Source organism: Patella vulgata, chromosome 1 (genome assembly GCF_932274485.2).
Source record: "Patella vulgata chromosome 1, xgPatVulg1.2, whole genome shotgun sequence".
NCBI classification, from domain to species: domain Eukaryota; kingdom Metazoa; phylum Mollusca; class Gastropoda; family Patellidae; genus Patella; species Patella vulgata.
In genome coordinates this window covers 37,801,185-37,945,363 of record NC_065879.2, presented here as the reverse complement: position 1 = coordinate 37,945,363, position 144,179 = coordinate 37,801,185, and the positions used below count along the sequence as shown (strand labels likewise).

Genomic DNA, 144,179 nt, shown 5'->3' with positions numbered 1-144,179 from the left:
AGGAATATTTCCATCTTAAAAGACAATATTTATGTAATAGTCTAGATAAAAGCGGAACTGGGTTGGACTTTTATATCTTTGAACATGCCACCCAAGCCATTCATGTAACGTTGTTTTTGTTTTTTGACACCAATACGTTGAAGGTCTGTAGTCATATCATATCCAGTACAACGCAGAGTTAACATATTACATGAAAGTAGTCTCGCCTTGCTTCGTAGTGGCAGTTCTTGGATATGTTTTTCCCTGGTAAAACTTCTATAATGGAATCAACGATCAGAAATAAACGACATACTGATTATTTAGGAGTGGGGTGTTGTGGGGTTAACGCCCTATAGTTCTGCTCCACTCGCTCTAATGAAGGCAGAAATGCAATGTGCTACGGCTTAGTATGTTTTTTCGAATACCAACTGTCAAGAGTGTTTTTACGATGTCTATGTTTTCGTCTCACCAGAACAATCAGAGACCTTCCTTGTCAGGTTCGTTTCAGAAAATTCCGAGGTACTTTAATGGTCAACACCGGGATCGAACCACGGACCTCTAGGTTTGCAACCCTGGTACTCCAGGTTAGCGAACCAGAGGCTTACTCAGTGAGCCACCAATGTCCGAAATTGCCACACGGGCTAGAAGTAGGAATAGGTAACTCTGACCCTAGTCCTAACCCATTATACCCAACAAATGAATTTTCTATATTTTGCTATTACCTACCCAACCGGTCTGAAAATAGACATATTCTTCTGTACAGTCTTCTTTAGCAGTGAAATTTTTAGATTTATCCCCATTCCACAGGCAAGGTTTCGCCATAAAAACTCGATAAAATATTTTTAAAAACCCGCTTCTAACACGACTGAGAAATGAAGACGTTATCAGACAAAACCCTGGGACATTGCTATCACGTTTTATCCTTTTAAGATATATTCTTTAAATAAGCCCAGACTGACACTTATAAAGAAACGTAATAGGATCTGAATAATTTCATTAAAGTATTACAAGCGTAAAGCATAATCTCGTCACGTTAACTTAATGGTATTAATGGACGCTTTTGGACTTTTCGACCTGATAAAGAAAAAAATATCAAAGGGGGATAATCGAAAAAGATAAATTTATGGTGAATGTTTTTTTCGGAAACCTGTGATTTGGACACAGATCATCAAATATTCCTACGCCGTCACCCACGAAACAAGGGCCAAAGATATTTTTTATTCTTCCTCTCCCTTTTCCTTTTCCCCCTTTTGCATGGCGATTTTTGTTGACTTTTTGGTGTAGAATTGAGGAAAAGGGTTTGAAAATACATTTTCTGCCAGGTTTTGGTGAATATTCATAATTTTGATGCGGAAGGATACAAGAGTTGAGAGGTTGGTTACGTTGAAATGTAGGGCCTGAAATTGTTTTTCATGAAGAACCTCATACGTGCTTTTGGGCAAGTGGTTGCCACATGTTGCTCCATCTGTGGTAGAAAGCGTTCTACCCAACGAAAATTTGGGAAAAAGTTAGAGCCGGTCTAAGATACGAGAATTAACATTGGAGTCAATGGGGAAATCTTTAGTGATCTGTGTCCATTTAAGAATGATAAACCTATACATGTTCGTAACAAAATTTCTCTCGGTTCTAGACTGTAACATTTAGACATTTCAAATTTATTAAATCATTAATTTGCCATTTACTTTTGAACGTACTGTGGGACGATTTTGATGAATAATATGGTTTTAAGCTTGATGATGGTCATCATATGTTTGTTAGAAAGCCTGCACCTCAATCATTTGTTGTCACGCAAACATCTATTTGATAAGAACAACTCGACCACCTAATAGTGTCATTGCTCGTTTTGGATAACTGGTTATGGGAAATAACTCCATTCTTTCGGTAAAGGTACTAGGATGAAGACTACTAATTATTTCCCGTTTAACTTATTGATAAACAATATCAGTACCTATCATTTTATGGAGAACATTTGGCTTAGTCCATGGTCTAATCTTTAGAGTGTGTACATACTCATTCTAGAACATCCGCCAGTACTCCTCATTTGAGGAGTTAATATCGTTAACACATTGTTTTGTACTTATGCTTATATGGTGTATAGTGATATTTAAATTATTGTCAAGTATGTTCTGGTTAATTATCTTTCCCTTGAATCCGGTATCAACGTAGAAATGCTTTCTCTGGGAACAATTACATACACGTAGCTACGGCCTGATATATTAGAAATGAATTGAAATTGGGTTGAACGTCCTACTGTTCTGCTCCGACTGAGCTAATGAAGACGCATTGATTTTGGTCTCGAGATACTAACCCACAATTTTTCTGCTACTGTTGTTCGGACCCGAATTACGAAGTGAATACACCAGAAGATACATGTATGTCAACTATCAAGCGAACAATGAAAATAAGCTATATAATCATTTGCTATCCATAGCTAAATTTGGCGTTGGTTAATAAACTGATCATAAATATTGCCCCGATACTATAATCCCGGGTTTGAAATATACCGAAATGTTTTCTGGGTATACACGAGATTCAAATCTAAACCACATTCTCCTTATATATGCAAATATACCAAGTGATAATACAATATAAATGTTAATAAATACATTTTAATAAATGAATTTTAATAAATACATTTTAATAAATACATTTTAATAAATAAATTTTAATAGATAAATTTTAATAGATAAAATTTTAATAAAAAATATAAAATCAAATAATTGTAAATAATAAACAAATTGCAATATCTTTAATAATATCCTTATGCCATGTTGACCGGTCAATTGGTGTCATCAAATCCCTAAAAGTCAATACTGGTATTTCATCCCACCCATTATAAGACCATGTAGTCCATATCTACAAGTCTATGTACAAATATATACATTATTAACATTCTTTGGTAACTACGTCGGACTGGATGATTGCGTGGTCTTACGTGTACGCTTCACATCTTAGGGTCTGTCATTGAGCGCGTGGCGTGGTTTCGATCTCATACTTGAATGGTGTTTCATATTGTCATATGTATCTATTGTCACCAGGTGTCACTATTGTAACTGATCGTTGTTTCACGGGGTTGAAAAGACATTACATAATTATTCAGTCTTTGTTTGATTTGACAAAAGTGCTGGTTCAGTATTCTGAATCTTGGTTTGAAAATTACTGAAATGTAATTGTTCTATTCTAAAGACATTCCAGTAAAAGCCAGGTATGCGCAAACCATTCTTTTCAAAATGTTAACGGAGTTTGGGTTTCTACAATATCGTGCACTGGTTACTGGGTGTGTTGTTTCGTATCACAGATGTTAATGCATTATTTAAAAGACGGCGAACGTTCTTCTCCACATCCGGCGAACACTCAACGTAACACGAAGCACCTAATGCTTGTGCCATTTCTTCACCATCCTGCTGACTTATCACCTTTTGTCCACTTTCACTGAGATCGTTTAAAACCACGTCTGCCTGACGTAAATCCGCCATTGTCCCCACTAAAATGAACGGTATGGAAGGCGCCATCTTTTTTATGTGTGGTAACCAATGCTGTCTGACGTGGGTCAACGATTCCGGTTGTACCACCGAAAAGCATACAAGAAAAATATCAGTGTCCACGAGGCTTTTATGACGTAATTCCGAACAGCATTCCTGGAAATATAAAGAATTTTATAAGCATTGAACTTCAGAAGGTTTTATTTCTGTTTCATTTTCTTAAATGTGTATAATTAGAATGTTTGGCTACATACTTTATAAAGAGTTTATAAAACATGAAAACAACAGTGACAATCAAAAACGTACAACTGAACATGGATGATTGAGGAATATCGTCTCACAAACCCTTTAATTTTGTCATAGGATCAACATAATGAAAGGGTACAATGAGGTATAAAACATCGAAAATCTGTCATCCATAGGAAGAGGGGGGGGGGGTGGATGGCCGAATGGTTAGCACGTGCGCGCTGTATCATAAAGCCTGTCATTGAGTCAACTGGCGTGGTTTCGAATCCCCGGTTGTACGTGACAAGGAGTAGGGTCGCCTGTCCAACCTCGTGGGTTTTCTCCGGGTCCTCCGGTTTCCTCCCACTGCTAAAGACCCCTACGCACAAGCGAATTATTGAAATAAAATTAAACCATATGTTAGTCCCGAAATGACCTAGTTTGTGTCGAGTGGACGTTAAACCCCATTTCTCTCTCTTTCCATGGGAAGAAAAATGAGATTTAACGTTCAGTCAACATTAAAATGGTAATATCGTATGTTTGTGTTACAGAAAACGCGAGTGCATGGGCGAAACCATGACAGATATGGACAACAGCTTTGATTATATATAGTACTCGAGTTTGACTCTATCATCCAGACTAAACGATTTAATATTAAATGGGCGCAGATGATGTCAAGAACTTGATCGACATTCATTCAACATAGATATCAAACACATCACCTATACGTACCTGCTGCAAAGTATCCATAATATTCAAATTTATTTTTCGTCCACCTATTTTCAAACTTCCTGAAAATAATCAAAGTAAATTAATAAACAATATTTGATGTTTGACAGAAAAATATGTGTACACGCCGTCATCGTCACATAAGGTGGTTGAATGACTTTGTAGCTTATCATTTTATATATCTGTAACATTTTTTAAATATCTGTAAAACTTTTTTGTTTGGACATTTTAGAGTGTATAATAGGGTTATTTATTGATGGTCTGTGTTAGGTTAGGTTAAGTCAATAAAACGTGTTTTCACTTGTATGTAGTCTATCATTCAAGTACATTAAACTATATGCCAAATTGTACATAATGGAAATTGAAATACACGAGTAAAAGTAAACGCCCATGGTGGTATGTACTGCTCGATGCGCAGGCCGAAATGTGTTTAAGATCAACTAAAGGAACTGTCTAATAATCATTTTATTCTCCGGATATTTTTAATGAAACCGTTAAATTAGACTTAAGGCAACAGGAAGTGCTAATATCAATGAACATTCATTTATTTTATGTGATTAGATCTGAATTCAACAAATTGTCTTGGCTTAAGAAACTTCCAAAAGATGAGAAATCGCTAGATTTGTTCATATCTAAGTTCTTTTCACGTAATACAATATCTTGTTGAATCATTAATGTGGTTACTCACTCAAGCATGGTGGGTAAGGGCACCATCGTGAGGGGTAAAGGCACCATCATGGCGGGTAAGAGCAGCACCATGGAACACTCACCTGCATAGTTATCGAAGGCTGGAGGTACATGTTTAGTTGGATATCTGTTTGTAGCATAGCCCAATAACATACTGGTTTTCCCAACCCAATCATCACCAACCACAACACATTTAATTTTATCATCATATACCATTTTATACACGTTGTAAAATGATGGAAACTATAGGCTTGATGTACACAAACCTGAAAGCGTAATGTCTATTATTGTAGAACACATATATATATATATATATATATATTAGATATTGTCTGGTAATGATGGCACACTTCTAAATCCCTTTATACTTTCAAACATCATGTTATATAATACATCAGTTTATGATTTAAAGTTTAATGCAGAAAAAATCCCGGGAACATGTCTTTAACAAGTCTACTGAGTCTTATTTTGACAGCTATATTCAATGATTCATTTAATAACTTTTATTTTTAACAACTGTAAGAGAACGTCATGTTTATTTATAATATTTTGATAAAATTCGATAATTGCATAATGTATGGCTTAAAATCAAATATCTAAAAGTAGTCATTACGCTTAGATAGTTGTTATATTTTAATTTAATGATAAACGTCTCAATTACATCGTATGATTATATTTGCGAAATTATCATCTTACTACATTAAATAAATGATGTCCGCAGATGAATCACTGATCTGGATCGATTGGTTTAGACACGGACTTCCGCTTACTGATCACTAATGAAAAAATTAAGTATGTTGGTTTCACTTTTACCTACCATTAATCCAAATATCAAACCAGATCAAATATTACATTATGACAACTATCGAACACTATTTTAAGTACTATGGTAGAACCGTTGAGAATGTGTTAATCACTGTACCCTAAAAGGTATCATACAGGTAAAAACAAAATTTCTTCAGATCCTAAGATCTCTAATTTCACTTTAAAATTCTTTAGTGGCATGAGCTAAGCAATCATAATTAGAACCAAATGATGTAAGTTATGGGGATACCAGTAAAGACATAGTGTAATTCATATTATATTTCTTAACATTTTCGTTAATAAAACAAATTGATTAGAACTAAATGATGTAAGTTATTGGGATATTAGTAAGGGTTCCGTTAAAGACACAGTGTAATTCTTAATTCGTTAATAATACAAATTGATTATAGTCCTTATTATTTGCATCGAACGTTAACAGTAATGTTATATAAGCATACATTATTTTATACTTACGTAAATTAAATGTCCTTATTCGATCCTTTCATAAAGTAATTCTCTTACCAAACTGTCGTGAAATCATTTATCATGTTTAACAATAGCTAAATATAGTGATTATTTAAAGTTATCAGCTTAGATATAGTGTTGTCGAGTGGGTGTTTCGGCTGATATAAGTCTGTCGTCTGCTACAGTGCGCGTGTTGATACTCACGTGTGGGCAGATATTTCGGGAACGGCTCCGTCATTCATTGATATAGAAGCTGTGAATCACACTATAAGCCAGTCGTTTAATACGAAACGGGTATGTATATAGTAATTGGTATACCTGACGACATCAGCGTATATATTTTCATCACACATACTACAACAACATCCATGGGGATATGTCGGTGCAATGTGACATCATACCTATATTTCCGTTTCAAAAATACCGGTTACTCACTATTTTTTATACAAATAATATGGGAAATTTGATTGAGGTAGGTGGCTAAGTGATGATAAGTATTGCTCCATAGTTTTATTGGGTTCACCAAGGTTCGTCACTAAACCCAGATTCTTTGACTTCGTATTACGATGACTCGAAATGAGTTAAACATTTTCACTTGCTACAAATTTAATTGCATAGCGTTCGTACAAAACGTTTCATAAGTTTTTATATTAAACAATTCGTAATTTATAATTCAACAATTTATCTGAGGTTCATGGTTGAACTATTAGGATTTCGGTATTACTTACTTATCTTAACCGCCAAATATATCCTGGTGAAGACTACCGCAGACCCCAATCAAACTTCGCGTGGTTAACAAATAAAAACTAAACGTTCTCACTCAATCCTTAAATCCAGTGATTCTTAATTTGATTATTTTATTCTGAAATCCAGACTTAACCTTAAATTTAGATAGTTCATTGGAAATTATAAAGTTTTAACTTTATAATAAACTATATTTAAAAATACACGACTATGTACCCCAACCTAAATTAATTAAGTTTTAATAACCCAAAGCCCCCTACCTAAATATGTCACCGTAGTTTAAAATTACCAGATCAACGATTACGGGAAAATAATTGTGCGAGTTCAAGGAGTTTTATAATAAAAGCTTGTTTGATTATGGTTATTTGCTATTTATAGGAGACATACGGGTATTATGAAATAACCTATAAGACCCCGTTAAACAGTTTTTTATAAGCATTAAATTCACCTATATTCTCCATGATGACAAGTTGTTGATACGTATTTTCTCTCGAATAAAATACTTGTTAAACCTTTTATATTAACATGAAAACTGGATTTATATGTATAATACTTCCTCTTAGCAGCATAATGAATATAATATTTGAACGCTTGGAAGCCGAGTATGAACAAAAAGTAAAATCATAATATAAGGGAAGTAACTCAGTTGTGCATGTCAGACGTTAATGGACACAGCTCACCAAATATTTCTACGCCGTCCCAAATTTGTGAATATTGTGTATTCTGTGACCCTTTTGTAAGAGGGGAGTGATCATAGACTAAATATTGCATTTTTTCATTCATCAAGACCTATTTTTAACCATAATTCATATTTAATTTATATATTTTAGTTTATATGTACATATGTTAGTCGGGAGCCACGGTGGCTAGTTGGTTAAAACGCTGGCTCGCTAGCCTGGAGGTCGGGTGTTCGATCCCTGCATAGGCCGAGAAAGTTCATAAGAATTTTCCGACGTGGTTTCCCCTTGTCAGTGGTGCAGAACGGAGGGCCTGACAAGGACAGCTGTCTAGTCCTTCGGATGATACGAAAAACCGAGGTCCCGTGTATAATTGGAATGCACGTAAAAGATCCTCTGGCAATTGGAATTCGATATAAGACTAGGCGATAGTGCCGCTGTCCGGGCAAAATTTCCCTCATAGTACTCTGTATGGCGTATGCCCGTCTTCATTAGCCCAGTATAGGAGCAGAACAGTAGGACGTTACACCTCATTTCATTTCATTTCATTTCATTTACATATGTTAGTCAGGGGTGGTAAAACATATCTATGGAAGACCAAACAGCCCTTTATTCAGTGTTCTTAGTCTTTATTTCTTAATTCATAGTTCTTAATTCTTATTTCTTCATTTGTTGTCGTATTTCGACATTTGTATACTAAAATTAACATTTGTATCTTAAAATCAATATTTGTTTTACAAATCAGACATTTTTCATATCAAATTTGTAAAATTGTATGAGAAATACAACGAAAAACAAATCTGGAACAACAAATTTCTAAATACAAATCTCCAAATACAAATCTTGCAAAGCATTTCTCCAAAAACATTTCTTCAATAACATTTATCCAAAAACATTTCTCGAAATCCATCGAACCGGAATATTATGAAGACGTAAGCGGAAATCAACGTTGCATACAATAAGTCACCATATAATAATGGAGAATCGAGCAAGCATATATACAATCAGAAAAATCGCTCGATGATCGCGACTCTAGTGAAACCACGTGGGTAGTATGGCTAATCGGACAGGGCTTTCGAGAAGTAAAATAAATTGAAAGTAGTCTATTATCAGAACTGAGGTTTTGTCTGATAGCGTCATATTTTTTTGCTCCAACCAAAGGGTGTTTTATCTCTTCTAAATCATGTAATCATGAATGTAAAGAGGGATGAAGAAATAAATACTTTCCACTCATGCAATACACTATAACCTGTATTTTAACTTTTAAATACCCCCACCCCCACTAACTTAATAGTATTTAGCGTCACTTAACTGCCCCCCCCCCCCCACACCCCACACACCACTAACTTAAAGATACATTATTGGAGATAAGATAACGAGATGGCAGTTCTCGCTATAATAGTTAAAAACTAGATAGTGTAAAGCTAATTTGCTGAAAATTTCAGTCAAATTGATCCCCTATGAGCCGAGAAAGAAGCGGGTGAAATTTTGGCATAGTCTCGGTCATCATTACTAAAATCATTATTATAAACAACTTATTCTCGATTATCCACTTTTATTGATTTAATTATCAACGTCCGTTAGCGGCATTTAGGAATCTAATCTAGCCAACATCGAAGGCTAGCCTTGACATCGAGAGTTTATTATGGTCTGGATAAGTTAATTAATGTCTAATTGATAATTTAGATAACATTTCAGGCCTAAAGAAAGACTTGTAATAAGCAGATTTTGCTCTTGCATAATGCATGTTTAAGTTATATTTATAGCACGGCTTTCATGAGTTAACAGGTTTAACCAGAGGCCGACGGGGTGAAGCGTGCTATAAATGACTTGTAACATTGACAACTGCTCAACATGCATATTATTGTTATTGCACGGAAAACCCACCCCACTTCTCTATATGATTTCTACTAAAACTAGTGTAAACAATCTGCTTATTCAACGAAAAGAACAAAGGAAGATTTCCAGTCCATATTACAATAGTATTTAGCTTCACCCAACTGTAATACCTTTTTCAATCTATGTAAATTTAAATGTGCCAGAATATAATGTGCCCCTCCCAATCAATTAATAGAGTTTAATAGCGTACAACTTTTCAAGTTATTTTCTGGCACATTTATATTTCCATACCTTGAAAAAAGATCAAAGTTCCACGGTACTAAACTTTATTAAGTGGGGGGAGGGGAGGGATATTTAAAGTCAAAAAACGATCTTAATAAGACATTTTCGATATCTTTTCATATACTGCTGGAAAGTATGTTTATTGTTTGCTACAAAATGTAAATTATTTTCTTGCACATTTGTATGTAGACTTGCTCAACCTATTGTTCACTGGAAGATCGTAATCCGCTGGAACTCAATTCGGAACTGTATTGCTAAGGGAATATTACAACCATACAACTTGCTCATCAGATGCGGATGCAAGAGTGACACTCCACGTAGTACGGTTGCTTGTAGCTGCACTAGGGGGTGGTTTAGAATTTACAGTATTTTGCCCCTGTGTTGGCGCAGGTTGCAGCCACAATGCACGACTAAAGGATTAAACTGAATATTATCTAGTTTTGTGGCGGTTATTTTCGTGTTTGCGGGTAGAAATTGTTTTTTAAATATTTTGAATATTCAAAAAATAGCTCGTTCCCCTCTCCTCGCCCCTTTTAGGTGCGGTCCATGTGGCCCCGAAGGCCCCGATAGGCATGTATATGGAGTTATCGTATCACTCATATGATCCTATGTTCGAAATACATAGTTTGTCTCTAGATATAGTTGGGTTTGGTGAAATAATCGTCCATAACTGCCGCTAACGAGTTATAGGACCGTACTGTCTAGCATTTTGGATTTTACTATCATCCCACAACATAATGAACGATTTTAGTGTATTCCGTGGCTCCATAATCATACGATAAGACACCAAAATTATCATCCTAGACTGAATACCAAGGAAGTTATAGGGGATTATGTGAAATAGCGGTCTTCTTGGACGCCATCTTGAATTTCTAAAAATGCTCAAGGGTGACCGAGGTTCACCCGCCTGATTCTTAAAGAGGACACCTTAGACTACTATAATCAATCATGAAAAAACTTTGTATACAATTTAAAGGTTCACTCGAAATATTGGATTTGGCGACCGGACTTAAAATAGACCATTGTTCCGAAAATTTATTTTACATTATAAGTAATCTTTTTTTTCATACAAAACAACGAATTATGGGATTACAATACATGTGTATATGATATGTACATTTCGATACGATCACATATCATATTTCCCTCGTATATCCCTAGCTTAGCTCAAAAACAAATCACATCAATTGGCCATAACTAAAACTTGGAAAGAATTCTCGGACGTATCCAAACCCGTAAAACACAAGACAGGAGATTAATTCATACACTGTCACTATTTTATCAAAAAGTTGGAAATGTCCTAATTTGGTGAAGTATTCCAGCCCTGAATTCAGAAGACACAAGCATAACGTACATGTAACGTTATCTATATCTGTTAGTCACCGCGAAGTTAAGTATTCTAATGAGGATTTGTCACATGGCCTCATCTTGCACATCAGCATGATAAATATAAGAGACAATAGACACATCAACATGATAAACATTTGATCCCTAATTTTACACAGACAAATAAGTATCACAGCACCCGAATGTTTATGCACCCTAGGTAAATGTATTACGAAAATAAATATATGCGAAAGTGAAAATACACTTTTGACGTATTATGTCCTTCATTTGTACAGGTGAAAGCTGCCAGTGCAGCCCGTAACAGATCTACTGTGCAATAAAAGTATGGACCACTTGCGTCATTGAAAGCATGTTTGGGATATCAGCCATTGTACTGACGAAAGTTCCATAGGACCGCTGTCTGTATTTCACAATTGGCCCTCAACAACTAAATACAGCGAAAATAAATTGTTGGCATGAGGAATGCCTGGAATGCTACAATTCGTCGATTATTGTGAAAACATCAATAGAATAATGACGAAAAGGACCGGATTTGTTCTGGTAGACCTCGCAGTACATCTGCAAGAGAGAACGCAGCTCCGTTGAGACTTGTGCGACGACATCCTGATGCGCATCCTTTTGTACTATGTTGAAAAGGGAATTATTATCCCAACGCCCTTATCCTACAGAACCGTTTCTTCATCATCTCAAATCGGCTGGATATGGCGCTCAAAGACCATAAGGTCATCATAAGGCTAAACGACTAGCATGGTGCAGAGCATTCCACCATTGGAACATGGCGTCATGGCGAAATATTTACTGGTCGGATGAGAGTCGCGTTAGTTCATGGCGGATGCTAGAGCACGTGTATGAAATACGTACAGAGGAACATCCTGGAGCAGGTTCCATTCGGCGTGGGCTCTATCATGAGATGTGATTGCCTTTCATTTGTATGTACTCGTCCACTGGTTACAGATAGAGGTAATCTCAATCGCCAACGAGAAAAAGAGATCGTGGACAGGGTTGTAGAGTCACACTTCTCACAATGTGCGCGTGTCGTAGTTACTTTTCTGCGTTAGGGGGCAGTTTGTTCACTGCCTTGCCTAGCTAGAAGCTTTAATCTGAATTCACATGAGCACATTAAGACATCTTTGGGCGTAAAAATTGGACCAGACATTCACCAGGAATGGACCCGGCTAACGCAGGCTCCGGTTCTGAGTTCACAAAGCATTTCCAGGCTTAAGTTAAGAATTTACTTATTTAACTAAATATAGCCCTTTATAAAACTGTTGTTGTTTTAATGTATCAAATATTATGTGTAAGGTTTTGTGTTTTTGGATCAAAGATATTTCTCAAAGATATTTCAAGTCTGAGAATGCACTGTTAACTCGTTACGTAAAATAGCTAATATCATCTGATCAAACATTAGCGCTTTATTCAAATAGGGTGTTGCGATACTTTTTTCTTTGTGTATATAGATATACAAATATAAATCATAATTGGCTGATTTATGGATGGTTGAAAAACTGTTTGAAATACTTCAATCTGATAAAAACACAGATCCAAATATAGATCTGGGTCCGTATTCAAAGGAAATCTAGATTTCATTAAATATACGTAACCTCGTGTAAGTTGAGGGTAAATGGTGTTCAAAGGCAATGTTAAGTATCAACTTTTCCTTTAAAGTTAAGTTGCCTTAACTTTAAGTATGGTATTCAAAGGTGAAATTTATCCACTTAACTTTAAGTAACCTATGGGAGGTACCTGTAAAGTTCTGTGGGATTATAATGACTTTTTTAACCGGAGTACACAATGATGCAGCAGGCCCTTAAGGACGATATTAAAAACATGAGGATTGAGATTGAAACAAAGAAATATTGACTCAGTTTTTTTGTGTTTTTTATCACCATCAGCTTTAATGTTGTAGTGCCGTAATAATAATAGTGTATAAGGTTACTACCACCGAGATGGTCACGGTTATATTTTTATACGCCCACATTTTAATGTGGACGTACATTGTCGTCGCCCCTGTTTGTCCGTGCGTCCGTCCGTCCGTGGACACTCTACAGGTCACAATTTTTATCCGATTTTAACGAAACTTGAAATATAGCTTTATCTCCCTACGATCTCGGTTCCTTTCGATATTGGCATGCATCGGACAGTAAGATCATGGATTATGGTCCCTGATTGTACGAAAAATCGCATTTTTAGCTTGTGGACACTCTAGAGGTCACAATTTTTATCCGATTTTGATGAAACTTGAAATGTAAGTTTATAACCCATATCGGACTGTAACTTCCTGAATTATGGCCCCTGATTGTACGAAAAATCGCGTTTTTAGCTTGTGCACCCTATAGAGGTCATAATTATTATACGATTTAAAACAAAATGTTCAAATATATCACTGTTACACCGTAATTTTGGTTGACTTCGAATTTCGTGAAAATCGGACCAAAACTGCCGGACAAAATGGCCACCCCTCGTACGCAATTAGCGTTAAAATATGGTATATCAATGTTTTGGACCCTCTAGAGGTCACAAGTTTCTTCTGATTTTGATGAAACTTGAAATGTAAGTTTATAACCCAAAGATCTTGGTTCTTTTTAATATCTGCGCATATCGGTTCGTAACTTCCTGAATTATGGCCCTTGATTGAACAAAAAAATCACGTTTTTAGCTTGTGGTCCCTGTAGAGGTCACAATTTTTGTCTGATTTAATAACAAAATGTGTGAATATATCACCATTACACACTACGATCTTGGATCCATTTGATAATCACGGATACCCGAACTTAACTTCCTGGATTATGACCCCTGTTTGTTCGAAAAATGGCATTTTTAGCTTGCGGATTCTCTAGAGGTCACAATTATTGTTTTTCCGATTTTAAAAACCGTTTAAATATTTCACCATTCCACCTTAATGAAGGTTGAATTCGAATTTCGGGAAAATCGAAATGAAACTGCCCAACAAAATGGCCGCTCTTTGTACGCAAATTGTGTAAAAGTATGCAATACGAAGGTTGTGGCCCCTCTAGAGGTCACAATTTTTATCCGATTTTGATAAAACTTAAAACATATCTTTATATCCCAAAGATCTCAGTCCCTGTTGATATTTGCGCATTTCAGACCATAACTTTCTGGATTATTGCCCCTGATTGTACAAAAAATCCCGTTTGTTTTTGGCTTCTTCTCTATCCATGTCTTGCAAAATGTAGGCGTATCCTGCCTGGCAGCCGCTGGTTTTCCGATCATTTTCGTATTGCTTAATCATGTTTCAACAGCTGTCAAATAATAAAGTTTCATACGTTAAATTCGTTGAAAACAAATGACTTTATGATGGCATTTCATTGTAGATTTCAGCAAAATTATACTACCGGGAGAAGCAAGGTAAGATTTGGCTTTTAAAAATCATTCCCATATACATATTTGATGTTAGCTGCAGCTTAGCAGTAGTATTGTTTGTCTTCTTATGTGTATAAACTTATACAAATATATGATAGTGACTACTGACTGAAGCGTGACACATGTTTAACAATTGATATATTTTCTTACTTATGGCTTTTTAAATATTTAAAAAAAAAACTACCAGTACAACAGTTCCTGCAAATGATGCGTACTATCATTTATAGTCATAATGTTTTAATGTGTTACAATATAATATTTCGACAACCATTTCATATCAGTGAAAACTAAGATTTTAATAGATTAGTGGTTGGGGACTTAATAACTTGCCTTCGAAGTTAGAAAATCATGATTTTTGGCAGTGGAGGGTTAAGTTAAGTGTACAGTTAAGTTTTTTAGATTGCCAAGAATATGTAAAATACAGCCTTTGAAAACCGATTTATTTATTTTCACTTAACTTTAAGAAAACCTTTGAATACGGACCCTTATTTTTAATTAGATTGGGTATACACTAAGGTGAACTTTCAATTTATAAAGCAATAACCCGGTAACGATTATTTAGTCTGGCAATTATTAATCCCGCGTTCCCATCGTTCCCATGCATACTGTTCGAGAAGGCCATTAAATCGTCAACCCGCGATCATAATAAGGATGAAGAACATAACAATAACATTAAAACAGCGATGATGGTATAACGAACACGGTTAAATTCCAATAGTTATTTCTGTGAGCACTGTTTTCGGTTGATAGAGTTTAAAGTGACCATGATGTAGCCTCCATGATTTTCGAATGGCAAGTTACAATAAAATCAACAGAACAAAACATTCTATTCGGGTTAAACTAACACAAAGGGCACAATAAATCTCGTTTTCCTTATATGTTTTTAAATATTAAATATCAACAGTACGGAATTATAACCAACACTTTATAACATTAAGAAGGTAACAAAAACGTATAGGCTAGGGTATAACGCTAAATTATTAGGTTATGAAATTGAGTAAAATTAATAAAACATTCGCAGATCCAGTATACTACAATTCTTCATAAAATAAACATAATTAACTGATAAATAGAATTAGTAATAACACCACTATATATCTGTGGAAGTAGGTGTTTAAATGTTGCTTACTGGCTGTACTTTGGCCTGGAATATAAAAAAAACAGGTAATTTATTCTGTTCCATCATATACCTAATTGGTTATTTGGCTGTATTTCTGCCTAGAATATAAATGACCCAGGTAATTATTTAGTTCATAAATCTAATCTCAATTTCTTTAATGACATTTCCCTAGGTTTTCAGAAACGTCTTGCAAAAATGGCAAAGAGAAATTCCTATTTCTTTATGTAAAAATACAAGGTACCAAGACAAACCGAGTACGAAGCATATGGTTAAAGTTACAATTTCATATTTTCTAAGAAAGTCAAAACATAATTATTTCTATGTCTTTTGCTCAATAGGTTGTCAACTCACTATTATACGATCATAGGTGTCATTGTCACACTTAAAACTCATTTACACCGGAAATAATAACACAATTACCTCCCTTGTTTTCTATTCTCCACCATGGAATAGTTATCTTCAAACGTTGGAATTTGAAGATGAAAATGATATTTTTGCCAATTTCTCAACTGGCAATAGTGAATTATAGGATTAATAGGATTATTCTTTAACAAGGTAAGACTGTTTATAGATACCATCTATTCTAAGGCTTTATTTTAATTAATTTTAAAAATATAACTTAAAAATATGAAATTGCAACTTTAATATTATATGAAAACAATATCAAAGGTCTCTAAATCTTTGATACAAATTTTAAAAAACCCAACAATTCCATTTCATCATTCCCAAATTTTTCACATGTACTTTTACAATTTTATCCTTCAAGATGGCCATTAACCATAAACTTATATTATGTATTGCCTAAATATGGAAAGAATATAACAATCGAGTTCATTTTATTTTCTTGACAATTATATATTATGTACTTACAATGCGATATGTAAGAATCTCTATTGAAATCGATTTCTTCTTTTAACTGGTCACTTCGGCTGGATATAACGATGTTGTCTTGGCATTCGTCTATGAGATTTGTATAGCAGGCTATAGCCCGACCCATGGCGCTAAACAATATTATGAAAAACAAATTTAGTATGCGTAAAAGATTGAGTAATTGAGTTTCATTACATAACCATATAAGGATGTTGTTTTGGCATTCGTCTATGAGATTTGTATAGCAGACTTTAGCTCGACCCATGGCGTTAAACCATATTATGAAAAAGAAATTAGTATGCATAAATGATTGAGTAATTGAGATGCATTACATGACAATTATGTTACCGTCTTCATTAGCCCGACCGGTGCTGAAAGGTAGAATGTTAAAACCCTTTTCATTTGATTTCATAATTGTAGTGTCTGTTTCGAAAGATAAAGCTATATGGTTCAATAAACCAACAAATAATAGTTCTTATGAAATGCCAAGAGAATATATGATAACGAAATAAACCCAGAAATCGTCCGATAAGGAAGCTTTGCGTGAAAGGAAACACTGGGACCCATTTTTAACATCATGGCTATTTTAGAATGATAGATCCCAATGGTAGCTGTATATACTGATTTAATTAAATGTCCGTCTTTATTAGCTCAGTCGGTGCAAAACAGTAGGACGTTAAACCCCATTGCATTTCATTTTCATTAAATGTAGCAATCCATATAAACGGGATATTGACCGTCGTCTGCAACCCAGACCAAACCGGATGTTCAAATTAGACACTCACTACATCAAGCAAATTATTCAAACACGAGGTTACAATGAAGATGCCCTACCTCGCCTGCGGAGCCGCGATACGTCTTCATTAAACTCTATTTCATTTCAATACATCACATGCATTACGTGCTGAGAAACTGAATTAAAAGAATATCTACAACCTCGGATCAACTTAACGTTTGGTGATATTTAACGGCTGCTTACACTTAGAATGATATCACATGTAAACTGAAATATGTTTCTTTTCGTCATTGATTATTTGCAGACATGACGTGATTAGCGGAATAATGTATCTTTCTATACTAATGTCCAAAAGAAAGTATACACACTAAAAATATGACTAAGATTTATTTAGATTAAAAAAACATTTGATAAAACATTACTGAGTTTGTCTCTTGCGTCAAAACTCAACATTTCTAAGCAAAATATAAAAGCGAAACAAATTGACATTGTACCCAAATGCCGCATACGACGGAAAACGACTTTGGTTGATGCAGCACGAAATGCACAGTGTATACTTTCTTTTGGACATTAGTATATATAAACCTTGATTTTGAATATTAGCAGAAGTAGACGAGGATTTTCTAATGTAGTTATATAACTGAATACTTACGGACAGTGTTCGGTTTTATCTTTTTCATCTGCATTTAAGAATTCCTCGATTATTTTAGAACAGTTTTTTAACTCCAAAACAAATATATCTAAAGGTGGACAATCACACCAAACTAACTGTAGACCTGAAACATAAAACTGAATAATCAAACTTCTTACTGCTTTTGGGCACAGGAAATATAAGTTTTCTTTTAAAACCAGTCTGATATTTCATATAAATATCAATTTGGTCAAATGCTTCCGAGACTGATCCTGTAATACCATTTAGATTTTTGGTTTTATTCTTGCGCTATCAGATCAAAACGGGTCTTTTATTGACATTTTTAAACCAGGAACTTCTTGGGGTGTTGACCTTTAATTCCCATACGATCGGCATGAAACTTGGCATGATTTTTCCTTCGACAATTTCCCATCGAAATGATGTCACAGTTAATTTCTTTTTCAAGAGCACGTGGAATATTTCTTTAATAGAACCAATAGGTTATATGGCATTAAACCAGACAAACTGATACGCAGTAAATATTAGCTTGGCCGCTAATATCACCGATAGGGGCGAATTAACTAGCTCTCGATATTTTTTTTCTTCTACAAATTTTTCAAAATTCTAAAACAATTTTTTAAATTATTAGGGAAAAGTTGAAGATGTTTGAAATATATCTAGTTATAAAATATATTCATATTTAGTGTAAATGGGTACATAAAATAGTGCACGGGGGCGTAAAATAAGCACAGAGCCCAATTCTACCTGGGCCAGTTTGTATTACTACTACCGATGTAAACAACGCACGTGTTATCGACGCCATATGATGTGACGCCACAGAACTATACTTGACGCGATCTTAAATGTCGGTCACCTTGTACAGTGGCAAAAGAAGGCTTTTCCATTACCGCTATGAAACAGTTTGTAAACCAGAAATCAAAAGAGACTGGACATATGGTTGATGGTGGGACAAAAATCTTGCCGTCTTCTACGTGCAATACAGTAATGCCATATTTTGATGGATGGTAACTGTCTGTTTATGGTGAATGTTGTTAATTATCAGAAAAATCAGACACAGGTGCCTTCAAGAAAAAGTAGCAGCTGCTTTTTCTGATCATTTCCGACGGGTGCCTATTTTTAACACTAAGAAGAAAAACCGTTGGATTTCCCTTATTGTTCAATATGAACACGGTATTCGAGTAGGCAAGTAAGATTGAAGTCGAAACCATGTCGCTTAACTGGCATTGTTAGACTCCATATGAATTGTCTTGAATAGATGTTGGTTGTGGATTATATAATGTTGAACTTGATCTGCCAGAAACAGCATTCTACATTTATAGATCAATTGTTCCAAGAACTGCGGAGGCGAGGGGTGGGTGTGTTATAATAACGTGAACTCTATCCAATGTAATTAAGCTGGATTTTGTCGGTTCTTTGACTTTGGTTGCTTTAAAAGATTATATATTCTTCTAACCACCAAAGAAAATACATTTATTGCGCAACACCAGACGTTGATTTTACAATCAAAATCACTATTGCCTAATGGGCGCAAAATCGGGTGTATTCGGACACAAATGTCTTGTCCCTTTAATATTAATTTGAATTAAGTTTAATTCTGATTAAAGAGCGTAATTCAATAGTATCCGGAGTCTTTTACATTACAAACACAAATTATTGGTCTATTCCAATCAATATTGTCATTTTACCAGAACACAGTGAATAATTGTAAAATCAGTACGCACCGTACTAAACGTCAGTGCGTAATAAGTGACATAGGGAAACGTGACACCATTAATTCCTACGCTGGTGCCAAAGTTATTTATAGTCCTTCTGGGAGACACGGTGGCTAAGAGAGTAAGTTTTAAAGATCCTAAAATGGTCGAATTGGATTATAAAATAGCCTACAATATCCAAATTACATAAAATTGGTAAAACTGATGATGATTTGTGTCCTATATGTAAGGATGAGATTGCAGATTTGCAGCATTTATTTATTGAATGTTTAGATTTGCGTTATCTTAAGTCAAGAATTAAAGAATTTATTAATGATTTATTACCATATAAGTTATGTGATCCTGATTTTAACACTTGTTTATTACTGGGGGGGGGGGAATCACGGTGGCTAAGTGGGTAAGGCGCTGGCTCGCTAGCCTGGAGGTCGGGTGTTCGATCCCTGCATTGGCCGAGAAAGTTCATCCCGATTTTCCGGCGTGGTCCCCCCTTGTCAGTGATGCAGGACGGAGGGCCTGACAAGGACAGCTGTCTAGTCATTCGGATGAAACGAAAAACCGAGGTACCGTGTACACATTGGCGTGCACGTAAAAGATCCCTTGACAGTTGGAATTCGATATAAGAGTAGGCCGTAGTGCCGCTGTCCGGGCAAAATTTCCCTCATTAGCCCAGTTCGGAACAAAACAGTAGGACGTTAAACCCCATTTCATTTCATTTCATTTATTACTGGGACTTCAGTCTAACAACAAGTCCAATCCTAATGACTTTTGTAATTTGATTGTGCTAGCTTTTCTATCTATAAACGTAGAATGAAGTCCCTAGATAATAATATAGAGTTTGATAATGTTAAATTATTCAAGAGTGTATTTAAACATACTTTAACTATAGTAAGTAAATACTGCGATAACAATTGGATAAATTTTACTCAAACTTTCAATTCACCATCTCTATGTATATGCTATGAATTGGAGGGCCCTATAACGACTGACTTGTAAATGTATAATATAAACTGTTATCTACTAATTAATGGTCCTACGCATGGGTAATAGTGGCTTTTAGAAAAGGGAGATAATCAGGATTAAATGTTATGCATAGTACTTTTTGGAACATCTAATTACACGTATCTCGGAACTATCAAGCCTTTCGCCCTTGGAGAGCAGGTTTACTCCGACCGCACATAGTCGATTAGACTTTCTTTAAATAGCTTTTTATTACTTCCCTTCTGGGAGTAATGCACTTTACAAAATTTACTTCGAGTTTCAATTTGAATTACGATAAACACCTTGTTTTAATTTCTAAATATTTAAGAATTACTTTTAATTTTCCTTATTTTTTGTACCATTCGCTGCCTGTAAAATGTTGATAATTGTAATGTATTATATTTCCTGTTGGCCCAGAAAGTTTTGTAGACTCGAAGAAAAAGGTTTGAATATACATTTTCTGCCAAGTTTTGATGAATATTCAAGATTTGGAGGCGGAAGGATAAGATATGTTACACAATTGACATGATTCAGGAACATGTCACTTAACACCTTATCAGATTATGACTCACAGATGGTCGACACTATAACTGGTCTGACACGACCAACGGCCACGTAGATGTGATTAGTTACTACCCCTGGTCTGAGTTATGATGCAGTTTAGGCACCTGCATAATCTCTTCCGCCATCTAGAAAGTGATTATAAGCAGAATCAAACTGAGATTATTGGGACTAGGCGAGGGTGTCTATAGGTTAACGTGGGACCAGGCAGGTCTCGACTTAAGAACGGACAGCGGCCATGTAAGTTAGTTGGGAGTTGGCACCCAGGGGTGTCAAGCCAAGTTATTACCATGGCTCCCTCAACACAAGCTAATTACGGACATGGGCGTAGATCCCTAAGGAATAACTGAGATTTTGTTTTTATCTGGTATACTGGATGATCAATCACCTTACTAAAGGATTTAGTTTGTATATCAGGGGAACCCTTCATTGCTAGATTTGCTGCCATACTAAATAAACGTATTTTTAAAGACTGGTTTCTATCTCTCTCTGTGGAATATAAGCAATTAAATCTAAAATTTAAGACTCGAACCCGCTATTTTTTGGAGTACAGTAAGCTGAGCCAAGAACAGGGGCGGATCCAGAAATTTTTGCAGGATAGGATTTGCCCGGTTCCTGAGAAAATGTATCCCCCCCCCCCCCACGGTTTGAAATTTTTTGAGAAATACATGGTCTCTATCGTCATTTTGGCGTATATACATACACATTGATCTCCAACAGAGAAGTCCAACAGCACATTGATCTCCAACAGAGAAATCCAACAACCTGTTTGACGTCAATTTTTATTATGAATTAATACGATGACATTGTGATTCAATTTTATTGATGCAAAGCATTAATTGTGATATCACAATTGTCTATATCACTTTTTCGCGCTTTGAGTGCCCATCCTGCCGCACCATCTGACGATAAAGGATAAAGCACAATTATGACACTTTTCTCATAAAAAAAATTGGTTTACAAAAAAAAAATTTATGTAGCTGAGCAGGGGGGGGGGAGTGATTTAGGAATTTAGGAAATTTAGAAATTTAAGAAATTTATCGGAAAAGACATTTTTTAAAACCTGTCCTGGGCCGTCCAGAAAGAAGGGAAAAGAAACGAGTTGAGTGGATATAAGTGTACTGTTCTTTAGTTTTAAATATATTAAACACTTTATTGAATGGGTTTTTTTTTCGATTAAAAAATTGCTTTTCTCTGAACTATTTTGTTATTGGTAAAAACTCCTCAGAATCGCAGCTCACGCCAGCGGCGTTCGGTTATATAGTCGGTCCTTTTGTTTCACAAACGAACCCGCCCACCTTGCTTCCAGCCTATACGGGCCCGACTCTGTATGAACACTTATAAATTGATGCTGAAAATACCCACAGAGTGCGTTTTATAGCGTCTAGTTTACAAAAAATTTAGGGGGAGGACCCCGAACACCCATCTTTACCAATATTCCACCACGCATGGACTGTCCCCACCACTAATTTTTGGCGATCTGCGCCCCTGATTACGGAGTCTTAAGTTTTGTACATGATATGTTTGAAGAAGAATAAAAGTATCATATTAAGTTAAACCAGTGTTGTCACAGATAGTCAAGAAGTAGGTTACGTTGAAATGTAGGGCGGACAGTTGCATGTTTACGTATACTACTTCCAGTTTGTGTATCTCAAGATTTTTATGGTGAACCTCTTACATGCTTTCGAGCAAGAGGTTGCAACATGTTGTTCCATCTGTGGTAGAAAGTGTTCAGAAACCCACGAAAATGTTAGAAAAAAGTTAGAGTTGGTCAATGAGACGAAAATTAACATAATCGGAAATTAATTGTGCTTTTTTACCCATTTTCGTTCATTTTAGTATAGGCCCCAAAGAATAGATTTAGCGCCTTTAATATTCTTTTTCGTAAAGGCTGTATTTGCGACAGCCAGTGTATTAACAAGGTTTAGTCGCAAATGGGCATAGACCCTACAGCTAATGTCAGAAATACACCTTACAGCAAATTTAAAAGAATTCATAAAAATTGACAAAATTATGGATACAGTAATTGAAATTTGGACAAAAACGGTCTTATTAATCACCGACAGATTTTGCAATACATCGGCTCTTGTCGATCATTGTCGGTGAGTAATGTAAACAATAATTTAGGACGGACAGGTGACATCAATACACGACTACAATAACATATGGGGATAAAAAATAGAATAGACACCGTGCCACTTTAAGTGTTATTCAGTAGACTGTCTATCCTCGTCGATATATGATTTAACGTAATAAGAAGTGTACATGTAGGCCTAGATGTCTACCCACAAATAATCACTATAGTAGATATATTGATAAGAATGTTTCAGCCTTGGGCTATGAATATTGACATTTAGAAGACAAGTTATTATTATATGTGTTGAATGTGTTTATTGCCTACTGTCTGCAGTTTATATTAACTAAAATTACTATTGATATAAAACCAGTGGTGTTTAATGTCACAAATGTGTGTGTTTCCTATATAGGATCTTCAAGATGATCCTATATAGGTATGTAAAATAACGTCAATTTGTCGTGATACCACCATGTAGGCGTAGGGGCCAAACCAATCCCAAAGTCCCAAATTCAAAACTTAAACTAAATCTGGATTATTTTGTCCGTTAAGAAAAGGTATAGATATCTGCCGAAATTTTCAAACAGAACGAATTTAATTTTTGTAAACATTAAAATGCTTTAGTGGAAAAGGTTAAGAAAAGGTATAGATATCTGCCGAAATTTTCAAACAGAACGAATTTAATTTTTGTAAACATTAAAATGCTTTAGTGGAAAAGGTTCCCTTATCTGCTAAACTAAACTTAATTGGCAACTCTCAGGAGACAATGTGGAATTTTAGAAGAGAGAGAGAGAAATGGGGTTTAACGTCCACTCGACACAAACTAGGTAATTTCGGGACTAACATATGGTTTAATTTTATTTACATAATTCGCTTGCGTTTAGGGGTCTTTAGCAGTGGGAGGAAACCGGAGAACCCGGAGAAAACCCACGAGGTTGGACAGGCGACCCTACTCCTTGCCACGTACAACAGGGGATTCGAAACCACGCCAGTCGACTCAATGACAGACTTAATGATACAGCGCGCGCACGCTAACCATTCAGCCATCCAACCCCCCGAATTTTAGAAGACATCCTCCTATATGAGCAAAACATAATTAACGAAAACAAAAATTTTAAAGCAAATAGCTGTCATTATAAGATTATTGTCGCGATGATTTGTCAGTAAAAATTGTTTTATTGTACTTTTGTCTTTAGGTCTCGTGTATACATTAGCGTGCACGTAAAATACCCCTTAGCAGTTGGAATTTAATATAAGAGTAGGCCATAGTGCCGCTACCCGGGCAAATTTTCCCTCATAGCACACTGTATGGCGTATGTGCGTCTTCATTAGCCCAGTCGGAGCGAAACAGTAAGACGTTAAACCCCATTTCATTTAATTTCATTTCGTTTTTATTTTATTGGACTATTATAATGACGTCATATGAAAGACACTCATCATCAGTCAAAAGGTCCGCAACAAAGTCAAACTGATCAGCAGTAAATATTCGCTTGGCCGCTACTGTCACTGAAAGGGAAGCCATCGGAACGAGTTAATTAGCTCTCTATAATAACCTCTTTTCTTCTGCATATTTTTTTTTTAATTTTTCTTAAAAATTAAACTAAATGTGTTGGTTGGAAGGTTATCTGGATAAAATATATAAATATATTTTCTATTTAGTGTACATAAAATAGTACGAGAAGCCCTAAAATGAGTAAAAGGCGCCAATTCTACCCGGATCAGTTTGTATTACTACGTCCGTTTTTAAACAACGTACGTGCTATCGTGGCCATAGAAATATATATTTCTATGTTCGAGGCCGTATGATGTGACGTCACGTGTATGCACGTGAACTTAAAGATCAGCCATCTTCTACAGAGAGAAAAGTGGACTTTCGCATTGACGCCGAGTATACTATTATGTCAAAATCATGCCGGTTGGTCAAAAATCGATCTATTTGTTGGATATCGGAAACAAGAAAATAAAACACCTGCTATTCTTATTAACAGTAACCTCTGGCTAAACTTATAACATTTACAAACCTTTACTTGATCAGGCATAACCTAATAGCGTGGGATTGTTTACCGAGTTTACATGTCAAAATTCAAACATTTTAAAATTTAAGATAAACAAACGTAGAGTTTTGTATTTCGACATTACAATAAAAACAAAGTTTCTGTTGTCTTGAAAAGGAAACGAAGGTAGGTTGAATTAAGTGAACATCTTGTAAATACAATATTTCGATCTGTACTACGTGAAATGAAATAAAATGAAATGAAATCGGGTTTAACGTCCTACTGTTCTGCCCCGACTGGGCCATTGAAGACGGGCATGCGCCATACAGTGTGCTATGAGGGAAATTTGCCTTCACTTTTCTGAACTAATTAATGGTTTATTCTGAGTGCCAATTATAATACAATTTTTCGCACCACATCTGGACTTTGATTGAAGAGGAATTTCATCATAGCCGTAAGCAAAATGAACACTGTTATCAAGTCTTATGTGGATTCTTGTGAAGATTATTTAAAACCTGATATTTTAATGGCCTTATTAGAAGAAACATTTACAAAAGTATGCCAAAAACAAGATTTCTTATGACCTCATTCTAGCGTTTTGGTGCCACTTCGTCAGTAGTATGTAAGCCCCAAAATCAAGATCTACCAATTCGAAAAAGAGTAGATTATATATGCTCATATAAATGTTTTCTCCAATGATTACTAAAGATACATTAGTTAAAATTTTAATAAAGAGTTGGCCATTCTTGATATAACAGTTCAAAAATAGATTATAGAAAAAGAAAATATTGAAAATTTCAGTCAAATTACTTTATTCTGAAAGAAATTATCAATGTTGGAAGTTTGGACTAGAAGTAGGCATCAACTGTCTCTGCACCGTCTCCGAGAATTGCCGATCGTTTGATTGACAGACGATAACTCCGCCTACATATTCTAAATTATCAAGTAATATTCTCAATGCCTACGGTACCCTCGATTATCATCCTTTCATCGGCAATCTATTGTAGTGACGTCAGTGATTAACGGTTACTGTTGGCTTGGTCAGCCATTTAATGATTTCATTATTCAATAAACGACTGTTTAAGTCCAATCTGTATTCACGCCATCCGAAGGTCTACAGAGTTGAATTTGGCCTTGTTATGTAAATATAGGTCTCATTAATAATTGTGCCCCCCCCCCTTTCCCCGCCCCGCTCAGCTACAATTTTTCTTTTAAAACAGCAGTTTTATAAGAAAAGTGTCACGGTCGTGTGCTTCATCCTTTATCGTCAGATAGTGGAAAAGCGCGATATAATGACACTGACATGTGATATCGCAATAATGTTTTTCATCAATGAAATTGAATCGCAATATGATCCTATTAATTCACAATAACAGGGTGTTGGATTTCTCTCTCAGTGTGTATGTATGCCTACGTAATTTGGAGAAGATGATGACATCATACATTGTCAACTGACAACCTGATAAACCCCCTCTTGCAAAAATTCCTGGATCCGCCCCTGATATTTAGCTCTTAACTAATGTATTTTTAAAAAAGGGGAAAACTTTTCACTAAACAAACCCACTTCAAATGGAAAGATTCCCAATTCATATTGTAATATACAGGAGCAAGTTTCGGTTCTTCTTGGTCTTCATACTGCACGCAGCGACCCATCTACGTCATACTTCCCAGAATGTGACACTGCCCTGGTTAGCCGCCATTTAAAACGCACACGTGATCATTTTGGGGCGGGACTTATCGACGAGACACCGTTTTGTTTAGACAACAGAGTAAAAATAACCCACGCACGTGTGTTTTATGTAAACACGCCATGTCGCTGACACTCGCGTAAAAGCGATATATAATATGTGCTATGGGTAATATTGCAATAAATTCTTTACCACTGTAAACTGTCTTTAGAGTTTCAATCTGTTTATCTTTCAAAACAAGGTTAGATACTCCTAAATTTGTTTTCGCAAACAAAACCGCCTCTGTGAAATTATCTGTCATAGGCGCCGCCATATTGAATAATTAGGGAACTTTTTTGTGATTCGGCTCTGATTAGTTTGACATCTTTCATACACACAACGGCTAAATAAACATATTTAAAGTAGCTAAGTCCGTAACTCAATATCATCCAAAATCTTCGACATTGAAAACACGAATTTTTTCGCAATTTAAATCAGCATTGGTATTGTTGTCTTACCTGGAAAAGATGGGCTTCTGATATCCAATATTTAAGACAAAATAAACATTTTACCATAGGTACACGAATCGTGTACCATAATGCGCTTCAGCGCCATTTGTAACAAGGTGCTCAAAGAATGAGGCTAGACATATTCCACAAGTCGTGTCAAACGGTGATGCCATATTCTTATTTCCAGAGCATGCGCAATATATACTATCGGTGTTGACAATGTTGATTTAAATTGACAAATAATTCGTGTTTTCAATGTCGAAGACTTTGGATGATATTGAGTTAGAGACTTAGCTACTTTAATGTCAGCTATTACGCCTGTCATAGTTAAAACATTAAAATGTTTAATAGTTTCTAGAGACTTATAAGGCACACAAACATAGTCCATTATTGCTGCTTTACCCTTCGTCGAAATTGATTAAAGTCTTGTGCCCATACCCTTCCATTCAACATAACAAAATTTGTGACGACCAGAAATTCCAAAAATAATTTACCATGATGGTTCCTGTTAACGTCCAATACCGTCCACCCATTCGACAATATTTGAGTCGTCATCACAACGCGCATTCAAGTCTCCGAAAATTTCAATAGATCCCAACTGTTGATATTCATAAATTTGATTCGTTAGATTTTCATAAAAAGCCTCTGCTTCATTTTACGTGTTGATCCTTCTGGGGGGAGGTAGCAGATAGCAATTTGACAGGTCAATGCCAATACCAGTGTTGTGTAGCCACAATATATCTTCTATCGATGTATCTAATACTTTAATATTAAAAACTGTTCCGATCCGATCAATTTTAATTAAAAACCCGACCCCTCCATTACCACGCTTTGAACGCCTTCGTATTTGTTTTCTATTATTTCCAAATCATTTATATCCGGGCATATCTAAAACATTATTGTAACATGCTTAAGGGTAAATCTTGCGTTTTGATTGGTCAATTAGACACTGTCTATTGGACAATAACACCCCTCTGTTTTAGTAAAGTCTTTTAAAATCCTAAAATAGCATGTTACAATGTCGATAAACACTTCCTGTTTCACATTAAAAGGGGTGCTAACGCGCTTTGGGTCCTAAATGCGAAACAGGAAGTGTTTATCTCCTAATTAGAAACAAGAAAGGTTTCGCACAAACATATAACGTCGCAGTTAACGAAAATTCATTAAATGTTTTCTAAATTCGCTATTTTCATTGTGTTTCGTGGGAAAGCCACGGCAATGCCAGGACCGAACCCGAACGCACTCGTAATGTTCACCATTATGAAATGCGAAATGCGAATGCTAAAACTAAATATGACAGACGTTAGAATATGAATGATAAATGTAATAAAGGAAATTACCTGTAAACATAATGAGAACGATAGTTTTCTCCATACTACACTATATACGTCTATACATCTATATTCCGGGTAGTGCTTTAATATATTGACGTTAGTCAAAGACAGTCCAGTTTGTCTGCTTCATAACAAACAATCGATTTACGGAAACCAATAAGAATTCGGTTTACTTTACGGAAAAATTCTCGTCGATAAATTAATGGTATTTTCATGAGCCTAGTTGGTGCCACAAAGTAGGACATATGCCATTGCTCATATATTTATATTGATGAAACTATATCAGTTTTTATACATTTACAAGGGCAGTCACATATATATTATAGTAATTATTTTAACTCGTTAATTATGGGCGAAAGACTTTTAGAAACCTTAATCATATTCTAGTTCAACAATTATCTGAAGCTCCGTGGTACTTGATTTGAAGGGATACTGACATTTCCAGTGCCCGTGCGATGTCAACAATTCCATTCTGTCTCCGAGCATCTGGATATCACTTTGTACATACTGAAATGATCAACTTTTACTGGCAAGGTTAGGGGCCCCAAGGGTCAAATTAGGATATAAATATACAGCGGTACATTAAGGCCTATATTCAGACATTGTCAATATTTTTGGAAGTCTACCATGTGGATTTTAAACAAATTTTACACTTTCCGTTGCTTTGGTAGTACGTGTTCTGATTTGTTCAAATTCACTAACTTGCCCAATCCCTTAGGGATGGGTGGGTGCAGAGTCTGAGTTGGGGGAACGCATTGGCGAGCTTTGCGTCATGGTTTTGAGTTTTTGTGCCCCCTCGCAAATGGCAAAAAATCATATGGTTTCAATGCGGTTTCCAACATTATAACCATAATCATAATGCTTAACGTAAACACACACCGCGGGTGATATGCTACAACTCGACTCTAGCATGTTCCACACAGCCCAATATTACCCGGCGGCACTGGGAGGGACTCCCCCCGCACACACATAAATATTGTTTTTGGGGGCCCGGGCGGGAATTTGTTCCTCATGCAAAATCACGGGTCACCACGCCCTTGGTGGGTGTACCTTGCATGGTCATAAAATGGTAGATATGTTTATTGAGTGGTGATTATTCATATTAGAATGAAGTTCACCAGCCCTTATATTCACCTAAACTACTTGCTTTGGCAGTACTTATTCAAATTTGATAGTCACTTGACCCCATGTAGTTTAGGATTGGAGGTTTAATAATATAACGTAAATGTGCCTATATAACTTCCCAATAAGACAATCATAGTGAAAATTCATAAATAGAGCAAAACAGATGTGTCATCATACTGAACATTACTTGGTTTATACCAATTTTAAAGATAAATATCCAGCCATCTTTTAAGATATATATGTTTTATAATAATCATAAGGTTTGGAATGTCGAAGTTAAATTTATAAGCAGCGGTGTTTTGATGCTTCGACCTAAATAATGATAATAATATATGTTAACAAAATTATATACAATTAGTACATATTGTTTAGATCTGGCTTGCATCCCAAATTTATTTTTACCAAGTTGTAAAATAAGCATACTCCTCGCAGTGTTTCGTTTGATTAAAACTAATCCCACTCAAAAGAGTCAAACACTGTTGTAATGAAAGCAAATTTCTGTTCCAAATTATGACTGGTCATAACTGCGTAACAATATCATTCGGGTTTATACAGATCTCCAGATATGTTTACATAACGTTACGTCATGACTCACGAAATTTATTACGCCCAATTAACCATTAACCAGTGCATAGCAGAATATTGCAGAAAAACTAATTGCGTGACAAATGAGGCCATCAAAACGACTACAATGTAAACAATACTGCTTGGAGACGAACAAAACTTTCGCCGTTTTTAATACCTTAAATCACTGTCCAAATTTTCGAGAAGACCCCAGATTAAACGAAGGACTGGCATGTTGCTGTATTTAGGACAGATTTGATTGGACGGGAAGAATAGATACACTCACTCAAAAGATGAAGTATCAGAAGTCAATCCAGCAATGACCAGGGAGGGATTTCTCGGCCCATTGCTCCATGAATATTTAAAATAAGTAGCTATGACTGTGTTTTTGGTATATTTGTCATGGTCCAAGATAAGATGATCGCCACGTCACTACTGTGATCAAAACAGTGTCTGTTTAATTTTCTTCACCTAGATATTATATGCTACCCACACTACCCCACCCACCAACAGCCACGCGCGCGCGCACACACACAAACACACACACAAACACACGCACACACACTCACCCAACCCCAACATAGCCTACCTTTTGACATAGATTGACACTGTTCAACCCCATAGAAAAGCATCTTACGGTATTCGTACGGTATGTATCTTATATTAGTCTTTAAATTACTCTTAGCTAATTATTTAGTCAATATACACCAGTCTGCTTCTAAAGTACTTGTGGTGTATTCCTACTCCCTGATGGAACCAATGAGTGACAGTCATCAAAAAGAAATGAAGTAATTACTTTAATCGAGAATATCGATTTTGCTTCCCAGTGTAGGGAAAGTGTGGGAATTATTATTATATACTATATAATACGCACTTATCACCGATTTTGTCTTTAAAAATGACTTTATTTTTCTTTTCCAAACATTTTCATGACTGTACAAATGTGCTGCTTTTATTTCCAATACCTTTGATCTGACTTTCTTTCAATATTTTCAATCGGGTTTTATTCTGTAAATGAATGTTATGGTTTATACCAATTTTAAAGACAAAATTTGTCATCATGCTGAACTTTACTTGGTTTTTACCAATTTTAAAGATAAATATCCAGCCACCTTTAAAGATGTATATGTTTTGTAATAATCATAAGGTTTGGAATGTCGAAGTTAAATTTATGCACAGCTGTGTTTTGATGCTTTGACCCAAATAATAATAAATGATGACAAACGTCTATGTAGTAAATTAACATATTTGTTCTTAATATATGCGATCTGGTTTGCAACCCAAATTTAGTTTACTAAGTTAAACAATAAATAGTACTGTTACGAATGTCACCTTGAAATCGAGTGTAAAGTTTTTAGCTATTCATATGATTTTTATCTTTAGGTTGGTGTAGAAAGACCTCCAAAAGGGGGGGGGGGGGGTAGTGGTTTGACGCGTACACGTGAAATCACAAGATCTGTCATTAGATTCCCCGCTTGTACGTGGCAAGGAGTAGGGTCGCCTGTTTTCTCCGAGATCCCTGTTTTCCTCTCACTGCTAAAGCCCCCTACGCCCAAGCGAGTTATTAAATTAAAACTGAACAATAATAATATGTTAGTTCCAAAATGACCTAGTTTGTGTCGAGCGGATTTTAAATCCTATTTCTGTTTCGACCAATAAAGTTTCAGTGTTAGGGTCAAGTATATTGATTGGGTACTAGGGTTTAGGGAGTTTTAACTGTTTTGCTTGCGGTTCAGTTGTGTGAGCCGAAAACATTGATCTATAGATAGAGCCTTCGTGTAATAATGTTTATTCCGATGTCGAAGTGTACTGTAGCTCAATATATAGTCCTCATCTTTCCACATAAAAATGTCTCAAATTAAAACTGCTAGGATTCGTGAAAGAATTCTCTCAAGAATTACAATTACATATCACGGCGCCAAGACGTCATTCAGTCTTTCAGTCATGGCATTATAATCCTGGCCAGTTAGTTTTGTTGATTTTTTAAAAAGCGCGACAGATAGTTTGTAAATAGAGATTCTAACATTTTGATGTAATAATTTTGGGATTTATGTTACTTTCCACGGGAGTAAGCATACGAATAAAGGAAATTATCAAGCTATATTAATTCATTGTACCCGAGAACTACTATTAACATGGTTTATGCCCAACTGAGTTGTACATTCAGACTGCAATATTTTCATTTATACAATTTATTGATTCGCATATTGGGGAACGTAATTTGGGAGACGGCGCTCATTGTAATTGTATAGAACTTTACGTGACTATGTATATTCTTAATTCTTCCTATTTAGCATTTGGTCTTGGTCTTGGTGGATTTTGCCCACATGGTTGAGAACGAAAGTGCAATGTTAGTGGAACATCTTTTGATATGATTCTTGATAATTGCTTACGTGCCACGCTTTACCATGGCGAATATATTTTATCTTTTTGTGATTGTTTATCGCCGATCCTACTTTGTATGTGGAAACATATTTCACTGGAAACTCCTAAAAATGAACTGTAAAATGAAATTGAAAAAGGGTGTACTGTTCCGCACCAACCGTGGCTATGCGACGTGCATACGACATGCGCCACTGAAACCACGCTGAAAAAATCCCGAGGACATTTTTCGGCAATACCTGGTTAGAGAACCAGCGCCTTACTCACTGAGCCACTATGCTCCCTTTATAATGAAATATGTGAGACCATGGATATAAAATAATCTCCAACGTGAACAAATACAGAGAATATTAATTGAAGGTTTGTAATGGATGTCTATACATTTTATTCCCAAGACATTACATAACGAAATTAATAATAATATCCATAATACTTATGTCCCCGTCAAATTTATAAGTTATGGCTGCTATTATAGATAACAAATAAACTATATACTGTTAGAATAAGTTTAATTTCTTTAAAAGAATAACATGATATTAGCAATCAAAGATACACATGTTATGGATATATTTTCTGTAAATCCCTCGTTGGTTTAACTATCTGATGGTATTCCCTCCTTCAATAGGTATTGAGGTGCCATTTATATTACAAGCTGATTCGGAACATAAAAACAATGATAATGCAGCAACCTGAGAAGACAAGATAATAATACTAATACCAATTGTTACTAAATAGGTTTCAAGCAGAACATTAGTATTGGGTTAGTTTAATACGAAGCAAGTTGACCGGTTGTAATATTCTCAAGTTGGTATCCTTCTCCCAGCAATACTGTTCCAGATCAAGTTCCGGTGGATTCCGATCTTCCAGTGAACGCCACACAATAGCTTGGTTATGAGCTATTTTTACGTTCATTCGTTGAGCAAGATTACATGGTTTGGGTGGGGAATAATGACGATACATTTCCAGTTTTAGATGTCCACACCCTCCACCGTGTTTCAGACATAGATTTCTAGAACTCTGTCCATAAGAAGCTGACATAAATACAGTGGCCTGTGTAACTGTGTAAGTAATGATTCTATTGGAGTGCCTATTACTCCGAGAGTGAGAGAGAATATAATCAAGCTCTAACCACTTTCAAAGCTGTTACTTTCCCCACGACGTAGCCGCATGTAACCGTGTCATATCGAGTAAGAGTATGAGCTGGCAGGATTTCAATGATAATTGACATGTGTTTCTAGTTTGACCAATGTCAACGGTTGTTCTTTCCTCGATTGGCGATCCCACTGTAAGCTTGTTATGAACCGGGCTCTTGCAAATCGATGACTGAAACACTCTGGGGGTATAGGCATCCAAACCTGGAAATGTATCGTCATCATTCCCACCTAAACCATGTAGTCTAGCTCCATAGTCCATCGAATGATGCATTTGTAGCGAACGTAAAAATATGTCATCGCAAAGCTATTGAGTGGCGTTCACTGGACGATCGGAATCCGCCAGAACTGTATTGCTGGCAGAAGGACACTAAATTGAAAACATTACAACCAGTAAACTTGCTCTGCAGCCTGCCATGTAACTCATCGGGTCGATTCCCCATTATTGTATGGTGGCTTATTGTATGCCAGGTTGATTTCCGTTCATGTTGTCATAATATTCCGGTTCGATGGATTTCGAGAAATGTTTTTGGATAAATGTTATTGAAGAAATGTTTTGTAAGATTTGTATTGGGAGATTTGTATTTAGAAATGTGTTGTTCCAGATTTGTTTTTCGTTGTATTTCTCTGATGAAATGTAAATGTAGTCTAATTTTTGATTTTCTAAAATAGATTTTATCTTTATATTAAAATACAATTAAAATACATTCTACAAATCTGATATGACAAATGTCTGATTTGTAAAACAAATATCGTTAATGTTAAATTTAGTTTACAAATGTCGAAATGCGACAACAAATGTCGAAATACGACAACAAATGAAGAAATAAGAATTAAGGACTATGAATTAAGAAATAAGGACTAAGAACACCGAATAAAGAGCTGTTTGGTCTTCCATATTGGTTGGGGTGGAATCTTTGCTTATGAGGAATGTTTTTATAGATGAAGCATTGTTTGTGATAAATGTATGGTGGGTGAAATATTTATTGGGAGAGGAAATATGTTGGTTTTGGGAAAAAGGAAAGTGTAAAGATCATGTTGGCGTTTGTTGTAATGTTAACGAAGTTGTTGTTGTGGTGGTGGGGACGCGTAACCGTAACCGAGGCCAAGAACCTCGCATATTGTCTTAAGTATAATGATCATCGAATTATCCACCCTTGACCCTGAAGGGTTATCGTGCGAAGACACATTTGGTCCGAAGACACCGAAGAAGTGCCTTTTGGCAGCCGTTTGCTTGCCGAGATCGCTTTTGGTTTGAGAGGTTTGCTTTTTAACGCCCTTGCTTTGTAGGCTTCCCCCTCGGTCCCATCCATCTCGCCTCAACCATCTTTCACATTGTCTCTCAGATCATACATCTACAGGGCAAGTGTGGATAATTAGAAAGAGAAGTATAGCCTACTATTGGAAAAGTTAGAGATATATTTTCAAAGTAACAATTACAAATAACGAATGCAATTACTGGTAAATATACTTTTGTATCTGCATAGCGATAGATAAGGTATTATCTTAAGTTTCAGGTTACCCTAAAGGAATAGAATAATTTGTCCTCGACCGCATTTACCAAATATTATATCTAAATACGTATAACACTACACTAATAATTAATAAATTAATTGCTTCTTTATTTACCTCTTGCACTGTAACAACCTTATTTGTCGGCATATTCTGTAAAAACTTAAGCTGCAAAATGAAACAGACAGAAGGATAAGCTTTAAACTAATATGATTAATTTATAGCAGAAAGTTAAACAAAACACTAAACTTAAAGCAGAAAGGAAAGACAATATTACTGAGCCACGAAAAATAACCCAGATATTTGTAATGAAACAAAATTACAGGAATAATCATGTACAAGTATACGATGTTGCTAAATAAAAAAATCAATTTATCAAAACTGTTATTACTTTTATTTAAATATAGACTGTAATATATAAGGTTCCTGTATATTCACGTTTGAGATAAATGTAAAGACAGGAAATAAGCCTAATCTAGGTTATCAGCAGTTTTTTTTAAAAAAAAAAACATTTTAGGACTACCTTTTCTTCTTCATAGGTAGTTCCATTAACTTCTGCTAACCGAGCAATGGAAACGTATGCCACTGAAAGCAAATATATCGCACATTGTCAAAACCTCTGTCCTATTTGTTATCTGGAATATCTTGAGTCATTTGGGTGTTTAATTCGAAATTTATATCGGTATGTTTCTCTCTATAAATTCGTATTCGTATTTATCTATATAATATCATAAGTGTGTTTTAATTCAATTATCAAGCCCAATACTTACTTGGTGCGTCCACATAGCCTGGACAAATGGCATTACAGGTAATACCAAGTGGTGCCCCCTCCAACGCTACACACTGGATTGCAAGTAAAAAGTATAAAATTCGAATTGTGAGACCATTGTAATATTCATTTTAATAATGATTACTGTAATACAATACAAAATGTGGATAGATTGCCCGGGGACTAACATTTCTTTCTACACTACCGATATATTAACATTCCTTTCGTCAATGTAATCATGTGCATTTCTGAGTATCTGAAAACCAAACCTATTCGTTCCCATTTCTGGAAACAGTAGCCAATGGAAGCTCTTTTTTTAACTGCAGTGGGATTATCAAATCATGAACCTGTATGCCACGTTAGTACAAGACAGTACAAAGATTATATTTAGTTGGATTACATATTATTTACAGAGAGAGAGAAATGGGGTTTAACGTCCAATCGACACAAACTAGGTCATTTCAGGACTAACATATGGTTTAATTTTTATTTCAATAATTCGCTTGCGCGTAGGGGTCTTTAGCAGTAGGAGGAAACCAAGGTTGGACAGCCGACCCTACTCCTTGGCACGTACAACGGGGGATTCGAAACCACGCCAGTTGACTCAATGACAGACCTTATGATACAGCGCCTACGTGCTAACCATTCGGCCATCCCCCCCCCCACTCCCATAGTATTTACATTCCTAGGACAAAAACAATAACAATTTCGTATTCCTCCCTTAGAGTTAGTAAGTGGCGCAAATTTAATCTCAAATCTTATTCAGATTTACCTTTGTAAGTCCTATAATGCCATGTTTAACAGTAGAGTATGCACATTTACCTGGTGCACTTATTAAACCTTGTTGTGATGACATATTGATAATTCTTCCCCAGCCTGTAATGTAAACAAACGGAAATGCTTAGTGATGTTTGCGTTTTACATTATTCGTTCGAGACCAGGGTCATCTTCCGTAGACAAGGGTTTAAACTTCTTATTCGATCAATGGTTAGGTTTGAATGTCTTGTTGTTCTTATTAGAAAAATGGGTAAGACATATGGGAAATTGAAGGGGGTTGTGGGGATGGAGAGAGTACAAGACTCTGGAGAGAACGCCGCTACATTAGGAGTATGTTCTAATTACTTGCTTAACCGTTTTCAGATTTGAATGGAATGCGGGTTAAACATGTATCTCCGTTTTATTACCGCAACACGTACAATACGGGCGGAATCTCTCCGAGGCACCAATAAAATTTACCTTTAGTTTTCATTTTAGGTATAAATGATTTGATGAGTTGAAATGATGCAGTTAAAGTTATGGCGAGGGTGTCATTCCATATATCATCTGGGTATTCTTCGACTGGAGCCATTAGTTGGATTCCTGAAAAATATTACAAAAATTAAAAGAAAAACATAGATGAGGTCTGCTGTGTCCCCTAATATGCTCCCCGACAGCAAGCTCTAAAATCCATGTCAACGATTCTATCAGAACACTGTCCCGAAATAGAAAAGACAATGTCTGAAGAAAGATAACTCCACGAAGAGCAATGAAAAATGTCAAGTTTTGACAAACTTAAGAACTCTGTTCTGTATCGTGTTAACTAAATTCTAAAGAACTGGTCGTACACGTCTAAAAAATAAAATTCTGTCCAAGCTTTTATAAATTGCATTGAAAACTTTTGTTCTGTATTGCGTTCACATGTTTTGAAAATCTAGGTGTCCGGAATGATAACTCAACAAAAGGCGTTTTAATTCACGACTAGAAAGATTTAATATTCGATAAGGTTCCGATACCCACCGAGTTTTAAAACTTATACTAGGACGATACCTCTGAGGTTTACTTTTGAAACATTTTGGACTTGGATAAGGTTTTTCCTAAAGTATACTGTCTCTAAATTGAGCGACCGACGCATGCAGATGCAGACCATATCTGGAATTTCCGTAATATACCCGCAAAGTTTTTTTTTTAAAAAACTAAACTAAGTTTTTAGAATAAAACGTGCACAATTGATTGTATGGAATACAACATACTTAAGAAATATCACAGCACAGGAATTTGAACAGTCATCGTGTAAAAGGAAAGAATAAAAATGTAATCACAAAACATCAATACATATTTATCTTAATCTATTTTGTTTTCTTAATAAGATGTATTTTTACCAGCATTGTTAACTAAAATATCAATTCCGTCTGGGTGTAGTTTATTTACCGACTCACAAAAACTCTTTACAGATGATACATCTCTCAGATCAGCAGCTATATAATTAGTTTTTACTGTGGGATAGTTTCTACAATACAAATACAATATTAAAATTCATTTTTATATCATCTTTTGGGTTTTTTTTTTTAAATATTAATTTAATACCTATGGATAAGAAAATACAGATTCATTCTAGTTTCAAGTCATTTAAAGGACAATATTGGTGTCAGTCATTATCACATATATGTGATAGAACTGGTTTAACACGTTCCAAATATAATTTCAACACAGAGATCATTGCTACGATAGATGCGTAATCAAGGTTTCAACAAACGGAAGTGACAAACACAAAAGGAAAACACTAGATATCCTTCTATATAACTGACTGAAGTGAGGAGTGATAACAGATACACGGGCTAATTTCTGCTCACTAATATTTCCTTCGAAGACCAAAAGTTGTTGTATGAAACCGTGAGCGAATATCTGACAATTCAAAACAGAAATTGACTGTCACTAGAAAAGAGAAAACGAAAAAATATAGAAAACGTCCGTGCATTAAAATGGAAATATACGGACTATTTCTATTTTTCTCGTTGCTGTATTCACGGGGTGGAATAGCAGTAAAGCGCGTTTGCTGCCGTCAATTTTTCCAAAATTTTCGGGGGGGGGGGGGGGCCTACACGGGAAGCCACGCTCCTCCGCTCTCGCAGGAAGCCGTCTGTAACACGTACATTTTTTGGTCATTTCAGGTGCTGCCTCCCTAAATGTCACCGAGCCCGTACGCCTATGTCAACGTAGGTTGTTTTTTTTTTTTTTTTTAAAAAAACATGACCCGGACAGCGGTTGTCTCAACCAATCTGGACAGTTTTTCTTAAGACTTCAATTGAAGAAGCAAAACAAAATATCGTACGTTCTAAATTCACTAACGATAGAATCTATGGCGGATTGTTCTCCAAGGCCAGTTATAACAACTGAGCATTCTTCTCGTGCCAAATACCGGGCTATTTCCAAACCAATTCCAGACGTGGATCCGGTTATTACAGCAACTTTACCCGCATGTGACATTTTCTGAAAATATAATTTAAAATGTAATCCCCCTAAAGGCGTCTGGATAATCTTGGCAGGTGTTTGTATAATATATAAATTGATGTATGCTATACAAATAATTATCAGTATATTGGTTCTAAGATACAACTTGTGAATCAGTAAGGGATAAATATCAACGCTACATAGATGGGCCACTATTAAGCTATAGTATCACAGCCTGTTCGAAGAAAGCAGAATGCTGGCCCAATCTAAAGACCCCGACCATATTTAACAGTAAGCCTATCCTAGGCGTATGACTGGACAATCTGGGGCTACGTAACAATATGAACAATCTGGAAAAAAATTGCTATTATCAAATCTAAATTTGTTGATTTAAGGTTTATGTGCCTTATCCATCAGGGTTGTCGGAAGGGGGTGGGTGGCGTGGGGGGGGGGGGCAAATACTTTGCAAATATGTACTAATAATATTAAATTTTGTCACGAAACCCTATTTAGCTCGTCACGCTGACAACACCCGCCCCCTCCCCGCCAATTATGTAAGTAAATTGTATATCGTTAAGAAAGTTTGCGTTTGTTGGCTGAAGAGGTGGTGTAACCTTGCGGGTTACTTTCATCGATTAAGGTCGAGAGTCTCTAGCCTCTCTTGCAAGGGACTAGATATGGATGTATCTCAACCCCTAAAGGCCGCCCGTTGTGAAAACGGTCTAAAATCACTGGTTCTTCTGGCTAGATCGTGTGTCTAGTGGTTAGGACTATCTTGTTTATTTCTTTCGTTGGGTCGTTTCTGGCTCCGCGGAATAATTTCACAAAGTCCACGTTTTGTTTTAATAAATTTATAATTCCTTCAGACACATACAGTTATACGAGGTTTTGGTACGGTCCACGCTTCTGAAAGAGTTCTATAATAAATTTGTACTTAACAATTCGTACGTCGTTGTTTACAGCAGCTTATTTCACGTCAGATAAATTCTTAACTAACAATTATCGTATACTAGTTCAGTAGAGCTGTATCTTGACCTGCTGTACATATATCGGATTTCTATCTAATTGTAGACCAAAATCTAAGACAATAATTGAGAATTTATTATATACCTTATCGTCAATTTTGTGAGGAATGACCTGAAAGATCCGAACAACTCGATTTCAAGCCTGGATGTCTTTTTTATAAGAATTATAGACTCTGTCAAATGTACGATCCCGTTAATCTATGAAATACATTTTCCTACGTGATAATTCATTTAATAATCTTGTTCCTTGTTTAGGCTGAAAGCAAATTAATAATTACTGATGTATTGAATATATATATATATATAAATATTTGAAATGAAAAAGGTTTATAATTTTATATCAATCAAAACATGAACAAGATGACACTGGTGTTATCGATATGTTCGTTCGTACGTAATATTTTCCTGGCGATGGAATGTGATTCGAAAGTCAGTGGTAAAAACGGAAGTTTACAACATGGTGGGTGGTACGTAGGCTATTAACAATACTCTTACATAACTACTGAAAATTGTACGATGTAGCCCATATTTGTCGCTTCATCTGTCAAAACATCACATTGAGACCTACCTCCATACACTCACAACCCAATACTATATATACAGAATATGAAGATAATTGTTATCATGTTTATCATACAACACAAGATAACATGAATGATAGGTAATTACTTATCTGTGTATTCATATTACCTAGCTGGTTCAATTTATCACTATTTCAACAAAGTGGCGTCACCAAAATTACTAGTTTGTCCCTTTTGTTAGCTTATTCAGACAATCATCTATACGCCTTCTCCTAGCTACGAGAACGTGGCTAAAAACGTTGAGATATACTGAAACACGGAGGGTTGAGAGATGAGATTTGTTATCTAGCCTTCTCCCAGTTGTAGTGTGGCTTAAAACGTCCATTTCATCCTTTTCACCTTCCCACTAGACATAAATAACCGACGGCAAACATACGAATGTTTGATTCAGTTCAAGGAAAAACCAAGGTCCCGTGTACACACGTTGGCTTGTACGTAAAAGAATTTGACGGAGAGTAGGCTGGTAAACAGCTCATGGGGTAAATTTTATTCGTAGCACACTGTATGGGGCTGCACGGTCTCTAAGTGGGTAAGACGCTGGCTCGTTAGCCTGGAGGTCGGGTGTTCCGATCCCTGCATTGGCCGAAAAAGTTCATCCAAATTTCCCTGCGTGGTCCCCCCTTGTCAGTGATGCAGGACGGAGGGTCTGACAAGGACAGCTGTGTCTAGTCGTTCTGATGGGACGGAAAACAGAGGTCCCGTGTAGCCCTACACATTGGCGTGCACGTTTAAAGGATCCCTTGACAATTGGAGTTCGATATAAGAGTAGGCCGTAGTGCCGGTGTCCGGGCAAAATTTCCCTCATAGCACACTGTACTGGCGTATGTCCGTCTTCATTAGCTCAGTTCTGACCAAAATAGTAAGACGTTAACACCCCCCCCCCCCCATTTCACTTCTTCAGAAGTTAAGTCTGGACCGCCAAGGCTTAATCTATATTCAAGAGAAGATAACTCTGAAGATTACATTATTCAAGAGCAGAGCAGACTGAACCAAGTGAAGTGAAGATGTCTAATTCTACAGTGATACCTGCGTTTTTAGTATCTTGGCTACAAATTATTGCACCCCAGCCTTGCTATGATGAGTTATTCGTAAATTTCAACTTCTTTCACGGTAAATAAGACATAAAATAATGCTGTAGATCTTCATAGGTAACATAAAAAGCAGTGACATTCATTCATGATACGGTAATAAATAATATTTGTGTTCAGCCGAACTGGCAAGTGCTAGGCTATAGCCTAGACATAGTCTTTACTTTATGATTTAGGCAGTATGTATGATTATGTGACAGTTGTTCTCTATAGAAATGTTTAGTAATAATAATAAGATCATGATCATTGATTGAATCATGGTCATCATTTGAGTGAGTGTGAAACTCGGTGAAAGTCTACATACATAGACTGAAGTGAAAGGGATAATTTATCTTCAAAAGACCCCAGAAAAGCATAATCATCACCCAGAATCTGAATCTAACCTAAAATCTACCCTAGAAAAAACTGGGTCTCATAAATTTGTTTGTTTTGTGGGTGGCGATCAATAAGTAAATAAGTAAATCTGATAATAGTCAATACCTTACCGCACTGGACTATGATTATGATAATAAGATTGAGAAAATCAATTAAAATTTCCCATTTTAACTACTCTAAAAATTTTATTGCCACATCATTATAATAGCCCTAGTTTATTTAGCTGCTTTGGCACAGGTGGTCTAGCTATAATGTGTAATGGAAAAATTATTTATTATAATACGCATGGATGAACCATATGAAGTACCAGTAATGATAGTAATATTTTTACGATACCGACCGTAATTAAAATTAGCTAATGAATTTGTTTTAGACAATTGAATAAAATCCAATAAGTGCATCCAAAGTAATAATATAATAGAAAAGGTGATCCAAACTCATGCTACAGAGATAAGCAAAATTTGCATTCCATACTTTTTTGCTTACCGGTAGGCCTACTGAATAAACCACCAGGTTTAATTTTGTTCATGAACAATTATGCCTTCCTCATCTTGTTAGAGCCAACCTGTCCATCAAAAATTACAGAGAAAGACAAGCCATCAGCTTGTTATGTGTAAGAATTTCTGTTACCCTCAAAGTTTTGTCAGACAATAGCTTGTCCTTCATTATAAAGCACAGGCTGGCAAGAACATACAGGAGTGCTATACTGCGTAAGGGATAATCACTAGTAAGGTAAGCTCATGGCATGTCACGTCACAGGCTTATTTGACCCATAGTTTTGTTGTATAGGGCTGAACATCTTTTTAATTAGACCACATAATTTTACATCATAATTTTGGGAGATAATAAGCAAAATGATTGCAGGTTAGAATTAAACTCCATGAACATGAGTTGTAACTAAAATCGAGCACATATGATTGTTTCAACGATTTAAGATGGCTAAGGAAAGGTGTGTTGAAAAAATTACCTGTACTGGTATAAACTTTATATAATTTTTTATCTTGTCTTTTTCAGTTGCCTGTCTGAAAGTGATTATAAGTAAATGTCTAGGTTTTGCACTCATAGCAGGATCATGTATAGGTTTGTTGTAAAAAAATTTATTAATATGTTAATAGCCCATTTGACATCACATAAGTTTTGGTTCTCAGCAGTTTAGAGCTCTGTAAAGTAAATACATGTAGGTCTACATTAGAATATCTGTTTCCTGCCAGTTTTGAAAAATATAATTATCAGAACTTTAAACGGCTGGTTTTTCAACAATTGACTGATGAACCATGAATTGATAATTGCAAATATAATTTGAAAGAATATTCATTCTATTTCACAATTCAGCAGCAGATTTAATTTATTTACGTGTCTATAGCAAAATATACCATCAAGTAGGTTACATGGGTTGGTCACTTAAGTTACACATGTGAATTAAAAGCTTTACAAAATTTTCTAAAAATAATCAATTTGTTGATTCTCTGATATTCTTTTAGTTTGGTTATAGGAACTTCATATTATGTTCTAAAATGTCCTTCTACTATTTCTTTTACTCATTGGAGTATTTAAATAAGCTCTGCCAAAATATAATCTTAATTTTTTTCAGTTTTTCTATGCCCACTCACATTGAAACGTGTGTGCTTAAAGGGTTAAACCCCACCACTCTCTCTCTGCTTTGGATTAGGGTATATAATGTTAAAATTAAAAACTTGTGTTTTTTCAGTAAAACTACCTCAAGTTATAAAGATTATATCAGCAAAAAGTGCGGAAGGGATCAGTATGCCCGCTGTTACCCTAGAAATAGTAGCAATAACTTCAAGTCTTGCTTATGGATATGCTAATGGTTTCCCATTTAGGTGAGATAAATATCAAATAAATGTTGATCACAGTTGGAATTTGGGAGACTATAGAAGAAGAGTTTTGAGACCTATCTGAATAGGCATCTGGATTTCTATGAGTTATCCTAGAAAATGCCATATTACACAAGTCTGAAGGGAGTTGCACCGACTACCAGTCACTCACCAAAATTGTTTAAAACTCTTGTGTATTGCCCACAGGCACAAATAATTAATTGGAACATTCCCAGCAGAATGTCTTGGCTCAAAGTTTTTAGATTTATCCCCCAAAGCCTCTGATGATACTAAGTTATAGACATACATCTTTTGGATTTTAATGTTTTTTCCACATTGTGTCAACAATATGGAACCATGTTACCATGAGCATACTGTTTTGATGAAATGCCATATTAAAGTATTATCATAATAATTTATGCAACAGTCAACATATGTTATCAAAGTTTAGAAACAAACCACTAAAATAACATTAATAGTACATTTTTTGGGTAGTACATTGCTTTTTCTATTGTAGTGCATATGGTGAAGCTGTTTTTCTAGCCATACAAACTGGTTTGATAGCATTCTTTGTTCTACTGTTTGCTGGTAAGTCGATGCAAGCTGTAACTTATATAGCTGTCTATGGAGGATGTGTAGCTTATTTATTATCATCAGCAGTTCCTATGTCTTTGCTACAAACCTTACAAGCTAGTGTATCAGGCATTGTAGCTATCAGTAAGGTAATTATGCATTTAATTTTAACTTTCTATGGGTTTTGAGAACCTTACTGTTTTATGTGATTCGACAAGTATCAATCCTAAAAAAAGCTAGAAATTAATTTAAAAAAACAGACTGGGAGAATCCTTAGTCAATTAATTTGCCGTCTGGTTTTGAGAGAAATAAAGGTTTCATATATTATAGATTGATACTCAGATATTGTTTGAAAATAATGCAATTTCTCTAAACACTCATTAAAACATACCAAAGTATGTTTTCTTGTTTTTGGTATTCTATTATAATTGTTTATAAGCTTTAAAATTAAATTTTTAGATTTTTTTTACGCTTATTTCCATATACTCATCAAATGAACTGTTTTTTTGTTTTAAAATTTGCATAAGGTATATAAAAGGTATGGACACTATCCAAAAATTTTATCAGCTTTATTTTCATTTTTATTGAATCTCATTTTTACACCCTCATTAAGCCCCATATAGGAATGTCACAATGTGGTCGTATGTTGCCATTGCTCTACAGACTGCATTTTCCATCCTATCCTTTTAAAATTTATATACGTTTAGCTTTGTATCTATTCGAGATTCACAGTGTGACAACCTTTAAGGACTGCTCAGATGACTTATCTTTAAGTTAACTAATCCATGATCTAATATATAATTAATCCATGATCTGATATATAATTAATCCATGATCTGATATATAACTAATCCATAATCTGATATATAACTAATCCATGATTTGAAAAATGGAACATCTCTACATTCAATAAATGTAGTCATAACAAAACAGTGATTTGCATGAATGTAATCAAACTGACATTGCTTTTGTGTCAAAGATGACCTACTAATAGCTTGATTTGTGCTGACATTCTGATTAATTTTTCTGATCTATTATTATTGTTTGAGTAGATTACCAATACATTATCAGCATTATCTATTAAGATGACTTTTGAACAAACATGTTTATATTATCAGTGCTTACTTTTATTATATGTTATTTTATCTTTAGATGATACAGGCTTATGCCAACTATACAAATGGTGGTACAGGACAATTATCAGCTATAACCGTATTTCTCTTATTTCTTGGTTCCATAGCTAGAATATTTACATCTATACAAGAAACTGGGGATAAATTAGTTATTTTCTCATATATTATATCAACACTGTTTAATGGTCTTATTGCCGCCCAAATAGTGTATTACTGGAATACTAAACCAAAGAAAGAATAAGTAATATAATTATGGAAATATTTGCTCATACACAGGCTTATTCCTGGCTATTATTTTTGTGTCTATAACATTGACTTTTTTTCCTTTATTGATATGTCATATTCAGGTCAATGAAATAATTTGCTTTGTAAGATTTTTTGCACAGTTTAACTTTGTCTTATTTTGGCGCCATGCATAATAATATATTGTGCAGACAGTGATTTTCGCAATAAATCTGAATCTTGAAGGACGATCTCAATTCTGTTTTCAATCCAAAGCATCAACATAGACAAGTGGATGGATTCCCAATCTAGTTTTCAGAATGTAAAATTGATAGGAAGGAAACAAGACAGAATCTCAAGATGAAGATAATCTAGATTCAGATTTATTAAGTCAAACCTATTATTTGAGAAACATATTTTTATTAAATTTTAGAGCACAGTGGTTTTTATAAACAAATAATATATAGTAAATAGGAATCTATATATTTAAAGTTTTAAAAAGTTGAAATACTATTTTTATCTCATCAAAATTACTTTATAAGAGCCGGGTAAACAAGTGACTATCTACAGGGCAAAATCTTCCATAAAATAACTTAGTACGCCATCTGGGGTTTTTTTTCACTATAGTTTTATGAAATGTTTACTGAGAGGATTAATTTACGCTAGTATACCCTGTGATATTTGGCATTCCAGTGTACAAAAAGGCAATGAATACGCACTACTGATTTGACTGAGACTGCTGGCATAATGCAGTTAAAAATTGATTTTTGGCATGATGGTAGGCTGTACATTTAATGAAAATCAACAAGGCTATTAAACATAAGAACAAGGGGTAAAAATTAAATGTCCCTGACATGTATGTCCAACTCTAGCAGCCATACACTCCATGACTGCTATGGGATCCTTCTCCATTCACCATTGTAATTCTGCTTCCAGTGGCCTCTGGAATTAATGTAATGGCACATGTTCAGTGTCAAATCTAGGAGTTATATTAACACTAGCTTTTTAAGAAACACATTTTATACCTCATGTCTTCATAAAGTGATTTTCAACATTCCCATCCTGTCAAATTAAATAAATTCTTGTGTTTGAGAGGACTGATCTGTTGTGATACGATTATGCGATCATGAAAACATTTTCATATGTTACGGACCTACCATATATCACATTCAGATTTTCAACATTAAGTTGCATCTCTGAAATGAGATTTACAATTATTCATTTATAAAAGTTGTGCCTTTTCATTGCATCTGAGTATATATGATTGTCCATTGGATCATACAGCATTTGATATATACTATTCAAAAAAAGTAGGGGATATTTGATTTTTAAGTGTTATTAAAGTCACCTAATGAAACTGACGAAGAAACAAATGACAAAATGAAATGAAGTTCACATTCATCGATTTATTCCAAATGATCGTTAGACTAAGTAAGGCACAGACTGACCATTATAAGGGTAAAATGATACCCGGGGTCAAACAGCAAAGTTACCACAGCATCACAACCAAGTCAGTAACGGGTAAATCCTCCTCTGTTTGCCAAACAAGCATTGATCCGACGTGGCATACTCCTAATGAGACGTCTAAGGTCATTTTGGTCCAGATTGTCCCATTCCTGTTGCAACGCAGCAGCAAGTTCTTGGACATTGGCAGGACGTTGTTGACGTTGACGTAACCTCTGTCCAAGCATGTCCCAGACATGCTCGATGGTGGAGAGGTCGGGACTCAGTGCTGGCCAAGGTAATGTGGTGATGTTCTGTTGTTGGAGGTAACCTGTAACGATCCTGGCCCTGTGACATCTTGCGTTGTCATCCTGGAAGATGAAACGGCGGCCATGACGTCGTGCGAACGGCACAACATGGACTGCCAAGATGTTGTCCCGGTAGTACTGGCCTGTAACACGCCCTGCAACAACATGTAAAGCCGTTCTTCCAGCAACAGTGATGCCTCCCCACACCATAACAGAACCACCCCCAAATCGATCATGTCTGATGACGTTAACGTCTTGGAAGCGCTCGTTTCGACGACGCCACACCCTCCTACGTCTGTCCAAAAAATCAACAGTGAACCTTGACTCATCTAAAAACATCACATTGCTCCAGCGTCGATTATCCCAGTGTTGACGATCCCTACACCAACGACGTCTTGCCTGAATGTGATGATCTCTCAAACAAGGGATCACGCGAGGACGTCGGGCGCGAAGGTGACCCCTATGCAGTCGATTCCGAATCGTCTGGCCACTCACTCTCACACCAGTGTCTGTTTGAAGACGAGCGCTGATCTGATTTGCTGTGATGACACGATTTCTCAAGGCCAAGGAACGGATAAATCGATCCTGGGCTTGAGTTGTCGCCCTTGGTCGACCTGAGCGTGGTCTGTCCTGTACAGATTGTGTATCACGGTATCTGGACCATAGCCTGCTTATGACAGACTGAGAAACATTCATCGTCCGCGCCACAACCGCCTGTGTTGTGCCGATCTGTAGCATGCCAAGGGCACGTAACCTTTCATTTTGGGTAAGCCGATGCATATCAAAATTTGTTTTCTGGTCACTAAAACAATTAAACTGATGTTTCCACCCTGGAATTCAATGCCACAATGACTGTAACATTCAAAGTCAGAGTCGTGCAAATCTTGGGTTGGACCCCCATGATGATCCCAAGCATCACCTGCATTCCATGCGGTAGCTATTGGTGCGTTTGGGCGTCACATGTAACTGGAAATGTTTCTTCTGTTAGGTTCTATAGTGACTTTTTTCGTAGTCATTTGCATATTTTAGTATTATGCCCCCAAAATCAAATATCCCCTACTTTTTTTGAATAGTATATATGATTGCCCATTGGATCATACAGCATTTGAAAACTTGCTGGGTGAAATTCATAGCCATTCATTTTATAGGAAGGGGACAATATAATTTGTTTCACATGGAGGAATAATTAGATTTTTATCAAAGTTTTGTGTTCATGTAAACCATCAGTAATCTTATTTTTGTGTTCTGATTCAACATATTTTTAATATGTTATAAATTCATAATTTTATTTACTTGTACATACCACAAATCTGTTGAAATTCCACATGCGTTATTATTTGATTAGATAGTTATTAATCTTGAGGATATTATTTTTGAGGGGGGTTGGATGGCTGAATGGTTAGCGTGCGCGCGCTGTATCATAAAGTCTGTCATTGAGTCGACTGGCATGGTTTCGAATTCCCATTTGTACGTGACAAGGAGTAGGGTAGCCTGTCCAACCTCGTGGGTTTCCTCTCACTGCTAAAGACCCCTATGCGCAAGCGAATTATTGAAATAAAATTGAACCCTGTTAGTCCCGAAATGACCTAGTTTGTGTCTAGTGGACATTAAACCCCATTTCTCTCTCTCTCTCTCTATTATTTTTGAAATATGAGATTTGAAATTTGAAATTTAAATGAATGTGACTGCATCAGTAATTCCACAACTCTCCATCTAGCAATTCAACAAACATTTACTGTTTTGTATAATTGGATTTAGCTTTAAACTATTATGAAGGTTCAGAGAAAATTTCTGTGATAGGAGGATTGAATGACAAGTTTTCCTGAAGCTACTAGTTATTGACACTAACCATAGTCATCATAACAAATTATTTTAATCAATCTACGGCTAGTCTTGTTGTTATATTCACTAATGAAGTATTATGATTACTGTTATGATCTAAAGAAATGTTTTAGTATGTACATACTTGTGTGTATAATATATGCAACAAATTTATTTCATGATCAAAAGTCTGTTTAAAGGATTAAAGACTATTTTCAAAGTGATTTAATTTTATTACCTTAATGGTCCAGAGTAGAGATTTGTTTTTTTGGACTATATATATATTGGATTATAAACTTCAAGAAGTTATTATATCATAAAAAACATTTAAATGCTCTATTTAAAAAAAGTTAACCCTCTTTTGTTCAGTTACTGGTAACCACGGACACCCTTTGCACATTTGAAAGAAACAGCATTATTGTGTTATACTTAGAATATTTTTTAACTCCATGAAATGTATGAAAATAGATGGACTTTGTATCCCAAGGTAGATAACTATTGTTTGATCCTGGACATTTATGTGGTTCAAGAAAATGCAGACAATAATTCATTCATCTTTTCTGATTGCATTTTCTTGATTTGGGGTGTTAAAGACTATTAGGATATGTGACATCTATGACCAGTTTCTACTTGCCGTTGGCCGATTAAAATGTCTGACAATGGAGAAACCATGAGGTAATCACTCTTATACGATTGATAATTAGTCCGACAAAGGAGAAGCAAAGACTTCTTTTCGGGACTGGATTGATGAATAGTCTAACAAAGAACTATACTTTGATCACATATACTTTGATCACTTAATTACCCAATCAATCTAGTCTTTTGTTAACAATGATCGAGATGAGTAGTAGTCATACACCCATTACAGTCAATATATTTTGGAATTTTTAATATTATTCACCATATCTTCATATTCCTGGTCAGACGTTTGGAAAATCACATAGGACATGTCTGGAATATACGGGTTAAGGAGCATCCCTGGTTATAACAATAAGTTATGGCCCTAATATCTGTCTACCCATCCAGGTATCAAAAATCTAACTAAGACACAGATTTCTTTTTTGCTGGATTTATTTACAGTTTATAAATGAATAACATTCCATTTCAAACACATTCATTTGAGAAAAAAACTCAATTCATTCACACATTTATACAGAAATATACAGGTTTGTAACAAGTTACCCACTTTGGTAATTTGTTCTAATAATAGGATTATGTACCTTATCGAACATAAATTATTGTAGTATTATCTGACAAATAACAAAAGCATATCTACGAAGTACAACTTGACTTGAGCTCATTCCATAAGTCATCTAAAACAAGGTCTTATTTCATTGAAAAATTAAAGTGACAATTTGTTTTTTTACAAATTAAAGCATTTCTGTTATAAAGTCTATCATTCTAAAATAATTTTCGTCTACATTCGACCATGAATGTTTTATTAAATTTATACGAACAATCCACTCAAGTTTATTTATTAGTGCTGTTTAATCCACCTTATTTTGGTATAAAAGACGTTTCTCCACTGCACACACGGTGAATGGACAAATCTAAATCAAACTACTATTATGCTGTCACAGGCCCTTTAACATGTCTTTAGATAATAATGGACTGAACAACCAAATAAATAAAATGAAATGGGGTTTAACGTCCTACTGTTCTGCTCCTTAACTGGGCTAATGAAGACGGAAATAGAATGAAAATAGCATCTAGTTTTAATTATACTGGGTACAACATATGAATATTTTCAATGGTTGGCATAGGTTTAACCCTATAAATGCAGAATATGATTGAAGCACTTAAGTCAATGAAACCCGACAAGAAATAAACTTAATATATTAATACAAATGAAAATGATTATTGTTTGATTTGAACAACACCTTCTCTGACAAAGAGAAAGAATATTTGGATATATTCAGCAGAGTTACTCTTTTAACTGTGTATTGGGACCTCTTTACAGGTTATGGAAGGAAAATGTCTTCCTGGGCTATGATAAATTTCCAATATATCCTACAGAGAAAATTGTAATGTATCGGAACGTATAATGTTCTTTGAATTAGTGAATACTTATAAAGAAGTTGCTAATAAAGACAGGAATATTTATAAAAGTATTTTCATATTGCCAAGGTGTCACAAAGATCAATTTATTTTGATTCTTTAGATTTTTGAGTTCACTATGATGCTGTTGTTTGTGTCCACTGATATAACCTGCCCTGTAGGGAGTCCCATATATCTTAAGTCTAAACTACAACGTTGTTGCCAGCCATGTTCACCCATGCCTTCAACAGAGCACAATATTTATAAAATTTCTTGAAGTACACTCGAGCCATTAATTTTCTGTAGAGGTTCTTGTTCATTAAAATTTTCTACCGTTTCTTTGATATCAATATGGCCACACTTGATTTGAGAGGAAAGTTTTTCCATAACATTTATAGCCCGATTTGAAATCTTGGTACAAATTAGATTACCTTGAGAAACATACAAAATAGAAAACTATTTCTTAAAAGTAAAGTTTGCATATGATCTAGCCAGGGTTTTGACTTCTGTGTAGAAATAAAATAGTCTTTAAAAACATAACAAAATTTAACAACTAATTCTTGACATTCATCAATTAAAGTGAAATTTAAAACTTCCACCACTACCAAACGGATTAAATCCGTGTTGAAATGGATTACCACCACCTCTATTTTGTTCTTCAGGGTCTAGTGGATCTTCACCTTGATCAAACTGTCTTCGTTTTTCTGAAAATATGAATGAAATTAAGATCACACGTGAGGTATAACATACCAAAATGGCATTATATTCTGATAAGAGTTAAGATTAACCTTGCTGTTCAGGTGCATAAACATGCATCTAATTTGGCATAACTATGGTTTGAACCAAAGTGTGTTTCAAAAGTGAGTAAATTGATGCATTCCAAGGTAAAATATGACATGCCAAGAAATTGAGATATTTCAAATTAAATATGACTATCTAAAATGACATCTATGACAGGATATTACTTTTAGTATTACACGTAAATATACACCTACCTGGATCGGTTAAAACTTCTTTAGCTGCTGCTATATCTATAAATTTCTTCTGGGCTGCAGCTTTCTCTTCATCAGTAAACTTGTCAGGATGCCACTTAACTGCTAATTTTCTATAAGCTTTCAATATTTGTTTTTTACTAGCATTTCTTGAAAAAATTAAAAGTATATTTACATGTATGTCTACAGGCACTATTACATTTTGTATAACACAAATGACACTTACTAATAGACATCAACAAACAAAAATAAGACACAATATTATAAGAGAGAGAGATAGAGAGAGAGAGAGAATAATCTTGTTGACTTCAAATCAGTGCATGTCACACAAGTTGATAAGAAATGTAAATATGGCAAAATTATAACATAAACTGTGGGTCTGACATGTAGATACTGAATTTTTTTTTTTTTTTTTTTACTTAATTAGATGTTGAAATACTGACATACATTTCTTTTGAAATACTGACATACATTTCTTTTTAAATGAACTACAGTAACAAAAATATTTTAACAATATAAGAATTAGACCATTCAATCAAGGAACAATTTAAACATATTAATGCATTGTTGGCCTAGGATATGTTTTACACGCTTACCTTTTTACACCTAATATTTTATAATAGTCTCTCTTTTTTGACTGCTTTAATAATTTATTAGCTTTATTTAAACCTTCTTTAACTCGTCTATTTTCACCATCTATATTACTAGCTGTTTGATAATCATTTATAGCTGGAACACAAAATATATAATATTTACACAATGCTTTTCAACTATATTGTTGTTCTAATGTTTCCGAACCTAGCTGATAATAAAAAAGAAAAATCTATGTATACAGTAGGCCTTACTCTCACAAAACGTCCAAATAAAGGTGTTTCAAAATGTTTTATTGCTATTTTGATCTTTTAATTTGATAGTATATTTATAGACGCATTTTTGTGAAAATCTCAATTTCGACCAAAATCAATATTTTCACTTGTTTTGTTTGTAGCTCAATATTAGAATTTGCTCATTCTGACTCATTTAGCCTCACAGGTCACATAAATATGGGAAATTTTGTGTGTGAAATAGCTTTATGTAATGTCTGCTTCCACCGAAGGGATATCGCAGACAATGGGAAATTTTGTCTGTCATGGGGTCTTATACAGTCCTGCATCACTAACAAGTGGAGAACAAGCTGGGATTTTCTGATTGGTTAATGAGTCAGGTATTAAATTAGACTCTTTTTTTTTTCAACAAAAAAAATGCCATACCTTCTTCATAGTTTTCATTAATAATATGCGCTTCAGCTCGATCTACAAGCGCTTCTAAATTATCTGGATCCATTTCTAAAATTTTAGTGCATTGTTTTATAGCTTGTACAAAATGACCACCCTGTAATAATAAATATAGATTGTTGTATGATAAAAACTAAAAGTGAAAGATATGAAACAGTACTAAAATGTATAAAATAATGTGACATATTATTCAAATTTAAATGTTCTTATATCTTTTACTCTTTTAAATTATTTCCTTTACACAATGTTTTAAAGCATTTCACTAGTTTTCATGTTCATGATCAGTTCAAAACAAGTAATAATTATTCATTTTTATAATCAGTTCAAACCAATTTATAATTATTCATGTTTAAGATCAATTCAAAACAAGTAATAATTATTCATGTAATTATACATACCCTTGAATAACATTTACACCTATGTGAAGCTGCTTTTAAAACATAATGAAACACTTCTGATTCTATTTTTTCCATCTGTTCAGCTTTTTTTACACATTCATCATATTGTTCCTCATTAGTTAATTCTTGAGCTGATGTCATTAATTTCACAAGTTTTTTCACTTTTTTATAATGAGGGAAACATTGTTTATGATCGGGATCTAGTTTAAGGCACTCTCTGATCTGGCTGTGAATGAAAATATAGAAGATTCTAAATAATGTATTATTTGAAGAGAAAAAAACAAGACGAACAACATTTTTTTTTATCATGTCCACTAAAATTATTCCGAGCCATGTATTTATTACCTTGACTAAACAGTGTATGGCAGATGTTTATTTGAGACTTACAATTTTGACACTTCGTATTTAATAGTAAGTGCAGGAGGGGCCATGACACAAGAAAAGCCCATGAACAGGACAGCATATGCTATACAGACATCTCAAACAATAAATGTATTTATCAGATCAAGAGAATAATGATGTCATCTGCATGTATGTGCCTCCGTCTATTTAAAAGAGCTAAATTGCTAATATTTGGGAACTAGATATTGACACAAAGGGTTGCAGTGCATATAATAATGTAATATGAATGTATAGAAACTGATTTACATTCAGTTGTTTCTGTTTTAACTGTAATTTCTAATCAATTATGTTCCGCGAAATATGCCAGAAGTCTCAATCGAATGACAATCTCTAGTATCTGGTTATTCCAGTCTACACCGATAGTATTTATTGTGCATGCTCTCCAGATATGGCATCACTGTTTGACATGACTTGTGGAATATGCCTGGCCTCTTCTTCGAGTCCCTTGTTACAAGTGGCACTGAATACCAATGATAAAATGTTTATTTTGTCTTAAATATTGGATATCAGAAGCTCACCTTTTCCCGGTAAGTTCACAACATCAATGTTGTTTTAAATTGACAAATAATTTGTGTTTTCAATGTCGAAAACTTTGGATAATATTGAGTTAAGAGACTCAGCTACTTTATATTATCCACCGAAACTATCATACTTTTGACTTTTTAAAGTTTGAATTCTGAAACCATTGATATATAATGAGACCATTGTTGAATCCTATGTAGTGGTAGGTCAACAAAATCACATCATCTCCAATCAGAGTAACAAATTGATAGTAATTTTGCTGGACAGTATTTTATGCCGTAGCATGGCAATGTATTAATAGTACCGTCACTGGCCCATTCAAAAGACATCACGGTCAAATATCAGTCTCTCATTTCAAAATTTGGAAAATCTTTACTCAATCTATTATCAAATTCAAATTTGAAATCTATTTGAGAATTATGTCCAAGGGCTTATTTCTTTTATTTATTTCTTGCTTTTAAGATTTAAAACCTGTATAAAATTTTATAACAAGTACATGGCTAAGCTATCTTCTTGAAAAGCTCCCTGTGATTTCACTTAAATCTGACATCCACACAAATGTCGCTTTGGGATAAAGACTCAAATACAAAATAAATAAATAAAACACCTACTTAAGAGATTCATCTGCTTCGCCCATTTCATAATGTAATTTACTGAGTTTATAATAGCCTTTAGTATTATCAGCTCGTAGTTTAGTCGACTGACGTAAATCACTGGCTGCTTTAAATAAATCTCCCTGGGCTTCGTAACATTCTGATCTTATTTCATGAAACGTTGGATCCCATGGACACACCTAAAAAAAAAAAAAAAAAAAAAAAAAAGATATATATGTGTCAAATCTCTGTCTTGCCATGTAGATGCAGAATCTTATTTAAATGGTCTAAACAAAAAAATCATATGAAACTTCAGTTTACAAGAAAGTAATAGTTTCCTTTGTAAACTGGGTGTTTTAGATCATTTAGTATTTGTTTTATAGACACTATACATGTATATAAGCCAGTAGGGCTCTATTGTCCAATCATAATTTATTTAGATATATAATACTGTATTAAAACATTGTTTTTAAAAGTAACAGATATACAAAAATGCAGATGCAGGACCAGGCAGCATTAAATTATTGTTGTCGCAATAAAAATGAAATAGAATGAAATGTGGGTTTAACGTCCTACTGTTCTGCTCCAAAGCCCCAATAAAAACTCAGTCTTGGCCTTACAGATACCAAGTTGCAGTGGGAATCATACACTAGGTAGGATATGCTTACACTTTCTCAAATATGTGATACCCATTTCACTTAATTATTTAACAATTTTTATTATGGTGCATTTTTTGTTTATATATGCATCGTCAGTTCTTGTGTTGTCTGTTTGATGTTCTGTTGAATTGACCATGTATATCGTGTGATATTAAAAACAATTGATCTTACCTCAACAATTTGACCTAAAACTTCTATAGCATCTTGATAGTTGTTCTCTTCATATAATCTATAGGCTAAACTTATTGAATCTGGTAGTTCATCTATTTTGTGTATATACATGGCCGCCTCTTCACTATTAGGATTTTTTCTCAGCTGTGAAAAATAAACAGTAACTTTAGTGTAATGTAATCAATATAGTTTACATAATGTAAGCAGGTGCTTTAGTAAAATATATACACAACTGGTTGACCAAGGTAATGTATATGTAGGTTACCAAGACATTTGACAGCAACATTTCAAAGAGACAGACAACAATACAAAGGGGTAAATAAAGGAGTTTCATGTCTCATCAATGCAATCCTTCAGTCATATGTGTATCTTTTTCTATAGTCACATGTGTATGATGTTAGGAAGGAGATAGCAGCATTTTCAACAACTCTTCATCAAATATCAAGTGTTCTTTTACATACACTTCACTATGTACATAGGTGAACCTCAGATTTCCATCCCATTTGAACAACATAGTTACACTTTCTTTGCCAGTCCCACAAGTGGGATCAGACTTGGCATATCCCGCAGCTCTTTTCAGCAAACACCTCAATTCGAAACGGACATCATAATATAGAATCCAATAATATAGACTCTAATAACAATCGAGATCTGTAAATTCAGTGACATGAGAAATCCTTTAGAATATAAATAAAAACTGCAGTTGGTTCCAACAATTTTATACATGTACTCCATTTTTATTTGTAGAAAATGATAATTACACATCAACTTACCACTGTTGCAAAATCATCTCTGGCATCCTGATATTTTCCTTGTTTTAAAAGAACGCTTCCTCTTTGTATTCTGGCCTGGAAAAGAAATACCACAGACATCCATAACAAATATATAGAAAAGAATGAGAATTCATAAGCTTTCTTACACTTACAGTACAACCACATTCCAATGCCCTGTTTGATTTCATATAATGTATTTATTTATTACTAGTATCAGTCAAATTTGCCCCTGTTTAAAGTCAATCACTCTCTTACTGTTCAACAAAATGATACTCATAGACTTCAATGGACATTATCAGATGCACCAAATATAGAAAGAATTTAGATTTTCCTCATTTGAATTCCTTTGAAATTTCTGGTAGATCAACTTGCGGTGTTCAGTACTGAAGTTTTAGAAAGTACATGTAACTGACAGTGGTGTCAAGTCAACTACAATATATACTAAAAACTTTCAACCCTAAATATAATGTCAAAATAATTTTAAAAACACTGGAACTTACAGCAGTAAAATCTGGACGAAGTTTGACCACTTTTTCTAAATCGGGTAAAGCCGACCGAGATTTCCCTAAAGCCAGATAAACTGTTGCTCTTTTAAAATAGGTCATATAGTTATCGGGATCACCCTCTGCAAAAGAAAATAAATTTGTCAAATATAAAATACATGTCAGAGGAATGATTATTTAAAATCAATGTCCCAGTATAGTAGGCCTACCACTGTGAAGAAATCCATACTTTATGAAAAAATGTAAGCCTATATTATTTGTAAAAACAGAAATAAATAGTAATCAGTTTAGAAATATAGACCTACAATACAGTATTTAATTTTTCTAAGGCATGTCCACAGGCCTAATTAAATCAAATTTTACAGATCAAAAGAAATCTCCCAGTAGGATTAAATTATCTAGCAGAATATTAAGTACCGGGTAATAATTTGAATTATTGGCTTTAGCCACATGTGCAGCTGTCCTGCCATAAATTTAATATAGAGTTATTTCAATAACAAAAACTGTAATGATATCCACAATCTAAAGCTTTCGTCTGACAAATGAAAAGAAGTCATTGATATTTGTCATATTATAGAAAGTCATTTGTAGGTATGGTACATGTATGTATGTTTGTGGCACATACATGTAGATTCTTGTATCTGGGCCACAATTTTGTAATTTGATTTATAACAATGTATAAAAAATAATTTAAAAATTATTTTTTATACATTGTTATAAATCATTATAAATTAACTTCACAAGAGGGTATTTGATTTCTTTTCTGACTCTTGTCTTACCTACGGCCGCATGATAATGTGACAATGCATCAGCTAACTGTCCAGCTGCTAATAGCTTTTTTCCCATTTCTAAATGCTGTTCTACTTCTGGATTGGCACCAGCTGACAGTCCTGAAATTTAAACAAAATTGTATAATGAATAGGCTTTGAAGGTAAGGACTATCTTTTGGTGGGTTTTTTTTTATCATTACCTAATATCAAGAATGACAGTGTTAGTTTCATCAAGGTATATTTCTTGTAAACCGCCTTGATTAGTGTTTTTATTTATGTATAATATCACCCACCAATGTTTTAAACAGAAGTCATATTACATCATCATTCAAAGTCAGACACAATATGTATTGCGATTCATAACCAGGTCATTATTTACCAAGAAATCAACGTTACAGGAGAAATGAATAATTCATATTTTTAGTCCTGTCGATGTTGTAGATATAAAACTGTTTTATATCAGGATATTGATGTGGATCAAAATAAGGACCAAAGTGTTTGTGTATCCTACATGCACATGTGACCTGGATAATTAAGTGTGATACATGATACATCATGTCAGCGCACTAGAAGAATGATTTTATTTCTACAACAGGTTTAGAATTAGCTACGAGAACGTAGCTAAAAACGTTGAGATATACTGATGTGTTTGTTTTTAGCTACGATTGGATGCCTTTAGTTCCAAGTGGCAAACTCAATTTCTTTATTAATGCATGTAACATCTTTAAAATAGATAAGTTTATGATATTATGATTAATTAAACTTACAGAGGCCAATGTAGTGGCACAACTGTCGCCTAACTCCAAATATTCGCGTTTAAATTAATGAAGCGTTGTTTTTGTCTGACATTTCACCGCCATCGAAATCCATTCATAGTTACTGTGCTTTCGATTGTCCTTTTGATTGGCTGTTATAAAAGCCTTATATTTAGCCCCGCCTTCATGATGACAGCGTATCATTTAAAAAGATGGCGGTCTTAGTAACGGCTTAACGCCTCGATTTTAAAAACGACGATTTGTACCCGTTTCAGGTAGGATTATATGCTTAATTGTAGTTGGGTGTTGTAGAAATATTATAAATAACAATAATCAATCCTTGTTTTGATTAAAACTATTGTCAATTTTGTTTAAAAATGCAGGGTGTGAATCGCTCCGGCAGCTGCAACGTTATAGGTCATGGCCTCAGTTCTTAACTCGAAACACGGGGGGTTGAGAGATTAAGGTTTGTTATCTAGTTTAGAATAACAAGCAAACAGTGAGACTGATGTTCCCCACTGTGGGGATGCCATATTCTTATCTGGAGAGCATATACGCAATAAATACTATCGGTGTAGACTGGAGTAACCAGGCGCTAGAGATTGCTATTCGATTGAGACTTGAGACATTCATATTATATTAGCCTATCATATGCCTTGCGATACATATTTGTTTTCACTTTCTATGTCCCAAATATTTAATAGCCAACCAACACCAGAATCTTTCCACTTCACTCACAGGCAGAAACTAAAATGACTATTTAACACTTGACCAGTATACAAATTGCTGTTACTTACGATTAAAAAATAGATATGTAATATGAAAGCAAAAAAAGGTTACACCAGATTCGTTTCTCACTCAAGTTTTAATGTCAAAATCCAACTTTCAGTTTAGAATCTGTTGAGATCTCGATACCCATTTCGGCATTTGCGAATAATGCCAATGGATGGTCTACTCCCCACTAAATTGGTGAATAATTTATTACTTACCAAACAACTGTATATCAAATGTTAGAAGACAAACACATAGTGATTGTATAAAACGGCCGAAACCGATCATATTCGAAAACATTTTCTTCTGATTACAAGAACATCACTTACACACTAAACTCATTCACGATTGTACACATCGCCTTACTCGTGGTCTCTTTCGATTGGACAAATGATATTATTTCCGGTTCATGTGTCAATGGGGTCAAGAACTGACCCCATTTTACTTCGGAAACGTTGAACGTTCATTGGTTTGTAAACACGTGTGGCAAAATATATATTTTTGGGGACAGTTTATTGCTATTTTTTGTAAATAAACCTGAAGTTAAACATTGTTTTATTTAATAATCTACACTAAAAAAATTTCAAAAGTAGTCTTCGAGATTTTAGTTCATATAAATTTCCCATGAGCCTCGCGTAGCATTCCAAAATGGTGGCAATTTGAGTTGACAACGAAAAATATTCATTTACAAAATGAATTTACCTTGAGAATAAATATTATTTGCGCCTTCTTTGTCATCGAAGCGTGTAAGTACAACGTGTAGGTTACAATCATCAGATTTAACGTATTTGTACATGTTTTAACAAAGGGCAAAATCTTACTTTAATCTTGAAAATCAAATCAAAACTTGATCTGACCTGTCACTTTCAGTGTCGTACTATCTATCAAGATGCAAGTCAGTCACTGAATCACCCAGAGAGTGTATGACTGTATACTTTGGTGACACCCATTGAATGAACTTCATTATGTTATTGTTGTATAGTTGAAATAAATATATGTATAAGTATAACAAGCAGTCAACATTCTGGTTAAGTCTGGACAAAAGAAAAGTCCTCAGAGTGTCAGACAGTCATACTCCTAGTCCTATGTAATTATGTATGCTCATATATATATGCATGTCAAGTATGTGTGAGCCTAATTTTTTCAAAGGGCTGGTTGAGACGCAGCAAAAATTTGTTCAGTTCCCACTAAAATATATAATCAACTGTGCGATCATACTTCTCTTTCCGTATCACCATACGTACTCCTATTTGTACCACTAAACTGACTGTCAAAAAATTCATTAAAGCAGATAAAACTAACAAAGTGATCTATGGACATTGTGAATTTCGAGTAGGCACATTATCAGTATGTGTGAAATTGCTTTGTTTATCGTCAGCTTCCACCAAGGTGATACCAATATCGTCGACAATTGCATTATTATGTGATGAAGGGATATTTAAAAGATTAGTGAAAATTATGAATATTATTATGTTAATGTACAAAACAAGAAATGACAGAAAGGTAATCCATTAGATATCCAGGAGAGACTTCAATACGAGCGTGCAGATTAGTAAACGGAAATTAAACAAGGAAAAGTGTCTTGCTGTTCGGGTTTTGACAAACCAAGGTTCTTTTGTACATGTAAAAAAAACCAGACTGACAGTTGGAATTCGAAATAAGAGCAGGTTGTAGCACTGCTGTCCAGGCAAAATTTTCCTCAACTAATTGTTTTTCTTTGATGGACATATAATCTAATCACTTTGATGAGCTCACAATACACTACATGTGAGTAGGCCTACTTAACACCAATAATACCAGCTCAGTCAATTGATTAAATCAATTAGGTTATTATAATTGATAAACACTTTGTTTAGACAGAAAAGAGTCCAATTTGCCTATGGAAGAGATCCTGCTTGTTTTTTGGTTGTCCTGATTGATCTTGGTATCGGTCTGACTTTATATTAGTCCAACTGGTCTTTTTCTGTGTAGTCTTTTGTCCAACATGTAATGGATTCATAATTTACCAATTGAAAAAATGGTAAAATGAGTGGTTCTGTAAAATTCTGTTTCAAATTCTGAATTCTGTTTCTGTGGGTCAATTCTGTGATTTCCTCGAAACACACCCGCCTCAAGTGTACAACTTTGAACTTTCTAAACACTAGTAGTAGTATCTAGAAATATATTATCTAGATTAATTCAGTAAAATTCAAATTAGTGTCAGTCTACCTCAATTGGCCAAGAAAGGGAAAGCAGGCATTTGGTATTATTTCTGGAGTATAATTAGTTACTTAAAATTATTAGCCTTGGTGAACTGCTTATTTACACTTCTTGATAAAAAGTGCATCTTTGTTTGAAAGTTTTGTTTTCACAGTTAGTGAGAAATATTATGCTACTAACACCAGTTATAATATAAGTAGCATATAGCACACACAGTGATCTTTTATAAGACAGAAATAAGAACGTTGGGAAGAAAAATGTTGGCCTTCCTATGCTTGATTTCAATTTGCAACACACATCTACCGTCCATTTCAAGAATCCAGTGTTTGTCCTAGGGAAGTAAAGTTATTACAGACCTAAAACCATCTGATTCTTTTGAAAGTTTTCTGTTACATTTTAACAGGATCCAAAATTGAAGAAAACTGAAAAGAAAACAAAATGGCTACACAGTACATGTATGCACCATCCCACAGTTATGGCCATCAAGGCGTACAGGCTCATGATAGCTCTGGACAAAATGGAAGTTTTTCGTTCAAGAAGAGATTTGAGCATATTGATTGGAGAAAGATAGCATCAATTGACATTGATCAGATATCAAGAACTCTTGACTTTAATGCCTTACAAGAAAACATTATGAACCTTACGTTCTGTAATATTGAGAGTGAATTGGTAAGTATTGTGTATTTTATCTTCAAAGGAAAACATACAGGGTAACCTTATTAGTTCCTAATTATTGAAATCTGTAAAAGTAACAAATTCAGTGGTAGGTAATCTAGTCTGTCATTATATTTTTAATAAAAAAAAAAAACAAGATTGATAATAACAAGACCCTTTAACTTTAAAGATTCTCCATTTCAACTTTAGATCTTGAGAATACACGTATGTATGTATTTAATTCTTTATTAGGACATGAGAATGGTGGACCCTAATTTCGTGAAATTATTTAAACTGGCACAGTTCACTATTGAATATCTATTGGTAAGTTTGTTTCTTTAAACCTCACAATTATTATGTTTCAAAAAAATGTTTGTACTGAAAGAGAAACTGCATAATTTCCAACTCAACACTACTTTACATTACATGGAAATGTAATTTATATTATCTCATCTCTCCTGTAGCTTCTATGTATGCCATGTGTATTTTGACAACCCTGCTCTGATTCCTTTTTTATTGTTCTATCAATGCCAGGGCACCAGCACTTCAATTTTCTTTATTGAAAACTTGATTGTTTTCATTGGTTACTTTGAATGCAACCTATATTGCCCACCATTACTATTCACTATTTGAATGCAAATTGAAATAATAATTCAGTGTGGCCATGGGTTTAGAACATTAGTAATACTAATAATACCGGGTGACACAAAAAAAGCGTTCATCACCTAAACTTGAATAACGAAGAGGGGTCGTCAGGGACCTCTAGTGGTTCCAGCAGGATGGTGCCACCCCCACACCTCAAACGAATCATTGGCATGGCTACAGCAGCGTTTCCCTGACCGACTGATCAGCCGCAGGTGTGACCCGGAGTGGTCACCGCATTCACCGGACTTGAACGCCCCAGATTTTTATCTGTGGGGATACCTTAAGGACAGGGTGTATGGCAACAACTCCCAGACTATCCCTGATTTGAAGGCAGCAATCACAGCAGCAATAAAAGCGATCCCAATGGAAGAATGTGGGAGGGTCATCGAGAACTTTGCCCGCCGGATCCAAATGTGCTTGCAGCACCGGGGAGCTCATTTAGAGCACATTTTTTGAGCACCGGTTAAACAAAGAGTTTTTGTGGTACAGACTTGAAACTTCGGAGATGTCTGCTACATAGACTTAACCTAATGTAGCTGAATTTTTGTGTTAATCTAAATAAAATTTTGGAAGTTATTTGATTTTTATTGATGAACTTTTTTTTTGTGTCACCCAGTACTTAAACATATGTAAAATGAAATATATATAATAATTTCAGCATTCACAGGATTATTTAGCTGGAGTTGTAGCAGCATCAGAAGAAAAGGTCAAAGCTACAGAACAGGTAAAATTTTCTAATTTGTTTTGTGCAATAACTTAACCTAAAAAAAAAGATTTAAAAAAAATTAGAAACAGTTTTCTGAATTCGATATTTTATGCAATTTTAACTAAAGTTTGGGGTCAGTGAAAGTAGTATACGCTTTAGATAAAAAGCTATCTGTTCTTCATATAATAGTTCAATTGTTAACGGTATACTTGTTATTTCGCCATTTTTAGATTAAATCATTAAATGGCGGCTGTGTTTTAATCCATTTAAATCTCTGCCATGGTCTAGAGAGGTGCTTATAGTCTTTTCATGTGAATAAATGTCTAAATAATAGTTTATATAACATTTGAAGCCAAAAAAAAACATCTGATTTAAACACAGATCATATTTCGTTTTGTTTTTTATTGTTCTAAATTTTGTTTTACTTGTCTTCACAATACTAGGATCTAGAAGAGTTGTTATATAACACACGTTCTGGTTGAAGTGAGGGATTAGCCAATGAAATGGTCTGTTGTAGCGAATTCTTGGCGGGCAATGCACGGAACTGTGGGTAAACCACTAGAAACGTTGACACTGATTGGTGAATCAATGTTTTTGCATCATAGGGTCAAAAGCCTTTGGTACAACCTCTGACACGACCTTCCACTAGAACTAGAACCGTTCAGATCTTCATGCAGTGTAGGCCATCGAACGTAAATGGCCGAATGATAGCACAAGGGTGCTGTATCATAAGGTTTATTATTGAGTCAACTGGTGTGATTTCAATTCCCCCGTTGTATCTGACAAGGAGTAGTGTCGCTTGTCCAACCTGGTGGGTTCTCTCTCTCTCTCCCTCTCTCCCTCTCTCTCTCTCCCTCAAGGATAAAAAAAAATGAAAGGAAATGTAAATCTCTATTTTAATCGGATTGCCAAAAAAATGACCTTCAATGGGTTGATTTAGCTCTTACATTGTACGTAATGTTTCTTTAATCTTCTTTTTAGGAAATGTTGAAATTAAAGAATGAAATGGAAAAACAGAAAGAAGAATTGATAGAAATAAAGAAAGAATCTCATAAAAGAAAGAAATTATTAATAGCCCAACAACAGATGATACATGCAGGATCTGATAGTTATAATAAAGTAAGATGATACTTTTAAATCAGTTAACACAAGGTGATAGGTGAAACTCAAAACATTCCATTCCATAAGATTTTGTTAAAAATAGCTAAAGTAATCTGAAGACACTAGATAAATCTATTCTTACTATATAACAATTGGGAACAAGCAGTTTTATAATCATATTAACCTTTTAGAGAGTAATTGTTTCATTATATAATTTGGCTCATTTTGTAATCATTGTTATATTTTTTTTTTTACAGTGTCCTTTTTGTGCAAAAGCCTTTTTAAATAGTTCTTTCCTTCAAGCTCACATATTTCGGCGTCATCATGAATATTCCTCAAAGGGATCTAGTACTGAGGCTCATGGCTCATCAGGAGGAACCATCAGCAAAACTTTAGAAATAGAACTCCATGAAATAAAGGAAAGACTACAGATGACAGAGGCAGCCCTGAAAGAAGAAAAGCGTGCAAATAGATCTCTTAGAAACAGTCTGAAGGTATGAAACATTTAATTAACGCAAAGCTCATTTAATCCTGTATGTTACAAGTTACATAATATATAATACATACATGCCAACTATTCCGAATTTGTCGGAATCATTCCGATTTTCTGAGTTTAATTCTGAATTCCGATTTTACTCTTTATAATTCCGTTTTTTAAAATTTATTGGAAGAAATTTATTATATTTCATGCCTGACCTTTTTGATTGATAAAATCCCTCTCGTTTTATTTTTACATTGCCGATGGTCTCGGCATTCTCGCTGTTTGTTGTGAATCTGATGGCGATACTGTTTGTCGTAGTATGAGTCGGTAAAACAACGAAAATAGTCGAGAACATGTGTCATGTCTTCCTTATTATTATTAATTTAAAATGGAATGAGCTATTATGTCTGGACTAATCAAGATCAAAATGTCATGTGGTTATTTCCGTCATTTGCCGTGTCTAATTTGCATAATTCGCGGTAAAACGACGGAAATAGCCGAAAACATGTCTCCAGTTTTCTCGATTATTATTAATATAAAATGGAATAAGCTAATATGTCTCGACTAATCGAGATTAAAATGTCATGTGGTTATTTCGTCATAGGCCGTGCCTAATTTGCATACTTCGCGGATATTATTTGCTTCGCGGATATTATTTGCTACGCGGAGCCATTCTCGCATACACACACTCGGACAGTACACGTCGGGTTTACCGTTAGTTGTCAGTTACGTTGTTGCTTCTTCCTTAGCCATATTTTCCTTCTGACTTGATAAAAAATGTTTTCAAGCTGTTTTCTATGTGTGAAAAAAAAACAAATTACAATTATAAATAAAACCCAGTATAAATAATTTACGACTTCTACTTCCGCGTCGGTCGTCAAGACAAACAAAATGGCTTCCAAAACAAATGTCAGACAAAAATACCGGGAAACTTACGGCAAAGAATTTCCAGGAACCATTACGTCCTCGCGTAGAGGCGACAAATTCGCATTTTGTTTAGTCTTTCGTATATAAATAGGTAAAAAAACCTCAGATGCATGGACCTAAATCACCAGCTGTTTTTATCTAATAATACTTGGCATGTATGATAAAAGATAAAATGTTTCACTATAGAGCTGGCTGTACTAAAGTCTATGGCAGTCTATGAAATAATTTGAATATTGAATTGAGGGTATTGAGTCTACAATAGACTGCTTTTTAAACATACTTCTATTCAATCATAATTGATTATAATATTATGTTCATAAATTTTTTTATATCAGGATGGAGATCATAACATTAGTAGTGAAGTTTATCAAGAACGATTACAGTACGAAGAACAGGTAGGTAGAATTATTGATAATTAATAAGTTAGTTAAATGCATTTGACACAATCTTCTGTTGTTTTCGGTTACTGGCTTAAAATAATCGGCCATATTGCCCAGTAAAATGATTAATTAATTATTTAATAAGGTTTTTGCAGGATAACAATTGCAACCTATCTAGTTTAATTTAACAATGCTTATAAAACATTTCTTTATTTACAGCAAAGAGAAATGGAAGAAATGAGACATAAATATGAAAAAGAAATACAAGATTTAAATTTAAAACAACAGGCAACAGAAAGAGCTCTAATAGATATGAGACAAGGTAGGTCATGCGTATATATATGTATATATGTAGGATACATTCTGTACTTCATAAAGATCTATCAAGTTCTCATGTAATCGTCCATGTTAGACATTTCTATAAATTATAGCAGTGTTTGTGTTGAACAATGCATAAGGTACACAATTACCAATTGGTGTACTGGAAATGGCGAGATTGATTTTCTGCTTTAAAGACGCATGATTTTATAAGCTGTTAATTGATAAGCTATATACCAAATCAGAATATGAAATTGAACATTTGATTGTTTATTTCATGTCTATCTATTTGTTAATTGATATATTTGTATTTATTAGGACGCAGATCTAATATAGGTAATTTAGAGGATGATGATGATGACATGGATCCTAGACTCGTCAATAAACAGTCAAAAGAAGTTTTAGAATTACAGGAACAATTACATGTCATGGTAAGAAAACATAAAAACAGTTATTCTGAATTGTCTATTAATCTTTTCGTACCTGGACTGCCCAAAACAATTGCCTCCTCTAGGCCCCCAAACTGCCAGAGTCACATGAATAGCTGTGAACTATCTTAAGGACTCTATACTAGTTTTGTGCACTGGAGGAAACAGCATTTTTGAAAAAATGAGCTTTGAAATTCTATATGAAAAAAGACTCTTTTTTTATTCAATAATTACATGAATCAAGTAATAGGTGATTAACATAACTGCATTTCAGAATTTGATGGTCCTGGAAATCAATGTTGGTATTATTTAAAAGTTCAAATTTACTTACATCAGGTTATTGCATTATTTTCAAACTTATTTTGGCCCCTGATGTGTGCAGTTTTGAAATTTTGAGTTTAATCATTTAGTTTCATGTACACTGTCCAACGTTTAGGGTTATTATAAATGTAATCAGAACTTGATTTTATTATTTTTGCAGAGAAATCAAATGGATAAACAAAATAAAAAATGGTCTAAGAAGATTAATGAAATGTCCGACACTCGAAATCAGGTAATGAAAGTATTATTTAAATGAAAATAAAATCTTTCAAATATAATCAAGAGTCATATATGAGTAGCAGAATGGATAGTTTATCGCTTTAACTTCAGCTAATCTTTAGCAATATTTCCTATACTTTGAGAAGAGCAGTAATGAAATTATTCAATAATGAAAAGTAATTCAACTCAGGCTTACGTCCATAATAAAACTAGTACTTTAATGGACAAAGGATCATTGGTGATGACTTTGTTGCAGATATTTCCACTTTGATAGTGGAGAATGTATATAAATGACTACACAATGTCATTTAGAATGTATGAAAACAATTACATCATCTAAATCAAAAGAAAGTTGGGTTTTTTTAAAAAAATAAAAACAATTCCAACATCTAGTTTTAGAATTAAACATTCTTTTTATAATAACAGTTGATGAATGCCCTAGAGAAGACAGATAAAGAATTATTAGCTAGTAAGAAAATACAGTCACCAGAAAAAGATCAACAACATACACAAAATGAAGATATTCTTAGAGTAAGTTACATTTAATATTTTTGTCTTTTTCTCTTTGGTTTGTAATTTTTGATAGCATAGTGTACATGTAATTGTTTTTCTTTAACAAAACGCTCAATGTCAAACTTTGTAGACTACAGACTAGCTCAATTTATATTGTTCATTTTTCGCTCCATTTCTGAATCACTATACTTTCTATTCTCCTCTCCTTGTGTACAATTAAAAAATATCTAGAAGCTCCCAAACTAAGTCTTGTTGTTTCTGTCAATTCTCTACTTTAAATTTCTTTTATTAGAAAAGACAACCAAAGGTAAGCTATTCATTAGTCTAATTAAAATTTGACCTTTTTTCACTTCTGTTTTAATTTTGGTTGACCCCACATGAAGATCTAACTACATCAATTCACTTTTTTTGAAGTATAATTTTAGCAAATGTGATTGTTTAAGATCATATTTTAGGTAAACCAAAGCATCTGTTCATAGATTAGATGAACAGGTGGGTCAGGTAATTTGAGCACAAGTTTCTTAAATGGTACGTGTATATAACTCAGACTTTACTTAGAGATGCTGTTAGATCTTATATTGTAAAGTGTAAATATAAACAACATAAAAATTAAAAAGAAAGTGAAAGTAAGATCTAATTCAAATTAGCGTGGCTGTTAGTTTGTTTACTTTTATGACCTCATCCGTTTGTTACCCCTTTGTAATCCTAAATACAGTCTGAAACAACTTGAATTCAATTTCTTTTCAGCAGTTTAAAATTGTGTATATTATATGCATGATTCACAGTAAACAGCATTAACACTGTCACTGATGATACCTAAACAATAACAAATCAATCCACAATCAGTGATGTGGTCATGTCAACAATTTGAAATGCAGCCAAAATATTTTAAAGCACTTGTGTAAATTGCATGTAAATGGGGTTTACGCCCTACTTTTCCGCATAAAGCAGGATAATAATGTGCATGGACTGTTGAACTTTTTATACATTCACGTTAGGTTGGCATTTTATGGGGACTATATTTTTGTTGTCCCCTTGCCTCCCTCCCTTCACTGTTGGTTTGTTCCTGTCAAATTTTACCCTGAATTACATATGTTTATTATTAATATTAATCATCTAATATTTAGTTAAACCTCTACCCTCATGATTGACATTAATAATATAATGATAAAGTTTATGATCAGCTTTTAACATGAATATGTGTTAAATCTCTATGAAATGTACATGTACATTTTCCAAATATTCTTTAGCGTGTCCTGTTCAGAATAAGCATACAACAGTCATTGAATGCATTTAATACAAAAACTCAAGAAACTGACTTAAAACTGTACCATGTACAGATTATAAAGATTTGAATCTCCAGTGTAGGTTCAGATAGTTGCTTGGGACTAGATCCGAATATGGGTTCTAAGAGTCTTCGAAACATAATTAACCAATTTTACACACTGAATTATATCTGGGATATATGTTCACTTAACACTAGATGACGTGCTACATATATATTTTATTCATTATTATCCATAAACCATAAAATTTATGCCATTGACATTGGTTTTCTTCTAAATAAGGGTATATCTTTGAGCAATCGAAATATTCTTACTATACCGGTTGTGAAATAACAATATATATTTGGTATTCAAAGCTTATTTTATATTTTATCAGAAATCAAGAGAACAAGAACAGTTATTATCAATGTTAGAAGAAGAGATGGAAAGAGATGCAGAAAAAAACAGATTAATAGAAGCAAAGAAACGAGAAGAAAGACAAAAGAAAGAAGAAAGAGAAAGAGAGGAAGAAAGACACAGAACTGTTAAAACTGTAAGTCATTAAAGCTACATTCCCATGAAAGTATTCCAATAAAAGTATTGCATATTTGGTATTTATGGAAAGTATAGAGACACTCAGTTTTACTAGAAAAATACTGAACTCCCTGACAAAGGACAAAAATGGAAGGGTATCACAAACTGGCAGTCTGTCTGCTGGAATCCTTATACAGAATTTATATCATATGTCTGTTGGAGTGATGTAAGGAATACGGCTTATCAGCTGATCTGAGAACATTGATAGACTTACATGTCGGAAAAAGAAGTTGGCATTGGATAATCCAAGAATTTACTTTGGCTTTGATATTAAATGGACAGGGACTAACGACAAATACAAGCTGAATGGTTTCTTCCTTAATCAAGTCATTTGGCAGATAAAGCTTCTTAAAATAGATTCTTGGAGCATGGGGTTGTTTTTATGCAGTTTAAATGTTTTCATAGGGATTTGAAGTTAACTTTTGATAGATAAATTAATTTGAATATGTTTTTTAGTCCAACTATCGTAAAAACACAGAAATTGTATGCGGGAAGGTATCTTAAGTACTTAATAACAAAACGTGCACCTGTACGCTGTAATCTACAGACTTCAGTGGCTATATGATGTGATGTAAAATATATATATTTCTCAGTGACTACTGAACCCATTTCTATTCCATTTAAATTTGAAATTAAGTGTCATATGTTTAAAGTAAACAGAAATGGACGTTATTGCATCATTACTCTAAACAATATAGATAAAACGAGAGCCATTTTGATCATCTGTCAGCCATTAGAAGATTATCAAAAAATGACAATACCTCTCTGAATAAATATGTCTGTAATTATTAGTTGAACATTCGATACATATTAATCGGTACAAATATAATTTATTATTTTAGAAAAGTGAAACAATTGTAGAAACTATAGTAAACAAGAGAACAAGAACACAGGGACTTCAATCATCACTATCACCACAAGTCAGACGTTCTACTTCACCTGCTAGAATGGAACCTAGTGATGATGAGGACGAGTCAGGTATTGCCATTTAATAAAGATTAATGTGTAATTTATATTTGTTGGGCTGCCAAATTGTCTTGTACAGCATTAGACTGTTAGACCAAAGATTATGGGTCTATCTCCATGCATCAAAAGGTTTGATTCTGTAGTTTGTAAAAATGAGTATGGTTGCCTACCAATTCTTGTGTGTTTTCTCCACATTCTTTGGTTTCCTGCATCTATAGAAGAGTTCACATGCATGCGAATTACTAAGATAAACCATATAAGTTACCCCAAAATAACCTAATTCTGTTGAATAGTCGGTGAACCCTTTGGAGCATGTATGATTTGTGTGGACACGCGTTGTTAAAGTTTGGTGTGTTTTGTTTAATTAGCTGTACATGATAGGTTGAAATTTGAAATAAAACATGCCTTAAACTATAAAAATCGATAAATTAAACAAAAGTTATGAATTATATAAAAATGCAAATTAATAAATATGTCTTATGTCATGATAGGTGTTAATGTTCTCTGTCTGTGCATGCCTGTTAAATTTTTTATTTTTTATTTTTTATTTTATACGACATAACAGAAATGTTGACTGGTACGGGGACTGGAAGTTTTTTGACGTCACAGAAAGGAACTGGTACACTACAATCAACAGGAGGGTATGTACTGTTTAAATACAATTGATCAAATCTCTTTGTTATTTATGTACCAACGATTCTGTAATCGATAGATCCTGAAGCTAAGCACATCAAGCTTAATCTCATCTACAGGTCCAAATTCTCTTGGCTGCTCTGTCAAGACGTTTAGTTGAGCACAGCAACTCGCTGGTTATGTTGAGGACTGAGTAATTAAATGATGGTCATTTCTCATACCCATTGATTTCCCATTATATAAATTCACATAACCAAAGACTGAAGATAAAAAAAAAGATTTTACATAACGGTGATTGTCTACTATTAAAATAGTTCCATGAATTAATTTCCTTTTCACAGAAAAGAAAGGTTCGAGATTTCTCAACTCGATATGTAAAAGCTTGTTAACTATCATTTGTAACTCACCTTAAATGAAAGGTTCGAGAGAAACAGATTTATTAACTTGTTAACAGTCATGTATACCCCACCATAAAATTAACATAAATTGCTGATCATGTAATTGCATTTTTCTGTCTGTCTACTTATATCTGGTTTTTATGTATTTTGTTTATTTACAGATCTAACATAAATCGTACATTAAATACTGGAGACTATTTAAAACATCTACGAAGTAATCCAACATTAGATCTTCTTAAAAAAGAATTTCTGGCACAGCTAGATGAAAAATTGGAGAAAATTGGCGTGGATCCTGTAAGTATGATATTGTTATACAATGGTAAGAAACTGTACAAATACATATAATGTCTTCTAATGGATTCATCTTAAGTGATATTGTACCATTAATTAACTGGTTTCCTTTTCAAAACACATAAAGACTGACAAACTAAGATATTTAGTAAAATATTCTTTGCTTCATTAGTTAACAAATTAAGAAATTTAGTAACATATTTCTTTGCTGCATTAATTAACAAATTAAAATATTTAAAATATTTAGAAAAAATATTTCTTTCAGGTGTTGATTTTTGAAAATCACACCTTCATGCCCTTGTTTCAAAATTAGGAGTGCGAATGAAAGCGTGCCTGCTAAAATCAGCAAAAATCGTATATTGACTATGATTGGTAATTTTACAAATTTTAAAATTTCTTCAATTATGAATGTTATAACAATCTCACAATCTGTTTTGTTTTTTGGGTTTTTTTTTTTTCAATCCTCTTTAACATTTAGAGTAGGGTGTTCTAAACAGTCCCCCTAAACATGACCAGGCGAGCGATTTTTTGGGCATCTGCATTTTTCAAACGTCAATCACTGTTCTTGGCTTCCTTATTTAACAAATTAAGATATTTAGTAAAATATTTCTTTGCTTCATTGTTTAACAAATAAAATAGATGACATTATTAATTGTTTATTTCAGAAACAACCTGGTATAACAGATTTCTTTGCTTCATTGTTTAACAAATAAAATAGATGACATTATTAATTGTTTATTTCAGAAACAACCTGGTATAACAGATTTTGTATGTGATAATAAATTAGCCATGTTGAAAACTCAGAGACAGAGTTATGAAAAGGTAATAATAGATAGAGACTGTTATATTTTGATTAAATATTTTAATGTGACATACTTTCATTATTATTTTTAATATTTAATAGCTATTTTATATCTTATTATGGCTGTTGTTTTTTTATTTAGTTTTGAATGTATAAAAAATTTGAAATATTAGTTGAATCAATTTTATTCCAGAAATATGCTGATTTCCTTCGTTTAAGAGATAAGTTAGATAGAGATGCCACAATTGCAGCTAAAAATAGATACAGAGAAATGAAGAGATCACCACCATCATCTCGTAAGATTATAACAAAGCATTTATTTTTTATTACTAAGCTGAAGAATCTTTGAAGTCAAATTAAATGGGTGATATTTGTGTTGACCAACTGAATTTATGTCTCGACATGTACATGATATTCTTATGGTTAACAATTAAAATTGTCTAACGTTACAATTTAGAGGTCAGATTTTAGTACAAACTTAAAATTCTATATTTTTCTATATTCTATATGTTTTCTTTATAAATCTATTTTATTTATTTCTCCTAGCACACGGCACTTACCATTCATTAAATGGTTCAAGACAAGGTTCACCATATCATACTGGTCAGAGACAGACTTTCCCTCAAGCAGCTCATTCATCTGGTCCTAGTCCACGACCTAGAGGTACTGATAGACAACCAGTACCAACACCAAGATCAGCTAAAACTCTACAATCTACAGGGTTGGCATTACTCAATGTATTATACTTTATAACTTGGAACAAAGATATTAAGTATTTACTTTCCCCAAAAAAGGACACCTTGGAACATGGTAGAAAAAAAATATAAAAATTTAGGGAGTATGGGAGTCAAGGCAGTACATGCCTTTTGGCCCTGCATATTTTAAACAAACAATATATGAATGACTGGGAAGTAAAAAGCATTAAATGTGAGCAAATACAGTACAGCTACTTTCAATATGCCTCATAATCTGTAGAGGGTTGCCCTATCATGTTCTGTAGAGAGGAGATTGCCCTATCATGTTCTCTAGAGGATCACCTTGTAATGTTCTGTAAAGGATTGTGTAGAAAATGGGGTATGTGACTGGGGTTGTACTGTATGATACACAATGAACCTAAGCAACAGGACAACATCATTTTCAGAATTAAGACTTTTACATACTCCTTTTTAGATCTACAACAGAATGGACTAGTACACAGTGGGATTCAGAAGACTCATTTGAAGAATCTGAAATGAACAGTAGAAGACAACAGCCTGCATATGCTTCCCCTAGACAACTACCACCAAGTGTAGCACCACGTTTAATACAGTCTCAACCTTTGACTAGTAATAATAACCTAGATAATAGTTGGGATTCAGATAGGTTCGTTTTCATTTTCTGTTCAAAATTTCAACTTAAAGTCCAAAATTTGAATTTTTGTGTTTGATTTACATCTGAATACCTTCTATATTAAGAATTTTTTTAAATATAAATTTTCCTAAATACAAATATACACAACTTTTTAGCTGTAAGAACTTCCCATATAAATGAGAAAAGGTACCAGGTGTTCCAGAAAAGTCCAAATACTCTGTCTTTGAATAATATCTGTTATTATTTTTTTTAGAAAACTGTCATTGACTCTGATATATTAAAAGAGAGATGATTTGAGACAATTGTGTTTAGAAATTTTGTACCCTGCCTTATATACTATACCGACGGTACCTCGAACAATAGTTTGTATTTATAGTTTTGTTTGTATTTATAGTGAATCAATGCCTCAACAACCTGTACAACCTAGAATTATTATTAGTAAACCTAAAGGTGAAAGTGTTTCCAGGTTATCACAGTCTATAGAATACCAATTAAATGTAAGTGTTCAGTCTTGTAGTGAGAAATAAAAAAAATAAGACAAAATCTAATCTTAATACTGTAGGTACTGGTTTCTCCAAAACTGAAATTGACTTAGAATTGACATAACTTAAACATACATTATGCAAGAGCTAAATCTGCCTATTTCAGGTCTTTCTTTAGGCCTGAAATGTTATCTAAATTATTAATTAGACATTAATTAACCTATCCAGGCCATAATCAACTCTAGATGGCAGCGCTTGCCTGCGATCTTTAGTGGATTGTAAGCCGATTTACTGCATAACTTTCCTTCTCTATTAAATGGATAATCGAGACGATGCTGTTTATCGTACTGACTTTAGTAATGATGACCGAGGCTTATGGGAATTTCAGTTGCTTAGTTCTCGGTTCATAGTGGATCAATTTGAATGCAATTTTCACCAAATTGCCTTTACATTATCTAGTTTTTAACTATTATAGTGAGAACTGCCAACTCGTTACCGAATCTCCCATAATGTATCTTTAATATGTTGTTTATGATTTTAGTTATCATTTCAAATCATTACGTTATTACTACACATTTGTGAGATTTCAATTTTAAAGTAAATTTTCATGAAATTTGGCAAAGGTTCTATTAAACTGTCTTGTTGTGGGCTTATATCAAAATAATTGATGCTCATTTTGTTTAGTTTTGACTCCAGTTTATTTAGTAGAAATCAGTTGATTGCACCACTTTTATATATTGTTTTCAGAATCGTAATGTTAAGAAACCAGTAGGAGGTGTAAATACCTATAAATCAGATGGAGTCTTTGTAAGTTTTTAAATGTTATGTATAATATATTAATGTTCTAAACTGTTACTAGATGAAATTTATTGAATTAACTATTATATTTCCCTGCAATGATTTGAAAGAATAAAGCCGTATGATTGACATATTATTTATATATTTATAACCAGAATGATTGACATACTAATTATCAATATATTTATTACCAAGATGATTGACATTATTTATCACCAAGATGATTGACATATTTTGTATATATTTATAACTAGGATGATGAAAGTGACTGGGGATCAGAAGAAGAAGAAAAGAAACCAGCAGTTCAAAGGTATTATATTTTCAATTTGTCAATATATAAATCAATTTGAATTTCTTTATTGTTTTAAATGCTAAAATTGAGGAAGGGTACAAATTCATACTTTTATAGACAAATATTAATTATTAATTGAATAGATAGTAATAAACAATGGAGTTTTATTGAAATATAGTCAATTATTAATTAGTTTGTATATGGAGTGTACAAAATGAAAAAATTGTTTTGTATTAAATAATGTACATAAAATAATATATTTTTATAGACGTCCACCAACACGTACTAGCCATGGTGATACAGAATATTCTACTAATACTTATAATAGTAGTCAATGGGGGACATCATCTAAAGGTAATTTGTAGAGTGCAAACAAATCGTTTTCTTTGTGTATATGCTGACATAGCCATATTCTCTCACATGCTGACATGACCATATTCTCTCACACATGTATTACCATTGAAAATATATTTGGAGGCTAACTATAGACTTTAGACATTGAGAATACTTTAGCATTTGTCTCAAGGAAACATTTGTTTGGAATGGAAATTAATTTCCTGTATAACAAAATTTACTTCCTTCCAACTGACCATATATTTTAATAGAAATAGTCACACTTAATATCTCTATATAGGTTATTATATATAGAAGTTTTAAAAAAGATAATGAATTTTAATATTGCCTTTGTTTAATTATTACTTCTTCTGGCAAGTTTTATAATTTGTTGATGTGTAATTATGTATATTGTGTTTATGTATTGTATAGGATATCAATGCATTTTATCTATGTAAAAGGTTTGATGCTTTATAATTTGTTAATAGTAATAAATACTGTATAAGAAGTTTTTTTCTTTTCTTCAGGTGCAAGTACCGTCCACCAGGAAACAAAACGTTCTGGTTCTAAAAGTTCTTTTGTCAGTGTAACAGATGTCAGTTCTGATGATGATCTCGATACAGAAAATATATAAGACATTAATACCTCACTATTGAAATTAAGAAGTAGATACAATAAATCATTTCTTTAATAAAGTTATCTGTGATAGACAAGACATCAAATATAGATTTATTAACTTAGTCCTGAAATCCTAATAGATTAATGAATTAAATATTGTTCAGTATGAAATATAGAGTAAAATTTATTATACAACAAGATGTTATTGATGAAATCCATATTAATAATACATAGTTATAATTAACTCTGAAAACCTTATTACTTATTATAGCATTATTATTAACTCTGAAATCCTTATTACTCATTATAGAATTATAATGGATTCTGAAATCATTATTATTTATTACAGAATTATAATGAACTCTGAAATCCTTTTTACTCATTATAGATTTATAATTAACTCTGAAATGCTTATTACTTGTTATAGAACTATAATGAACTCTGAAATCCTTATAACTCGCTATAGAATTATAATGAACTCTGAAAACCTTATTACTTATAAAATTATAATGAACTGTGAAATCCTTATTACTCATAGAATTATAATGAACTCTGAAATCCTTATTATAATAATTTTTAAGTTTGTGTTTGTTACAGAATTTAAATTGTGATTAAATTAAAGAGATTCTAGGAAACCTATTAAAGGTAAATGTACTGCTATTGCAAGTTTAATAGCATAATATGCAGGCCACTGGACAGTTGAGCCCCCCCCCCCCCCCCTCCTTTAATTTGCAATGGATCCAGATGCTACTAACAGGGAAACATCCTGTTACAAAATGTTTGCCCTCAATCTGCTGTCTAATAGTAAGTGCAGGAACACCGCACTAAAAACAAAATCTACAAGATAAACGGGCAGACAAGACACAATATAGATATTGCAAAAAAATAAAGAAATATCAATTCCTGTGATAACGATATGTTAATTGAAGTAACTCAACCATCAAGTTAACCGTCCACTGAATGTTTACAATCTTCAATATTTATTTAATTACTTATAGTACTGTTTTAAATGTCTATATATACTGATTATATTACGGTATATTGATTACAAATGGCTTCTGTTAAACACCATTTACAATGACTAAAGATAAATGTCATTGATAACTACAAATATCTGGCACAAACATTTTTATAGTATAAAATATTTGAAAGGTTTTTGTTAAAATTAAATTTAAGTCAACTAGTTTTGATAAAGTATGCATTTTACAAATAGGTTGATATTAATAAACAACAAACTTGAATCACTGAGGATAAACATATTTATGTATTTTAAAGAATGCCTTAATGTCAATATATTGAGCATATGTTTAACATACTGTACAATACCTTGTCCAGATTTCCATTGTTATTGTTGTTCAGTCAATTCATTTATTTTCTACACATATCTACATATATATCAGAGATGTCGTCCACTTGTATATTCAATTGCATAATCATTTATCAATATATATATTCAAACTATTTTATGTTTTTACTCAACATTATATAAATATATAAGCCTTAATGTATATTATTGTAGTGCCTTGTGTAGTATTGTATTCATACAAGTGTTCAATAACACTACTTATGGTTTATATTTTTGTGATACGCATACTATTGTTCTTACTCTTACTCTATGTAACTGGTGTTCTGAATTTGTTCCGTCCAACTTTTCAGAGTCTCAGCGATATATTTACAAAATTCTTATGGTATAGGATTGAAAATAGCATAATAAAATCTATTCAGTGATTTCAACAGAAATGAATAAATCCATCCACTTTCTAATAGTTAGAGTCTCAGTGATATATTTCATGGAATTTTTACAAAATACTTGAATGTTTGCAATTTATATGATTGAAAAATAAGCATAATGAAATCTGTTGAGTCATTTCAATAGAAATTAATAAATCCCTCCACTTTGCAATATTTCCACTGTTTGTAATGTATTTTATTTTCGTATGCACAAGTCATTTGAAATTAGAAATAATGTTGTTAACTAAATAAATTGATGCTGTTACACTGTGAAAGAATTGAGTTCTTAGAAGACTCAATTCATTTCAAATTAAATGGCAGACTTTGGAGCAATTTAAAAAAATTTATTCACTTTATTAAACAGGCATTATGCAAGAGTTAAATCTGCCTATTGCAGGTCTAGCTTTAGGACTTAAATGTTGAGCGATTTATACTCCACTGATTAGCCAAAGTGATTTACATTCAATCAAATTTTTCATCTTTTACATCCATCTAATTCAAATTAATTACCCTAATCAGTCAATTTATCCACGACAATTTCCAAAGCAATTACCACAAATCGCCAAATCAACTCGAGGTGTGATTTGATCGGGAGATCACATGGGTTTTATTTTTTCAACTATGTCCAGCCACAAGAATTGTTTACAGTTAATCGGCACATTTAACGAACTTGCCAAAGTACTTTGAAATCGATTATAATGTTACATGAGATCTTCCCTAAATTCAAATCGATAAAAAAGCCTGTTATATAAATTATTAATTAGACATTAACTCTTTGATGCCATCGGATGACTCCAATTATAAGTAGATTACAATGGTTCGGCATTTAATTTAAAAATGGATAATAGAGACTTGGAGACAACAGTAGCAATGACAATTGAGGCTACACTGTTCTTCTAATTGCGATAACTTGGCTCCGAGTGAAGTAATTTGACTGAAATTTTCAACATATTCTCTTTTCCTTATCTATTTTTTTAACTATTATAGTGAGAACTGTCAGCTCTTTATCTAATGTTACATAATGCCCCTTAAGTTTAGGTAAAATGACAAAACAAATAATTTCAAATTATGTATGAATGGATTTTAACTTGTGTGAAAGTGCCACTTAAATGATATAAAGTATTTTGAAAAGAGTTGTGAGCTTTTTTTATAATCAAAAGAATTGTGGTGACATTTGGGTTATTTTATAAGGGTTATTTTATTTCGTTTTGACATTTCACATAGATAACTAAGATTTGTAATGGTGTTGTGCAGCAGAAATTTTATTTGAATTTTGCTAAATTTTTTAGCAACAAATTTATTATCCATTCATATTATTTCTTTGGTTTATTCCTCTTGGTAGATTAATTTGACTTTTATTTTTTATATGAATTAATGTTGTGCTGGAATATAAATTGTTTAAAAGGATAAAAATGTTCATAATACATAAATATATATTTATCTTTAGTTGAATATTATTAATAGATTAAATAGATAAATATTGTTTGGGTTTTTTTTATTTAACAAAATACCCAAAGTGTCAAGCTCATAAAATGAAAGATATTTGGAGCTATAATTTGTCTTTTTCAAATTTCTTGCAAATTTGCCCTAGCAAAAGTTGTTTCCCTTCAAATGAGCATAAATTAATCAAAGTAACCAGTACCAGACTGGGTCCACCTGTCCGTGACAGGTGGGCCTAAGCCTATAAAGAATAAAGGGAAAGACAAAAGAAAAAAAAGACAAAAGAATAGAGAAAGAAAGGAGGGGGGGGGGAAGAGGACAGGAGAAAGAAAAGATCGGAAAAAAATGACTGACAAACAACACAAGAAAAGAAGTGTACTAGAATTCTCAAATTCATCTAATGATAATGCTCTTAGGTCATTTTGTTATCTAATTGTATCAGAAAATCAAAAAATTGCCCTCTTCTGCTTTGGTCTGAAATGCTTGGAAAATGGGTTTGCGGTTGTCAATTTTCAAAAATTTCCTAGGGGGGAGAACCCCCCCCTCCCTCCCTCGGACGCTCGCGTGCCTTCGGCGCATACTTGTGTGAGCACCTGTTATTAATAAGGCAAACCAATTTTACGAATTTATAACTTGGAAGTTACTTAATATTTATAATTGAGGGGGTAGGGGACATTATATGATGGTCTTCATTAGACCAGTTGAAGGACATACTCCTCGCAGTGTTTGGATTGATTATACCTAATCCCACTTTACACTGCTGTAAAGAAAGCATATTTCTGTTCCAAATTACGACTGGTCAATAGTCCGATTAACAACCAATAGCTAACTGCGTAACAATATCATTACGCTTTAAACAGAGCTCCAAATTGGACCAAATTTGTATACATAAAGTTACGTCATGACTCATGATTTCATTATGTCCAATTTTTAGGAGGGGGGGGGGGCTGAATGGTTAGCACATGTCAAAATCGTACTTACGTAAAGATATTCTGTTCGAAGCCCACAACACTATAATGTCCGAATTCTGGGTCAAAAAATAGGAAGTTTAAATCAATGACGCTTGATAACCAGCAAAACACAATGATAGATTACATCATATTTCTAGGATGAATACATTTTAATTCTGATTTTAAATGCAATTCTCAGATACGATAACATTATTTTTTCTTACACTATTTTTAAGCATTATTATAAGTATATATATATATATATATATATATATTCATTTATTTTACACTTTCTATTTCACAGACAACAATGTGTGTTAACATTAAGTTTTAAAAATGAACTAAAAGACAATTCACCATGGACGTGGTCATTGATTTTTAACAAGTTGGTGAAATGATTTCTTCAACACCTGTCGCACACTGGTGACGTATTGAATCTTGACGCGAACAAATCTACGCAGTAATAAGAATTTTCACAACAAAGACATTGCAAGGGAATAAGAAAGGCCCGTATTGGAATATTAAAGACACAGGGAAAAACAAGGAAGCTAGGACTAGATAACGAGGACATTTAATAATGGAGAAATATGTGTTTATATCTATAGTGTATATAGTTTTGTATTCGTGTGATGGTAAACCAGCGACAGTATCAGAAGGTGATTTTAATAATTATTTTTATGGGAATAAGCTGATATTTTTCTATATTTATATAGTTGACCACAGTGGTGTATTTTAGTGGGTTAGTAAATGTGACAGATACATTGTACATTGTTATTATTTGAATATTGCGCTCATCTTGCCAAGAATACAAGTTGCTATTTCTGGTCGGTTTATTTTCAATATCGTTACACTGAAAAACAAAAAAAAATCAGAAGCAGTTACGCATTGGGGTGGGGGAATCATACGACTATGTCCCATCCACCACCGACTGTACAAAAATGCGTTTTTATCAGACAGTATGCTTAAATGTAAATCAGTTTATATACATTCATATTACATTTCTGTATTATATGCGTTGCGACCCATTTGTGTCAATTTTTAGGTGCCAAAAATTAGCGATTTAGCTCCTTTAAATCGATACAAATTTATCTCCCAAAAATCGGGGGCCCTGTAATGTGAAACCTTTTGATACGAGTATATCACAAACTATGTATGAGTTAGTTAAGGTCACACCAATTTGATTTTCTGTTCTTTGGGATCTTGATTGATAAATAGCCACTTGAATAACATGAAAGAAAATCAGGATAAAAATAATTGGAACAGACCATACTAACTTTAATACCAACCTAAAAAAATATATATATATATACATGTAGTTAACTGAATTCGTATGATGTGCAATACATTGGTGAAACAATGAAGACAACATAATATACGTACCCATTATTGCATCAGATTCTGTTCTAGACTTTACAACATATATCAATAACTATTCTGCACAATCAATCCTTTAGAAGAGGTCGGCCTGATTGAACACTATTTCATATGTCTACACTTTTGAACATCAGTTGCAATTATCTCACTTTTGTTTATGTTTATTATATTTTCAGGCCCTTGTGTTGGTCCAGATTGTTATCATGGACAATTAATGCACGGTGATCAAGAACCGGGTATAGATCATAAAGCAGAAGACACGTATCTTAGAATTAAAGATGAGCTTGCTGCTGGACAGGGAAAATCAAAACCCGACACACCAGAACAATTAGGTGTTGGTAAAATGGAGGTCGAAATAGGCACACAGGTAAATGTAGCCCAGCCATTCTAAAGTTACATATAATATTAAATCCGCCGCACACACGTGTATATTTTCTCGAGATGTCCAGCCTAGTTACTGGTAACAAATTCAGAAATCAAATAAATGCCATGTATCAGCTGAAAACCATCGACCGTATAAAATATCAACTCAACACGTGATCATATAAGAAGGAAGAGACGGGTATCATCCACATAATCTTTTGCTCATTTTGAAATCAACATTACGTATGCAATGATAAGAGTTATAATTTTCCCTCGGCAGCGACGTTTTCACCTGCTCGCCTTCTTGCTTACTCAAATGTGTACAGTTCTGTTTTCGTCCAATCTGATCGACTAACCAACACTATGCAGATACTCCCAGAACCGAGCTTGTGAGCATACAATGTCAAAGCAAGTTTCAATTCGATCGTGCGGGAGGAGTGCGAATTGTTTAACGCGTGCGCGCATCAAATCATAAGGTTGGTCACTGCGTGGCGTGGTTTGGATTCTCCACCTATATCTGACAAGGAGTAGAATTCGTCTGTCCTTGTGGATTTCTTCAGAAATCCTTTGGATTTCTAAAACAACTCAAGACCCCTGCGCGGAAGCGAATTTGTGTGGAGTGGACGTTAAACCTCATTTCTTTTGACTTCGATCGATCAATATAAATTCTTAACATAATTCTGAAAAAAATACACAAAGCTTTGGTATTAAAGTCTAAAATATTCTATTACCGGATTGTCGTGGAAACCGATCGCCTGTCGTTAACACAGGAATTCTACAACCATCACATAATGTAATTAAATGGTTTTGTTTTCTTCAGGCTAAAGAAGAAATCAAAAGGGGTAAAATTTTACCAGTAGATGCTGAAGCTATGATGCACGGTGGAGACCCTCAAGCTCACGAGCACAAGACTAATCCAGAACACGAAGCGAAACCCGATGAAAATACAGATAATGTTAAAAGGGGTCCCATTATGCCCATAGATGCCGAGGGGTTGATGCATGGTGGCGATGGAAGAGCTCATGAACACGAAGCGAAACCCGATGAAAACACAGATAATGTCAAAAGGGGTCCTATTATGCCCATAGATGCCGAGGGGTTGATGCATGGTGGCGATGGAAGAGCTCATGAACATGAAGCAAAACCGGGAGAAAATACAGATAATGTTAAAAGAGGTCCAATTATGCCCATAGATGCCGAGGGATTGATGCATGGGGGCGATGGGACAGCTCATGAACATGAAGCGAAAACCGCAGGAAGTGCAGATAGTATTAAAAGAGGTCCTATTATGCCTATAGATGCTGAAGCACTAATGCATGGGGGCGATGGGGAAGCCCATGAACATGGAAAGGTCGTTGAAAAGGAAGAAGAGAGAAAGAACCTTGGACCAGGCGGTGAACAATACTGGCACGGTGCTCTAAATCATGGTGATAAAGAATTGGGTGTTGAACATCATAAACATGATAAAGAAAAACAAATCAACAAATACGATTTTGATGCTGATGATATCAAAACAATAGCGGGCGTCGGTCAAATTTTGGCTAAACTTGATCTGGAAGCTATGTTGAAAAAGAACTCCGAAGAATACGCCAAATGGATGAATGATGGAGCGCCCGACGTGCGGGATGAAAATAGTCTTTGGAATCAAATCGATCAAGTCCGTCAACGTTATTTATCATTCGGTAATCTTGGACAAGAAGAAGACGAAGAAAAGCGCGCTAAACGACTCAATCCAATGACTTCAGAATGGGAAAAAGATCTTTCAGATGGTAGAGCCTCACAAAAAGACGATATCGTTAATGGTCTAGAAATGTTCGGCAACATTGGTCCCGTAAAAACTAACAAAGGGAACTACAGAGCCAATCGACCAAACGAAGATCATGTGACGCATGATGAGTCTTAATTTGATGTAATTAATATAAAAGACACATTACTTTTAAGAGTTTTTGAGATTACAATGGCGTTACGTACTTATTCAGTTAATTAAATGTCAGATACTTTTGTTACATTATGTTGTAAATAAAACTATTTTCTACAAAACATCTTGAAGTTGCAATGAAAATATTTTATGTTAATATACGTGCTTGAATTATAATCGGGAACTGACAAGCTAAAGCGCACTGTGATTTAATTGTCCTGAATTATGTGAAAATGTAGGCTTTTATTTGTATGCACTGGTAATAGTATACTACGAGAACGTAGCTAAAAACGTTGAGATTACTGATAGTCTGGAGGCTCAGATTGGGGGGGGGGGGGTGTCCATCAAATGGGTACAAAACCAGACGATGAATACGATGCCGAGTGGTAATCAGTCCGCCGTTGGGGCGTTTTCGAGATATTCGGGGTCAAAGGTCAAATGGGTTCATTTGCACGGAAAGTGAATGCGCAGTCATTCTTGTATCATGAAAATAAGCTGAAAATGATCGAAAGTAATTACACTTTCAATAAAAAATGTAAACTTGCTAAATTCACCTTTGTTCATCTTTACGTATTTTTGAAACAGGTTTTGGTTTTGTGGCCATTTGATGGACACCCCCCGCGCTGAGCCTCCGGTCTATGACGTGAAATACGGAGGGTTGAGAGAAGAGGTTTGTTATTACTAATAGTAATGCTCAATTTATGTAAGGCAAAAGTTGTAAGATTTGCCCTGTAAACATATAAACAGATTGTTTGGATAAATCCATTTAAATCTAGGTCCTTCCCAGATTCATCGGTTTGCTTTGCCCGGTCGTATGCCTATATTGCCGTCGTGCTGTATTGTCGTTGGCCACTATCAACCACCATACTCTCGGCATTTATTGTGCAGCCTCGAATATACTGGAAAATATCACCCGTGATGTAATGGACTAGTCCATCACCACCAGTTTTACTGTTTCACCTACGAAATCAAAAGTAGAGAAGCTGTACGTATATTTGATGAGTTTTGACCTGTAGATACGGTACGTATTTACGCATATGCAGCGAGCTATTACAAAGCAACTGATCTATTTATGAACTATATAAAGCAGCAGGTTATTGTAAGTACACGAAGACAGGGACATACAGCTGTGATCTAAATAAATGGATGACCTATATATTTTGCGGATTGTAGGATACGTGGTATTGCTGGCGATCATGTTTGATCCGACTCCCTTTTCTATTTCCATCACTTTTACATTCCATCACTTTTACTTATGGGTTTAAGATTAAAAACCAATGAGTAAGACAAAATCGTCAACAACAATGAAATATTGAAACATACCGTATTGCTCAGAGTCTCGTCTAAGGATTTGGTCGTGCGCGGCAATGTCGGACGAAGCCCGACCCGCGAGCACCGTCGGTGCTAGCCGAGCGAACACCGCAGGTGAGAGTCCGCGCGTGGGGTCTGGGGTGCCCTCCCCCAGAAAATATTGAAAACTGACTCCCTTAGACTCGTGGGGTCTGGGGTGCCCTCCCCCAGAAAATATTGAAAACTGACTCCCTTAGACTCGATTTCTGAGCACTTAAAAATAGTTTCGGAGATTTGATACACTATTAGTTTTGCATGGCATCTTGTTAAACCATATGGATTGCGGCTGACCCGCAGACAGAAATATACCCATAAAACAACCAGAGAGACGATTTTGTAAACCTACGCACTATGATATAGTATTGGCCCAGTCGTCCTATTTAATTTCAATAATTTCCGTTAAGTTCTTCTGGAGTTATAACTCGTGTTTCACTTTGTGAACACCGCTCTAACGCCAAAAATTATCTTCCGATCTGTATAAAAATTTATATCCATCATTTAAAGTAGCTAAGTCTCTAACTCAATATCATCAAAATTCTTCGACATTAAAAACACGAATTATTTGTCAATTCAAATCAACATTGGTCTTCTGATCTTACAGGGATCTTACAGGGAAAAGATGGGCTTCTGATATCCAATTTTCAAGACAAAATAAACATTTTACCACTAGTACACGAATCGTGTACCATAATGCGTTTCAGCGTCATTTGGAACAAGGGACTCAAAAACTAGACTAGACATATTCCACAAGTCATGTCAAATGATGACGCTATATTCTTATGCGCAATACATATCATCGGTGTAGACTGGAATAACCAGACGCTAAAGATAGCCATTCAATTGAGACTTCTGGCGTATTTCGCCGAACATAACTGATTAGAAATTACAGTAAAAACAGAAACGGTTGAATGTTAATCAGTTTATATACATTTACATTACATTATTGTATGCGTTGCGACCCATCTGTGTCAATTTCTAGGTCCCAAATATTAGCGATTTAGCTCCTTTGAATTAGTGAAACGAAGAAGCCTGTTGGATTTCAGCAAATTTGCCTTTGTTTCACTTTGTTGAACCTTGTAAACGTTCTAACAGCAAAAATTATCATCCGATCTGTATGAAATTTATATGCCATCACTTGAATTAGTAAAACAGAGACGCCTATTGAATTTCAGCAATTTCTGTTAATTACTTCTGGTGTTATGAGTATGACTTTTGTTTCACTTTGTTGCACCTTATGAACGCTTAACACCAATATTTATCATCCGATCTGCATGGAATTTATATACATCATTTAAATTAGTGAAACGAAGAAGCCTCAAGCCAGTAACTAGGGTGGGGGGGGGGGGGCGAACCTGTGAAAAGTTTGCCCCCCCCCCCCCTTGTGAAAAAAATTTCGACCATAAAAAAATAGATATACATTGTCCGTCAATATTACAACACCCCCGAGAACACTTCCCGCCCCCTTCGTTGCTCTGAGCTAGTTACGGCCCTGAGAAGCCTTTGGAATCAAGAGCCACGATGCGCGTACACTCCATGTACATAATATATCATTGTGTATATTGTGAATCATGCACTGTAATATGAAGACCCAATCAACTCCTGTAAATAAATTTAATAATATGTTTACTGAAATTATTCTTTGCAGTCTGATCATACAGCAGAATGGCATCCGTGTTTGGTGTGGCTATTATTGGAATGGGTAACATGGGTAAGGTCTTGGTCTTCGTGCCCTCATCCTCTACTACTTTAACTTCTCCTTTAACCTCTCTGAATCTACCCATGACTCAAAGTTACTCAATAATTGTCATCGTGATGATGATGTGTAAGGCGCCTGAAAACGAAAATAACACGATGTGTTGGTGCTGCCTATCGACGCTATTAAATTTTGTATAACACAAATTGTCAACAAATACCAATATTGAAAAGTATTGTAGAATTTGTGTTAAAAGCATTGGGTAAATGGTAGATTTGAATACCAACTTCTTTGTAGTTATTTTGAAGCGCTTTAAAGGGCAGAGTTCATATTCCAAATAACTTTCCAGTCAATTCTTTACATCACAACATACCTCCGACACTTTCTGGGGTATGGTTTGGTCAAGTTAGTCTTACCTGATACCATTTGTTATTGCATTGAGATGTTGAAATAGTTATGGCGTCGTTGGTACTTTTGCATTGTCGGTTAGATCTCAGCTTCATGTTCGTTTGACACCGGAGTGCATGAATTTGTGATAATATGGTGGAATCACTATTAATTTTAAATATACACGATTGTGTGTTCACGATTGATTATATCTTGATTAAAATAAAATTAATATCGTATTAAATAGAAATTAATGTCATTGGAATTATAGATGCTAGATTTGATAATCAAAGTTTTATAATCAAGTTCGACTATGTTTAGAACAACCTCATACACATACTGAACTTAGGGGGTTGGGTGGCCGAATGGTTAGCACGTGCGTGCTGTATCATACGGCCTGTCATTGAGTCAACTGGCGTGGTTTCGAATCCCCGGTTGTACGTGACAAGGAGTAGGGTCGCCTGTCCAACCTCGTGGGGTTTCTCCGGTTTCCTCCGACTGCTAAAGACCGCTACGCGCAAGCGAATTATTGAAATAAAATTAAACCATATGTTAGTCCCGAAATGACCTAGTTTGTGTCGAGTGGACGTTAAATCCCATTTCTCTCTCACACACACATACTCAACTTACTGAGAAATATGTATTTCGCTTCAATTTAATATCATGGATAAGGTTTGTGTAGTCTGTGTGTGTATGCACAGGAATCTGACCTTCTATCCGTATATATATATGCATACACCATGTCGTACCAGACAATATATAATTTATATATTTTCTGGTACGACATGGTGTATGCATATATATACGGATAGAAGGTCAGATTCCTGTGATGTATGACAGATATGAACTGAGTAGAACTGCATCACAAAATACTTTTTGGGATATGGGAGGGGGTGGGGGGTCACGGTGGCTAAGTGGGTAAGACGCTGGCTCGCTAGCCTGGAGGTCAGGTGTTCGATCCCTGCATTGGCCGAGAAAGGTCATCTAAATTTTCCGGTGTGGTTCCCCCTTGTCAGTGGTGCAGGACGGAGGGCCTGACAAGTACAACTAGCTCTTTCTGATGGAACGAAAAACCGAGGTCAGGTGTACACATTGGCGTGCACGTAAAAGATCCCTTGACAGTGGGAATGGGATATAAGATTTACTGCTGATCAGTTTACGCCACAGTTATCGCCGATATCACGTTAAATAAAGCTATTTCACACATGGCACTTCACGCCAAATGGAAACAGATCATCGTCGTTATCAATTGTATTGATAAAATGAAAACTACGAAATGAAATGGGGTTAAACGTCCGACTGGGCTTACGGACATACGCCATACAGTGTTCTTTCAGAGACATTATCGCTAGACAGCGTTTCAATGACCTACTCTAACATTGAATTCCAACACGCCAACGTGTGTACGGGACCTCGGTTTTTCGTCCCTTTCAAACGATTATACGCTGTCCCTTGCTAGGCCCTCTGTCCTGCAACACCGACAAGGGGAAACCATGCCGGGAAATCCAGATGAACACCCTCGGGTCAAACAGGGGACCTCCAGGTTAGCGAGCCATCAGCTTACTCACTATGCCACCGCGCCTCATGATTAGTGCGATTTATCCAAACAATATGATCAAATAAACCACCGAAATGAATCAGAATGATTCACCAATGATGAGAACATATTTTTTTTGTGTTTCAGGTCTTGTTCACTTCAAGAACTGTATTATGTCACCAAGAGCTAATGTGCGGTGGGTTGTTAGGCAAAATGTTGAAAATGCTAAAAGATTGGTGAAATCTTATAATCTACCTGTTAAATGTACGTCACCAGATAATATAGATCATGTCTTAGACGACGACAGGTATATTCGACCCCTGAAAACTTATTTTCTTTAGGCCAAAGAACAAAATACATTTGTTTACGGTTACTCAGCTAGAAAAATGATATTCCGACCCACCGGCCCTATTTTTTAACCAAATAACCGTAAACACAGGTATATTATTTTCCTTGGCCTTATTTCCCAAGTGTTAAGTAAGATTCTGTGATGCATTTGCTTCCTCTAATTACAGAACTGGCACCACACACATTCAACCTTACTTAAACACATTTTACCAAGAAATATTTCAAAATATTTAGATTAAAGGAAATTACCCGAATTTCTGCCCATCTTTATAATTTGATGTTTATTTCTTGAATTTTCAGTGTAAATGCTGTAATAATCTGTTCACCAACCGATACTCATAAAAACCTGATAACTAAATCTCTAGAGGCAGGTACGACTATTTATTTTTTTTTTGATTACTGAATTCTCTTCGGTATTCACGGGTTAGATATTTTGAATCCCATATACTTGATCCTACACCAGACGGAGTGCCCATGTTGTAAAGAAAACCCATATATCATACATGTAGTTCAGTGATTCAAGCTCCATACCGTTCTACTGGTATGCCTAAACAGCCAATATTCAGACTGATCGTTCTGGAAAATTCATCGTGGGCTGAAACTAATCGATGATTGTTCACCATCTGCTGCTCACCTTTGTGGGAGTTACAAATCGTTACCAATCTCTTTGTTTGATAGACTTTGATAGAATATTTTTTCGTACAAAAGTCTGGGTGGGTTTAAGGCCTTTTTAAAATCGAAAAAAAGTGCATGTTTATTATATAGGCATTATGCAAGATTAGATGAAGAGCTGGCAGTTCTTGCTATAATAGTTTAAAAAAAATAGATGATGTATAATGGGAATATGCTGAAAATTTCAGTCACGTTTCACTTTGAGTCGAGAAATACTCATTTTAATAACTATGTAGCGTTGATTGTCATTGTTACCGTTGTTACCATAATAATCAAAGTCTCGATTATCCACTTTTACGATTGATCATCAATGTCCGTTAAACGGCAGATCGGATTTTAATCTAATGAAAATCAGACCCCTCAGGCGGCACCGAAGGTTGACTATGGTCTTGTCATGTTAATAAATGGCTAATTAATAATTTAGATAGCATTTCAGACCTAAAGAAAGACCTGCAATAGGCAGATTTAGTTCTTGCATAATGTATGTTTAAATCGGCATTAATGAAGTGCAGCGGTCGTAGTATTATCATAGTATTCTCTTAAATATCAACCGATAAGTCTATTGTTGACTTTGCTAGATAAAAATGTGTATTTTCTTTTGAAAGGTAAACATGTATTTGCTGAAAAACCGATCACACCAAATCTTGAATCAACTGAAAAATGTTATGATTTAGCGGAACAGAAAAATAAATCTCTTCTTTGTGCTTTTCATAGGTAAGACTCGTGAAAACATATCTGAAAAAAAAACAGTACAATTAATGATGGGCGGTTTGGATGGCCGAATGGTTAGCACGTGCGCGCTGTATTATACGGTCTGTCATTGAGTCAACTGGCTTGGTTTCGACTCCCCGGTTGTACGTGACAAGGAGTAGAGTGGCCTGTCCAACCTCGTGGGTTTTCTCAGGATCCTCTGGTTTCCTCCCACTGCTAAAGACCCCTACGCGCGAGCGAATTATTGAAATAAAATTGAACCTTCTGTTAATCCCGAAATGACCAAGTTTGTGTCGAGTGGACGTTAAACCCCATTTCTATCTCACAATTGATGATATGCCTGTATTGAGAAACCTGATTAATTGAAACTTAATTCTCTTTTTTTCCGGACGGAATCGAGAATGTTATAGAATTTAAAGCAATCTTGGGGAGGGGGGGGGCATGCATCCAAAACAACTCGGTCATTACGGTACTAACATAATGGCAATGGCATATTTTTATTTCAATAATTCGATTGTGGAACGGGTGTTCATGAGTAGGAAAACCCAGAGGATAGCGGTTACATGTTAGGCAGGCCACATTTGTATAAAGGTAACTGTCCATATATCTATCTACTACTATTATCTATTTTCAGGCGATTTGATCCTAGTTTTAGTCAACTATATGATAATTTACAAAACAAGGCCCTGGGTAATCTTCGTTTATTAAAGATATCCAGTCACGATATGGCACCTCCACCAATAGAATATGTTAAAATTTCTGGTAGGTTCATTCTGAAAATAAAGATTACAAAAGTTTGTATTTTGTTCCAATTTAATAGCATTCCGTTATAATCATAAAATATTTAAAAAATGACATGATTCTAAGCTGGATGATTAGTACACCTTTATTATCAAGAATCATCTTATCTTTATTTCTAGGTGGTATATTAAGTGATTCGACAATACATGATATTGATATGTCATCATGGTTAGCTGGAAGTAAACCAACTAGTATATATGTACAATCTTCAGCTTTTGATAAAGATATAGCTAAATATGATTGTGATTTAGTTGTTGTAACTATTATGTTCAACAATGGAGTTATCAGTGTTATTGATAATGGAAGACAAGTTAGCTATGGTTATCATCAACAACTTGAGGTATATTGTTAAATTATTGGTATTCCACATGACTCTGCTCTCGGGTCCATTCAATTAATATTATTTTCTACCCAACTAAAAAAAAATTGTTAACGTCAGTGAAAAATGACTGGATTATAAACGTACACCACTAAAAGAGAATCTTGCTGGGTAGGTGCGATCCGAAATACATAGCCATCCGCTGGACTGCATATCCAAATTATTGGAGAAAGTATTTTTGTTAGGATATATTTTTTTTATATTCCGAGATACTTCAAAGGAAGCTTTATGGGCAGTTTACAAATTTTGTGACAATATTAACATGCTACGATATCAATGGTAGACTTAGTTGGAACGCTCTATAATAATTAACTTATTAGTTCCCTGTGAAACCAAGGTTTTATCTTCGTCTACCTGTCTATCAATGAAAATGCCGTGATTCGGAATTCGAGGTTGGTACACTGTTGTAAACAGCAGAATTACAGATCAACTTTCGCTGTTTCGTGCGATTCCGTTAATTTTTTACTGATTTATGTTACTTTGTCGACGTAAGGTCACTGAAAATTCTGTTTAATCTATTATTTATAGTAACTATTATTGTTTGTATATTATTTCAGACATTATGTGCTAAATGTGTATTAAATGTTTGTATATTATTGCAGGCTTTGCTTTATGTGATAAAGGTGTATTAAATGTTTGTATATTATTGTAGGCTTTATGTGACAAAGGTGTATTGAATGTTACAAATCGACGAGTACATCAACTAGAAGTATCATCAGCTGAACAATCTGTGATACCATCCATAGATCAACATTATTCAACCAGATATACGGATGCCTATATGTTAGAATTAGATCATTTTATGGATGTTATTCAAGGTTCGTGTCTGTAATTGTTTTTTTCCTTATTAGTCTGATTGATAATACGGATGGATGCTAATCATACAATACGGGGTTATCAGTACGAAAATATCACCTGCACAATGTGTTAAAATCTCCAGGTACATGCTTAGGCCTCAAGAGACCATGGTGCAAATGTTGCAGCTAAACAGAGCCCCAATAAATTAAACAAAAATCATATACGAAAATATTAGTAATAATAAGATGTCACTATCTGTATTATTATAGTATTAAAAAGGTTAATACCTTTTTTGGGGAATATGGGGGAATACTTAGGGTCTCTAAAGGTCTTAATCAGAACTTGTCTCCATTGTTCTAATTCTATTGAGTCAATTATCTTTTCAGATTCCCATAGGTTAGTGCTAGTTGGGGTAAATTACTTATTTTCTGTGTATATATTATATTCAGGTAAATGTGAGATGAAAGTAACTAAAGATCAAGTACTTCAAGTTCAGGCGTTGATAGAAGCTGGCAGAAAATCTCAATCACTGAAGACACCGGTTCTGTTATAAGATTTTTTAATCCGTATATGTTTATTATCAATAAATGTACACCTACATGTTCATAAATTTCGCCATTTATGTGCAAACAGAGTAATATTGTTTTAAATATTTAAGAATACTACAATAAAGAGACTTCCTTCCTGTTGACTCAAGTAAGAACCCCATAGACGTGACTACCTACACATTTCATAAAGGTCACATAAAACAAATGAAATTAGCATGCTTTGAACCATATTAATATGATTACGATTATTCGACATATGAACTGGGGTTTTATTCAAACACTGGTTGTACGTGGCAAGGAGTAGGAGCGTGGCAGGGTTTTCTCCGGGTCCTCTGGTTTCCTCCCACTGCTAAAGACCCCTGCGCGCAAGCGAATTATTGAAATAAAATTTAACCATGTGTGTCTAGTGAAGGTTAAACTCTCTCTCTCTCACTCTCTCTCTCTCTCTCTATCCCTCTCTCATTCTCATTCAAACCAAATTTATATACTATACATATACAACATACGATTATGGGATTATATGAATTAATCTCCAGTAACAAATTATTTACATAAATATAAATACATTGTCTAAATTTCTAATCGTAATAAGTGAAGATGCCTCGATTAATTATTAATCAATTTGAATGAAATTGCTATAAGTATATAATATAGAAACACTGGCTTTAAGTAGATACGACTGTTATATGGTCAGTGTGTGTGCTCTTTGAAATAGTCTGTGAGATTATTTCCGGAGGAAATGGTAGAAAAAACAGTTTATATGTTGTTGTTGATGGGAATATGTTTCGGTATTGCGATTGGTTACCTGTATCGTCAGGATCCAAGACGTTTATGTGTCACCTGTATGAATCACTTTTCAATTTTTCAAGACCCCTAGTTACAAATTTTAGCTCGATTGTCCATTTCCGACATCTTAAACACAAGCAAATAATTACATTTTAAATGGATGCATGTCGAGCATAAATCGTTCAGAATAGTTATCTGAGTGGAATTCATTTGCATCAATATATTATTTTCTTCTGCTCATAACGTTTTCAAAAGCTATTATGTTAAAACCAAAAGTAAAGTCTGAATTCAATACAATAAATCTCCAATCTGGCAATAGCCGTTTGATATATCAGAGTAAGATATGCGAGAAGGTATTTTATTCCATCTCATTCCCTTTTTATTTGGATGGCAGACTGTTTCTAAATTGAACATATTTTATGTGAATTTTATTTGCTTTATACATGTAGATTCCTTCAGACAAATTCTCTGAGATCTGCATAATGGTATATTAATAATGCATACGTGCACAGAGTGATACCTGAGCGACTGTGTTCGATCAATAAAATATTTATGTTAGTTATATGATAGTTGATCGTATAAAATAAGAGATATTATTATTGATGACTCAACAATTTGCACAACCTGTCCTGGTTGTGACTAGCTCCAGCAATATACTTACCAACTTCTACCAAGTGTGTTATGACTACCACAGAAAACATGATTATTTATCAATTAAATTTTAGGTGTGAGCATCTTCAATTTGTACAAGACATTGAAGGATTACACTTCAATGACCAAATAAAGATGATCACTACACCTTTCAGTTTGATTACTGGTTATACGGGGTTTCTTTGTTATATCAGATAAGTAAAAAAAAAGTACAGCATGCCTCTATGTTCACAAAAATCCCCATAGTTCAGTTTTCTTTCCACTACAGCTGACCAAGCTTACAAATAGTTGAAGTGTAGGTCGTTAAAGTAATAACCAGACTTCAATGGGAAATGGAATGGGGTTTCATGTCTGATCAACACAATACTTGGGCCATTCCTATTTCTATGGTTACATATATAATCCTTTGTAAGATAATTTTTCGATGTTTCCGAAACTTCGATTTCAAACTGTTAATTGAACTTTTACGTGCACGCCAATGTGTACACGAGTAGACCTTGTCCCATTCGAAGGGCTAGGCACTATGTCCCTGTCAGCAGGCCCGTAGCTAGCCCAGAGTACCTACACTTGACGGTCGTCGGCGAACAGGTGTTCTCCGTACAGAAAATTTTGGAAAATAGGGTTTGCAACTATGAAATGACGGAAAATTTCAATTTTGAGACTGAATTTGCGATATTGGCGTATTATGATATTTTGATATAAACATTAAAAAAATTTGAAGGAAGGAATACAACTATAGCGTACCTATAGTAGTTTATGAGAAAACGAAAACTTCGGAATCAGGTTAGAGTGCGACATTTTTGAATTTTAATGATTATCACATCTGGTGCGGAATTGAATCAATCTGACTCGGCATTATGCATTATGTGTGAGACCCGACAATCACATATTATAAGCTGCCCCTCCAATCATGTCATTCATTATGGGCGCTCCTGCGGGATAAGGCACCCAACAGATCACTTTTGGTCCTCGAAGGAATTATTAGTGAGCAGAAATGCGCCCATATGTGTCTGTTACCACTCGTCACATCAGTCAGTTATATAGAGGAATAACTCGTGTTTTCCTTTTGCGTTCGTCATTTCCGATTGTTGAAGCATTGATTACGCCTCTATCGTAGCAATGATCTCTGTGATAAAATAATATTTGGAACGTGTTTAACCAGTTCTATCACATATGTGATAATGACTGGCACCAATATTGTCCTTTAACTATACCATGCCTCTAGAAAACATACCGCGGCGAGGAAAAAACTCGAACATTCTCGACGGCTTTATAATTAATACTACATACGCATACGCGGTAGATTTCACAGCCCTGTTATATATAGACGGGTGTTCATTACACGCAGTCAGTTTGTCAACATCGTACAGGTAGGACAATTTATGTAGGCATTCATAACCGATTTGATGAAAATATATGATAAAAATTTTAATATGAAAATATATGTTAAAAATTTTAATATAAAAATATATGTTAGAAATTAATATATGTTAAAAATTTTAATATGAAAATATATGTTAAAAATTTTAATATGAAAATATATACAAAATTCTAATATTTAATACGAACAGGTCGATATATAACACTACAGCAATGCGTGTGCATATTGTATTTACATCAATGGTAAATATAACTTGAGTATACAGTCTTTCGATAACAGTCATTTCACGACGAATCCATTTGTAAAAGATGGTGCTACTTCAGCCCCTTCATACACTCGGCATATTCATGGGCTAAATCTATATTTCATAGGCTAAATCTATTTGTGAAGGCCAGCTCAATTTTCGTCAAGGTCGTTGAGATGTAAATAAGGTTAAGGCCCGTTATTGTTGGCGAGATTGTTGGTTAGGTTTAGGGTAATCATTGGGGCTAGGTCCAGGGTTAGGGTTAGGGTTGGGATTAGCGCTAGCCCTGTTTGACCAAACTTGAAGTTGATCTTATCAAATAGATCTAACCTCATTCATAATATTTAGAGCGCTGTTTCTAGAATATTTGATAATATACTAGGTTAAGGCCGCACCGCTGACATTGTATATCATAGTGGGACCCACACTGCACGCAGCGATCCGAATACATGTTCTCAAGCGGCGTCATTTTCACGACAGACGCCAGCGGTGTTGCTATGAGATGGATGGGGCACTGTAATCATTCTTTCCCGATTATTAAACAATTTGTAAAAAGGCAGCGGTCCACCGTACTATAGCCAAAATAAACTTATTGATCTAGACTACTGTTACTATTGATAGATATAAGTAGAAAATATCTTGCAGGCGTATTATTGGAATTTTTATTTAAAAAAAAAAAAAAAAAAAAATATTTTAGAGCTGTTATATATAATGATGATGGCATCACGCATTTTCAACTGTTAAGTTCCCTTTAACATACATTATGCACGAGTTAAATCTGCCTATTGCAGGTCTTTCTTTAGGCCTTAAATGTTTTCTAAATTATTAAATAAACATTAATTAACTTAATCACCTCTCGATGGCATCGGATTTAATAGATTAGAATAGTTCAGCCATATTTTGATTTAAGCTAAAAATGGAGGAGCGAGACTTAGCTTCGAACAACCAGTGCGGTGGTTGAAATAATTGTATACGTCTTGTCAAACCTTCAAAGGCTAATATCTTCGCTCGCAATAGAGTAATTTGAATGAAATTTTCGGGGGTTGGATGGCCGAATGGTTAGCACGCGCGCGCCCTATCATACTCTCTGTCATTAAGTCAACTGGCTGGGTTTCGATTCCCCGTTTGAACGTGACAAGGAGTAGGGTCGTCTGTCCATCCTCGTGGGTTTTCTGCGGGTCCTCCGGTTTCCTCCCACTGCTAAAGACCCCTACGCGCAAGCAAATGATTGAAATAAAATTGAACCATGTGTTAGTCACGAAATGACCTAGTTTGTGTCGAGTGGACGTTAAACCCCGTCTCCCTCTCTCTCTTTGAATGAAATTTTCAAATTATTCATTTTCCATTATCTATTTTCAAACTATTATTGCAAGAATGGCTAGTTCTTTATCTAAATCTTACATAATGTATCTTTAACAGGAACCTGGCAAACCCCCTCCTGCAAAATTTCCTGATTCGCCCCTGCTATAGTGCCTTGGTTTTGTTTACAATTTAGTTAAAAAGTTATAATTTTTAAAACCATTTCATGAATTAAAGTTTAAAAAATACAGTAAAGAATAATAATGACGTTAAGGTATTCTGAGATAAGATATTTTAGTACATTTGATAAGTGTTTTTACTAACAGAGCTAACTGGACAGTTTCTAATCAACAGTTTCTTTCATTACAGACAAGCATTTTAGATAAAATGGCAGCTAAAGTAGGACTCGCTATTTTTGGTTTTGGTAACATGGGTAATGTATGATTATTTTATACTGTAGGACTTCAGTTGTTGTTCACAGTGACTTAACCTCAAATACCTTCAAATACATTTGAGAAGATTTATTGACATATGACGTCTTAGACATTTGAATTTTTCTTCTTTTTTTAACGAATTTCTTCATTAGATTAAACAAATAGAAATAATCGAGCTATTTGATTAATAATTGGGAGCTATGTTTTATTTTCTCATTTATAAATTCTAAATTCTCAGAAGAATGAAAGTAGCTCTTGAAAAATGACAGCTTAAACCGATAATTTTATTTTTGATCAAATCAAAGATGTCTAGTTAATTTAACCTAAAATAAATATAACTTCTTATTATAGGTAAAATCCATTTCAAGAATTGCATGATGTCACCAAGAGTAGACGTCCGTTGGATAGTCTGTCTGAATGTAAACGATGCTAAGAGCATGGTAGAATCGTACAACTTGCATACAAAATGTCTATCAATTGATGAGGCTAATATCGATAATGTTTTAAATGACAAAAGGTAATTGGTTATTTATATGTAGGCTATAGGAGACTGTATTTTGTTTAGTAACTAGGGTATCAAGATTAAGTATTTTACAATTTCTAGATAAGATAGTGTATTTGCAGTTACATTGCCCAAATAAGCACGCTGTCCGGCTATCGTGCACCTTCAAAGTGCATTATGTGGGGAGCAACGGTGGCTCGGTGGGTAAGTCATTGCATTACCCCTGCAAAAAGTTTCGCCCCCCTTGAAAAAATTGTCGACCATAAAACCAATAGATATACATTGTCCGTCAATTTTACAGCACCCCTGAGAACTCTTCCCGCTTCCTCGTTGCGTGTATACATCGACGTCATTAAAAGAACTTTTGACAGTCGAAGAAGAGTTGACGGAAACGCCGTTGTCCAGGCAATGATCCCTTCATAGCACATAGATTAGCTCGGTGCAAATAAGTAGGATGGTAAACCCCATTTCATTTCAATATGTAAGGGCTGTCTCAGGGTATTCATCTGATAGAATGCGAACAAATGTCTGCAAACGGCATTAAAAAGAATTGGTAGCAATATCCTTTGTCACGGTCGGTAATTCATTTCTTCACGTTGTCTTTCGAAAGGACGTCAAATTTGGACTTAAAAGATTAATTGCTGAAAATTCTACATCCTGTCTTCCTAAGAATACCAATGGGTCTAGCAGATATTTCGTTATGTTCTTTTATACTCCTGATAACCTGGGATGACTGATTTATTATTTGATTGGTCAAATTTAAAGAGTTGTCCAATAAAAAAAATATAAACTAAACATCTGCATAACAGAGGTCAGGCTGTTATCGTATTCACACTGCATTCCAAATGTAGCATCAATCCCCAATTATAATCAATAATGTGTTTGTGCTTCTCGTCATGTACCGAGTATTTTTTAATTCTGGGGGGTTCCTTTTCAGTGTAAAGGCTGTAATAATCTGTTCACCTACAGATACACACGAAAATCTGATTATCAAAGCTTTGGAGGCAGGTATGCTAATTCTTTATAAAACATATTCATTTTGTTTCTTGTGCAACTAATGAAGGAATTGATGAAATAAATGGGGGCGGGGCGGGGTGGGGGATCCTGGATAAGCGTCGCATAATGGTTTCAATACTGGATCATACAGCGTCGTGCAGAGAGGTGGGGCAAAGGGGGCGATGGCCCAGGGCATCCATTTCAGGGGCATCAAATCAGATTGAAATTCATTTTTTATACGTCCACATTCATAATGTGGACGTATTATGGACGTCCATTTTTTGTGTGTGTCTTTGTGTCGCCTAAAGGGGCCTGAAGGCCGCAATTCTTTACAGATCCTATTGAAACTTTGCATACCTATTCCGTATAACCTAAGGATGATCCCTATTGTTTTTGTTGAATGCCCGATCCCCAGGGGCTGAACCACACCCATTTTTCTTTGTGTGTCTGTGTGTTGCCTACAGGCCACAATTTGTAATGGATCGTCTTGGAACTTGATATAAGTATTCCTTATAGACTAAGGACGGTAACTATTGATTTTAGTGCATATCCCGGCTCCTAGGGCCAAAACCACGCCCAGTTTTTTTGTGTTTATCGTATACTGACCGCAATTCAAACTTGGCATATGCATATGTATTCCTTATAGACTAAGGGCACGCCCATTTTTGTGTTTAGCTTCTGCAGACCAGAATTCTGAATGGATTATCTTGGAACTTGGTATACCTATTTCTAATACCCCAAGGACGGCAACTATTGATTTTGGTACATGATCCCCTCCCTTTAATATTTTGTCTGTAAATAATCTACATGTTGCAATTATTAACATATTTGGATCCAATTCCGTATGATCCATCATAGGGTTGTACCTATTTATATTAGTCCATATCCAACCCCCAGGGGCAGAGCCACGCCCAATTTTTTAGTTTTTTTATCTACAGACTGGAACTCTGAATGGTGTCACACCCGCTTTTTGTTAATATTTAGTCTGTAACTTTGGCAAAACAAACCCAACGCTTAATCTTATTTGCCTCTTGTCATATTATAGTCAATGCAGCCATTTCATATTTTATGCTCTTTATTTTAAAAAGCACCATATCAACCAAAGCAGGAATGTGGACGTTTATTGCAGTGGTAGCGATGCTCTTGTTTTGTTTTGTTTGAAATTTGAAATTATCCCTGTTAATGTTGTTATACATTTCTGAGTATATATACTGGGCCCTACACTTGAGTTTTAGGGCATGCACTCAAGGGGCTGGCCCTTGATATGACTAAACCGCTGAACGCCATTGTGGTCATAAAGAATAAATAATACCAATGCTTGAAAACTACAGTGTAAAAATATAATGCCAATCATCCGGATGATCAGTTAATTGTTTAATCTGACCAAATACAACCCTTAGTCTTCTGTTCGGGTTATCTCATTTGTTTTACATTTTTTAGATAAAGATGTATTTTGTGAAAAGCCAATAACACCCGAGTTCAAATCTACAGCACAATGTTATGAATTAGCGGAAGAGAGACACAAAATTCTTCTCTGTGGGTTCCAGAGGTAAATATTTAATTAAATAAAAAAAACTTTGATTACCTTAAGTAGTTAAAGATTTTCTTCACTTTCACAAATATTCTTTGTAGTAAATTCCTTGAGATATCATGACACACAAGAGTCGACGGAGAAAGAAGATCTCCATTAAAAGTGTAACTGCAGATTGCAGTTCAGATGCTAGATCCTTATGATTGCGCTCCAATTCCTCAGCGATCACATTGAGCGAAGGTAAATAAATGTTGTATTTCAAGATATCTAGAGGAGAAGTGTCAAAAATTATTTTATTTAAATACAAATATTTACAAATCGCAAATCGATAGGGAAGAGGGTGGGTGGGTTATAGATGGATGAGGGTCATTTTGTGAATTTGAATTTTGTGAATTTGAAAGTTATATATATTTTATGTGTCAGTGGCTAGGAACTTGTTTATAATTAAAACCTGAGACTGGGGTGATTATAGTCTTTAAAAAGCAATCACTTTTGTTTATATGTTGTTTGAAAGACTAAAATTCCTGTGTATCGCCGTGTACACCACACATATTTAAAGTTACAATGTATTATTTACATTATTTGTTTAATCATCAGACGGTTTGATCCTAGCTTTAGTCAGCTGCATGATAACCTACAAAACAAGGCCCTTGGTAACCTTCGTTTACTAAAGATATCCAGTCATGATTTAGCGCCACCACCATTACAGTATATAAACGCTTCTGGTAGGTAAAAAAAAAAAACACCCCATAAAATACAATAAATGGGGTGGGGTAATAAAATGTGTGATTTGGTCCCTTTCTTTCCCCTCTTCTGTTTAAATGCACCAAATTAACCTTCTTCTTATTTAAGACAGTACATGTATGTATCACATTTTCCCACCAAAGTTTGTGGATTCCCCCAGCTCCTAGCAAGATACTGCCTTTATCACTTGCATACATAGTTGCACGTGAATTTCTTCTTCCACACTAGATAACCATCAGTTTTTGGGTGAAACAGTATGCTCACCCCAGGCGACCAAGCAGCCCTGTTTAGGGATGCACTGCTTGCTCTAGATATAGACGGGTCGAGAAAAGGAGACCGAAAAAAAAACTTGTCTCACCTTACCTGATTGGCCAGTAAGAGAACACTTGGAAATCCCGGACAGACCAAAGAATAACGGATATGGAAACGGAAACCGACTACGAATATGAATTTGAAAGTGGCTTGTTGGAACGTGCGCACAATGCAAGATACTGAGAACTGCGATCGCCCCCATCGACGCTCATCACTAGTTGCCAGAGAGTTATCATGCCTGGACATAGACATCGCCGAACAAGGCTTGTTCCTAGAGCACGGAGCAGGCTTCACCCACTACTGGTCAGGCAAAGGGAAAGATGAACACGGGCTCTCTAGGTTGGGCTTCATGATAAGAAACCGCGTTGCTAACAAACTGCAAAGCGTTCCTGCAGGCCACTCACGCTGCCTAATTAGCCTTCGCCTCCCTCTAAAACGTAATCAGCATCTAACAATCATCAGTGCATACGCACCTACACTGCAAGCAGATCCAATGGTCAAGGAAGCCTTCTATAGAGACCTCAGAGAACTTGCTCTGAAAATTGATAAGAAGACTAGGAAGGCACGGAATAGGCAACCGTAACGACAACGACAGATTGCTACTGGAGTTCTGTGCAGAAACCGGACTGACAATCACAAACACTATGTTTCAGCAGAAAGAACGCTTCAAGACAACTTGGAGACACCCACTGTCCAAACACTGGAACCTCCTGGACTATATCCTGGTGCGCCAAAAGTACGCAAGCGATGTAACTCACATAGAGTCATGACAAATGCTGACTGCTTCACAGATCACAGGCTAGTTCGTGCTAATATCAGTCTCACCATCAAGCCTATTGTGGGGACAGGAGGACCGCAATTGAAGAAACTACAGGTCGACAAACTGTCACGAAAGGTAGAAGAATTCCAAGAGAAACTGAAGACTAGGATTGGCAGCATGTCCAACATCGCAAACGAACCAGACAACCAGTGAAAGGAGTTGAAAACTAACCTCTATGAAACATCAGCAGAGGTAACGAGCTTCTCTACACGCAAACAAACAAGATTGGTTTGATGTGAATGACCAGAACTACAGGAGCTACTCCAGAAGAAACATTCTTGCCATGGAAAAATGACTGCCTCCCCCGAAGATCAGAAAGCTAAGGTAGCATATAGAGCAGCATGCGGCAATCTCCAGACTCAACTCAGAGTCGTGGAGAATACCTGGTGGATATCAGTTGCTGAGAGAACGCAGCTTTATGCTGACCAAGGAGATACCAGAGCCTACTACGAATATCTGCCCTTCCATACAGATTAAGACTCCATAGCGTTCATCAAACGGCAACGCGCTACTAACTGATAAACAAACCATACTACACCGATGGTCTGGGCACTATGGAAACCTATTTGGAGAGGAACGGCAGGATGAAGAGGCATCTATAGACAACATTCCCCAGCAGGAACTGAAGATGAACGCCCCCACCCCCAGCCCCCAACACACGAAGAAATCTATTCGGCGATCTTCAAACTGAAGTACCACAAAACACCTGGCATCGATGGCATTCCAGCAGAGGTATACAAGCCAAGGCGTTCGGTCTAACAATCAGTCTGAAGAAGATAGAGGTCCTTCATCAACCAAAACCCGGGGAGGTCTACACGGTTCCTCACATCAGCATCGACGGCCATCCCCTCAATACGGTAGAGCAGCGTCATCTCAAACGATGCAACAACAACAAAAGCTGTGGCCATCCGCCTCGCAAAAGCTAGCAGTGCTTTCGGTCGGCTTCACAAACGAGTATGGCTAAACCACTCTCTGCGGCTCTCCACCAAGATACAAGTGTAAAAAGCCGCCATTATCTCACATTGTTGTTTGGAGCTGAGGCATGGATTCTATATAGCAAACATGAACGTCAAGTGGTAGCACTACCTCACCAACAACGAAGTTTTGGAAAGAGCTACCTTCCCTAGCTTAGAAGCCATGTTAATGCTTAAGCAACTGCGTTGAGCAGACCATGTCTCCCGCATGGCGGACTCTCGAATGACAAAAGGAACATTTTACAGGGGGCTGACAGAAGGCAAGCGAACAGAGGAGATCCTCGGAAGCGGTATAAGGACCAGCTGAAGCGGCCTTTCACCCAGGCTGGTATCAACTGTACCACCTGGGAGCAGCAGGCAGCCGACACAACCGCACACAGAGGTGCCCAGCGCTTCGAGGAAACCAGAAGAGAAGCCAGGGAAGAAAAGAGGAGGCGGAGAAAAGAGGGCACAACACACGATCTAACGGCCCGAACCTACGCATGCCAACATTGCTCAAGGCCATGCAGTTCAAGAATAGGCCTTTTTAGCCACCAGAGGCCGTGCCGCCTTCCGCTAGCGGGCCCTTCCTTTAAAATGAATAAAAGGCAGCATTCTGCCCGAAGCAGTAAAGACTTATGTAAAAAAAAAAAAAAAAAAAAAAATGCACGCGCCATTGAGCCAATGATTGACGTCGCGTGCTGTGACGCCACGTGTAGAATGCAGTCATCTTTTACATAGATACAGAAGACTTTCGTAATCCTCTGTGAAACAGATTGGCACAGTCACACCTTAGCCCAAACCAGCAGAAATAGAGCAGTCAGTTAGTGACAACACCCCTTTTTGTGGGTTATGGTCGTGGGTACATGGATAATTCTAAATTTAATATTAATGCTTTTTCTAGGTGGTATATTAAGTGATTCGACAATACATGATATTGATATGTCATCATGGTTAGCTGGAAGTAAACCAACTAGTATATATGTACAATCTTCAGCTTTTGATAAAGATATAGCTAAATATGATTGTGATTTAGTTGTTGTAACTATTATGTTCAACAATGGAGTTATCAGTGTTATTGATAATGGAAGACAGGTTAGCTATGGTTATCATCAACAACTGGAGGTATGTTGTAATATTATATTAATAACCCAATTAATCACACAATTCATATTTTGTTTTATGGTGTCTACACAGGAGCCTGTAACGTGGAAAATATTTCAAAAAGAACATTAAGGTATGATTAAGTATAATGTCTAAAGTCTGTTAAGTCTATGTTCGTAAGCGAGATTATCAAATAACTGGTCTGATTCCAATTTCACGTGGACAGTTTTTAAACGTCATCGTAGACTTGATTGTCTATCTGGCGAAATTTAGTGAGTATTGCCACTGGTTGACGGAATCTAGAGTAGCGGACTTTGATTCCAATTATTCAGTTCCAGTCCGTTTCTCACCTTGGTATTATTATACGAGGGGAAGTCAATAAGTTCATAGAAGTGGATATAAAACAGAAGCCAGTGGTTGTGATATTGATTTTATTTTTCAATATAATCTCCCTGGACCTCGATGCACTTTGTCTTTGAGACTGTCTTCTGGCTGGCCCCTCAGCCACGTCTCATTAGATGCCTTGAGTTCATCATCATCACCAAATCTTGTACAACGCAAGTGTGATTTCAAATTGAGAAACAGATAGAAGTCGCTTGGGGCCAGATCTGGACTGTAGGGGGGGGGGGGGTAAGTTGTTCAAAGCCACATTGTTGAAGTGAAGCCTGTGCAATACGACTCTTGTGCACTAGAGTGTTGTCAGGAAGAAGCATAACCCCGCTCTCAATTGCTTCAACAAGTCAGCATAGTAGGCTCCCCGTTTATTGTAGTTTTAGGTGGTTTATAGTCTATAAGTACCACGCTCCTTGAATCCCAGAAAATGGTCGCCATGATCTTGCCAGCAGAAGGCCGAGTTCTGAACTTCTTGGGTGCAGGAAAGTGCTTATGCTTCCATTGCATGGATTCTTGCTTGGTGTCAGGATCCCAGTGAGGAATCCACGTTTCATCCCCTGTAACCAGACGGGCATGAAAGTTATCGGGATCAGCATTGTAGATGTCCAAGAGCTCACGACTGGATTCAACTCTCTGGTGTCGATCTTGTGCATTAAAGTTTCGTGGCACCCATCTTGCAGACACCTTGGACATGTGCAAGTGCTCATGAATTATGGTGCAAACACTTCCATGCGAAATGCCACACTCTGAAGATATCTCGTCTACCTTTATTCTACGGTCGGACATGATTAAGCCCTGGACCCGTGCAACCATTTCATCTGTAATGGCTTCAACGGGCCTTCCTGACCGTGGGTCATCGTCCAAGGAGCTGCGACACCCCCCCCCTCTTAAACTAGGCTGACCATTTTGCAACAGTAGAATATTGAGGGGCTTCCTTCCCATACACATTGGTCATACGTTTATGTATTTCGGTCGCATTCACCCCTTCTTTCGTGAGAAACTTGATAGCCGCACGATGCCCAGTTTTAGAACTTTCCATGATTACAGGGGGCTACCTATGTTCAACAGGCTGTAAATCTCAAGTAAATGATCGGGAAGGGTTGTTTATGTCTGTTAACTGTCGTCAGATGACATATCTCAATAATGCCCCTGAGTTAGAAATTTGATAATCTCGCTCACGAACATGGACATAACAGACTAGATATATATTTAATTATAGCTTGATGCTATTTTTGAAATATTTTCAACGTTACAGGCGCCTTTGGGTGTCTAGTCCTCAAACTCAAACTACAGTTTCAGAAAATTCGCCCCGTTAGTACTAGCCGTTATTTTTCGAGATTTTACTATGGTTATTTTGTGATTGGTGATCCGGTGCTATCTGGTAAAGTTATGTATATGTTCATTTTTTCGGGCAAAATGATACAGCCCCACCAACCCCAGAAAAACCGGCCCGTACGCCGTTGAATGTTTGTATATTATTGCAGGCTTTATGTGACAAAGGTGTATTGAATGTTACAAATCGACGAGTACATCAACTAGAAGTATCATCAGCTGAACAATCTGTGATACCATCCATAGATCAACATTATTCAACCAGATATACGGATGCCTATAGATTGATATTGGATCATTTTATCGATGTTGTTCAAGGTTTGCAAATACTATTTGATATTTTTGTTTGGTTTATCAAAATTTATCAACCAAAGGGCTTTAAATACTTTATATAGATCTATTGTCTGAAAAGATCATTGCCTCGCAATTAAACTTTATGCAACATAGCCATTTAATGGCCTATTTTATTATATTACATTATTTGTTAATTTTCTTTCTTTCAGGAAAATGTGAGCCCATTATTACTAAAGATCACGTTCTACAAGTCAATAAAATGGTTGAAGCTGGTAAGAAATCACAAGCATTGAAAAACCCAGTTTATTTCTAAAAATACAAATGGTCTAATTGTTTGGTTTTAGTAGTCCCTAAATATCGCATCTACAAATATTTAATATGCCATTTTTTATCAATCCAAAAGTATTTGAGAAGAAAAGGGTCTTTGTTTCGGCCAATCTGTTGAACAATGGGCAGTGACGGCTCCAGAATTTCCTAATGGGGGGGGGGGGGACTTCCTCCAGAAATACACGATTTGGAGCATATCGTATATAAACAATTTAAAGAAAAGTGGCAGGGTCTGTCTTTCATACCCAATTTGGCAGCTATTGTTATATAATTCGCTTCATTATATGAATTTGATATTAATCAGGTATATATTTAATTTTTGCTTTCCATGTGATAATTTCCAGTATCTTTTTCACTATTAGAATGCAGTTCACTATTGCTTATGTAGATTATGTAATCTTTAAATTTCAAGCATAAATCTTTAAATCTGGAATAAACACTTTTACACTAGGATATGTGAATGCCATTAACTATTTTTTTATGTTGTTATGTAGATTATATTTAAGCAAACATCATTAAACTTTATTTTTTGATATTGGTTATGGGAAAGACATCTACTGTTTTAATGGTATTGCGATCCAATGTCATTTTGAACTGGTCTTTTTTATATCACAATAAACTATCTGTTTTTTTAATAACATACGGTGTTGCATGTCATCTGTTATATTTTAGTGTTAAATAAATAATTCCAGTTCAAGACCAGAAAATTATCCATATTCACCCATATTCAAGATTGTTACCTCTCCTTTTTTTTTTTTTTTTTTTTTTTAAAGATAGGTTGCCAGGCAACGAATCATGCCCACAGATGCTAAATAGTCCAAGCGGTCGACAAGGGTTGTCGTATATTTATTCTTTTGTAGGTAATTGGGGGCATTTACAAGACAATTTCATACAGATCAGATTATATTTTTCGTCGTTTGAGGGGTTCCAAGGTTCTACAGCCAAAACAAGGGCCTTAACTCTGGAAGTAATTTACAGAAATTGTTGAAATTTGACAGGCTTTTTAGTTTTACTAATTTAAATAATGCATATAAATTTCATACAGATAAGATGATAACTTTTGTCATTCAAACCTTCACAAGGTTCGCAAAGTAAAACAAGAGACATAAATCTAGAAGTAATTGACGGAAATTGCTGAAATTAAATAGACTTCTTCGTTGCACTCATCTAAATGATGCATATAAATTTCATACCTGTAGATCGAATGATAACTTTTTGTGTTAGAGCGATCACAAGGTTCAACAAAGTGAAACAAGGGCCAACAGCTCTAGAAATAATTAACGGAAATGGCTAAAAAAAGATCGGCAGAGAACTTTTGATGTTAGAGCGTTCACAAGATGCAACAATGTGAAACAAGGGCCATAACTCTGGAAGTAATTCGCGGATATTGATGAAATTCAATAGGCTTCTTTGTTTCACTAATTTAAAGGACAATATTGATGTCAGTCATTATCACATGTGATAGAACTAATTAAACACGTTCCAAATATAATTTTAACACAGAGATCATTGCTACGATAGCTGAGTAATACAGGTTTTCTGAATCGGGAGTGACGAACGCCAAGGGAAAACACGAGTCATACCTCTATATAACTGACTGATGTGACGAGTGATAACAGATACACGGCCGAATTTCTGCTCACTAATAATTCCTTCCAAGACCAAAAGTTGTGTGAGACTGTGAGAGGATATCTGACAATTCATAAAAAGAATTGACAGCCACTAGATAAGAGAACACGAAAGAAAAACAGAAAAAGTCCGTGCATTACCATGTTTTTATAAGGTATAGAATGAATATAAACAAGGGAATGTACGGACTATTTCTATTTTTCTCGTGTTCTCTTATCTAATGACATTCAATTACTTTATTGAATTGCCAGGTATCCTCTTACAGTCCCATATAACAACTTTTGGTCTTGGAAGGAATTATTAGTGAGCAGAAATTCGGCCGTGTATCTGTTATCATTCGTCACATCAGTCAGTTATATAAAGGCATGACTCGTGTTTTCCTTTGGCGTTCGTCACTTCCGATTCAGGAAACCTGTATTACGCAGCTATCGTAGCAATGATCTCTGTGTTTAAATGATATTTGGAATGTGTTTAACCAGCTCTATCACATATGTGATAATGACTGGCACCAATATTGTCCTTTAAATAATGCATATAAATTTCACGAAGATCAGATGATAAGGAAGGTTCAACAAAGTGAAACAAGGGCCATAACTCTAGATGTAATTAACGGAAATTGCTGAAATTCAATAGGATTCTTCTTTTTACTAATTTAAATGACACATATAAATTTCATACAGATGAACAGATAACTTTTGATGTTAGAGCGTTCACAATGTGCAACAAGGGAAATAACTCTAGAAGTAACAGAAATTATTGAAATTAAATAGGTTTCTTCATCTCACTAATGTTAATTTTAAAACAATTGGATGATAACTTTTGGTGTAGAGCGCTCACAAGAAATTGTGGACGACGACGGCAATATACGTCCACATTTCCATGTGGGCGTATAAAAACTGACCTGTAGTAATATCTGTTCCTATAATATTGTACATATGTGAATCCCCAAAATACATAGAAGTCGATCAGAACCAGACTCTTGCTATCATTCCACAAAGAAGAACTCCGACAAAATCAGTGAGAATAGTATATTGGCCCCTAATTAACCTGGTGTTGCTGTTATCAAGTAGACCACTGGTCCTGCTTGATTTATCCATACCGGCGCATACCGGCTGACCACAGTTCGGCAGTTTCCCCGGCGAGGTCACTTGATTTAACCATAAATCGACAAAAATTCGGCCGCGGCGTACGCCGAATGCGCCGCTTTGTCGGCAGCGACGATCACCGGCGCAAGATGATGAACATGTCAACAAGATAAAATTCACGTTTGTTAGGAATGCCATTAAACACGAATATTAAAGCGTTAAAATTAAACCAAATGCTTTAAAGTTCGTATGTCATTTATTTATTTATTTTTTTCGGTAATACTGTTTTGGATTATAGAAACGATACTCGGTTAAATAGGAAACATGTTTATTAAAGACTATTGCCTTTCTATACTCAATACTCACATATCTTGACTATACAAGATTTTTTACAAAGAACAAATACTACAAATAATTTTCTTTATTATTTTGCGGTCACTTACTTATAGTAATGCTTTCATGAAAACTGTTTTTACACGCGCACGTTGAAATGTGGTCGTATATTGTCGTCGCCCCCGTCCGTCCGTCCATCCACCGGTCCGACGTCCACAATTGCTTGTGGACGCTCTAGAGGCCAAAGCTAACAAACGATTGACTTTAAATTTATATACAGTGTTTAAGGTCACGAGACGAAGAATCCTATTGATTTTCAGCGATAATTACCGCCAGCGTTATGGCCAAATTTATCATCCGATTGACTTCAGATTCATACACAGAGTTTAAGGTCTTGAGACGAACAAGTATATTTTTCAATGAATTTTGATAACTGAACAGCTAAATCCATGATATTAAATGTTTCGTATTCTAAACGTTAGCATGTGACAGAACTTGATAATTACTTAATGAGTCGTTACTTTTAATCAGATTTTATTGTATTATAAATGTTTCATTACCGAAAAAAGTAAAAATATTCGACAACTCTTGTTGACTGCACGGACGCTTTAGCTGCTGTGGGCGTATGTTTCGTTGCCTGGCAACCTATCGTTATTAAAAATTGTCATGTTACCGGTTTAATATTATAATATTATCTGACTTGATTTACTCTGATACGGTAACCTGACCGGCGTACGCCTTGTACAAACCGGTTCGCCTATCGGCGGACAAATGAAGCAGGCCCACTGGTATTAAGGACTTGGTAGTATTTAGGGTTGACATGTATATATTATAATGTAAACTAGTCTACAAATATACAGGTATCAATATAAACCAGACCTGATCACAACATATCATTTCCTGGGTACAGAGTTGACAGACAAGGTTAATATATGATTTCAAATTATCACTTTAAAACCTACAAGAAAAACCTCGAAACAAATTTTCTAAAGTTTTTAATTTTCCAATTTTGCTTACAAACAAAATACAATGAAACTAGTCTAGAAATGATAATATAACTATGTATAATGATATAATAACAATTACATGTATTAGTTCAAAAACACAGGCCATATTAATAAATGTAATATGATATTGATTGATATGTAAATATGAGATGAACAACAGTAGAAATATTTACATAATGAGATGAACCATAGAGATAAAGCATAAATAAAGACTCCTGTAAAATATTATAATATACATGTAACAACCATTCTAATTTAATATTTGTTTAAAAACAAAAATGGTTTTAAAAATCAAAAGCACAATTGTAATAATAACAATAGAGGACACATTTCTTCTTACTGGTAACTCCTATAATAGTTTGCTGGAATAACAATTACTATGGTTTATTACACTACGACCTTTCAAAAAGTTGTCATTAAGCATATACACAAATAGATTTAGATTTAGTTTGTTATATCAAGATGCCTAGCAAGTAAGAACATCATTACATGCACAGTTAGAAAATTCCAATAGAATACATTTTTACATTTAAGTCCATTTTTTACATTTAATTAGATGTCATTTTATTAAGATTTGCTTAAATTTTAGAAATAAAATTCTAAAAGTTTAAGAAGATTTTATAAGGGAATGAAAAACAATAAGTTTGTGCAGTTTGATAAATTATGCATATTATGCCACATGTACAGTTACAAAATCAAAATACAGCAATTTAGTAAGATTTGCTACATTTAGCGTCTAATTAAAATACACATTAGCTGTATGTAAAATATCAGTTAATAAAAGACAATCTATGTACTACAAATAAAGACCTATATACAAATGAATGGCTATGTATAATAAAAACTTGTATATTGACAGAACAAGAATAAAAAGTATAAAATGACTACAACCATAGGTTTATAATAAATAGCATATACAATAATTACCAACGTTGTCCTAGTTATCAACATGGATATTTCTATTAACATGATACTAGTTAGTAATGAAAAAACAAATCTTGGGGACATCACTTTATAACTATAGAGGTGGATATGGGACAATATTAACTATTTGAAAAATTAAATGTGTCAGTGTAACATCTGTATAAAATACAAATGTAAAGTTTCAAAATATTTTTATGTTCTTCTCCTTATTATAAGGGTTGTGAAATTGCAATTTCTCGTCCTGTGACACACGGATATTCATTTCATCAACCATTCAATTAACTGTCCTAAATAATACATGTAAATCAACTATACAAGTTGTATCAGAATTCCTAAAATATCATTATGCAAAATACTAAAATAGAATTGCAATAACAAATCTACATTTGAGAAATCGAACATAGTGCCATTTGATTCAAGGGGTGCCAGGGTAGCTAATATATGGACAATCAGTACAGAAATCAATTTTGAATTATATAAATGATAAAGATCATTTACCATAAATCTAAATTATACAACCTGTGAGTTAAAGGTGTTAATAATGAGTTTCTTGGTCATCAGACTATTCTAAGAAGACTATTATTGTAGATTATTAATTGCCAACTATATAACACAGTGGGTGTCATGTGCATTGATCATTAAATATACTTTGGAAGAGGACCCAATATTTTCAAGGGCTTTTTAAAAATGCAGTAATGAATACTTGAAGATCGAGCAAAGCTGGACAATATTTAAAAATGCAGTAATGAATACTTGAAGATCGAGCAAAGCTGGACAATATTTGACAGTAAAGACCACTAGTCATAAAATGATGACACTATTCAATTCATGATTATACATTCAACAGCATTTAAACGCCAAAGGAAAATAACCCAAAAAAAAAAAACCCCATCGGATCAGCACCTACAAGTCAACCTCAGTATAAAACAGATCTTGTCATTATAGAAGTTAGAACTGATTTCTGTATTGGTGATCAACAATATTTGGAAGAATAACCAAATATGGCTATTCCATCTGAAATACATGTCAAAAACCTTCAATCTCACTGCTTCCATTCAATTAGATTGAAACTAAACCTATCAAAAGATTTTACCCAGAACTTGTAGGTGGTGCTGGCCTTAAATTTAACTTTATTGATGTTATAATAGTATTTAACCAACATACAAAAAAGCTTGTTAATTCAATAATGACAAAAATAGGGCTTCACGTACACCCATATGTTACTATATACCTTACTAACATGGCATTTATTGCATACAAGTGTCAATATGGTATATTACTAATATGTAACATTGACAATATACATGTATTTACCCACATGGTATCATTTACCAAAATACATAACAATAAGGAATTAAACTAGCATCATCATATTTCCAACACCCATCTATAAATTATCCTTACAAAATGTGCAGCCAAAATGAATTGGGTATTTATTTAGGTACATTACTAACAATGAACTGATACATTATTTTCAACAAGTGAGATTCTGTCAAATAAATAGACAAATCAGTTTCTGAACTAGAGGAACATGATCAACATCAAATAATCTAACATTAAAAAAAATGCATACAAATATATAGTAATTTTCAACAAACTTTGGTATTTCAGGGTGCTTATTTGATAATATACATGTATTTTCAGTCACTTCAAGACACCAAGAAGTCCAGTGTTTTATGAACATCACTTTTGATTAATCATTTGGTATAGATTTATTAAGAGAAGCGAATTCTGAAGAAAACTGATAATACCAACCATGAAAACATTTAATTCAGACAGAACAAAACTCACGATTTCAATCATAAAAAATGTTATTTTCTAATCTTCATAAAAGACACAAAAGTCTACATTTTGCATTTAAAAACATGTTTCGAACAAGGCATATTAAGTAGAAAATATATCAACAATAATATCAGTGTCCTCTTTCAATTATTTTAAGAAAAAGAATATCAACAGTAATCAAATCATTTTACACCTTTCAGTTATTTTCCTTAAAGTAGTCATCATGCATAACATAATTAACAATATCGGACACATCTTCTAAATCATCATCTTCTTGTTCTCCACGACTTTCTTCACGTTCACTCGCTTCTGGCATATTCTTCTTCTTCTGTAAAATATTGTCTATGGAGAACCCACGACTTCCTCTCTGAGGTGGTAAAGGATGAGGGTGAGGCATAGACTGGGACTGAGAAGATGGCATTGATTGTGGTGGCATCTGAGATGGCATTGATGGTGGTGGACCATATGGCATTTGTTGAGGAGGATATGGACCTCTCTGTTGATAATATGGATGTGGTGGTGGATATTGTCCATACTGTTGTTGATGAGGATATTGAGGAGGAAATCGGGTTGACTGGTCAGGTTTGTATGGGTGACCATGAGGGGGAGGAGGACCACCAAACCTGATCTGTGCAGTTGCTTGTTGTCCTGATGGCATCTGAGTAGCAGCATGATGTCCAGGAGACATACTTTGACCAGAAGGTGGTGGAGCTTGGGGTACATGACCAGGAGAACGTTGACCAGGATGTGGGTGTTGACCTTGTTGACCCTTAGGTGCAATTTGACCAGGAGAATATTGACCAGGTTCATGAGAGCCAGGATGACCCTGTGGGAAGCCAGGATGTCCGGGATTAAATCCACCTTGATTTTGTGGATAGCCTTGTCCAGGATGATAAGCTGGTGGTCCATAAGGAGGTGGTCCTCTGGGTCCCATGGCTTGTGGAGGGAAGTTGGGGTAGTTTTGTGGATAGTGCGGTGGCATGGAAGAGCTATGGGGATTAGGAGGCTGGTTCTGATTTTGATTAACAATGTTCACAGACACATTATCACTACTTTCAGCAAATTGGTTTAAGGTCTGTTCAGACATTGTTTTAGTTTCTGAACCCACTGTCATAATACTGGGAACAACATTGTCATCTGATCTATCTTGCTTTTTAATTTTGTTTTTCCGAATTTTTTGTTTCTTTGGAGATTTTTTCACAGTTTCATTTTTGACTGGGCTTTCACTTCTTTCACTTTCTTCTGTTGTTTCAGGTTTTTCCTTGTCAATGTTACTGAGGTCCGTCACATTCTTATTTTCTTTCTCAACAGTATCTTTATCAAAACTTTCACTTTTCTTATCCTTTTCATCTGAATAATTTCCCATGCTTTCACTTTTCTCACTGTCTTTTTCGTCCGAATCTTTTTCTAAGCATTCACTTTTCTCATCGTCAGAATCCTTTTCTAAACTATCACTTTTCTGTACACAAGTTTTCTCTGGCTTTTCGGTAATTTCATCCTTTGTCAATTCTTCAGAGTCTGATTGTTTTATTTCTTTACGTTTTTTGCATTTTGATGGTTGTTCGCCATCAGATTCCACACTTTCTTTATTTTTCTCCTCCTTTTCTTCCTCATCTTTAGCATCCTCATCTTTAGCATCCTCATCACTCTCATCATCATCATCATCAGATCTAATTATTCTACGGTTGGATTTTTTAGGTTTTTTGTCCGAGTCGGAATCAGAACAAAGATCAGACATATTTTGTGATTCTGATGATGATGATTCTTCTTCCACTTCTTCTTCTTCCTCAGTTGACGATTTATATTTTCTTGGTTTACGTTTCTGTTGTACGGTTGCTCTTCTGGTTTTTCTAATCGGAATACTTTTTTCACTTTCATCATCATCAACACCTAGATTAGAAAAATTACACAAATTATATCAACTACTGAACAGAACAAAAACATGTAGGTAATTAATGTCAAATGTGTACAGAAAAGTGCACGTTAATAGATTGATTTGCTACATTATTTAATTAATCAAGACATTATATTTTATATATGTGAACCTGTACTGAGCAAAGGAACCTTCAACATTCATAAGGTATTTTACAAAGACTCAAACCAGGTCTGGGTGTCAAAATTCTTTTTATGTAATTAGGGGTGGGTTTAGGTTCATAATTATCCAAGTGCTGAAATTTTGGCATTTAACATATCCTGAAAACTGAGATATTTGAGTCTGGAAGTTCCTAGTCATGATTGCAATGCCAAAACTACAGCATCCTAACAAAATGATCTTACAGAAATCTTCATCTTCCTCATATCTTGTATAACTTTTACGCCGAGAACTACGTCTAGTATTTTTATATCTAGGTCTCCAGTCCTCTTCATCTGATACTTCACTAAGCTGTTCTTCTTCTTCTTCCTGACTTACATCAGACTCAGAATCACTGAAATAAAGTTGAATGTTGTGTAAAAACTGGTGCTGGCACTATATATCGTTGAATCGATGAATCACGATTTACCTTCTCACGATACGCGTATTGAATCGCGAAAATTATTTCTTCAAGGTCGGCAGGAATAAAAATATCAATTTTATTCATTTATCCTGTTATTTTTCTAGTAAATATTGACCTGGGTATGAATCGTGATATGAATCGTATCATAGCACCCGATTCGCAATACGTATTGTATCTGTGTGCAGTGGAGATACCCAGCACTAGTAAAAATATGCTAAGATGAAACAAATTGATTTTTAACTTCTAAATTTAATGGATGAGATGGTTAACTTGGATACATTTCTACATTACTATAAAATAAATTATTACTTTGATGCTCTGTACTCATCACTTTCATCATCTCTTTCTTCATCACTATCTAATACTGTTAATCTTCTAGATTTCTTTCTCTTGACTACTACAGGTGGTGGAAAATTACCCTCTTCTTCAAAATTAGACATATCTTTGCCACGACTTATACCTGTAACAAGACATATATCTTTATAACAAATTGTAGTTTATTCCAAACCAGATTTCATAACAAGGAGGCATAACTATAGAAGTGATTAGACAAACTACATCAATTTCACAAAAATACATGAAGCACCTGATTTCACTGAAGTCACGGTCATCCAGCAAATTTCTTATTGCATGCTGACTTAATTTACCCTTATTATAATATGATAAGCCGAAATATTGTATCGTGACTTATTGTATGCCAGGTTGATCTTGGTGCACAAACATCTTAATATATGAACATTTGATCCACTGGATGTAAAATATCACCTTATGATTAGAGTTATTCCCCCACGACGAGTTAGAGGTACTTTCAATTACAGTTCCGTTTGCGTATAGGGGTCTTTAGCATGAGGTTGGACAGGTGACCCTAGTCCTTGTCTGTTAGACCATACAGCCACCCAAGTCTTTCTTATTCAAAGTAACAAAGATAATCATAGTTTTGTATGGTACAATGCTGATTTATGTATAACATGCATATAATATTTACCAGGTGGTTTAGGTGGTGGCAAAGGTTTGGGTGGTTTTTCTACTTCCTGTAAATCTTCTCCTATAGCATTATTTATTAATTCATCATATTCATTGAAATGATAATTAATATCTTTTCTCTGTCGGCAGGAACGCTTGGAATACACCACTTCTGGTAAGTCAGAAAAATCTTCCTTTTCATAATCATAATCTCTGCGTCGTTTACTTTTCTTCTGTGAACGATGTTTACGTTTTCTAAGATAATTATAATTCTCTTCTTCTTCATCATCTTCTTCCTCATCATCAACTTCATTAACAAAATCTTCTTCTAAATATTTCTCAGCTTCCAGTTTACTACTTCTCTTTTCCTTAAAATAAATATATTATAGATTATTTACAGATCCCTAATATCTTTCATTTTACAAGGGCATTATGTAAGATTTAGATAAAGAGCTGGCAGTTCTCGTTATATTTCAAATACAGATAATGCAAAATGAATATGTTGAAAATTTCATTCAAAGTTATCAATGGTTGTAGTTTTTACTAGATGTGTGCATTGATTATAACAACTGTACTGGTCCATTTGAGTGTTAGCCTCGCTTCTCCATTTTTACATTAAATCATTAAATGGCCAAACTGTTCTGATCTACTTGAAATCAGAGTCATTGAGAGTTGATTATGGTATTGTGATGTTTATAAATGTCTAATTAATAATTTATATAACATTTAAGGCCCAAAGACAGACCTGCAATAGGCAGATTTAGCTCTTACATAATGCCTGTTTAATCTATGCTATGAGCCATACCACATATATTTTAGTGAATACAACTGGTTAATCCCGGTGAGGGACTTTTCAGATTAATCCTGTGTAATTAACTGAAGCTCTGAGATACATTTTCTCAGAAATACAAATTTTCAATCTCCATCTGCGGCTGACTGTAAGTACCTCGATAATCAAGTCTACATGTATGTACATATTGGCATTTTGTAAGTCCCTGGATAATCAAGTCTACATGTAAGTACATATTGACATTTGTTTACACAGTTAAACCCACATTTATTCGCATTGTCTGTGTAATCTAAGGCTGTTGCTTTAATCGGGTTCAGAAGTTGACTACAAATATGCATTTTAAACATATTTAAAACATTTAAGCAAAACATATGTACAATGTCAAAATTTGAATGTATACAAGACGCCCACATTCTACATTGTCAAATCTTTTCATTGACAACCAAAATTAAATCAACCAAAAATGTGCTAAAGTTTTTCTTTTTTTATTAAAACACTTTTGTTTGATTTGCTTGCTGTTGGATTTTCAGATGATCAGCCAATCATGCACTACACACAGAACATGTACATTGGACTGTAGTTCTATGTACCGGTACCCTTCAAAATTTTCAGCTCACTGCATGCCGAATACAAAAAAAATAAAGATAATATTTCACAACGATTCATCAGTAGCTTTGTGAGGGGGAATAAAATATTTCCTTACCTCATGTACATGTAATATATTATCCAAACTAATACCAACAAATGCTAGTCTCTCCTGTCTGAAATTAACAAATTATAAGAAAAATTTTATTCACATGAATTACATTAATTTTAAGACAAATAGAAAATTTACAGAAAATAAATTATGTAAGTCAATTGAACTGAAACCTAAACCTCGAGTAGAATTATCGTAAAGTGACACAAGAAACCACGCAAGCATACTCAAGTGTGAAACTGTCTTCTCTCTGAAAATGTCGAAAGGAAGAAGGTTTTACTTGATGCTGGTATTTCAGAAAATACTAATTTTTAATATGGGGGGGGGGAATGTAAATAAAAATTCAACCAGCTATACATATTTACGTATGGCGACAAGTATTTGGAATAGTATACTCATGAAAATTTAGACCATTGGAAAGTGCGAAAACATTGGGTTTGACTTTGCTAGTGCCATTCAGCAAAATATTTTTTTCTGGTCTTCAATTTTTGTCCATCATTCATATATTTATATAAGTCAATTTCAGCTCATCAGTAAGATGTAGAATTGAATGACTGCTTCTGTATAATATATTTTATTAAAATACCTTTTATCAAGACGGTCTTTCTTCTTTAACAACTGGTCTAAAGACTTTAAATTTTCATGTAACTTTTCTAATAAAACTTTCTGGAAAAGAAGACAGAAACCATAAGAAATTTCAATGAAATCATAAAAATGTATCATAGAAAAATGCATATTATTATGCCACATAGTTAGGTTGCTACATTAGTAATGGTTATCAATTTTTAAAAAAAGGGAAAAATGTATTTTTTAGAGCAACTGGCGGAGACAATATAATACTTGCATGTTCACATGGTGGACAGAACCAATCTTCTTCTGGTATTAACATCAACGGTGGTCGTAAACATCCTGTATGATAACCAGCATCACATTTATCACATAATAATATCTACAACAATAATAATAAACTTAATAACATTTACCTGTAATAATACATATTATCACATTTATCACATAATAATGTCTACAATAATACACTTTATCACATAATAATATCTACAATAATAATAATACACTCTTATTATAACATAAAATCATCTACATTTATGATATCTTTTAAAGAAAGAATAAAGTCAAACTGGATAAGAATTGAACAATTGGCATAATCGATAAGACAAATTTTAGTGGATATACATGTATGAAAGTTTGTAGTGTACTTACCCACTGTGGTTGGTCATATTTACCACATTTACAACATGGTGTATCATCATTTAATATGGGTTCATCTACATCTACAATAAACATCAAACAATATCCTTACATACATCTGTGTACATGTAGTTTAACTATAAAGGTGACTTTTCAAGTTGACACAAACTTAGGAAACCAAAATATGTTTATTCATATTATTTATATTGCATTGGGAGAGGGTGTTTGAAGAAGGAATAAAACAATCAATTAAAGATAAAAGATGTTCATTTTTACACAAATTAATAGTTAGGAAAAATTAAATAATCATTTATGGTCAGACAGGAACAGATTTGGGGGTGGGGTTGGGGTGGTGGTCGAGGGAAATTGTTTTTGTTTAAGTATGTTTTGTTTAGTGGATATGTAAACTATGGTAGGTATGACTAACCCAAGTACCAACTAAGTTTCGTATCTTGAATTAATTAAAAGGTATTATTAACTTCAAAATCAAAACCCTATTTTTATTAATAACTCTGGTCGAAGATTATTAAAATCGACCAAACCTTTGACCATAAAAGCTATGTCCAATAGAGTCAATTGTGACAAGCATCTGTGTTTCATTCCTACACGAGTCATAGTTTTAATACAAAATTATTAAATATTGCAATAAAATATGTTTAAACCAACAGGAAGATTATGCTAGATATCACATCTGCATTAGCCCAGTTGGTACAGACAAGTAGGACATTAAATTTCAAGTCTGATGTCTATGCCGTAGTTCTAACTCATCAGACATGACATCTTTATGAATAAATGTATCTCATAATAAAAGCTACAGTACAAAATATTAAACATGTCTTTTAGAGAGTGGATAATTAACTTACTACTAGATGTAATTATGCTTTCTTGACGTCTGGCATTTCTGCCCTTCTGCTTCGGATTAAAATCATCATCTGTTGACTCTTCCTCTGATTCTACTGATGCTTCTGATGATACTGACTCGGAATTCTGGGAATCTGAAGATGGTGCTTGGAACACTTTTCTAGATCTTACTCTGGCACTCCTACGTCTACCATCATCATCACTAGGAGGAGGAGTTGGCATTTTTTTTACTGCCTTCTTCTGAATTTTTTGTCGGCCTTTTTTGGCAGGAATAGCATCTTCACCATCCTCACTACTTTCAGACTTCTTTTTCTACAGAGTAAAATTTCAAAAATCTAATTTAATACATATGGGATACAAAAGCTTTATATGTACTCTCCATATGGATTATCAAAACAAATCAATAATTCATTTTTCTATTTTTAATGAATATCATTGTCTTTCTCAACCTACAAGTAATATAATTATAGTGTATCATGAAAATTAGGCAAAAATCAAGTCTCATTCTCCTTATCAATACCATATACATGTATACATTGTACATAAAAAGTTTAATTAAGGTGTCAATAAAAATGGCATGTTTGTAATATTTTGTATTACTTAAAATGTAAATGCACTGTCTGTATTTTCCAATCAATGGTTATATTACTTATATACACTATAACTGTACATTTTCAACTGGTGAAGAAATACCAATTAATTTGAACTACATGTACATGTACAGCCCACATGTAATAAAGCCTGAACTGAACTTCTATTAGAGAGTCATACACACAGAAATTCAAAGCAAATTATTTAAAAGATAACAATGATAACATAAATGCCAAATAGTAATCTAATTAAAAGATAGGTTGCCAGGCAACGAAACATACGCCCACAGCAGCTAAATCGCCCGAGCGGTCGACAAGGGTTGTCACATATTTATTCCTTTGTAGGTAATTGGGAGCCTTTACAAGACAGTAACATACAGATCAGATTATAATTTTTGCCGTTTGAGGGTTCACAGGTTCTACAAACTGAAACAAGGGTCTCAAATCTGGAAGTAATCTACAGCAATTGTTGATATTTGACAGGCTTTTTCGTTTTACTAATTTAAATAATGCATATAAATTTCATACTGATCAGATGATCACTTTTGTCATTCAAACGTTCACAACCGCCATAACTCTAGAAATTATTGACGGAAATTGCTGAAATTCAATAGATCTCTGTTTCACAAATTTAAATGATGCATATAAATTTCATACATATCGGATGATAACTTTCATCAATCGAGCATTAATTTTAATATAGCATATAAATTTCACAAAGATCAGATGTTAACTTTTGGCATTACATGTAGGGCGTTCACAAGGTTCAACAAGGGCCATAACTCTAGACGTAATAAACGAAAATTATTGAAATTAAACAGGCTTCTTTATCTCAATAATGCAAACAAAATCTATCAATTTTAAAACAACTGGATGATAACTTTTGGCGTTAGAGCATTCACAAGAAATTGTGGACGATGGACGGACGAACCGACCGACGGCAATATACGTCCACATTTCTATGTGGGCGTATAAAAATGAGACAAATAGAGTTATCTCCCCTTTAAATCTCAATGAAACCTATGTCTGCAGCTAAATCTATTTGTTAAAGGCAGCTCAATTTTCGTTAAGGTCGCTGAGATGTAAATAAGGTTAGGGCACGTGATTGTTGGCACAATTGAAGGTTAAGGTTAGGTTTAAGGTAAGCATTAGGTCCAAGGTTAGGGTTAGGGTTGGGATTAGCGCTAGTCCTCTTGTGACCTTTGACCAAACTTGAAGTCTGCCTAGAATGTGTAAAACAAATAGAGTTCTCTCCACTGTAAGTCTCAATGGAATTATTGACGTTATTTGGTCTATATACATGTATAATCTCAGTCACCCAGAACCTCCTAGTCTTCAATGTACAGAGGGACCGTTGTCAATATTTGACATAAAGTCCATTGCCCATGCGTAACCGTGAGTTTGGTTTTTAATGTGGTTGATTATCCAGTATCTTTGTCCAAGTCAAGTAAGAGTTGCGCCCCTTCCTGCAATAAATCCCATAATTAATGCATTAATATAAACAAACATGAATCGTGACGACGAAATAGGATTAATTTAAAAAAACCAAAAAAACAGAGATATGGCCCATGAAGATAGAAATTTTACAATAAAAAGAATTAAGAGTGTTGGATATTGAACTGGCATCAATCAAATGGATTATTTGAAATGGCATTTTCTAAATTAATTTCATGGGTGTCATCATCTTGTTTTAGAACGAGTTACCTCCCTTAGTCACTGTTTTTGATAATGTAAAAGACTGGATAATCTAGCCAATGACCTATAATTCTCAAATGTTGACAATGCATTGGGACTAATATTTGTAGAATATTTTTCTGGATGATAGAGACTAGTCTATATGCAAATTACATGCATGTCTGTCTGACCTCAGAAGTGTTATTTCATAATGTGTTTTGTGTGTCCACAAATTTAATGATAGTTTGTCCTAATTTTGACAAAAAACGGAGAAAAACAGACTAGATGTACATGTTAGGTGGTTTAAAGTACATGTACAAGCTGTGCAGAATTCAGAACAAAGCTTTTGGTTTTTTTTGTACAAAATTATTAATGACGCCATATCATAAAAGTCTGATAGAGATATTGTTTTTTCTTTTTTTTATAACAACAAAAAGAAAGAATAATGTGTCATTCCTTTTTATCTACATTTTATCAATCAGCCTCCAAAAACAAAGAGAAATGATGTTTAATGTCCACTCAACACAGGTCATTTCACGACTAACATATGGTACAATTTTAGTTCAATAATTTGCATGGAGGTGGGGGTCCTAAGCCGTAGGAGCAAACAATGTACATGTACATGTAGATACAATGTAGTACACCAGAGAGAGAGAGAGAGAGAGAGAGGGAGAGGGGGGCGATGGGACAGGGAGGGGTAATTCCACTCAACACAAAGAAGGTCATTTCTGGACTAACATACAATGTATACATGTAGGGCTCCTTAGCAGTTTGAGTAAATAAAATGCAGATACAATGTAGCATTGGTACACCACATGGGTTTCAACTCAGCCCATGTTCCTGAAGCAACCACTAGAGCTTTACAACATCTAGCTGTTGCTTTACTCTTAATCTTATCACCCTTTATTACAGACATGTGATACAAAAACATAATGGAATAGATTCCTTTACTGTGGTTGAAAGGTTACTTTTAGTTGAAAACCTTACGAAAAACCAAATAAGAGAAAACTTACTAGCATAATGGAAGAACAGAAAAGTCAATTACATGTAGAATGTTTTGGACTAAGATGTGAAGTGGATCATAACAGAAATGTTCCAGCAGCCTTGAACTTTGCAACTCAATTATCACGGCTAGACGTTTCAGTATTCGCGGTGGTATTTTCTATAAGTGGGTCAATGACCAATCGAAATTTGTGATGATAACTGTACATGGAGAGTAGTACAGAGTTAAATCGAGATCAAGCCTTCTATTGAAGATGAACTCAGCCATGCATGTACAGCCTACAGGTAGATGTACTGTACTGTATATTATTGTTGGTTTTGATCGCTTGTCTTCAAAATTGACTGAACTTGCACAGGTAAAATGACTGGTAACTTAGTCTAGGATGCAAGGTTATAATGTAGTCAAACTATACGGCAAGTTTCATAACCCTTCCTCAATTAGAATCAAATTTGTTCCTTAAATTCTCGACCAATGAAACGGCTGATCACTCTGCTTAACCTCATCAGAAAATGCTCATTATAGAACTTTGCTCCCAATGTTGGCCAAGAAAGTGTTGGCTTGGTTTCCCCTTGTCAGTGTTGCAGGACAGAGGTACTGACAAGAAACAGTGTGTAGTTGTTCAGATGGGACAAAAAACTGAGGTCATGCTTACACATTGGCGTGGAAGTAAAACAAAACCTCTGACAGTCTCATATAACAATTTGTAAGAAATATCAATCAGCAGACATTCACCCCCATGTATCTGTTATCGCTCGTTACTTCAGTCAGTTATATAGAAGGATAAATCGTGTTTTCCTTTTGTCTTCTTTACTTCCGATTCATCATTACTACGATAGATGCAGAATGAAGATTTACTACGATAGATACATAATGAAGATTTCAAGAATTGGAAGTAAATGATATCTGAGTTCAAAATATATTTGGAACGTGTTGAACCAGTTCTATCATATATGTGATAATGGCTGATACCAAAGTCCAGCATGTAGTTTAAGATTAACAATACCATTCTAAGTTCATGTCTTTAAAATGTTACTTTACACCAGAATAGTGCAATGTGATACACATACATGTACATGTACAATGTACATTGTACCTACCTTTGCTTTTCTTTTAATGACTTCTTCATCTTCACTACTGTCATCTTCACTCTCTACTTTCTTCTTCTTCTTACCCTGTCCTTTCTTAGCCCTTTTATTTATTGTTGGTGGTTTAGTTCGAGAAGTACTACAAGCTTTGCCACGACCAATAGAACTCAGTGGTACATCTTCATCACTATCTGAAGTAGATTCTGACTGGTCTTCTGACATTTTTTTTCTGCCTCTAGCAGCACGACTGTTGCTCACTTTGTTACTTTTAGCTCTCTTTTCTTTCGGTTCTAAAACTTGGGTTTCTTCAACATCTGCTGCAGACCGTTTAGTTGCTTTACCGTTCATTTTAAGTGTGTTTACATTGTCCTCTTCCTCCACAGTATCTGGATGAACTTTCCCATTAACTTTACTCTTATTTGCAGTTTCATTGATGGGTGTAGACTTTTTGCGAGGAGTTCTTTTTGGACGACCTGTTACAATAGTTTCAGTTTTAGGTTCTGTTTCAGCTTCATCTTGTACAGTTTCTTGACTTTTTTCATCAGTGGACTTTTTGGCATCTGTTAAATTGCTGTCTTGCTTTGAGGATTCTTGGGATTTTGTGTGATCTTCAACTTTGCTACTGTCTTTGTTAGCATCTTGATTTGTATTGTTCTCTTTGCATGTTTCAGTAGTACCTTTGGAACTTTCCGAATTTTTATTCACACTTTTCGCAACACTATCACTATTTGGTTTGTCACTTACATTCACATTAGAACTAACAACATTTTCAAATTGATTTTCACTTTCTTTTAACTGATTTTCACTTTCTTTCAACTGATTTTCACTTTCTTTCAACTGATTTTCACATTCTTTCAACTGATTATCATTACATTTTTCATTTAATTTTATTGCATTATTTTGATCTGTTTTAGAACTTATTACCGAGTCTGTAACAATATTATCCTTCGATTTACCTATTTCACATTTATATTTGTCACTGACAGAGTTTGTAGTTTGTTTTTTCTCAGCACTATCCACTTTTTCAACAACTGTCCCATTCTCAATGTTTTCTTGAGCACTTTTATCACTTTTGTCAATATCTTGTCCTTTTGTGACTGTAACTGTTTTTACTTCATTATTTATTTCACATTTTTCTGTTTGATTTGTATTATATTCTGGTTCTTTCTCATCACTTTCTGGTTCCTTCTTATCAATTTGTGACTCATTTTTATCAATATGTGGCTCTTTATTACTACTTTCAGATTTTCTATTGCCACTATCTAGATCACTGTTACTACTAGTTTGCTCATTTTTACTACATTTTGTTTCTGTTTTATCATGAATGAACTCCTTATCAGTTTTACCCTCATCGTCTTTCTCCAAATTTGGTTTATAATCACTTCTTCTGTCAGATTCATCTGTATTATCATCTGATTTATTTTCTTTAATGGTTTCCTTGTCTTTATCAGCTTCATTATCACACTTAACAATTTTCTCACTTTCTTTAACACTTTGATTACTTTTGTCAATTTCTACACTATTATTACTTTTATTAGTTTCTTGTTTGGTTTTACTAGTTTCTCTTTCAGTTTCATCAATTTCTTGGTCAGTTTTATTGGTATCTTTTTCAGGTTTACTAGTTTCTTGTTCAGTTTTATTAGTTTCTTTTTCGGTTTTACTAGTTTCCTTTTCAGTTTTACTCATTTCTTTTTCAGTTTTACTAGTTTCTTTATCATCAGTTTTAAGTGAATCACAGTCCGGTTTTTCAAGACAAACATTATCTTTTTTGCTATTTTCACATTTATCTGAAGGAGTAACTGGTTGATCCTCTTGGTCACATTTATTCAAGTCTTCTAAATAAGGTATATCTTTGGGAGATTTTACAACATTTTGCGTTAAACTAACTGGTTTAGAAGGATCAGAGTTTCCGGGTTCTTCAGTTTTAACTTCAACCTCTGTCTTGATTGCTTTCTTAATATCCTTCTTTTCTCTGTCACTTTCTTTTTCTTCTTTTTTCACAGATGCATCAGAATTTTCTACTTTAATGGTTGTTTCAACAATGGGAACCTGGGGCTCCATCTTTGGTTCTATTTTTACACTTTCTACACTTATTTCTGATTTAATATCTTCTGTTTTAAGTTCAAGTTTTGCCATTTCTGATTTATCTAGTTTTATTTTCAATAATATTCGATCATCTGATACGTCAGGTGTACCCTCTTTACTTGTACTCTTTGACTCACCTACAAAACAGGAGGGTAAGAAAAATAGTATTAGAAATGAGAGTGGAAAGAGAGGATACTTTCTGTCTTCAAGAGAATACTTGTTCTATATTCAATGTACATGTATTCTTCAATTGTGAATATAATCCATATTCACAGTGATATCAGCATGCTAGAAATATTGATACCTGAGTCAGTAAAACTACACTGCTGTCAGCCTTTTCGTTCAATACATTTAAACCATACTCTAGATCATTTAAGACTACTAAAAGAAAGTTTTCATGTGAACCATTATCAAAATAAGAAAAGTACTCACTACTGTTCTCAGTTGCATCATCGGGTAATTCTAACTTCGTTATCAGGTCAGCTAAATCATTTCTATTTCTGTAAATAAATATATATACATATATGATAAACAAAAAGAAGATCTTTTTCATTTCATTGATAAATAATAGTTTATCATTCACTTTTAACATCAGAGAAATGTATATTATTCCTGTATATGGATATCTATCTATAAGACCAACGGGACAAGCATTCTACAGCATTTGAAATTATGTCCAATAGTTAGGCTGATGTCTCCCACCAAAATCCCAAAATAAATAGATGACTCATATTAATTAATTGCACATTTATCATTTTCAAACTGGTTATCTATATTTAGTCTAAGCCTAAAATGTTCATGATCAAATAGTCATGGTTTTGATTTACCTAATACTGAAACTATACACTAAGTTTCATTACTCTCCATTATGCTAAGTTCGCACTACCATGATTCATCATCGAACTCCATCAAGGCATTCACTACACCAAATTTGAACATTCTACCTTAATTAGAAGGAGAGTTATTGTTTTCCAAAGTCTCATCTAATCAAATTGCTTATTGTTCTGCTTACTCTGAGCAGAAAATGCTTATTATCGAACTTAGTCAGGGTACTGAAATAATGAAACACTCTCACTTAATTTAACTGAAGTTATCGTGTTCCAAAGCATCAACCAATCAAATTGCTTATCTCTGCCTACCCTAAGCAGAAAATGCTCATCTTCGAACTCCAACAAGGAATTGACCTAATAAAGACCTACACCATGTTTGAATATTCTAGTTCAATTAGAAGGAGGGTTATTGTGTCTCAAAAAGTGTGACGGACAGACAGACATACAGATCCATTTTATTAGTCCCAGCTTTCTTTGAAAAGCGGGGGACAATAATACCTGCAGACTATTTGCCATGTTTCAGCATCAATGTCATCTTGTTCTTCTCTATAAACAAATAAATTTTGATCTTTATCCTAAAATTAAAAAAATGTTATTATAAAAAAATTGAAAATTTAATTATATCATATTAATAGTATCTTTCATCCTTTTAACAATCCACATCAAATTGTAAAGATTTCCAACAAAATGAAAAACAAAGTAGTATACTGATTCTAGAACTATATTTGCTTACCAATAAATACCAATAGGCCAACCCATTTCTATCTCGCCCTAAAGGATGAAACCGGAGCTGTTCTGCTGTTTGTTTGTTAATTTCATCTTTAAATTTACTATTGCCATCAAATTGGCTCTCTAACAAATTCTGTAACAAAGAATATAAAATCAGCGATGATATTTCAACTTCTGCTTGTTATCGCTGCAAATGTCTACCCACATCCGACAATTTCATTGGCTAATCCCTCACATCAACCAGAACAAGGGTTATATATATGTAACAACTCTTTCAGATCATAGTGTAGTAAAGACAAGTAAAACGAAATTTTGAAATATAAAAAATGAAACAAAATAGGATCTGTGTTTTAATCAGATTGCTTTTCAGCTAAAACTGATTAATTCTTTTTTTATAGCTTACATGTACATGTACATGTATCCTCTGAGGAGAGTCAAAAGTTTATATCATGCATCTTATAAAAGATTTCTATTTCATTTTTATAATCAGAAAGAATTGTCTTTGCATCTTTAATCTCACTGTCGTATATTTCCTAAGCCAATAAAAATGGGTCATTCCAAACAATTATGTAAATATCAAATGAAAACAAATGATACAAATTACTTTCAGCCCAACATGATTAGTCTGAGACATGTAAGTGCAGACAGCTACATGTTTTGTAAGGTATCACCTAAACAATTTGGCAAAACTCAGATACAACCCATTGACTCCATGGTGAAAATGTGTTGAATTCAAATATACTATTCAAAAAAAGTAGGGGATATTTGATTTTTAAGTGTTATTAAAGTCACCTAATGAAACTGACGAAGAAACAAATGACAAAATGAAATGAAGTTCACATTCATCGATTTATTCCAAATGATCGTTAGACTAAGTAAGGCACAGACTGACCATTATAAGGGTAAAATGATACCCGGGGTCAAACAGCAAAGTTACCACAGCATCACAACCAAGTCAGTAACGGGTAAATCCTCCTCTGTTTGCCAAACAAGCATTGATCCGACGTGACATACTCCTAATGAGACGTCTAAGGTCATTTTGGTCCAGATTGTCCCATTCCTGTTGCAACGCAGCAGCAAGTTCTTGGACATTGGCAGGACGTTGTTGACGTTGACGTAACCTCTGTCCAAGCATGTCCCAGACATGCTCGATGGGGGAGAGGTCGGGACTCAGTGCTGGCCAAGGTAATGTGGTGATGTTCTGTTGTTGGAGGCAACCTGTAACGATCCTGGCCACTCACTCTCACACCAGTGTCTGTTTGAAGACGAGCGCTGATCTGATTTGCTGTGATGACACGATTTCTCAAAGCCAAGGTACGGATAAATCGATCCTGGGCTTGAGTTGTCGCCCTTGGTCGACCTGAGCGTGGTCTGTCCTGTACAGATTGTGTATCACGGTATCTGGACCATAGCCTGCTTATGACAGACTGAGAAACATTCATCGTCCGCGCCACAACCGCCTGTGTTGTGCCGATCTGTAGCATGCCAAGGGCACGTAACCTTTCATTTTGGGTAAGCCGACGCATATCAAAATTTGTTTTCTGGTCACTAAAACAATTAAACTGATGTTTCCACCCTGGAATTCAATGCCACAATGACTGTAACATTCAAAGTCAGAGTCGTGCAAATCTTGGGTTGGACCCCCATGATGATCCCAAGCATCACCTGCATTCCATGCGGTAGCTATTGGTGCGTTTGGGTGTCACATGTAACTGGAAATGTTTCTTCTGTTAGGTTCTATAGTGACTTTTTTCGTAGTCATTTGCATATTTTAGTATTATGCCCCCAAAATCAAATATCCCCTACTTTTTTTGAATAGTATATATTAAAACAAGCAGTTGCTATACAAGATACATGTACGTCCATATTTTGCAAGAGATGGACAGAAAACAAGCTAAAAATAAAACAACAATTATTCGTACAATCAGGGGACAAGCTAAAAACGTAATTTTTCGTAAATTCAGGGGCCATAATAATCCATGCAGTTTCGATCCGATACAAGTCAATATTGAAAGGAATCAAGATCTTTTGGAGATAAACTTATAAATTTCATGTTTCGTAAAAATCAGATAAGAATTGTGGCCTGCAGAGTGTCCACAAACAAATTGTGGACGGACAAAGGCGACAACAATATACATCCACATGAAAATGTGGGGGTATAAAAAACAAAGGCATGAACATTTCATCACTTACTTTTAAAATAGTAAGTTTAGTTTTCAATTTACAATACTGATAGCCATATTCTTCCACTTCCCATGCATCTATATGTGAATACTTTAAACAATACTGAAATAAAATAGTACATTGCAGGTCTATGATTATTTCCATTGAGGATAAAGTACCTGATTTCAAGAAACAAATAATTATACATGTAACTAACATCATCGAACATATGTACCCGGTACCTAAATGTAGTTCAGACTAATCAGAGTGCAATGACATGTACATTGTACATGTACATGTAACAACAAAATAAATTATCATGTGAATGATTTTAATAAAACAAAAGAAAATCTAGTCAAAGTATCCTCTTTGTAAAAGGATGTGATCGACATTCATGTATTTGATGGATACATAACTTATGAAAAATGCTGTACATGTGCATGTGTATGCAATACTGGTTAATAGAACTATTATGTTACTGATCGACAATGTCAAAAGCATAATCACCTTCACAATGTATTTTTCCCATCTTTGTGCTGTTACACTACTTTTACCCATTCGTCGTAATAATCGTAGATGAAGATCAACCAACTTTGTTGATACTGAAAGAGAGAGAGAGAGTACATATATTATGATGATATATTACATTTAGCTACAAACACTTGGAAAAGATGTTGTTCTAAAAGGATGCTTGTTTTTGGCTACATTGTACAGCTGGAGGACTTTATTTTTTTCTTGCAAACCGTTTACAACACAACAGGCCTAACATTAAATTAAATCTACTAACTCACTTAAAAGAACTATAAAAAATCAGGACTCTTTCAAATAATGTCAATACTTCATGTAAGTCAAACAATGATTTATTCGGATCATGGACTGCTTAACATGATACTTTTCTAAGTATTTGGCCCCATTCACACTACATGTATACCAGTACTTCCAAATAAGTTATTTGCATAAATTTGGTCTTGACATTGATGTAATGAGAAAACATGCAATGGTTTATACAACACATATACTGTCAGACTGATTCACGGCAGCTATGACAGAACCTTCTAATAATCTCATATCACTAGCTTGTTTATGAAACAGCAACAGGATAGTGTTATCATTTCTAAGGTATTTGCACATGTACATGTAAACTAGCCATGTTAATAAAAATATGATAATGGGGTTTTTTTTAAATTGGATAAAAATTGTTACCTCTAGAGGGACCACAAACTAAAAACATGATTTTCCGTACAACCAAGGGCCATAATTCAGGAAGTTACGATCCGATATGCACGAATATCAAAAGGAACCAAGATCTTTGCATTTCAAATTTCATCAAAATCAGATGACAATTGTGACCTTTAGAGTGTCCACAAACTAAAAATGTGATTTTTCGTACAATCAGGGGCTATAATCCATGAAGTTATGGTCTGATTTATGCCAATATCGAAATGAACAGAGATAGACCTACATGTATATTTTAAGTTTCGTCAAAATTGAATAAAAATTGTGAGCTGTAGAGTGTCCACAAACAAATTGTGGACGGACGGACAGGGACAACAACAATATACATGTACGTCCACAGAAAAATGTGGGCATATATTATATAAAAAATTAAGACATTTAGAAATGATTTTTATGAATTTGTTTGACAGGCTTTTGTTACCATAGAATTTTGTCCTAATGTTCATGTGTAAGCTTACTGATTGAAATGAAATGGGGTTTAATTTAACGTCCTACTGTTCTGCTCCAAACTGGGTTAATGAAGACTGGCATATGCCATACAGTGTACTATGAGGGAAATTTGCCCGGACAGCCGCACTACGGCCTACTCTTATATCAAATTCCAACTGTCAAGGGATCTTTTACATGCACGCCAATGTGTACACGGGACCTCAGGTTTTTTTTTTATCTCATCCGAATGACTAGATAGCTGTCCTTGTCAGGCCCACTGACAAGGGGGAACCATGCTGGAAAATCAGGATGAACTTTCTCGGCCAATACAGGGATCGAACACCCGATTTCCAGGCTAACGAGCCAGCGTCTTATCCACTTAGCCACCGTGACCCCCAGCTTACTCAGTGACATCATGATAAATGCAACTACATACGTACATGTAGCACAATACAGCTTCTTTTTACCATGGTTAAACAGACAATCTTGGGTCCATCATCACCGACATCTATAGTTTAGATGAACCAGATACTGTATATCATTTAATTAAATTGCTTCTGTCTTTAATTTACCTAACAAGATTTTCAGTTTCATCTGCCATTATTAGGATTTTAAATTTTATATTAACAAGACCATTCCATATTGTACTTGTATTGTATTCAATCAGTCAAGTCAACAATTTGTCCACAAATTTATAACAACTCATTGCCATTTGAGGCCCTTGAAGATGATCCAGAGACTGGCTAAAAGATGTGTGTTAGGAATAGAAAATGTTGTCAATACTAAACATTTACGATAAACAGTATTTCTTGAGATAAAAGTTTTTTAATCAAAACTGTAATGAATATATTGTAGGCTTGCCCGTGCATTGGGAAAATAGAGAATTTACATACGTAAAGTCAAAAATCTATTGGCTATTTTTATGGGAGTACTGAAGACTAGGGTAACTATACGTCCCGGTTTTACCGGAACAGGCCTGGTTTGGGGTGTCTTTTCTGCCGTCCCGTTCCGATGCCTCCCGGCTCTCACGTACCTAAATGTCCCGGTTATTACATCAGGTATTTTTCAATTGAATGATTCATACATACTGCGTTTGCTACAAACACTTGTGCTTCATCATCTAAATATAGTTCAGTACATAATACAGACCTAAAACAGGAATTGCAATGCGCTTGTCTATATAGAAATTGATGTATGATCTTGGGTATATTTTTATTGGTAAAAGGGCTAATCCTGATAATTTTTGGGAGAATAAAACTGTTTAATTTTGTTTTAAAATCCCTTAAAATCCTCTACCTAAGGGCCAAGCAACTAACTCAATATTTGTGATAAATTTTCAAATAACTGAAACCCGTCGGTCTCCATCTGGAAATGGAGACTGGTGTCCCAAGCTGTATTATTCGGTGTCTAGATAAAACCAGACATTTTTTGTATAAAAATGTGTAGGTGAAATTTACTTTTCATTAACAAGTACAGCATTTGGGTCATTCCCTGTATAGACCTCTCAATGAACGGGAATCGATTATCAGGTCTCCCAACGAAAAAATTGACCCGAAATCTTAAAAAGGTTACGTGTCCGGATAAGCAGTTTTGACGGTCACGTCCAAACAACTCAATATTTTGAGCTGAAATTTTGAGATACAGTCAATACACCATTCCTCTATATTTTGGCGTTTAAATTTCATACATACTCAGACTTTTATTTTTGAGACTCTGTTCAAATAAGGGATAGTAGAGGTTTACAATCAGGCTCTCTGTTCATTTTAGCTTTTGTCTGATCAGAATAACAAATGTCCTGATTTCTTCAATGAATAACAAAATGATGGGAAACACATCTAATGACTTTTAGAAATGAATAAATTCTAGAGGTGCATGCCCCCATACCCCCTAGTAAATATGCGTCTGCTCTCTGCTCATTTTAGCTTTTGTCTGATCAGAATAACTACTAATGTCCTGATTTCTTCAATGAATAATCTGGTATCCCTACTGTAATACAAAACAATCTGGGCTGTTTTTAGGTTTAGGATTAGCTTCCAATTGTTTTTTTAGGCCGAAAGACCATTAAAACTATTAAACAACTGGATCCTTACCCTATACTTGTATAAAAAGCCAAAAGATTTTTGTCTAGGGCACTGTCCTAAAAATAGCCATAAAACATTTTTATCTACAGCTCTCATGTATGACTGCAACATTTTAATTTACAACTAAATTATTTTCCCGATGTGCGTAAGCGACGGGGAAGTGCCATAAAAAGAGTCTATCAGTAACTCAATACGATTCAATAAAAGCAGCCAATTTGTTTTTTAATAGTATTTCACCATTCACTACCAGTATAATCATAATTTTATTTAATCATATCTTATCTACTAAAAATTATCAGCAATGACCACATTAATCTCACTGACAAGCAGAAAAACATCTAACCATTGCAATGTAGCAAGCTACATGTCGATCTATAAATATGACAGATCTGTATACAATTTTACAAATTAAAATAATAAATACATATGATATTCAGATTCCTTTTTCTTTTGAATTTTCTGAAATAGTATTTGCCTGATCAACTACTTTTTGAATTAATTACGTTTGATTCTAAGAATCACACCTGATAAGATAATCAAGGTTAATTAAATCTATCACTTTTCCAATCAACGCGTGTGATTACGTCAAATTAGAGGAGGGAATCCCAAGCAAAGTGGACTGCTCATTGTTTGTAAACAATTAGGCAAACACGCGATTTTTCGAGAGGGTGAAGACTTCTGACAGGTTATTTACAAAGATAATGCTCACAGTTTTTGGTGTCTTCCAATGCATTTTGTAATTCTTTGAAGTTGATGTCCGGTATTCCAATAAGATCGCCATATCTATCAATAAATGAACATATTACGGCAAAATTTGGGTCATTGTGGCAAACGCTTTCGGAAGCGTTCGCCATGTTGATTATGCTAATGAGCAATCTAGTGAAAGTTTGGTATTTTGTAAGAAAAATAATGAAACAAGCATTGACGATTTCAATACTTGGTTCATATCAATAAATAAGGAGTTCCTATATGCGATAAAAATTATACAATGAAATAAACTTCGTTTTAAAGAAATTAGTATAAACTCCAAAATACGAAAGTTCGGACAGGTGCGCTTTGGGCTAAAGCCAGTTCCGTTAAGTGGCGCTGCCGGTAGTTTTCTAGAAATTAGAGGGATGAAATTTGACAAGTGGTTATAAGTTATAAATATCTTAAACTTTAAATCAAAATATAATGGCCACGGCTGCTCATATGAACGAAGTTCAAGAGGAAGATGCCTCTGAGCTTGTTTTCCCAAAAGAATTCGAAAACGCTGAAACGCTATTGATATCTGAGGTTCAGATGTTATTAGAACATAGGAAACAACAAAATGAAAGTGCAGAAGACGAACAAGAGTTGTCTGAGGTAATTTCTTGCATATTCAGCATTATCAAAGCATTTGTAATTTTACATTGCCGACATGTTATCAATTATAAATTGTTCCTATTATTATTAATTTTCCAGTTACCATTGCTAATTTGAGAGAGCACTAGCTACGAGAACGCAGCTAAAAGCGTTGAGATACTGATGCGCTTGTTTGTCGCTACGAGTTGATGCCTTGGCTTGAGGTACATCTGGCAAACTTAATTTCATTATATTATTACACGTTACATCTTAAAAATAAGTTAATTTTATACTATAAGAACTTATCAAACATACACAGTCAGATTAATAGAACACAATTTTTATGGGAAACAATCACTGGTTTATTCTAAAAGCACGACGTTTGGACAAGTATCCTCTTATCGTTATCAAGCACAATGACATTTCATAAACTTCAGATGAATATATGAGTATCAAATTCACCATTGAGACCGAGATAGATGACACTCTACCATTTTTAGATGTACAAGTTGTTAAGGTAAATAATCAATTAAAAACCAAAATATATCAAAAACCAACTCACACTGATCAGTACATTAATTTCAACTCAAGCCACCCCCACTACATCAAAAAAGCTCTGATATCCACCCTAGCACGAAGAGCCATTAGCATTTGTGAACCTGAATACCTGCAGGGAGAATTGGAACATCTACGCCATGTATTTTGCAACTTGAACCATTACCCTCCATCACTAGTCAATAAGCAAATTAATGAAATATCCAAAAACATCAACAGAAGTCAACAAAAAACACCAAAAGAGATGATTAGAGTAACCTTGCCATTTCACGGCAACCTAACATATCAAGTTAGTGAGTAATTTACTTAAGAAGTACAACATCGACACTACTTTCTCTGTTCCCACAACCTTGAAACAGATACTTAATGCTAATGGCAAACAAAAACCAACCCTACCTGTTCAGCCTAAAGGAGTTGTATACAAAGTGAATTGTTCGTGTGATTTTTCATATATTGGCGAAACTAAACGTCCACTTGATAAGCGAATATCAGAACACCGGTCCAAAACTGCCACCAACAACTCGGCCGTAGCGGAGCACTTACAGAACCACCCGCAGCACAAAGTCGATTGGAATGGGGTGCAGATATTAACAACCAACCAACTGAATAGAAAAACAAGGAAAATCCTAGAAGCGATTAACATTAGGCGCTATTCACCCCAACTAAACAGGGACGCGGGGCTGCATATTTCAAGGGCATACGATCAGGTCATCAAAATGAACAATTCAACTTAAGTTACAACCCATTAATCACAAACTTTAACTGTTTAGTTAGTCTGAGAGAATTGGCAGTGTGTACTTGCTTTCTTACTATTAGTATGTATGTATTAGTAAGTTAAATGGTCCCCCCTCTCCCCCCTTTATCACCCCATTTATTACAATATGTTTCCAACCTATGGCCTTTTCTGGACTGTTTAATTTATTAGGCTATTAACTTCATTTGTCATTTCTTTTTGAGCGTTCACATACTATTAGTATGTATGTAATAGTAAGTTAAATGGTCCCCCCCCCCCCCCTTTATCACCCCATTTATTACAATATGTTTCCAACCTATGGCTTTTTCTGGACTGTTTAACTTATTTGGCTATTAACTTCATTTGTCATTCCTTTTTTGAGCTTTCACACTCTTAATTTTTTCATTGTCATAACCACTTGCTCATCTACCATACATATTATCACCTATCTTGTTTATTTAGCCTTCTGTTAATGGACTATGCAATGCCTACATTAATTTATTATAAGTGTTATCCATATCTTAGTAAATGGTTTCATCCCTATTACCTCATTGAAACAACATAACAGCATCCAACGGCTCCCTTTGATGGTCTTCATAATTAGCTAAATGTTTTCCATTTGTTGTTGATTGTCTAATTAACTACCCTACTTATCTTATGTCTAATTTGTTTAATCCTTTATCTTTATTGTTATTGTTATTTTATCTTATTATATGGTTTCACTATGTCCACTCTTATATATTCATCTGAAGTTAATGAAATGTCATTGTGCTTGATAACGATAAGAGGATACTTGTCGAAACGTCGTGCTTTTAGAATAAACCAGTGATTGTTTCCCATAAAAATTGTGTTCTATTAATGTGTTTTCCAATCGCTAAATGCCACTTAAAGATTATATACACAGTCAGCAGGGGTTTCATTAAGAGGCAGTGGCGGGCGAAATTCCCCGCCTACTTCGCTCCTTACACCGGCTATATTACATGTAAATGTACTGGTAGTACAGCGTTTCACTACATAATGTAGAACGCGTAGCCAGTGTGTTTACATGTACAAACTGCACACCCAATGATAAACACAATAATGTCACGGTCTGTAGTCAAGTTAAAAGGTACATTGTACGTGATAATCAAGAAACAGGCAGTATTCTGTATCACCTTTAAAAATAGAGTTACCGGTGTAGTTTAATATTGTGCCTTCCCTTTTTTTCACGCACTCTACTCGAAATCTTAACCATCAATTACATTTATACCCAATATAAAAAAAAGTTGTGAGGCTTATCTCTTTATAAGCTTACCTTACTATTTGACATACTTTCTTTCGAAAACTGTCATTATACCAGCTAGTTTTCACGCATTATGTATCGGTAAACTGACATGGAATAAAATACATAGCAACTAGCTGACCCTACACATATATGGTGGCGCTGGCTGTTAAACTGCAAAGAATGATCATTTCTTATCACAGTCAATTGATTCTCGGCTGATTTGGATATTTGTCAAGTTATGTTTATTATTTGTCAGTGAAAATAACAAAGCTACCTGACACGAAAGTATTTTTCTAGATGATCGGAAATTGCATTTTACACAACATTTTTAACAAGAAAAAAATGTAGTTTAAACAATGTATTGATTTGATGTACCGGTATAGCTACATTGTACATTTAAAAAGAGGTTGATAAAGAGATCGTTGATTGTGAGATCAATCCATTTTCCTCGACTGCACCACAAGCGTCTTTTGACCCTGTGATGTCAGAATTTGATTGACAATCAGTTTTGATGTTTTCAAGTCGGTATTTCGAAATAAAACTTTGTCCTCGCTGCGAATGTATGCACGCCAAGAACTCACCACAACAGACAATATCATTGGCTTATCCCCCACATTAACCAGAACGCAAGTTATATAACTACTCTTCCAGATCATAGTGTAGTAAACACTAATAAAAATAAATTTTGAAGTATAAAAAATGAAACGAAATAGGATCTGTGTTTTAATCAGATTGTTGTGATATCACCAGACGTGAAAGACATGGATGTTAACCCCTAGTAGTAACCAGTTATATTTTCTTTAAAATTACCATACACAATATAAAGTTTTCGATTTTCTTATACAGCATAATTTTCATTGTTTTTACAGGTGTTTATGAAGACATTAAATTCTTGTCAGAGATTCAGTAAATTCAAAAATCGAGAAACTATAGCAGCAGTGAGAAGTTTATTGATGCAGAAAAAACTACATAAATTTGAGTTAGCAGCTTTGGCTAATCTTTGTCCAGAGTCTGCAGATGAAGCAAAGTCTTTAATTCCTTCTTTAGAAGGAAGATTTGAAGATGATGAATTAACTTTGATATTAGAAGACATAAAAACAAAACGCAGTTTTCAATATTGAGTTTTATATACTTATATAAAATCATAATTTTATCATTTTCATTCACCAAGTGTGTGGCACCTGGTATATTTCTGTTTCATTAAACAGACCTCACTGCAACTTGGAGTTTATTTAGTCATATAATGACAGAGGTGTACACTAGTTCATACTTTGTATGACTATGTTCTGGTCATTGATTAGATTAAGGACCAAAAAATGATCTATACATTACATGTCATGTTTTAGCCATCCTCATACATCCTTCTCCAGCATGTATATTGTCAATAAATGTATTATGCATTGAAAACATTAGAATAGTTGCCATTATTTTTGTTATTTAAAAGGTGTATTTGGCTACATATATTTAATACCCCAATCAGACTGGGGTGGCGTCCTTACTGCGCTGCTACAGCGACGGAAAATGGTCTCAGAGCACGTCAAGATCGTCTTAAAAGTGGTAAAAGCGAGGTGGAAATGCCAGATATCGTACTGTGGTCTCCATGATCACAAATGATCGCTGAGTCACGGCGCTTCTTTTGAGCATGTGCAAAACAAACGCCAAGGCTTTGCCATCTTACCTGGAAAGCTGTGAGAACGCGGCCTTTTCCAGCCCCAGGTTTGTACATTTTTGGGACATTTTCTGGTGTTGTGTTCAGGTTTCTCAGCAACCTTGTGCATTTCTTGGTCGCTGTATTGTCGCAGCAGCGCAGTAAGGACTCCACCCCAATCTGACGGGGGCATTAGTAAACAGAAAAATACAAAGATTGAGAATGATAGAAAAGCATGAAGTCCCTGTTGACAACTTCATGATTCATATACTGTACTGTATCTTCTGTATAGATTGAATCTATATTATAAATTGAATCATTTGGTAATTGAAGAGCCACTGTGTTTTTTAGGCCAATAATTGGGTTACTACTACTACTGTCTGAACCATCGTAAATTTTAAAGGGATTTCTTCAATTATGAACAAGCTACTAACAGTGGTTATTATAAACTTAACTCTGTGTTTGAAATCAACTCCCGTTCAATAAAATCCATTGCACAACTAAATATCCCAAAGAATAAAAAAGTTCTCTCTTGAAAAATTGAAATCCCACAAAATTTATATGGAAGTTTGAGTTGATTTCAAACATACAGGTAAGTTTTTAATAACCAAAGTTAAGTAGTTTGTTCATAATCTAAGAACTCCATTAAAATTTACCATGGTTCAGACAGTAGACAAGTTTTGATAAGGGCGCTGTCTGCACGCCAGTCAAGTAAGATTTACAATGTTTTAAAAATATGGGTTGCTTAAATGGAGTGGTCTCCCTTGGACTTCTACAAAACTGTCTAATTTCGTGTGAAGTGGAAATGGGCTGGTAGGAGACACTCCAACCATAGAACTAAATATTTATGCTCCAGACCATTAGGCCACCACAACACGGCCCCTCATTGCACCTTTAGATATAAGAGGATACCACACAGATGCATTGTTCTTTTGAACCGATTTGAAATGATATCCAAGGTGTTTTTCTTTACCACACCAGTTCACCATTACATTGGCTTCCGATGCCTTTTAGAATTAAATTTAAGTTACTTCTAATGTATTTCAAATGTCTCGGCGGTGACGCCCCGAGCTATTTGTGCGATCTAATTTCACGGCGAAAGTTAGTGCCGACGTTCACGCAGTAAGAGTAATTAATATATTTGTAGTTAGCAGTCCTTGTTTCTTTAACGTCTGCTTCCGCAAAAGTGATATCACAGACAAGACATAGGAGAGCCAAAACTTCCTCCTGTATTTTTAGAATATGATTTTACAATCATCCCATGATGACAATACCCCAAGTGTGCATGTCAGCCACCGTCCAGTCGTCGGTCCGATATAATAGTAATAAGCTTTAACAAAGCTTCTCTGTCCGATCACATTATTTATTGGTTAGACTGGTAACATACAGTGCTCAAATTTAAACAAACCCATGAGAGAGACGCTATTTCATAATAAAAATGAATAAATCTTCATGCTTTTGGCTATTTATGCTAAAGTATACATTTCGTGGATCGATAGGTGTTTCCTTAGACTGCTGTCATAGACACCACCTTTATTTCAAAATACTGCCAAAACGGCTATTACCTTACTACTGCA

General features: G+C 34.7%; 10 protein-coding genes and 1 long non-coding RNA gene across 19 annotated transcripts; 6 read left to right on the top strand and 5 right to left on the bottom strand.

The window, feature by feature from the left end:
* Positions 1 to 2,568: 2,568 nt before the first annotated feature.
* LOC130013187 (cdc42 homolog) lies at positions 2,569 to 6,699 on the bottom strand. Of its 2 annotated transcripts, none has more exons than XM_056101907.1 (4): positions 6,576 to 6,699; positions 5,186 to 5,368; positions 4,419 to 4,477; positions 2,569 to 3,617 (listed from the first exon to the last, which is right to left on the bottom strand). In XM_056101907.1, exons 2-4 carry the CDS (start codon positions 5,316 to 5,318, stop codon positions 3,231 to 3,233), a joined length of 579 nt encoding a protein of 192 aa, XP_055957882.1. In that variant the 5' UTR covers positions 5,319 to 5,368; positions 6,576 to 6,699; the 3' UTR covers positions 2,569 to 3,230. The 2 variants fall into 2 exon arrangements, with proteins under 2 accessions (XP_055957882.1, XP_055957879.1); XM_056101904.1 differs by lacking the exon at positions 6,576 to 6,699 and adding an exon at positions 6,381 to 6,531.
* An 8,157-nt stretch (positions 6,700 to 14,856) lies between these two features.
* On the bottom strand, positions 14,857 to 18,136 carry LOC126819539 (uncharacterized). Its single transcript, XR_007679648.2, has 3 exons — positions 18,020 to 18,136; positions 16,632 to 16,762; positions 14,857 to 15,785 (listed from the first exon to the last, which is right to left on the bottom strand). It is a non-coding gene; the product is annotated as an uncharacterized LOC126819539 (long non-coding RNA).
* Positions 18,137 to 33,417: 15,281 nt separating this feature from the next.
* Positions 33,418 to 41,635, bottom strand: LOC126826640 (D-beta-hydroxybutyrate dehydrogenase). 6 transcript variants are annotated; one of them, XM_050555633.2, is made up of 10 exons: positions 41,274 to 41,635; positions 40,498 to 40,637; positions 39,440 to 39,597; positions 38,490 to 38,617; positions 37,588 to 37,710; positions 37,124 to 37,227; positions 36,353 to 36,425; positions 36,106 to 36,167; positions 35,700 to 35,750; positions 33,418 to 33,608 (listed from the first exon to the last, which is right to left on the bottom strand). In XM_050555633.2, exons 3-10 carry the CDS (start codon positions 39,592 to 39,594, stop codon positions 33,516 to 33,518), a joined length of 789 nt encoding a protein of 262 aa, XP_050411590.1. In that variant the 5' UTR covers positions 39,595 to 39,597; positions 40,498 to 40,637; positions 41,274 to 41,635; the 3' UTR covers positions 33,418 to 33,515. The 6 variants fall into 6 exon arrangements, with proteins under 6 accessions (XP_050411590.1, XP_050411582.1, XP_050411574.1 ...); XM_050555625.2 differs by having other exon boundaries at positions 40,507 to 40,637; XM_050555617.2 differs by lacking the exon at positions 40,498 to 40,637 and adding an exon at positions 40,669 to 40,839 and having other exon boundaries at positions 41,274 to 41,634.
* Positions 41,636 to 42,135: 500 nt separating this feature from the next.
* On the top strand, positions 42,136 to 50,186 carry LOC126831069 (mannose-P-dolichol utilization defect 1 protein). The gene is made up of 5 exons (XM_050561715.2): positions 42,136 to 42,274; positions 43,642 to 43,707; positions 44,336 to 44,468; positions 44,980 to 45,184; positions 46,188 to 50,186. Exons 1-5 carry the CDS (start codon positions 42,169 to 42,171, stop codon positions 46,407 to 46,409), a joined length of 732 nt encoding a protein of 243 aa, XP_050417672.1. The 5' UTR covers positions 42,136 to 42,168; the 3' UTR covers positions 46,410 to 50,186.
* An 829-nt stretch (positions 50,187 to 51,015) lies between these two features.
* Positions 51,016 to 60,958, bottom strand: LOC126830984 (dnaJ homolog subfamily C member 3). The gene is made up of 11 exons (XM_050561630.2): positions 60,801 to 60,958; positions 59,066 to 59,176; positions 58,284 to 58,408; positions 57,784 to 57,858; positions 57,011 to 57,154; positions 56,199 to 56,380; positions 54,664 to 54,889; positions 54,242 to 54,362; positions 53,588 to 53,720; positions 52,995 to 53,140; positions 51,016 to 52,703 (listed from the first exon to the last, which is right to left on the bottom strand). The coding sequence occupies exons 1-11, from the start codon at positions 60,880 to 60,882 to the stop codon at positions 52,570 to 52,572; spliced, it is 1,479 nt and encodes a 492-aa protein (XP_050417587.1). The 5' UTR covers positions 60,883 to 60,958; the 3' UTR covers positions 51,016 to 52,569.
* Positions 60,959 to 61,214: 256 nt separating this feature from the next.
* Positions 61,215 to 74,334, top strand: LOC126820210 (cilium assembly protein DZIP1). Its single transcript, XM_056098618.1, has 16 exons — positions 61,215 to 61,328; positions 63,185 to 63,450; positions 63,688 to 63,759; positions 64,739 to 64,804; positions 65,768 to 65,905; positions 66,145 to 66,381; positions 67,631 to 67,690; positions 67,895 to 67,997; positions 68,312 to 68,424; positions 68,903 to 68,974; positions 69,388 to 69,492; positions 71,137 to 71,292; positions 72,176 to 72,311; positions 72,865 to 72,940; positions 73,492 to 73,624; positions 74,287 to 74,334. Exons 2-16 carry the CDS (start codon positions 63,220 to 63,222, stop codon positions 74,332 to 74,334), a joined length of 1,746 nt encoding a protein of 581 aa, XP_055954593.1. The 5' UTR covers positions 61,215 to 61,328; positions 63,185 to 63,219.
* An 8,525-nt stretch (positions 74,335 to 82,859) lies between these two features.
* Positions 82,860 to 86,196, top strand: LOC126823757 (uncharacterized). The gene is made up of 3 exons (XM_050552734.2): positions 82,860 to 83,073; positions 83,968 to 84,158; positions 84,975 to 86,196. Exons 1-3 carry the CDS (start codon positions 82,995 to 82,997, stop codon positions 86,055 to 86,057), a joined length of 1,353 nt encoding a protein of 450 aa, XP_050408691.1. The 5' UTR covers positions 82,860 to 82,994; the 3' UTR covers positions 86,058 to 86,196.
* Positions 86,197 to 86,952: 756 nt separating this feature from the next.
* LOC126808406 (uncharacterized oxidoreductase YrbE) lies at positions 86,953 to 95,386 on the top strand. Of its 3 annotated transcripts, none has more exons than XM_050533103.2 (9): positions 86,953 to 87,093; positions 89,068 to 89,130; positions 91,187 to 91,346; positions 91,688 to 91,758; positions 92,665 to 92,773; positions 93,405 to 93,532; positions 93,691 to 93,911; positions 94,603 to 94,768; positions 95,198 to 95,386. In XM_050533103.2, the coding sequence occupies exons 2-9, from the start codon at positions 89,085 to 89,087 to the stop codon at positions 95,299 to 95,301; spliced, it is 1,005 nt and encodes a 334-aa protein (XP_050389060.1). In that variant the 5' UTR covers positions 86,953 to 87,093; positions 89,068 to 89,084; the 3' UTR covers positions 95,302 to 95,386. The 3 variants fall into 3 exon arrangements, with proteins under 3 accessions (XP_050389060.1, XP_055956930.1, XP_055956928.1); XM_056100953.1 differs by lacking the exon at positions 86,953 to 87,093 and adding an exon at positions 87,152 to 87,171; XM_056100955.1 differs by lacking the exon at positions 89,068 to 89,130 and having other exon boundaries at positions 86,995 to 87,093.
* A 2,497-nt stretch (positions 95,387 to 97,883) lies between these two features.
* On the top strand, positions 97,884 to 110,030 carry LOC126808405 (uncharacterized oxidoreductase YrbE). The gene is made up of 9 exons (XM_050533102.2): positions 97,884 to 98,103; positions 100,027 to 100,090; positions 100,443 to 100,608; positions 101,531 to 101,601; positions 103,030 to 103,138; positions 103,718 to 103,845; positions 106,854 to 107,074; positions 108,931 to 109,096; positions 109,282 to 110,030. The coding sequence occupies exons 2-9, from the start codon at positions 100,045 to 100,047 to the stop codon at positions 109,383 to 109,385; spliced, it is 1,011 nt and encodes a 336-aa protein (XP_050389059.1). The 5' UTR covers positions 97,884 to 98,103; positions 100,027 to 100,044; the 3' UTR covers positions 109,386 to 110,030.
* A 3,396-nt stretch (positions 110,031 to 113,426) lies between these two features.
* Positions 113,427 to 137,933, bottom strand: LOC126808402 (remodeling and spacing factor 1). The gene is made up of 16 exons (XM_050533087.1): positions 137,789 to 137,933; positions 133,841 to 133,935; positions 133,364 to 133,456; positions 131,175 to 131,303; positions 130,940 to 131,016; positions 130,044 to 130,111; positions 127,539 to 129,748; positions 123,177 to 123,486; positions 122,326 to 122,396; positions 121,949 to 122,053; positions 121,691 to 121,770; positions 121,111 to 121,168; positions 119,640 to 119,985; positions 118,964 to 119,114; positions 118,437 to 118,585; positions 113,427 to 118,049 (listed from the first exon to the last, which is right to left on the bottom strand). The coding sequence occupies exons 1-16, from the start codon at positions 137,931 to 137,933 to the stop codon at positions 116,356 to 116,358; spliced, it is 5,781 nt and encodes a 1,926-aa protein (XP_050389044.1). The 3' UTR covers positions 113,427 to 116,355.
* Positions 137,934 to 138,143: 210 nt separating this feature from the next.
* Positions 138,144 to 142,369, top strand: LOC126808408 (DNA-directed RNA polymerase II subunit RPB4). The gene is made up of 2 exons (XM_050533106.1): positions 138,144 to 138,423; positions 141,824 to 142,369. The coding sequence occupies exons 1-2, from the start codon at positions 138,253 to 138,255 to the stop codon at positions 142,073 to 142,075; spliced, it is 423 nt and encodes a 140-aa protein (XP_050389063.1). The 5' UTR covers positions 138,144 to 138,252; the 3' UTR covers positions 142,076 to 142,369.
* Positions 142,370 to 144,179: the final 1,810 nt, after the last annotated feature.

What these genes read in the sequence shown, in the direction of transcription:
- LOC130013187 (XM_056101907.1), bottom strand. Translation starts at nt 5,318, where the DNA reads ATGGTATATGATGATAAAATTAAATGTGTTGTGGTTGGTGATGATTGG. An exon ending in AGCCTTCGATAACTATGCAG is followed by an intron (nt 4,478 to 5,185) that starts GTGAGTGTTCCA and finishes GATTATTTTCAG; the next exon opens with GAAGTTTGAAAATAGGTGGA. An exon ending in TTATGGATACTTTGCAGCAG is followed by an intron (nt 3,618 to 4,418) that starts GTACGTATAGGT and finishes TTATATTTCCAG; the next exon opens with GAATGCTGTTCGGAATTACG.
- LOC126826640 (XM_050555597.2), bottom strand. An exon ending in ATCGTTAGTGAATTTAGAAC is followed by an intron (nt 38,618 to 39,439) that starts GTACGATATTTT and finishes TTTGTATTGTAG; the next exon opens with AAACTATCCCACAGTAAAAA. An exon ending in ACCTAAAATGAAAACTAAAG is followed by an intron (nt 37,228 to 37,587) that starts GTAAATTTTATT and finishes TTTACATTACAG; the next exon opens with GCTGGGGAAGAATTATCAAT.
- LOC126831069 (XM_050561715.2), top strand. Translation starts at nt 42,169, where the DNA reads ATGTCTAATTCTACAGTGATACCTGCGTTTTTAGTATCTTGGCTACAA. An exon ending in CATAGCAGGATCATGTATAG is followed by an intron (nt 43,708 to 44,335) that starts GTTTGTTGTAAA and finishes GTGTTTTTTCAG; the next exon opens with TAAAACTACCTCAAGTTATA. An exon ending in GCTAATGGTTTCCCATTTAG is followed by an intron (nt 44,469 to 44,979) that starts GTGAGATAAATA and finishes TTTCTATTGTAG; the next exon opens with TGCATATGGTGAAGCTGTTT.
- LOC126830984 (XM_050561630.2), bottom strand. Translation starts at nt 60,882, where the DNA reads ATGTTTTCGAATATGATCGGTTTCGGCCGTTTTATACAATCACTATGT. An exon ending in ACATTATCATGCGGCCGTAG is followed by an intron (nt 58,409 to 59,065) that starts GTAAGACAAGAG and finishes TTTCTTTTGCAG; the next exon opens with AGGGTGATCCCGATAACTAT. An exon ending in GAAGCAGATGAATCTCTTAA is followed by an intron (nt 54,890 to 56,198) that starts GTAGGTGTTTTA and finishes TTTCATTCACAG; the next exon opens with CCAGATCAGAGAGTGCCTTA.
- LOC126820210 (XM_056098618.1), top strand. Translation starts at nt 63,220, where the DNA reads ATGGCTACACAGTACATGTATGCACCATCCCACAGTTATGGCCATCAA. An exon ending in TCACTATTGAATATCTATTG is followed by an intron (nt 63,760 to 64,738) that starts GTAAGTTTGTTT and finishes TAATAATTTCAG; the next exon opens with CATTCACAGGATTATTTAGC. An exon ending in AGGAACAATTACATGTCATG is followed by an intron (nt 68,425 to 68,902) that starts GTAAGAAAACAT and finishes TTATTTTTGCAG; the next exon opens with AGAAATCAAATGGATAAACA.
- LOC126823757 (XM_050552734.2), top strand. Translation starts at nt 82,995, where the DNA reads ATGGAGAAATATGTGTTTATATCTATAGTGTATATAGTTTTGTATTCG. An exon ending in ACCAGCGACAGTATCAGAAG is followed by an intron (nt 83,074 to 83,967) that starts GTGATTTTAATA and finishes TTATATTTTCAG; the next exon opens with GCCCTTGTGTTGGTCCAGAT. An exon ending in AGGTCGAAATAGGCACACAG is followed by an intron (nt 84,159 to 84,974) that starts GTAAATGTAGCC and finishes TGTTTTCTTCAG; the next exon opens with GCTAAAGAAGAAATCAAAAG.
- LOC126808406 (XM_050533103.2), top strand. Translation starts at nt 89,085, where the DNA reads ATGGCATCCGTGTTTGGTGTGGCTATTATTGGAATGGGTAACATGG. An exon ending in CTTCTTTGTGCTTTTCATAG is followed by an intron (nt 92,774 to 93,404) that starts GTAAGACTCGTG and finishes ATCTATTTTCAG; the next exon opens with GCGATTTGATCCTAGTTTTA. An exon ending in AGAATATGTTAAAATTTCTG is followed by an intron (nt 93,533 to 93,690) that starts GTAGGTTCATTC and finishes CTTTATTTCTAG; the next exon opens with GTGGTATATTAAGTGATTCG.
- LOC126808405 (XM_050533102.2), top strand. Translation starts at nt 100,045, where the DNA reads ATGGCAGCTAAAGTAGGACTCGCTATTTTTGGTTTTGGTAACATGG. An exon ending in TTTTGGTTTTGGTAACATGG is followed by an intron (nt 100,091 to 100,442) that starts GTAATGTATGAT and finishes TTCTTATTATAG; the next exon opens with GTAAAATCCATTTCAAGAAT. An exon ending in GTTATCATCAACAACTGGAG is followed by an intron (nt 107,075 to 108,930) that starts GTATGTTGTAAT and finishes ATATTATTGCAG; the next exon opens with GCTTTATGTGACAAAGGTGT.
- LOC126808402 (XM_050533087.1), bottom strand. Translation starts at nt 137,933, where the DNA reads ATGGCGAACGCTTCCGAAAGCGTTTGCCACAATGACCCAAATTTTGCC. An exon ending in GGGAAAAATACATTGTGAAG is followed by an intron (nt 133,457 to 133,840) that starts GTGATTATGCTT and finishes ATTTTATTTCAG; the next exon opens with TATTGTTTAAAGTATTCACA. An exon ending in TGATGCAACTGAGAACAGTA is followed by an intron (nt 129,749 to 130,043) that starts GTGAGTACTTTT and finishes CCTGTTTTGTAG; the next exon opens with GTGAGTCAAAGAGTACAAGT.
- LOC126808408 (XM_050533106.1), top strand. Translation starts at nt 138,253, where the DNA reads ATGGCCACGGCTGCTCATATGAACGAAGTTCAAGAGGAAGATGCCTCT. An exon ending in ACGAACAAGAGTTGTCTGAG is followed by an intron (nt 138,424 to 141,823) that starts GTAATTTCTTGC and finishes TTGTTTTTACAG; the next exon opens with GTGTTTATGAAGACATTAAA.